Consider the following 144,179-nt stretch of genomic DNA (forward strand, 5'->3'; position numbering starts at 1 on the left):
AGGATTTTTAGTCTCTTTCTTATCAATCTTAGGAGGTGCTCCTAAGATAGATTTACCCTTGTCTATGTTCTCACTAACTAAAGCAGTTTTGACATCATTGTTCTCAGATTCAACATTATTAGCAGGTAAAACAAAAATAGTAGTACTAGTAGAAGCAATACTAGGAGAAGAGAAATCATACCCTAAAGCGGTTCAATTAGAAGAAGATTTCTGAAAGCTGAGCATCTCGTCAAGTTTTGCACTTGAAGTCCTTTCCAACTAAGCTCTGACTTGGAACAGCTTTGCCTCAAGCTTCTTGGTCTTCTCAGCCAAGAAATTGTTCTCAAACCGTAGTACTCCAATAATTTGATTAGCTTCATCAAACTTTGTGGAAAGCTCTTCTCGATCAAGTTCCACATCACTTAGTTTCTTGGTGGCCAGCCTATATAGTTTATCATGCTTCTTAGAAATCTTGTACAATTTTTCATAGGCTATATGGATACCATCTTGATCGTCCATTTTCTCGAATTTAGAATCCACCAAGTCCTCTTCATCATCTACGGTTTCTGAACCCCCATTAGTAGAATCAACTGTAGCAGTGAAGGCATTCAAGATTCTTTCATCATCATTATCATCTGAATCATCCTTAGGCTATGTCACTCAAGGTAGTAGAAAGGGCCTTGCTTTTCCTAATGGTCTTAAGATAAGTTGGGCACTTGTTTCATGTGTCCAAAGCCTTGACACCCAGAGCACTTTGGTCTTGACGGAACAGTATATTGACCGTCATCCCTAACATCCTTCTTCGCTTTGTCTTAGCTCTTGAACTTAGACGAACTGGACTGCTTGCGGTCTTTGTCGAATCCTTTAGCATTGGCATTCTTCATAAACTTTTTAAACTGCCTTATGATGTAGGATTTCATTTTAGAATCTTCATCATCCGAGGACTCATCCATGTCATTGCTCTTGGCCTTCAGTGCCATACTTTTACTCTTGCTCGATTTCTCAATTCTAGTCAAACCCAATTCATAGGTTTGCAAGTTGCCAACCAGCTCTGTCAAAGGAATTTGATCAATGTCCTTTGAGTCCTCAGTAGCAGTGATCTTGGCATGGAATTTCTCCAGAGAAGATCTGAGCACATTTCTAACAATCTTGGGTTCGAGAATGATTTTCCCAAGATTAAAGGCTGAGTTCACTATGTCCTCGAGCTTGGCATAGAACTCATCAAATGACTCATCCTCCTCCATCTTGATCTCTTTAAAGCTTGTAGTAAGCCTTTGAAGTTTCGAATTCTTGACAGCCTTAGTTCCTTCATAGGTTGTCTGGAGGATGGTTCATGCTTCCTTTGCAGTTTCAGTGAAGGATATCTTCTTGAACTCCTCATTCATGACCACACTGAATAAAGCATTCAATGCCCTACTGTTAAAGTTTGCCACTTTGATCTTTGCATCATCCCAATCAGCTGACGCTTCCTTAGGCTTGGTCCAGCCTATCTCCATAGCTTGCCACACTTTTTCATCTAATAACTGCAAGAAACTTTTCATGCGTACTTTACAGTATGCATAGTTAGTGTCATCAAATAAAGGAGGTATAATTAAAGATTGTCCTCTATCCATGACAATAGAGATCAATGGGTTACACATCAAAGATTAACCCTAACCACAGTGATTTATTTACGAATGAGGAAAACCTCTAAGGCGAAAACCCCACTAGATGATTTTAAGGTCACCACTCCCAAGAATCCACTATTATCACAACAAGCGGTTACAAATAAAGGAATCTCAATACCTTATACTAACCTACAGTGAACCCTTACCATAATACCCAATTGGACTTATTTTATAGTGACAATCTCTCATTTTCAATGTACGGCTTCCAGTACGAGACTAACCAATCGATACATGGATCCAAGTACGTGACTAACCATCAACTTGAGAAGGATGTTCGCTGCAAAGTTCTTCAGTTCATTAACATGATGAAGATCATAAAGCTCCTTGGTTACAAAATCCTATGGCGTACAAACGCAGCAGCTTTTTCAAGAGATAGATGAACTAAGGCATATGTCTCCGGTCACAATATGCTTGTGAAAAACTTTTGCATTGAGTTGCATCATCTGTGACAGCCCTTAAAATAATCCTTATATATGTTTAGGGTTGTGAGAAAAAAATGCCTAAACAAATATACACGGATTGGAGTGAAATCAGAATTGAAATCTAATTTTCGTAAATCTCGATAGATAACTTATCTATCGAGCAGCTGTCAAGCATCAAGCTTACATAGCCTTTTAAACCTCGATAGATTCTATTTGTCGAGCTAGCTGTCGAGTATCAGGCTTACATAGCCCTTTAAATCTCATTAGATTCTATTTGTTGAGTTTTAAAATCCAGCACTTCTTCACTTGATTCTTGGACAGATTTGCATGGCTTTAACACTTGAATTTGAAATATTGTTTCTTGAAGTATTAAACACATCCTAGATCTACCCAATTACAAGTAAAGTGTTTATTGTTAAAGGATTAGTCAATTCTAAATGACATATGTTCTTAACATGATTCACATATGTCTTAACAACTCATTCTTTGGGCTAATCAATGGTCATTTGACTATAATTCAATCAAGATTAAACTATAATCAAGCTTATGGACACTTATCTTTAAAATTGGCTAAGTGTTTCGCACTTTTTCACTATTTTCACAATATTTTTCTTAGTTTAATCAAGTCTGATTTGGACCTGTTATCTGTCATTTCAAAGGGAGTTTAATTGTGTACAATGTGGACTTCATCTCTATTGAATGGTCGGATTTTAGTCAATTATTGGTCAAACATGAGAAAAATGTTTGAAAATATGAGTTTTGATGTAAATGGATGAAATTTGGTGATCATGTGAAAACTGGACCTTTTTGACCCTCAGTCAACTCAATTAAAATTTGATCAACAAAGGGCATTTTGGACATTTTGACAATGGGCCTTTGATTTTGGTTAATTCAACATTTGATTAGGATTAATTAAATTACATTTTGATATCCCCATGATCCCAATGCGGAAAAACGCAATTTCTAACATTTTTAAAGAAAAAATTGGGATTTTGCACGTAAAACAAGAGTAAAAAAATACGATATGGATAGGGTTGGAAGGAGAAGAAATGATAATGTATAAAACATTCTAAATAAAGAGAAGTGATACATCCACAACATTTTCACAACAAATCATAGGTGGTAAGTTGTCATTGGTTCTAATTTGAATCCACAACTTAAATTACTTTTTTACCCATCAATAACAACCAATAACAATCTAGCATTTAAAATTTGTTGTGAAAATGTTGTGGACATAGCATTTCCCCTAAATAAATGGCAGTTATATGGTTTGTTTGTTAAACTCTGATAAGTTCAAAAAATATTGTCCAGAGCCATAATTAATTAACTACATTTAAATAAGAATAACAGTCAAAGATCTACAATTAACTACAAGCAATAGACGAATAATTGTTGCCACATTTAATGGTCCAGACATTATGTCAACCAAATAAATGTGTGACATTAATTGACAAGTGATCAACAGCTAGAAGAAACATCTATAAAAGGAAAACAACTTCATAGAGAGAGGTGCGTGCTACACAACACAAAAAAGTACTTTTCAATATTTATCTCAATCTTACTAGGATTGACAAAACCATCAGAGGATCTTTGGTCGTGATAACAGCTTAAGACTACAATATTATCTTAGTTTTGGTAGGCTTTATCACATTTATTTTTCCCTTATTCCCACACTTACACGTAAATATGAGAGTTTGTAAGTTTTTCTAATATGTATTCATAATATGTGTATTTTTCTTTTGTATGAGATTAAAACTAATGAGCTAAGCATACATACATGAAGTCAAGAGAATTCAAGGGTAAAGATCGATTGAGAAGTGGCTTTTGAAGAATTAATGGGTCAAATATGTGTGGAAACATAAAAAGAAAGAGAGAAATTCGTTTGAGCCAAAGATGGAAAAAATCCAAGCATGGAAATATTCTAACCAGTTTTGGTATTTTGGTCATATACTTTTTCTTTGATATTAGATTGACTTGATTCTTGTGGCCACGGAAAGAAGACTTAAAGATCTAAAACTTTGTAGTTTACGAAAACTTCATAATTTGCATTATTCAAGGCCAACTGACCTGGAATTTGACCTACTGTTGAAAAACAGGAATTGACATTTTATATTTTCCTTTTGGGGAAGCATGTGTTTTAGGGTTTTGAATGTTATAAATATTAAAGTGATACAAGGGCAGCCACATTTTTGGCTACTGGGAAACCTTATTTTTCAAAAAAATTTGAGAGTTTTTATTTTCTATGGAAGCTTAAAAACCTAAGCTTGGGTTAGGGGTGAATCCCTAATGTTATAATTGAAATCAATTGTTCTCTTTTTCATAATTTTTTTGCTAGATTGATATTTAATTTCTAATTCTTTCATAATTCTATTCTTGAATCTTGTTATTGTTAGAATAGGGTTTTATAATCTCTCTAGTAAAACGTGGTAATCTTATTAGATATTACTTTTGCCATAGTATTGCCTCTAGGGTATGCGATGTTCTTGAGTTATTCCTAGCAAAGTTATTATTTTCTAGACTAAATTGTTAGAACAATTGATGAATATAATCAACCAAAGAAAGCTTTATTATTTAAGCTTATTTCTAAATCTTCCAATCAGATAGTTTATGTGTTTACTTTCCCAATTGTGTACTAAATTGGATTGGTAGTGGATGCTTAACAATATTGGTGGACAAACCTTAATGCCCTAGTGATTTTAATTATTGAAATTTACCAAACTTTTTTTTTTCTAAGTTTCAATCATATTATTCAATATATTATTGGTGCTTTTGACGTGTTCTTGTTTTCATTTTCTCAGTGGAACGACAACCTTAGCTACACTACAATTTCCATTATAAAATTGAACGACATCAAGTTGACACCCTACTGGTATATGAGTCATAATATTTTGATAGTTTTTTGTTGCAAGGTTTGTCTATCTTTAGCCCAAGGGAGTCAATCTCGTACCGGAGGCTGTACCAGTTTGACTAGTGGAACGATATATTTCAATACCGGTCAATGCCGGTGTACCGTTTCGGGTTTACCATTATTTTTTATATTTATAAATATGTGTGTGTGTGTGTGTGTGTGTGTGTGTGTGTGTGTGTATTATAATATATATAAAAGTTTACCATAAAACATTACTTCAATTCAGAACAAATTATTTATGGTTTTAGACTTTAGCATTAATTAAAAGAAAAAAAAAACACAATATAAAAAATAGAAAGCTTAGGGTATGTTTGATAACTGTTTTTCCCCTTATTTTCTATTTCCAAATACAATTTTCTATTTTTGAGACTAAAAAACTTCTTTAGCAACCCAAAATGGACTAAAAACAAAAACTATTCTCAAAACTTAATTTGTGAAGGAAACTGAAATCATGTAAAATGCTATTTTCAGTTCCTAATTTTCAAAAGTCAATGAAAATACGCATTTAATTTAATGAATTTATCACATTTTATAAGTTAGCATTAGAGTTCAAATCCTAGTAACAACATATTTTAGTATTTTCTATTTTTTTTTTTAAATTATCTTTTTAATTTCACCAACCAAACATGTTTTTTATTTCAAAAATACAAGAAATTTTTTTTTCTTTATATTCCCAAAAACAAGTTTTTGAAAATAGAAGACAAAAACTGTTACCAAACATAATCTTAATTGTTCATTGTATACTAAGAAAACAAATAATACTAATAAGTTACCACTTCTGCCCTTACAAAAATTAAAAAATTAAAAAACTTAAAATAAAAAAAAAAAAAGCTTTTTTCTATACTGGCCGGTACATCCGGTATCGGCCGGTATTGCCCGAAATTGGCCGGTATGGTTGGTACATGGCCGGTATTTAAACTGATATGTGACATTGGCATTTCGATACTAGTATACATACTGGTACGGTACATACCAGCCGGTATGGCCAATACTGGTACGGTATCGACTACACTGCTCTAGCCTAGATAGATGAAAGGCTAATTGACAAGATTTCACTCTAGCAAACTCTAAACTTCAGAAAAACTAAGGGCAAAATAAGAATTACATAAAATTCATTAAATCTTAACCTTTCTCCCCTTAAATTATCACAAATTTGAGTAATTAAAAAAGGCGGTTTTGTGAGGGTCCTCTAAAATATTTTTTCTTTCCCTTTTAAAAACATGCAAATAAGGGAGAATTAAATCTCACTTCCATTACCCTTTGTAATTCACTTATCCTCTCACACAATATAAACATAGTATAGGTAGAATATTGACGCATGAAAGAATTATAAATTAGGTGGAAAGAAAATTTGTTGTTTGGACTCTTTGGATGAACTGAAAAAAAAAAAAAAAAAAAAAAAAAAAAAAAAAAAAAAAGAGAGAGTTTTAGTGGGATTTGAGCACTAAAAATTCTGCCTATTGAGGCATTATTTCTAAATCTCACTTCCATTACCCTCTGTAATTCACTTATCCTCTCACACAATATAAACATAGTATAGGTAGAATATTAACGCATGACAGAATTTTAAATTAGGTGGAAAGAAAATTTGTTGTTTGGAATCTTTGGATGTTAACTGAAAAAAAAAAAAAATCAAAATTCAAGAGAGAGTTTTAGTGGGATTTGAGCACTAAAAATTCTGCCTATTGAGGCATTATTTCTAAATTTCTTTTAACGAAATTTCTAGCTAGGTCCGATCCATGCCTAAATAGTGAATCCCAACTAGGAAACCAAATCGTCTCCATCTCTACAACGAAGAAAGTCACAAATCTAATACTCGATTTTCTTGGAGGTGTTGGAGAATGGAGAGGGGAAACTAAACAATTTTCAGATAATAACATATTGCTTTCTTATTTATGAAATGATTGTGGCCACTAGGGGTGTTCGCGTTGTGGTTTTGGGTTATTTTTAGTACCGCGTTTTGTGGTGTGGTTTAGTCAAAATCATAACCGCACCACACCTCATTTTTGCAATCACATGTGCGGTGCGGTGCGGCGTAGCATATAAAATATGGTTTGAAACCGGTATATTTTTAAAATTTTGGGCTTTTCCTGCCCAGTACAACACTAATTTTTCCCTTTGTTTTGGGTCAAATTTTAAACTATTGAGCTAGTTTTTCTTTATTTTGGGCTAACTTTCCTAATTAACACATGCAAGGATTATTAAACTTTTTTTTTTTTGAAAACTAGGGTTACTAAACTATTAATAATATATTTAATACTAAAAAAAATATATATATATATATATTAATATATAGTGAAGGTGCGGTGTAGTGCGGTTTGTGTGGTTTTCTTAGTATAAAACCTTATTATAAAACTACAAACTGCACTACACTATGCAGTGCGGTGCACTTTTACTTGCAGTACAGTACGGTTAAGCCATTTTGCGGCAATTTTGGTGCAATTATTGCAATTCGGTGAACACCCCTAGTGGCCACCATGCTCTAAAAGACCGATTTATCAGATGAGATGGGTGTCCAATATTTTCCCACTCCGTAACTTAGCCTTCAATCTTAGATCATTGGTTCTAGACTAGGTATTATTGATGTAATTTCCCACATTTTAAAATGTAATTAGGAAATTAAAGCCATGTTATTTCCTTTTTTATTATATCATATGTAAATATTCAATAAAATGATGTATTTTTATTATAGTTTCCATTTTTTTTTCCAATTTTAATAAGATAAGTGGAGATTTTATGCAAAAACCTCCATTTAATTAATGGGTTAAATGTTATTAGTTGAATTGCGGATTTTGAGATACAAGTACCACAAGTCCTCACCCATTTTTTTTGAGATAAACGGGTTAAACTTCTTCCCTTTTTGGTTTGATTTTCATGTTTGTGAGTTCTTATGAGTTGTGTTTTATATTCCTTAATTAGGGTGTTGTGGTGCACAATCAGCCAATGGAATCAGATATTGGATTTAAGCTAGGTTGGGATCTTCATCTGGTGCATAATTAAACACCATTTTGGACTGAATTGGGTGGATTTGGAAAATTAGAGATTTTTAAATTGGTAGGTTACACATACGTCAAGTGGATTGTGAACTCAAGTCTTCACCTTACACCTTGCTCCTACTAGGAAAGTTGGTGCAATTTGAGTTAGAGCTTTCTGATTTTTTTTTCTTCTAATTTGCTTAGGTTTGTGTTGAGCAAAATGGTTTGTTTTGTGAGAATAGCAAGAGTCATCATTTTGGTCAAAATAGAATACAATTCAAAACAAAATTCATCGTTAAATCTAGAGTCCAGAGATATTGTTAGTCAGAGAGAGGGAGGACACAGAGTTGGTGAGCCAAAGAGATAGAAAAGGTAGTAATAGAGAGTAGGTGGTTTTGCATTTCACCCGCTCGGTATGGTTTTTTTTTTTATAGGGGTTGTGTGTGGGTTTGTTGGAGAGAGAGAGAGAAGCAGATTAGAGTATTTTTGGTTTGATTTTTTGGCTCACCCATAAACTAGGTAATCTCTCTCTCTCTCTCAACTGGTGTGGAGTATGATACTACGTAAATTCTTCCCTTTTTGGTTTGATTTTCATGTTTGTGAGTTCTTATGAGCTGTGTTTTGAATTCCTTAGTGTGTTGTGGTGCATAATCGGCCAAAGGAATCAGATATTGGATTTAAGCTAGGTTGGGATCTTCATTTGGTGCGTAATTAAACACCATTTTTGGATTGAATTGGGTGGAATTGAAAAATTAGTGATTCTTAAATTGGTAGGTTATACATACAGTAAGTGGATTGTGAACTTAGTCTTCACCTTACACCTTGCTCTTACTGGGGAAGGTGGTGCAATTTGAGTTAGAGCCTTCTGATTTCTTTCTTTCCTTTTCTTTTCTATTAACTATATAAAACGGTTTGTTTTGGTTTGTGTTGAGCAAAACGGTTTGTTTTGAGAGAATAGAAAGAGTCACCATTTTAGTCAAAATAGAATACAATTCATTATTTTGGAAGCAGAAGATCCCTTCTCGAGTGGCTTTCTTTATTTGGACTGCTGATTTAGGGAAATGCTTGATGATTGACAATTTACGTATAAGGAAGGTTTGGATATTGGATTGGGTGTTAAATGTGCAAGTGTAATGGTGAATTGGTTGAGTGCTTCACTATCTGGTTGCTATGGATTTGTGGTCTATGGTTTTGGGTTTTTTGGAGTAAGCTGGGTTATGCCGTAGTCTGTTGTGGGGCTTCTAGGTTGCTAGCAAGGTAGGCTTAGTCGTCATAGAAATGGTCATATATGGTTAATTGTTCCCCATTGCTTAATGTGATGTCTTTGGAGGGAAAGAAATAGTAGATGTTTTGAAGATAATGAGAGATCCATACCAAACCTTAAGCTATTTTTCTTTAGAACTTTATTAGATTGGTTGGCTACTTTGCGCAACCAATCATTCTCTTCGTTTCTTGATTTTCTTGATTCTTGTGATTTTTTGTTCTTGATTTATTGACTCCTTGTACTAGGGTGTCCCTTTTTTGATATCAATAAAACTTATTACTTATCAAAAAAAAAAAAAAGTCCTCACCCATTAACGTGGGCCTAATAATTATTTCCAACCCCAAGGTCACTTCACACTTATATATATATATATATATATATATAAAAGATGGTGAAATATTTCTATTTTCATAATGATTGATTAAAAATAAATTAATATTAATGTTAATATTTTATATTTTGGTAACTAAAATTATTCCGATTTTTTTTATGACAAATAATCGATTAGAAATCATTTCAAAAAGAGAGAATTCTTTAAATTTTTTAAGCAGAGAAAAAAATGTACAAAAAAAAAAAAACAAAAGACCCTTTAGATGATATCCATAAAATAGTATCCCTTACAACCCTTGTCAGTATTGATTATACAAAGTAACACAAAGACATCCATACTTTTTCTTTTCTTATTTTCAAAAAAAAAAAAAAAATGAAAAAATATCCATGAGAAGTATTGTACACTATTTTGTTCAAGTTTTCTTAAGGTGGGACTGCGCAAGAAGCAAAGAAGAATTATATAAGCAAATACTCTCGCTGTCAGGTTGGCCGAGACACGATTTGGATGAAGGAGCAGGTGGGGTTTCAAGATAGAATGATTGAAGGTGTTGCTTTCACTTTATACTTTACAGAACGAAGATTCATGTGATTTGCAGGTTAAAAAAATAGGTGGGAATATCGTTGTGGAAACAACGGAAAAGTAAAGGAATCGAAATCTAGAGCCACTAATACATGCCAGCTTAAAAGTGACTAAAAATGTACACTTCGTAATGTGTGCATGCATGATTGTGTAACATCAACTTTTTATCCCTGCTAATTAAAAATGATACAATTAATTTAAGTAACTAGTAATTAATAAGGTAAAGAAAAATGACATCCATTTTGGTTTTTTATCACACTACCGTTCCTTATCTTATATTAAAATGTGATTAATAGTACATTGTGTGACATCTCACTCTCATCACATGATTTGTATGACAAACTAAAAGATTATTAGAAATAATAGCTTCATAAGCTAAAAGCTAAACTTAACCCGTCGTTTTACTACTACTACTACTTTTTTTTTTTTTTTTTTTACCTACAAAGTTTTAGTTCTAATGCTTGATTCATATCAATGGGTTTTGTCTTTCCTAAAGACAGAATTTCTTTATTGACAAAGTTAAATTGTCCTTTACCCAAGATGGAGAATCCATTCATTAACTTCTGCCATTTTCCAAACGACCCGGACAATTCTTTTGAGTGGTAAATATATACTTAATGCAATTTGAGAGTCTATACAATTTTTTTACTACAACTTTTGTCACAATTTTGACATGTGCAATCGTTAGTAATGAAAAAATATGTGATAGGGTTCGTATAAAAATGATGGTTCACCAAACACAATTATGTATATTATCAGATTCTGACAAATGATATGATTCTAAAAGTTTGTAGTAAATATCTTATGCAATTTAAGACAATATTGTATACAACATTTGTCATGATTTTAACATGTGCAATTGTTAGCGGTGGGGGAAATGTGGTAGGTTCATATAAAAATGATGGTTCACCAATTACAATAGTAAATATCATCAAATTAGGACAAATGGAGTGATTTTAAATGCTTGACGCAATTGAGAAGAATTTTACTATAATGTTACTATGGTTGGCCATATTGATTGGATTTTGTTTGCAGTTCTTTTTGCCGTCCAAATTCAATTCATCAGGAGCTCCAGCATTACAGTGGAAGACATTAAAATTGACCTGCACTTTTTTCTAATAAAAAATTTAACATCAAGTGGCAAGTACTTCCCCCGCTCACTAGCACAATATCTTTTACACCATTAACTTTGATTCAAAACGAATAATTTGGTACATTTCATTTGATGATTAAAGAGTGAACTTTTTCAAGGATTAAAATGAAATATATAACAAATTTTAGAAACCAATTGTAGAATTTTTGCAACAAAAATAAAAAGGCCGCATCTACACTTCATTAGTCACATAAGCAATCAATATAACAAAAATGGAACATAAAATAAATAAATAAAGTTGGAATTTTTTTTAAAAAAAAAATCCCGACTAAAAATCAATTTTCTTTTAAAGTTTTAAAGAGTAAAATAGAACTCCTCAACAAATCTCAAAATAAAAATTATACATCATATTACTTTGTAAAATAAATTTTTTTTTAGGCATCGCACGAATGTAACGATTATTATAGATAGTACCTAGGGTTAAGGCGCATAAGGAAAAGAATTCCAAAAAAAAAAAAAACCAAAACAGTAGGTTTTTTATTTTTATTTTTTATGGGGACAAAAATAGAGTTGGTATATATATATATATAGTAGTAATCAATAATCATACTCCAACTCAAAGCCGGCTAACATAACATGAAATACTACTACCATCCTAGTTCACTCCTATGGGTTTGGGAGGTGGAGATTTCAAGTTCGAATTGTGCAATGGAAAATGTCTAGGAAAAGACTTCATGTTCTCGGTTTATGGTCATTAGCGTTCAATCGACGAGACTGAGTGCACAACTATGACTCATTCAGATCTCTTAGATATGGTATTAATATGGTTACGCTCAAATGGAAGACATCAATTTAAGTCACCCCTTACCCATTTTTTATTCCAAAAAAAAAAAAAAAAAAAAACCAGCAGCTTAAACTCGGTCAAAAATGTTGACCATATCTATAGACACACATGTCTGATATCTCTTCTAAAGAAAACCCACCATATAGAGTAATTAACCTAAAAGTATCGATTGCGTCCACACAGCACAAATTTGTCATTTTCTTCGCCCTCAATCTAAGCTTCTTTATTATATTGTTGTAGTGAGGCAGTAAAGTGATATGAGCTGAGTGGAGAACTTTATAAGGCGATAATGGGGCTGGAAAAGCAAAAAGATAGTACAAGAGAATAATTTTAGCAGTAGTCCTGCCAAATTTCAAGGACCAAATTCCAACATTCAAGTGGGTATTACTTGTTATCTTTTCTTGTAAAAACATGATTAAGCTGAATGGTTCTTGTTAAATGGTTTGTCTGGACTGTAGTTGCCTAGTTGGCAAGGTTACCATTTCCTTCTACTAATTCTGTAGTACCCTCCGACCCTTCTTTTTCCTTCTTTTCTTGTACCCCACAGAGAAGCCTAAGCATATTATATCATCCATGGCTCACTAATTTTTGCAACTAATGTACAATAGTTATTGATAATGCAAACTTATGATGACTAGCTATCGAAAGCGTTTGTAAATTTATGACTGCCTTTTGGGAATCAAGTGAAAGAAGAGTAAGCCGAAAACTTTGGAAACATAATAATCGATTAATGAAGGGTCATGATTTTTTTTTTGTCAGACAAATATATAGTAGCAAGCATGAATGATTCTCACTTCTGTTTATGGGAATTGGGGTAGCATGGCATTCACATGCAAATCACTGGTTTAAAGTACGTAGATTTTGGTAAAAAAACTGAGCCCCATTACTAATTGCCCCCCACAATGATAACGAAGATGATTTGTTTGTTTTGCTTGGTCAGGATTCAGGGACAAATTGCTGACTGCAAGATCCTGAAAAGAGAGAAATTATAGCTTCATCAAATTAAAGCAATATCTGTGTATTGAAGTGACAGGGAAAGAGAGATATGCAATTTTGAGCTTTTATTTTTCTCTGTCCTTGGCTCCTGGCTTTGTTAAACTTCAAAATTTATGCGTGCAGACGTGTCATTAATTCCCCCCAAATCTATGACCCAAAGAAGACAAGAAATCAATGATTTTTAAACCCGTCGGCAATCCAGTACTAACAAAAGTGAGGAAAATCATCCACCAGTTATATACATTGCATGTGGTGGGGCTTACAAATTAATAAAGCTGCATTTCTCATATAATGGTGCCCTTCGATCACTTCATGTATGAATAAATATAAAAAGCAAGCAGCCATCTCGGCCCTACTAAATTAAAAGTTAGCCTCACTATTATGATTTTCTGTCATATATTTCCTATCATTACTGTTTTGTTACAATGAATGCTCTAGCCTCTAGTGCTTCTAAACAGGCCGAAGATTATGACTGAGGTTTAAATTTTTTAGTATTCTCCTAGCTAGTTAACTTGCTATATTCTTTGCCATCCTACTTTAATTTCCATGCTCATATATATATATATAGTAACACATTGTGACGTAAACTTGAGATGTTGTACATGTACTTATAGCCAACCTACCTGAGCTAAAAAAATTGTGGAGGATTTTTAGAGCCTATTAAAATCTCTCTCCTGAAGTTGGTTAGTCTGGATTAGAACATTATGGTGATGAGGTTAACACAGGCGACCTTATGCTAGTTAGTATATGCACATGTTTTATATGATTTAATGTATCTATTATACCTTAGTCATAAATCATAATCCCTTATTATGCTGTGAATTAAAGCATATCAGTTATCATTGATTCAGGCGTAATCAATGGTCCGTATAGGTCAATTTTTGTGTGTATATACAACCCTACTCATATTGGCTTCTTGCAATACTCAATTCAGATTAGAAAAATGTAGTTATTAATTAAGGATTTTATGTTGTGGATATTATAGGTCGAACAACATAAACCATTGCTTATGCTCTGTGTCCTTTCTGTAAATTGTGAATTTTCTCCCTTCTATTTTAATAACAAAACTTTATTTATTAAAAAAAAAAAAGATTTTAACCCTTCTTTTTGCGTCCTAACTTTTTCGTAACATCGTGTGTCCACCAAAAAGGTTTACTTGAGTACAAGACTAGTAGTATACTAGCAACTGACGCGAAAAGAGCGAGTGAAGGAATATGTGCTTTGTGACCATCTACAACACTAGCTGCATGCATCCATTCCTATCAATCTTTAACCTTTTACTTTACACTATAAACTGTAGCAAAGAAAACAGTAGCAAAGACGAGAAACACGTGATAAAGCTTAGACCCATCGCCTAAAGCTTCTATAAGTGGTCACATTCGTGCGTCTAAAAAAGGAAATGAAAAATTTTAAGACAACAACTAATTTTACAACCATTTTCACAACTATTTGATGTGGATGACTTTGAATAATGAGGAAAAAAAAAGTGGTTAGTCTATATAAAAGTGATAAGCATTCAGAAACAATTTGTCACATATATAAAATAGTTGTAAAAATTTATGTGAAATTTGTTGTAGTCCTATAATAACTCAAATGGAGCACTTAATAAATGCCAAGTTTAACATCCTGTGTAAGTGAATGGTAATACCGATAGCGCTTGCTTTAGTCCAAAAATATGTGCTGATAGTGATATGCATGAGGTGTAAGTATTCTTTTCTTTTCTTTTTTTCTTTTTATTTTTTGTAATTCAATAATTACAATTAGGGAGAGAGAATTTGAATTTTGAATATTTCTGTTAAAAACATCATGAGATGTACTTTTCACTATTGCATTACATTTTGTGCCCCGGATCATGGAACTTTTTTAAATTCATAATTAATAAATATAGAGAGACACAATGTATTTCACAATTGTTGTCATAATCTTTTATAATTAGTATACAATAAAAGTGACATCAATAATAAATTTAAGTGAAAGTGATGTTGCCAAGAATCTTGTAAGTTAATTAGCACATCCCCAAAGATTATTTCCCTTTATTTCAAAATCATAAAAAAGGACAGAGAAAAAATGAAAGAAAATGTAAAAGTTCTAATTCAAGAGAAAAGGAAAGTAAAAATATTGTTACCTTTCAATACGACTTTAAATTGTTTATGCAGTAACTTATTTTTTTTCATAAAATTGTGTAAAAGTTCATTCAGAAAAATATGTGTATGAGTAATAAAAATTGAAATAATTATATAATAAAATTCATAAATTGATTTTTTTTTCCAGGTTAAACCCTAAAATTTTAGATGCACAAAATGGTTACTATATAGTTTAAATTGTTATAATTTAATTATTTATGAGTTTAGCAAAAGTTGATACAAGTTGTACTTGAGATTTATCTAATTTCTAACATTGCTATATGAGATTTTTTACTATGAAAAATTAACACAATTTATTTAGATTAAAAAAAAATTTAACAAATGGTTACAATATAGTGAATATAATATCTTTTTATGAGAAATCTATATTTAAATTACTGCTTAATATTCATGTGAGTGTTATGTGAGTATACATATTGGTCTTAAGTATTAAATATACTAGTTATGAGAAAAAATATGGACTGAATGGGAAAAAGAATAGCAAATTTATAGAAAACAAGATGGTGAGAAGAAGAGTCAAGAAAAGGATATGAAAATTTTTGGAAGAAGAGTACGATAAGGTAAGGAATAATGGAGGAGAAAAATAGGCATACAAGGAGTTTTTTTTTTTTTTTTGAGAAGGAAGAAGGAGAAATGTTAGAAAGAGAGTGTAACAATAAGATGAAATAATAGGAAGAAAAGCTAAAAAAAGTGTAGAGATATTTGAAAATAGGTGGCTGACGTTATAACATAATAAGAATTAACAAAATTAATTGCAAAGCTTTGATGAATATTATATATTGTATAGATAATATGTGTGCATTGTGCTTGTCCATAATAATGTATATAAAACTATGTATGTCGGCTGGTTTATAGAGACATACTTAAATTATAGAATTTACCTCCCTATGGTCAAATTCCAGCTCTGCATATGTACAATAAATATATATATATAGAGAGAGAGATGGGTTGTGTAACTCTTCTAAAGTTACACATTTTTCTAATTATTGATTTCAATTAGATCTAATGGCTAAAAAAAACATTATTGTCCACATCAGCTTGTTTAATTAAGAATATATTTTCTCTCTCTTCGTCATTAAATTCCAAACCATTTTTAACGTGGTGAGAGAAAATTCATTTTCTTAGTATTTCACTTTTTTATTTTTCCTCACTCGCTCTCTCTCTCCCCACATTCTTCTCCAACTAACGACTTCTCTCTTCCCTTCTTTCTTTTGCCAATCTCCATAGATTTACTGCCAGCCAATATCCATAGATATTTTTTTGTTTGTTCTTTTGCTTTGTTTCCAATAGCTTTTAACATAAGAACTATTTCTAATGGTTTTCAATGCTATTTAATATTGAGCTTTAATCTTTGTGATTACATGAGATTTTATTAGACTTGGTCCTTTTCTTTTAAAGTTTTGAGGGAGAGTTGGGATGTATTTTATATATGCACAGATTTACATGAGATCCAAAAATATGTAAATTACAGTTGTTTTGAAAGTTCGGATTACACAAATGTATCAATTCCGTGAGATATGTGAGTCAGTGCAGGAGAGAGAGAGAATGAATAATAGAAGAAGAAGGCAGAAAGAGCGGAGGGAGTTAATGATTTTTTTTTAAAAGAAGAGTATTAAAACTTTTAATGCATTAGATACTTAGATTACTTATTTTTAGAAGTTGATGACACGATAGCTTGTGTGTTATAAACCATTAGATTTAATTAAGATCAATGGTTATAAAAATGTGTAACTTTTTTTGTGTAACTTAAACCCATCTCATATATATATATATATATATATATAGGATTTCGCTAATGTATGCTCTTAGGGCACACAATAACTAATCATTTTTTGGAAAAAAAAATTTCGGAAATTGAAAAAGTATTGATAGCTTTTTTAATTTTCGAAAAAGTATTTTCAAAAATAGATAAATTTAATGTGTGTCCTTAAGGTACATATTTAACGAGAGAGAGAGAGAGAGATATTGTCCGTGCGTTACAAGTGGAACACAGATTTGCTTTTACAAGGGGAAAATTCCAAGGAAAGCAAAAGGGGAAACAAAACGGGGCCCTCGGGTTCAATCCTCCTTTATTAACTCCATAATGGTGTAATCTAATCCATGCACGAATGCTTACAATAAGCTTCCATCGATCCCCACCACTTATATATAAGTTTATAAATTATAACCTATTCTCACTGACTCACTCCATTATAGCACAATCATAACTCGGTAAATTAAAAAGAAAGAGTCATGGAAAGTAAAAGAGTGAAGCCACAGCTGAAGAAAAATTTGTGGAAGCCAGAGGAGGACTTGATTCTGAAAAACTATGTGGAAACTCATGGTGAAGGCAACTGGGCTACTGTCTCTGAGAGATCAGGTACTCTCTACTATCACTTCCCGTTGTAATGCAGACAAGGATTAATGTGCATGAGTATATATATGTCTCATATCTCTCTCTCTCTCTCTCTCTCTCTCTCTCTCTCTAAGGTTTGATGAGGGGCGGGAAGAGTTGCAGGCTAAGATGGAAAAACTATCTGAGACCAAACATCAAACGTGGTGAGATGTCCAAAGAGGAAGAAGACCTTATCATACGAATGCATAAGCTTCTCGGCAACAGGTAGATCGTTTTGCTTTCGTAATATTTTCACAATAATTTTAAAATAAATCTTAAGTGAAAAATTACTATAACTGGATAAATATATATGATAAACCTAAATTAAAACCAATAATAACTTGTTACATAAAATTTGTTACAAAAATAATGTGATGTACATAGCATAATTCTTACCATCATTAAGGTAGGATGTACATAAAATTTGTTACAAAAATAATGTAGATGTACATAGCAAGTTACTATAGAGTACAAATTAAGGTAGGATGTTATCAATGGAAAAATAGCTAGGAATTTGGTTAGCTTTTTTGCTTACTTTTTTTTACTCACCTTTAGGCAAATAAACTGAGTAATAAACTAGCCAAACACTTACAAGCTAACTGTTAATAGCTAGACTCACTGCTGCACTACAAATCACACTTACAAGTTTAAGGAACAGATTGTCTACCATAAAATAAATAGATAAATTAATAACTCAATCCCCAATTCCATCCAAGAAATTGGGAAATTACATTTTATCCTACATTCACTTAAAATAAAGAATTCATTTCATGATTTAGATTTTATTTTCAGTATCTAATAATATATCATTTCATGTCATTTAAATTTTTAAACAACATAACGTTGAATGCACGGTTAAATTTATAATATTTAATTTGAATTATGCAATTTATTTGTATCGAATAATGAAGATATTATCACTTCCATTGGTTTGGGTTTCGGTTGATCCCGAAGTAGAAACCATAACTATAAAAGATGTTAATTTCCATTGTCACAAAACGTTCTTATGTTTACTGGAATTCCTCAGTTTGAGTAAAACTTATTCCTGCAGCTAGTAATTTCATTGAAAAGAGCTTCACAAATCATTACTCCATATCAACCTAGCTAGATCTCTTTCATGTAGGTGGTCACTGATTGCTGGCCGGCTTCCTGGCCGAACGGATAATGAAGTGAAGAACTACTGGAATACCCATTTGAACAAGAAATGCCTTCTAGGCAAAAGAAAAGCGACTAACTCAAACAACCATGAAGAGGAAGACAACGATGAGAACATGAACAAGAAGAATAAATTGGGTCCACCATTTCATTCAGAGCCCAATGGAAGCTCACTTATAAATTTGACAAGCAACACAAAATTGGGTTTGGAAGAAGGAAGCAAGAAAGAAGAGAGCACAGTGACAGAGGGTAATTGGATGGATTATGACGCAAGTAGCTTCAACTATGACATAATGGATTATCCAATAATGCCTGAAGCAGCAGCAGGAGGAGCAGGGAACAGTGCAAGTTTCGTCTTTGACGATGAGCCTCTTATAGCCTACATGGATTCTTTTATCTTGCTTGAAGCATTTGGATGTGGTGGAGAGGAGTTGTAGGCACATGTCACAGACTCACAGTAACGGATGCAGTACGTACTACTCTGTCGTAGGAATGAACCCCACACACACTCTGTACAGTGCCGCTGCATGACCCCTCATCTGACAAAACAGCACTCCCAAGATTTATGAGTGAGTCCCAGGAGTCTAGCACTAGTATGAGTGTTTGCAATGCCACGTGCTTTTCCCTGTATCGCTGAGAGTGCATGCTGCACTATGATATATAATATTGTATGCATGTAATTGGCCATATATATCTATGTACTTTTCCAAAGACTTCTCTCTCTCTCTCTCTCAAAAGAGAACAGCATTATATACACACTTTCAAACTAAGGATAAAACAGTTGCCAAGTTCAATCATAATATTCCTCATAACTACGCGGTAAAAGTAAAAGAATAAGGTACTTTTCACAACAAAAAGTTTAAAATGAACACAAGACAATTTTGGTGACATTGCATAAGAATGCAGTACAAACTTACAGTGTAGAACTGTAGATCCTTCGTGGGGAATGGAACAGTTGACAAATCGATCCGACATGTATTTGAAACTGAAGTATCAGAAGACAAATCTACAGTATTTCAATGGAGGAAAGAAAAATTGGAAAGAGATTGAAGAATCATCGATGATAAGATAATGAAGAGCAGCTCGATTACAGGAAGGTTAGCAGCACAAAAAAAAAAAAAAAATCGCAATGCGTTTTCATTAGAATAATATCATTTTTCGGCTTTAACTACTAATTACCACTTTTTTTTTTATTGATGATTTTATATATCACATACATATCATTTATGGGTCTTGTTAACTACTATTCTTAGAACAATTTTTAACCAATTATTTTAAAAAAGTTTTGATACTTATTTTATGAAAAATAAAAAAAAATGTCAAAACATTAAATACTTTTTTTTTATAAAAATTTTACTAAAATAATTGGCTAACAAATACCCTTTGTGAATCTGATAATATATTCCTATATTTATTAATAACAATTATCGAAATGTTGCCACAAGCCACGATTGTAAAAATTTTTGAATCTTAGTTTTTTTTTTTTTTTTTTTTTGGGCTAAACTTCAATCTTATTTATCAAGAAAAAGAAACGAACAACAATCAACCTTATGAGAAAGTGTGCGGAGTCTACCTCATACAAGGGGGAGGACTCGTGTATTTAAAATAGAGTCTGATTAATGTGTATTTTTTTTTTTTTTACAAGATAGAATTCTACTCTAACCTAATCTGTGTATATGTGTATGAAACTCCCTCCTGGAGACTTGAATCCCGGCCCTTTCCTCCATACCCTACAAACACTTATACTTATGGAGTAACCATCGCACAAATTAATGTGTACCTCAAGGGCACATATTATGAGCGTTTGGGGTCAACTGAAAGTTACGTTTCAATTATGCATTTTCATGCCTTTTTTTTTTCTTTTTATGAACAGTAAAATCACTATGTAAGGAAAAAAATACTATTCACGGATCCCACAATACTATTCACATATTTAAAAATTATTTTGTTACAGTGTTTTCAGTAACAATAAATTCAATCTAAACGAACCCATTAAGTCATCTATTTTTAAATATTTTCTCAAAAATTAAAAAAATTATCAATATTTTATCAATTCTTGAGAAATTTTTAAAAAAAAAAAGCTAATTATTGTGTATCCCTTATAACACACATTAACAAAATCCTTTTAAGATATGATGTGTTTTTAGAAAGACTACCTTCTTCAGTCAAAAAGAAATAGAAAGACTGACAAGTGACAAGACCTAATGGAGAGCTATTGCCTTTACATTCAAAGGATGTGACACAATGGCCAATGGGTGTCAGAAACGGGCTTGGGGCTTGCTTAAGTCCAAACTCAGAACAGATCCCGAAATCAGTAAAAGCCATCAAACTCCGAACAGATCCCGAAATCATTCAAATCAGTAAATAGCATCTTGCATGATGACAAGCACCGACCGAAGAAAATATATACAATTTTTATTTGGATTTTAGAAGAAAAAAGGTCAATAATTGTTCAGTTTTTTGGGAAAAAGAGCGAGACTCGAAGTGAAAAACAATTCCTTCCTACCCAAACAAACAACTCTCTCTCCCTCTCTCAAACCAAAATAATAATAATAAATATAGTAACATAAAGGAGATCTACATTGCAGCAGAAAATAATTCCCACCGCCCAAGAGATTTTGGTTGCATTTGATAGCAAGATATGGCAAACTGATTTGATTGATCCAATAACTTGGCTTTGAAAAACCAGCAATTACAAAGCACAACAGCTGTAAGTATCTTCCTATAGATTTGAGAACAAATACATCATGTCCGGAATCGGGACCACATTTACAAGACATCATCTTGTTGTGTGGACAATAATAAACCATCAACAGGCAATGAAGGTGGGGTTCCAGGAGGGATGCAAGCAGCACCATTCTCACCAGCACATATGCACAGAGCCTCTGCATCCCTGAGGATTGAATCAAGGTCAATGCGACCACTCAGCTCATTGATGAACTTCAAGAGCGGGTCAAAGTCCATCTGCTCTCCCATAATCTTATTACGGTATCGCTTCAAGATTGCAACACATACGTACAGGTGGAGGTGCTCAGACAAATAATGTGTCCACAGTACCTCCCACAAACGCATTGTTTTCTCATATTCAAATTCCCTAAAAAAAAAAGTGAAGATATTATATCAGGCAAGCAAATGTCAAATACATACAGTGACAGATACGATACCATGTTTAAGTATATTTCTTACGAGATGTATCAACAAAAATTGAAAAAATAAATGTAATTGAAATGAAAATTTTTCAAATTCCAGATGATTGTGGTTGACTAAATGTAAATGGCTACAATGTTGGATGTGAAAATATAGTTTACAAAAAAGGTATTTTGCCTTAATGATACTCAGGAATGATGAGACTCTAAAAAATTCAAAACATTTTAATCCTTAGAAAGGAACCCCCCAGGAAATTTAATGTAGGACACAATACCACTCTGCTTGGTTGTATAGATGACAGGTAGAAAACAGAACTCAAATGTCATAAATATACAACACCACCAAATCGTTCCATAATATTAAGTTCCCTTTCCTGCTCCTGTCTCTTTCCACCATCATAAATAAATAAATAAACCCCAAAATTTAGTTAAACTTCGTCCATTCAACAAAAGTGGAATATTAAATAGGCTGTGCATGTGTGTATGCACACTGTATGTCTGTCTCATTTCCCAACATATGCCTTTAGCATATTTTGACCGTCATTTTGCACAACAGTATAAATAAATCTTGTAGAAAATATTGACAACATGCTTAAATGATCATGTCCCAAATTAACAGAAATATGGAACAAAGAATAAATAAATCAATGAGTAAATTAAAGAGCTTACCTCTTGAATTGTATTAGAATCCAGCGAAAGCAAAAGAAATAATTCAAGCAATCGTTTTGCTTAAAATAGTTATGCAATGGGCTGTCTAACAATTCCACCAACTGCCACAAGGATAGTGAGAATTCATTAGGACAGAAAATCAGAACTAACTTTTCTGCTAGCAAAACAATTTTCTAGCTTGTAACTGAGGCACCAAATGTTCATTCATACGACCAGAAACTGATTTAACTTTTTGAAATATAGTATTTGAAGTTTGACTCCAAATTATTGCACATGTAACTCTCACAAGTTTGTTATGCTGTTTCATATTCAATGACATGAATACTGATTTAGACAAAAAGCACACCAACCAGAACAATGCCTTGCATATAAAATATAAGCATGCAATTACTGACAAAGAAAATTGACTTTCTCTGACCATCATATTCAATGACATGAGACAAAGATTCCATTTCTTTAAGTTCATAATGGGGACGCTGAAGACACTCATCAGAATAAATGCTTCATAATGTGCCATCCAGCAGTCAAAAAACCATCTAGGAACCTCATCAGACAACACAAATATATTAATAAAGAAGAAATTGAAATGCAAGCAAGAGGTAACGGACCAAAAGATCAAAATAGATTAAACACCAAATTCAATTAAATCTATCAAAGTAATAGCCTTTTACTGTAAAGTTCATCAGCAATTAAAAGATCAGATTATCAATTATGCTTTGTGAATGATGCCAGACAAATGGAGTCTGCTAAGGCTGTACCACAATCCTTTATTCTCAAAAACAACAAAACTGCAACATGTAATGGATTTCTTTCTTCATTTTTTTTTTTTTTTTTTTTCAGTTTTTTCCAAGATCAATTTTTATAGATGAAATGACTAAAATAGTTACTCATGAAACAATACCATTAAGTAAGAATCCTTAATCACTTGGCATGATGCATGAGAAAAAAGCCTAATACAACTCATGGCTCATGCAAAATTTCATGCTATTAAGATTAATGCAAGTATCATCTGTTCCACTCTAAATGTTGAAACAAGCAAGCTCCAAATAGAAAAATACAATAAAATAAAATAAAGGGGGAAATATGCCAATTCCAACCAACCGCTCCAAACTATTTAATGGATACAATCAACAATAACCCCCCCGGGCGCGTATATAAAAATTAAAAAAGGATATGTTTAAATCTGGAGAGAGAGACCTTGCACAATGCAAAAAGTTGAGAGTGCATGCCATTTTGATCACGGTTGAAATTGGGCCCAAGGCGTTCCATCAGTGCAACAAAACACCAAAATGATTCTGACTCATCCTCCATTACAAACAATATTGGGGACAGGAGATCACTCATACCCTGAAAGACAGCACAAAAATGTGTATAATATGCAAATTAAGGACCATACACAAACAAGGAGAAGAAAGCTTCTGTCTATGCACTCGAATATATGAAGCAATGCAGGACCTAAAAGAAAGGTTCATAGACCAAGAATCCAATAACATCAGTTCAGCAATTAGATAACTAAACTTAAACATTCATAAACTTTACAAGTACCAGAAAGAGTCAATAAACTATAATCTTGAGAACAACAATTGTTATCTAGAAGAAGATTTACTAATTCTAAGTAAAAAAGAACAATAATCAATGCTGGCAATACACATTATTCAGGAGTCAAAAATGCATGTGAACTCCGAAACATCAAACAAACAAGTTAGACTCCGATACCATATTGAATAATCAATAGCCCAAAAGCTTAAGCTGAGAGGAAACAGACCCAACAAATATCAAGCTCACATGCAAACACATAAAGCGAATAGCCAAATGCACCTTCATAGCATAACTGCAACAAAATTTCTATTTGCATTGAGAATTTGAAATCCAACCTTTCTTGAATGCAAGCTATAATAAGAATTAAAGCAACAAGTTTCTATGTGCATTCAACACACAAAGTATAAAGCAAAATGCAGCTTCATAGCATTGCAACAAAATTTACTATTCGCATTGAGAATTTAAAAATACATCTTTTCTTAAATGAAACCCATTAACAACAGTAAAAGAAAAAAGTTTCTTTTTGCAGTCAACACACATACATACATATACTGAGCCTCTTAGCTCAAGGGTACCCTCAGCCCTTCCCCTTAGGAAAGGGTCCGGATTTGAATCCCTAAGGTGTATACCCTACTTATTGTAGCCACCACATGCATACATATAGTAAATAACCAAATGCAGCGCTATAGTGCATTGAACTGTTATATGTAAAGAAGTATTTCAAATCTTTGCATTTAAATGAACTGTTTTATTCTAACATGCAAGTCATTACAAGCAAAAAGCATATAAATAGAAAGCGTGCTTTCCAAGATACACCAACTAAAACAATCACTGAAGGATATTGCAAAACTAATATCAGACAACATACTGAAAGTACAGCAGAATCTACGTTTCATGAAAAATAATTACCTGACAGTAACCAAGATCAAAGTTGTAGAATGAGTAAGTTAACAGAATATCACGTAATAGATTCACATTTGTATTATCATCCCCATCATAGAAAGAAAACGATCTGTCCGTCCTTACCTTAAAAACAGATAAAAAATACATTTGGTAACTAAACTTGCATTATTATATTTATTTAATGAATTCAATTTATAAGTTCAGAAACAACTAGAATACTGATAGTTTTATGCATACCACGTCCTTCTCAATAAGGCCTTTTCTCTCCCTAAATTTTGTAAATCTTTTTGCCTGTTCTGGGGAGATGCTCTGCAGAGGAAAATATGTATACATATATCGATCTTCAGACATAATCATAATCAGGAGAGATATATAAAAATGTTTCAGTGTAATAACAGTAGCTTAATTTGAAGAGAGGCAAGGGCAATCTTCATCTGCATACAGAATGCAGTGGAAACCACAAGCTAAGAGCAAAAAGTAAATATATGATATTATACTTTTGGTCTTGCTGTTGCAATCTTTGTGTAAACTGTGACATGCATAGTTCATATCAGTATGCTACTCATAGGCTCCATACCAGGTGTTGTGAACCAATTTACACAAATTTAGACGAAACTGACACTGTTTAGCCTAACAAACTAAAGGAACAAAATAATGACTTCCAAGCTTCTATACCTCACTTTGCAATAATAGAAAAAATGCTCAAACTGACAGAATGAACAAACCAAAAAATTCCATGTCAGAATCCATTTCCTTCAACACAATTCTTTAAGAGAATTTGCTCATTAACCCCAGGCTCCTTGAGCTCAATCCATGAAGCCAGGTCAGACTTGTCTCCATTGCATGTCTCACTTGGGCCCCAGACAACAAAACTCACAATTGCCATACATGTTAAGCGTTCCTACTGGCTGACATCATTTATTTTTAACTCAAATAATTGAAGTGCTTTACAAACAAAGACTAGTTAATACATCTCCAAGGGTAATAAAATCAACTTAACCCCTACAGCTACATTCCATTCTTGCATATCTCATTCAATTGGTCATTGATATATTACCAATTATCCCAAAAGCTTAAGTTATTAGGAAATAATGAATTTAATCATTTAATCATTTAACCATTATTCCAACACTCCCTCTCACATGTGGGCCCAAACTCCCACTTAATAAGTGAGGCCCAAAACTTGAGATTTTTAATTTTTTTAAATGGGAGGTAAAACAAAGACTGAGTTTGAACTGAGGACCACTTGTGCTGATACCATGATAACTTACCAGTTATCCCAATAGCTTAAGCTATAAGGAATGGTGAATTTCATTTAACCATTATTCTATCAGTTATCATCTCAACCAAGTCTTGTCTCTTATATAGAGCTTCAATCTCCCCATTAAGTAATTAGCTTGGCTTGCTAACCTGAACCACCATCTAAGAAGAAAAAATAAGAGTGCCAATTATATGCAAGTTATCTAGAAATACAACGTTCATTCCTTCCACAGAAAGTTATCTAGAGATACAATAGATAAACAAAAGACTACTGTTAATGAAGGGCTTAAGGTTATTCCATTGCATCATGAGAGGCTTAGTTTAGTAGTTTTATTAGAATCTACTTGAGAACCATCATGGCAGAAAAAAAATAAGGTACTACTTTATTTTAATTTTTTTGTGTTGTAATCACAGTAAAATTAGCATTAGCAGATTCTCAAAGATTGAGGCAAAATTACTAAAATTGGCAATGCATTAAACATAGTCAGTTTCTACCTCCAATTATATGTGGTAAAAGAACAGGTACAATTTTAGATACACCAAACCAGCACATGCCATAAAAGCAATTAAATGAAGGATTTGGTGGGGGGCAGAAAATCAAAATGAAAAATATCCAAACTTAACATTGATGCAAGGGATAATACATGTGTGCTATGTGCATGCGCACACATGCAAATATATGCAAATTAAACTCCAAGGCAAGAAGGATGGCAAAAGTAAAAGAGAACACACTAGACTTCAATACAAACCTGCCACTGGATCTTTATGGTCTCGTACTCTGACTTTTTAATGGACCTAAGATATTCTCTCTCTGCATATGTTGAATCATATGAATGGTATCCCAGCAACAATGCCCACACCTAAATTCATTGTTGAGATTTGTGAGAACGTGCATATTCTACTGAATAAAATTACACACCTTACATACTATAACATACATACCTCTTTCCGTAATCCATGCTCAACTCCCCCATAAAAAACTCTCTTTCTTAAAGCTTTAGAATCCACAATTCTTCCTTCAGAATCCAAGAAGGTAACCCACTGCAAAAACAATTAAAACTTAATTGAGCAACAAGATTACACTCCATATCTAGAAGTACTTTTATTCAAAAGAACAGAAACCGTATACAGAGCCACTCAAAAAAATTTCTTAGATTGGAAGGTTCAGTTCAGCTATGATACAAATGTGTTAAGTGCTTTGGTAAATAAGTGCAATTATTTTTTTGGATAGAAATTCACAATTTACAACATGACAGGGATGTGCTTGATAGAAATGTCATTGCAATTTTCAAGGAGAACTTAGCTTCAATACAGCCCAGCTCTTACCTCTTCAGACCCCAAAGGTGGCTGTCGTGGTTTTCCCCATACCAGTGTCAATTTATCAACCTGCCAAAAAAAAATTATTTGAGAAGCCAAAATGGAAATTTTGTGCCATCAAGGTAAAAATTGCATCGTAAAGTTTGTTTTATCTGCTAAATCTTAACAAGAAGAATGTATCTAGATTAAATATCTCACAATCACATGTTCTCTTGTATTTCCACCATTATGCTAATTAGCACTAGGTGTAGCACAAAGGTGAACATGTAGGATTCATGTACAAGCACTCATGGTAGGGGGTTTTCTTCTATAGGTAAAATCGTAGTAAACTCATAACCTTGTGAACATTTAAATTACAATCTTCTGTATCATTTCAATTACTTTATGAATATGGAAATATTGAATTGCAAGAATGCAAAATATGCTCAAACCAGTCACCTAGGGTTTGCATCAGAAAAGGCAATAACTAGGCACACCAAACCTTATGGTTTGCCTCTTCCTCTAGAATTTAATATTTGAGTCCATCTATGGTTCCTTATTAATGGGCGATTCCTTATTAATGGGTGAAGGAAATCCAGAAACTCATGAAACATATCAGGTTTTTGTACAAGGGAAAAAAATGGATAGAACAGAAGTCGGAAGTGTCAATGATTGATAACACAAACTGTATTCAAATTCAAAATGAAATGTAATGGAAACTGAAGATAGAATTAACTCAGGAGACATCTACATGTGACAGAATTCTGCAATTATAACAATCAACAAATTGCAGCTCCTAATCACCAGCGTTTATATAGTTAGCAGAGGTCATTACCAAACTATACATGATTGATTTAGAAAAAAACACAAACAAAACCATATTTTTATTGGCTTGTGTGATTGATTTAAAGTTTGGACACAGGAAGCCTTCAACTCAAGGGCTGTATACAAGTTGAGATGAACCAAGTATTAAAAGTTCTAGATTGTTCATTTTATTTTATTTCAAACACAAACCAAGCTAAAATTTATCGCCAAACTAGATTACATGTTCAACCATGGTTCATTTTCTTGTCGAACAAGCTCTAGCTAGTCCACAAACTACTTGATTAACTTATTCCTTTCCCATAAATAGTAAACACGACTAAAATTTTTTACCACTTCACAAAGCTATACTAATAATAAATAACTAAATTATAGTTGAAATTATGTTATTTGAGTTAGTTTGATAGAATGATTTCCGCTTATGAACTTATAAAAATTAGATTCATCAACCTTGTATTATAAAACTAATATATAATTTTTACTACAAAATGAACTATTTATATTATCAATAATCTACAAGTAATAATCTGATATCTTATGAACTTATTTACAAATTTACAAAATCTAATCTCAAATCGATACAAGTATACATGCATACATATAATATTATATATACTTAAATCAAGTCTCATACTCACAAAATTGTTCACAAATACATCATTTTGTTTGAGCTTGACTTGCTTAATAATAGAGCCCAAACATAGTTTTAAGCTTGTCTAATTTGCTAAATAAAGGAACACTAACAAGCATTTTTACTGAGCCAAACCAAGCTATTCATAAATAACTGGGTTCATTACAGCCTTGGCTCTGATATTCAGCAATGGGTTTGGAATTTGTTAGCATTCCAAAATTCTAAGAATAAGTAAACATGTCAATACAAAGTAGCCTAGTAGAAATACATCCCGGGACCATCATGAATAACCAATTCAGGGTAACAATTTAATGCTTTACACACCAACTTGAGAAATCTTTCCAGCATATGTGGATGTTCCAACTTGACAGATAAAGAATCAAGGGTCATAGTTGGTCTGATTAGTTGTCATATATGATATGGCACTGTGTGTCAAAACCCAAAAAAAAAAAAAAAAAAAATCACACCAAAAACAACCGCAGGATAACCAAAGGCTTACAAAAGCATCTGTCTGAAACAAACTAGAAATCCTTGTGAACAAAGGACCATACTTGAAAAGGGGAGAGAATACAGAAAGGAAAAGAAAACCCAGAAACAAAATTAAACAGAAGGCTCCTTTCAATACCTCCTTACAACTGATTAGCTCAAAAGTTCCCAAATTGGTGGCAGCTTCTTCAACATGATTGTGTTTCAAACATGAAATTTTCTGTTTAACAAGGATAGATGCTTGAATGAGATGGTCCTGGAATAGATATTCACTTCTTCCAACTAAATAACACAAAGGCTTTAAGCAGAACCATGAGAATAAAGCTCCGATTTGAACATATATTTATGTGAACAAAGTTTCCTAATGCTTAATAATAAATATGTCAAAAGTTATCTTCTTTTTTTTATCAGTAAATGTGCCAAAGGTTATTTGGTAGCCTAACGCGTACATCTCAAGTGCAATTCCCCTTTTCCTGCTTCCCTTGTCCGACAGTTGGTTCCATGCATGTTATACCTCATAGAAAGCAGAGAAATGCCAAGCATTCTAATATGCCCAAAACAACTGATAAATATCACATACAGTAATTCATGAAACATAGACCAAGCAGACCCAGATTGACTACCTTGTCTAAAAATTTGCCAAAACAATTTCTAGCTAATATAAGAGGGCTGCTTAACCAAAGACTAAATTGATCCCAAAAGCTAAAGGGACTACCGACATATTTCAGTTTTCCCCACAGGAGGGGAAAAGGACAGAAAAAAGTCAAATAACGGATAAGTAGAAAAAAGATGCCACAAGCCATTATTAAAATTATAATACAATGGAAAATAAAACATATATGAGAGGATAGAGCAAGATGATGCACCTAAATTCCACTTCAAAGAAGAATACTGATCTGATGTTAATGATGTTATACATATTACAAGAATTGGAGAATGAAGATATCACATCTTCACATTTTACAATAGAATTTATCAACATCTAAATGTAGGATATACTAAGACATAATATTTCATTGAATTCATCAAAAAAAAATCATTGAGCTCATCCAAAAACTCACAACATTCATGGCATCAATTTTTTCTGAAACAGCCTTTTATCTCTATCTTAGTAGATGAAAAGGTAATGAAAAAGATACCTCCAAAGGATCTGAGGGTACAGGGATTTCATCAGGAATGTTTTCTTTAACACTGGATACCCTCTCGGGGTAATCAAAGGAAGACTGGTCATGGTTCCTCCTCTCAATCGCGCCATATCCATTACCATGACTTTCACGGAACAGTTGTGAAGTTGTCTCCCGGGCAAATTTGGTCACAAGAGAGAATTTTTCCAAGACTTGAATTGAAAGATCTCGAGGATCATGAACCTTTTGTCTTTGCTTCGCATTGTATTGAGATATACTAGAACTTTCATTGTGAAAGCCCCCACCAATTCTCTGCTGGTTTTCATTTGAAGGGGACTCACCAGCTGAAAAGGAAGTAGATGGCTCAATAGCAACAGAAACAGCCCTCGGCAGCTCCAAAGAAGACAAAGTTCTCTGTGTAAAAGAAAAATATGATAAATTGCAGCAGTTTGCTGTTTGACAGTCCATCATTAAGGAATCAACATATCACGACAAAGCCACACACAAAAAAATAGAAAACTTATATACAAGGTCAGACTTCAAAAAACATACATCAATTAGGGAATTAAGCCCTAAGAGATGAACTTTCAAACTTCAACCATGTTATGTTGACCAAAATACATGTTCATGTAAAATGAGTGAACAAAGCGAACATTTATGTATTTCTCCATTCAAGTCTAAAGCAAGCGTTAGAAGTATATGGTTAAATGATTAAATATACCATATTCCAATAACTTAAGCTTTAGGGACAATAGGTAATTTAACATGGTATTAAAGCATGAGATCCTGATTTTGATTCTTGTCTCCTCCACTCTACCTCCCATTTAAATTCCCAAGTGTTGGGCCTCACATATTAAAAGATAGTTTCAGCCCACTCATGAGAAGCAATGTTAGAAGTATATGGTTAAATGATTAAAAATACTATATCCCAATAGATTAAGCTTTTGGAACAATAGATAATTTAACAACAAGATATGTTGCAACAAACAAAAACCCTTTTTTTTCTCCTATGTAAAATTTTTACATGCTCATGTGCCAGCATACTTGACAAAGAGGAATGCTATGCAACAATTAAAGAAGAAAAATAGTTGTAATTAACCAACCAACAAAACAAGTCGATAGTATATGCGAACCTGGAGAGGATTTTGAAAATCATTCACAAGGAATGTATTTGCATCTTCAGAAGACCTGGGTAGTGATGAAAGAACTTAGAAATCACAAATATACTAACATTTGTAACACAATAGAAGCACAAAATGATGATAATAAAAACAAATGAACATAGTACGATTCCATAATTTATATTGACAAAAGCCCCCTCTTCAAGTTGTACATTTTATTCCTCCTCATTGTTTGTTTTTAAAGGCTTCAAAGAAAAACCTGGAAGATTCTTCAAACTTTGCATATATTTTTGGACCACATTTGTTCCAAGATTTTATTCTCAAAAATGAATTTCCACGCATAACAAGAAACCAAGTAATCATATATTATAAAAACTAAAAATAATAGAAGCAACACATATAAACCAACCTCACAATAAAAACATGTTGCTTTATTGTAGCAAGGAACTCTTTGACTCCTCCATTGTAGAAGTAAAGAGGAGGAAAAGCAAGTCCTGCAAAAGAATTTTATTTACACAGCATAGAAGTGCACGGTGACGCTGAATTAGAAAAGGACAAACCAGCCAAATAGAGGAACCTAAGAGTAAATCATTACTTTACTTAGTGGCAAAATTCAACCAAAAAAAAAGACATGAAAATTGAAGCTAACATAATTGTCACAAGAACTCATGACATTAAAACATAGAACTATTAAAAAGTAAAAACTAAAAACAGACCCAACAATGAAAAAAGAAAAATCCATTTGAAACATTTGTCTATATGCTAAATAGAGTAATGAAATGTGAAGTAACTGAATGCTTCATCGTCTACATCAAAAAAACCAATATGCATATTTTGTTTGAGATGTCTTGACATCAAAGATCTTAAGATTTCTTTTGTCCGGGTTAAACATTTGAAATTCATTAGCATATTTTGTTTCTTTCTCGACAATATAAATTGTGCTGCTTTTTGCAATGAGGCTATGTTCGGACAGCACATTTTGTATGTATGCAACCATCAAAACAAGAAAATAAGCCATCATCCATCATTAAATTAAAACCATTTCAAACTTGAAAGTCTATACTCGCCAAATATCTTCAATGCATTAATCGTGTACAAAGTAAGTCAGAAGAGTATTTCCCTAGTACACAACACATTGATTGTGTAGAACAAATCTCTGTTCATAATTACATATCCACTCTCCTACATTTATTATCGAGCCATATCCATACTAAGAATAGATAAATTGTCTACCATAAGCATAAAACCAACAATACTTATATGGCAGCAAAACTTCAAAAACAGTGTTAATCTACATTAATAAATGCTTAACCGAATAAAATCTAGCCGATTGTTTTACCTGACGACAAAACAACGATAATGTACTGCCAGCCAAGCGCCGGGGTGTGGCGACGAATGGACCTAACTTCCGTAAAAGGAACTGCCCTTATGGTATAAAGATTCCTATCTACATAACATAACAAACCACACAACAATGAATTCAATTCAGCAAATTATATCTCACAAAAAAAGAAGAAAAAGTTATTAAATTACAAATCTAAAGCTAACAACCTTTCTCAGAGACCCTCGCATTGGAGCTTTGGCCTTTGTACGGAATCCAAGACTACAAATTACACGCAATGAAAAAACTCCAAAATCAATGAAACTTGAGGGGATTGAACTAAAACCAACAGAAATTGAAACTGAAATTACCATAAAGAGAGAAGAGCCTTGCTTAATCAACTTCAACCGGCCACCGATCCTCTCGGACGCGAACTGAGTCGGGTGAATTGTAACGTTATCCTTCGAATAAACGATTTCAGCGCCGTCGGAATCGCTCGACGAGCTCTGTTTGCTAATACTATCGCTTTGCATCATGCTCGCTGATCCCTGAAAAAAAAAAAAACTCACGGAATTGAAAATTGGAAAATGAAAATCCCTGATTCTGAGAAATGGTTTTTTTTTTTTTTTTTTTTTTGTTACTTGTAGCTGTGAGGCGGCGTAATCGGCGTCGTCCGATAAATCGTGTTGCTCAGTTTCTTGCATGGCTTAGGGATTTTGCACACAGAAATAGAGAGAGAGAGAGAGAGAGGGATTTTTCCTTTATTTTCTTCGTTGCGAAGGCAAAAACAAAAGGCGCGTTGAAGGAGAGGGGTGGTGGGACCGAGAAGGAAAATGTGAGAATGTACGGGTGGTTTCGGGTTGTTTCGGTTTACGATATGTTAAGTGTAGAGAGAGAAATATTCGGATTTTTTTGTTTTTTGTTTTTTAAGGGATCTGAACCGTTAAATATTTTGGAATCGACATATGTTGACGGCTGAGATTTACGCGGTACTTTTTGATATAATAAAAGCGTTACAAATTTCAGGTGATTTGATAGTTGGGATCTATCCAATTATCGTCCCTGGGTAATCTACTTGGCTACATTCTGCAAGTCCTACATTACTACTACAAGACCGTTTTCGCAACAACAACAACCCCAAAAAAAAAAACTACAGTACCGACGTCATCTTTTCTTGCCTTTTCTTACCCCCCCCCCCCCCCTATTTTTTTTTTTTAAGCTATTCCCTTATTTAAATCACTCTATTTTTAACTTCTAATAACAGTTGTAGAAGATAAAATTGAACATTCTAACTTCTATAGTAGTTGTGAAAGTTGAGTCTGAACCTTCTAACTTCCACACACGTTGAGGAAGTTACTAAACAAGTAATTACTCCTGTACGGCACGGAGATCCCAAGACCCATATAGGCCGTTGGGCTCAGGCCCAATGGGAACAGCCCCATTGCCCTAAGCCATTCTTGAAACTGCCTTAGCGTAAAAACTAGTTTTGGGCCTTGAATTCTGAAAAGTGATCGGCATAAGCTTTCCTGAACAAGTGTATGAACTGTGTCTGGGAAAATCATGATATGCTCGGGAGACTGCATTACCGAGCACTATAGACTAAGCTAGAACCAAGTTCCAAGACCATAATTGTTGCACCCCACTCTTACCTAAATACCCACTTAAGTCAGATAATATTGGACTTTCAATAGCACTAGCGGAGGCTGTAATCGTAATCTCCCCACTAACCTTGACTATAAATAGCAGAAGTTTAGGAGGAAAAAGGGGTTCAGAAAAAGAGAGAGAAAACAGTCAAGGGAGAAGAAGAAATTGAGTGTTGTTTTGATTCTCTTTGCCGAGAACGACCCAGAGTAGGAAATCCTTAAACCCACTACAAATAAATTGTGAGTCCAAGTGAGTTAAGGCCCAACAGTCTCATATCTGGTTCCCACAATTGGCGCCTACCGTGGGGCTCTCCTACGAAACTATGGTTCGACCGAGACTCAAATAAGGGAAATGTCCGAGGAGCGTTCAGGAGGGCGTGCGCCAAGCAGTTCCATAGAATCTTCTCGGGGATCGACGTGGAGGGAGAGAAGGCAGAAACGACGGGAGGATAGGGAGCACCCCAGAGGAGAGGAAAGGTCCGGATTGGGAGAAGGGTCGGCTCAGACACACCGAACGGTTTCAGGCGTCTCGGTGCATCGGCAGTATGATGATAGAGACCGAGAACTGGAGCGGTTGCGCAGATTGGTAATGGATTTGGAGCTGGAAGCAAGGGGTCGGCGCCAAAAAAGGAATCACAACCCCCGGCAAAGGAGAAATCGGGGCGAGGAGGGCTCCAGCCGATCTAGTACGCAACGATTCCAAGACCGATCACGCTCTCAAGAGTCACACCGGCACTCCCGGGAGACGCGTCATCAGTGGGACCGTTCATGATCACATGGATACGATGATCGAGGGTCAGAATTACCGGAGGAACGGCAGAACCACAATGCTGCCATGGACGCCATGAGCCGAGCCTTACAAATGGCTGCCCGATCGCCGTTCTCCGATGAGATTGAACGGGCCCCTATGCCGAGCAGATTCACGCGATCGCCATTCAATTCCTACGAGGGGAAGACAGACCCCGTGGAGCATGTCAGTTATTACATCCACATGATGTCTTTGCATGCACACAATGATGCATTGATGTGTAAAGTATTCCCCTCTAGTCTCGGCTCAACGACCCTGAGATGGTTCAATGGGTTATGGAAAGGCTCCACACGTAGCTTCGCCGAGCTGATTCAAGAGTTCCGCAGTAGATTCGTGACATGCAGCCGCGTGCAACAGCCGGTTGACGTGCTACTTTCCATAAAGATGAGGGTCGGAGAAACCCTTCGGAGTTATGCCAACCGATACTGGAAACTCTACAATGAGATTGGTGGAGGGAATGAGAAAATTGCGACAAGCACCTTCAGGATGGGGCTCCCCGAAAACTCTGAATTATGGGAGTTATTGACGAAAAGACCCCCCGATGATATGAGGCAACTGATGAGACGCATAGAGAAGTACAAACGCCTGGAGGATGATCGGCTGCAGAGCAGGGGGAAAGCTCCATTACTTGGGAGATCTCGACAAGGCGTTGTGCCGGCAAGACCCAAAAAAGACTTCATAATGCAGGAACCAGAGGTGCAAATCGAAGGGGTTAATGTGGCGTTCAAAGAGCCCGTGCACAAAATCTTGGAGCAGATCAAGAACGAGTCATTCTTCAGGTGGCCAAACAAAATGGGGGGCGACCCGTCTCGGAGGAACCAAAACCTATACTGCACCTACCACAGAGACAAAAGACACACCACCGAGCAGTGTCGGGTATTAAAAGATCATCTCGGGCAGCTAGTAAAGGCAGGGTACCTGAAAAAGTTTGTAGTAGATTCCACTGACCGAGAAGCCGGCCAGGGCGTCCAACAGAAAAGGAACCCCCTCCCACCTTCACTGGGGGTGATCGAAGTCATCCACGCTGCACTAAGAGGAACGGCAGCAGCAAAAAGGGTATTAACAGTGGCTTGCACGGGAAGAGATTCAATCGAGAAGAAGAAGAAAGTTGAACGGCTGACCATCTCGTTCGGAGAAGACGATTTGGAAGGGACGGTCCAATCTCATGACGATGCTTTAGTGGTGACGGCCCGGATAGGCAGGTTCTTAGTGAAGAGGGTGATGATCGACCAAGGAAGCGGGGCTGACGTCATGTACCCGGACCTCTTCGAAGGGCTCGGATTGAAGACCCAGGATTTGGCGAAATATGACACGCCGCTGGTCTCATTTGACGGGAGAGTCGTAATTCCCGAGGGACAAATCTCTCTCCCGGTAGACATGGAAGGCAAGGGAGTTATAGTTACCTTCATAGTAGCCCGATCATTCTCACCGTATACCGCAATCCTGGGGAGGCCGTGGATTCACGCAATGAAGGCTGTTCTGTCCACCGTCCACGTGAAAGTAAAATTTCCCACTGAGTATGGAGTTGCCGAGGTGAGGGGGAACCAACAAGTGGCGAGGCAGTGCCTTGTCGCTGCGGCAAGATGGAAAAGTGAACAGCTCGGACAAGCTGAACAGGCCGAGAAAGAAATTTCATAGCAATTACAGAAGCCCCGAGGGGAAACGGGGGCGGACGTGGCCGAGGAGGTATTGAAGGTTAGAATTATTCCAGATACTGACAGGTATTTCCAGATAGGTACAAACATGAATGACCGGGAAAAGGTAGAGATGTTGTTGTTCCTTTTGCAGAACGTAAACGTTTTCGCCTGGAACCCGTATGAAGTGCCCGGCGTTGATCCCGAGTTCATTGTCCACAAACTTAACGTGGACCCAAAAAGTTGACATGTGTATAAAATATTTTGCCACACAAGTTTAAGAGAGTCAATTTCAAAGTGAAGGTCATTTCGGTTTGACTAAGGGAACGAAATAATTCGGGGCCGATTAATATAGGTGTATAGTTTTGGAATTACCGATATATATATAAATATATATATATATATATATATGAATTTATTAATTTGTTGACAACATAAAATTTAAAATTCACATATTTTATAAGCCTAAATATTATCCTAACTACACTAACCAATAAATTAGCTTAAATTACATGTTTTTTCTTTTAAAAAAAAAAAATTTAACATTAATTTTTTTTATCATACTGGCCGAAACAACTTAAATATGATTGGTACAATCAATACAGGCCGGTACAATTTGGTACTCTTTTCGGTACATTTTAGAGAAATACCAATACCAATTTAATGCCCGGTACAATATATTTCCGTAGTGCGGTATTGACTTCCCCGTTAAAAGCTCAAAACATGATAAATGGTGGAGGCCTGACTTAAGCTTTTGCTTTACTTCTATATATACAAGAAAGTTTAGTAAAATATGATATTTTTCTTATTTATTTTTTGTTTAAATATTAAATTTGATGTCAAGAGCCTTATAACTCAACTAGTTGGCACTTGACAGTTGACACCTCTTAGTATGTTTTATGACATCTAGGGTTCAAATCCCCGCTCTCCTATGTATTATAAAAAAAAATATTAAATTTAATAATTATGACAGTTATTAATAAGTATTTATTATGAAATAAATGATATTCTACTATTTAAAGATTTTATTAAAATATGAAATTTGATAATTATGATAGTCATAAATAAACATTTATTATGAATTTATTATGACAACCGTTAATAAGTATTTATTATGAAATAAATGATATTCTATCGTTTAAAGATTTTATTAAAATATGAAATTTGATAATTATGAGCCATAAATAAACATTTATTATGAATTTTGATATTTTACTATTTAAATAAAATATGATTTGGCAAGATTCTTTTTTTTGAGAATGGATTTGGCAAGATTCTAATGGAAGGTTTGAATATAGGATAGATTTAAACTCAATTAAAAACTATATCCCACGAAGAGCCTTGTAACTTTTTTTTTGTTTTGAGAAAGAAGAGCCTTGTAACTTAATGGGTGGGTACCTCCCTGTGTTTTCAGAAGAGACATTCAAGGTTTAAAATCTCTCCTCTCCCACATTGTAACTATCAAAATATATATTTTTAAATTAAAAATATATTCTAGAAGAGATTAAATTGTATAAAGATATAGTGTAAAACCTAAATTTTACCCCTCCAATCCCAACATACCACATCATCATATTACATATTGAAAAATAGATACAATTACACTCAATAAATTCTAATATATGTTTGAAAATCCAACTTAACTGTGAGTTTATTGAAATGTTATTATGTGTAGTAGGATATATTGAGTTTTAAGTAAAAAGTTGATGTGACAATCTTTTATTGGATAGTGTAAAATATGAATTTTATACCCCATACTTACCAAATTCAAATTCATTTTAGAATAATGATTTGTATAATCGTGAGACCTCAAAAAACTAAAGAGATGCAATATATGAGGTCAACAAAATATTAAATATCTTTAGTTATATATATATATATATATATATATATATTTATTTATATAAATGGGTTCTAGAGGATCTCATGCCAGTATCCATAGGATTTCATGCCATATAAGGAAGATAGCAATTGAGGAATAAAAATGACTATGGATAACATAAAATTTCATGCTATGTAATTTATAAAGAAGAAAGTTTATAAATAACCAAGTGAATATGAAAAAAAAAATTATAAAAAAAAGTGAATATGAAAAAAAAAAATTAACACATTTAATGATGATTCTAATTATTCAATAATATACTTAATAAGGATTGAAGTGATACTTTAATAATAATAGCATCTTTTATAGTGTATTATATTTGTTGTTTGAACGCCACTCTACTAACCTGCACTTTAAAAAAATAAATAAAAACCTGCATTAATATATATTTTTCAATATTTTTGTCATGTTAATAATTGGTAAAGTTTATGAACCATATAATTAAGTTAAACAAACAAAACTTTTTTTTCCCCCTATAAATAGTAGAACCGTAACAAACTGGTGCTATTTGGATGATTTTTTTTTTTTCCCTGAATTAAAGCACAACATTACCTAAAAGAAGAAGACTTCAAAAAAAAAAACTAAATATAAATAAATAAGTTAATATCTTTTATAAAATTAAAAAAGTTTTTTTCTTTTAAGAGAAAGAACAATTAAATAAGTTAAAAAGTTGAAAGAAAAAGATGGTGAGAAAAGCTGACCACTAGTGAGTCGAAATTATAAAAGTGTAGTACTACTTGCTGCCATATTTGGAAGATAAAAATAGTAAAAAAATAATAGTGATAAAACTTTGTTTTTTCCATAAATGTATAAATAGCTCCACCATCTTTTCATAAAGAAAAGCAGAGAGAATATAAAAGAAAAGCTGAGTCCAGTCAGTGCGGTACTCAACTCCAGTACTTGCATTTTTATTACTTTGAAGTTTAGCGAGGCCAAGGACAAGGACAATCCATGGATTCGACTCTGAAATTTAAAGTCACAGATGCACAGAGTCACAGAGACAAAGAACTGGTTGGAGTTGGAGTTGGTGCCTTGGCTATGGCTTCTGAGAAGAACCAGAAACTGCCCGTATCCGATCCCTTGCTCAGTGATGAGACTCACAAGAAAGCCTCTGCCATAACCACAAAAGGAGCTCAAGCTGCTATCTCTTACATGCTCACTGCAGGTTTTTTTGTTTTTTTTTTTGGTTTTTCTTTCCTCTCCGTTTTCACTTTCTGCATTATTTTGTTATGGATATTTTCAATGTTTCTCATTTTTTGTTCGGTGAATTATCTGTTCCTTAATTTGATAGTTATGAGTGAAACTTTGGGAAAATGGTTGAGTGAGGATTAAACGTTGATTAAGATCACTAGAATTTTGTTGTTTGTATTTTCCTCACAAAATGGTTTAGAGAGAGGGGAAAAAAAATGAGGAGCTTATTAGAAGGACAAAATTTGGCTACAACTTGGTTCTTGCTTTGGCTACAACTTGGTTCTTGCTTGTAGCTATTGGTTAGACATGCATGTCAAAATTTATACCAAATAGATGTTATTTACTATTTGATCTGTAAACTTATTCTTTTATGCATAATTTTATATTACAAAAATTTGAAATTTAGATATTTGATTAATGACATAGATATTGATCTTGAGTGAATTTATTAAGGTATTAGAGTAGGTAGTCTTGAGTGAGTTTGATCCAATCTTTATCCGTGTTAAAAAATAAAAAAATCCATATGTTGGGTCTCACTCGTTGAAGCATGGACCAGGACACGAGGACACGCTAAGTCTTGAAAAATTACGACACAACATGGTGTGGGGATACCGCAATTAATTAATTAATACTTTTAGTTATATTTTATTTATTTAAAGGCATATTTTATATTTATTTATATATTTTCAAAATAATAATAACTATCAAACACTTTAAAAACATATCTAAAATTAAAGGAATTCTTTTTCAATTAAAAAAAAAAAAAACAGATTTTTTTCTCCCAACATAATGAGGACATGCATGCAGAAGTGTTCATGGCATGTCTGACATTAAAATGCGTTGGACATGGACACACGGGCGTTTTGAAGTGTCTGTGCTTCTTAGGTCTCACTAATTGAGAAGAGTTTGGACCCACACATGATTAGGAGTGTTAGAATAATAGTACCATTTCACAATAAGTTTAACTTTTGGGACTGGTGAATCTAGTGAGTTATCAAAGACAGTATGGTAAATGGTGAGAAATAACTTCATACCTAGTAGTAGATACATCGGTGCAATTAAGGACACAAAATAATTGATGGTGCAAATTAATGAGAGGAGTGACAACCAATGTTTCAAAATGAGTATGATACGAACAGAATATATGAAACTGAAATTTTACTAGGACTAGAGACTAATGGTGATAATTAAAGGCCCAGAAAACACTGAGTTGGTCATCACTGTTTTATTCAAGCAACAGTTGATAAGGAGTATGTGATGATATTCATAGATTAGGATGAAATGGAGAAGTGTCTTTGGAGACCTATAGAATAAATCAGCATTGTAGCTGTAAAAATGCTAGGCTGCATAAAGAACCCAGTTAAAGTTGTAGTCCTTAATAAATTGTACGGTGGAAAGGTATTTCGATCAATGAAACAGGAATCTTGATATTGAATAGTGTTAGTAGTTTTGGTTGTTTGCAATTTGGATGGCGTTGATAACCTGTTATCAGAACAGGTAGTTTTATTAACAAGTCCCTTATATGGGTTTTACTTTCAACTTCAGTTTTAGAATATATACATATATGTGTGTGTATCTGCATGTAAATACAAACGCACATATGCCTGGATTAAAGATTATTCAGTGTGTTAGTTGTAAGGACTTTTTAATTAATAAGGATACAAAAAAAAGGGAGGAAACAAAATTAATGCATTTATAATTTATATCTAATTACTGTAAAGCTCATTATTTTTATCTTTTTGTACTTCGTCATCACCGATGGGGTTTCCATTATTGCTGTTTAAGTGACTATGATCATGCTTTGTCCTCCATCCTGCAGTTCTCTTGGTATTGTTCAACAAAGCAGCCCTTTCGTCATACAATTTCCCATGTGTAAATGTCATCACTCTTTTTCAGGTAGTTCATTTGCTAAGTTCGTCTCACCAACTATGCAATATATCCTTGAATTGTAACCATTTAGTTGTTTTTGCTAACAATATTCTGCAATTCTATGGAAATACTTAGCACTAACTTTTAAATTATTATCATAGTTGAATTCAAGTTCAACAATTGTCGTCCTTTTTTTGTTGTTGCAATTATATTCATGTCCTTGTGCAACACAAATGTGTCATTAAAGTTTCATTATGTTAATTCATGCTGGCCTGACATATTGATGCTTATTCAGAAACTATTGGTTGAAAATTCCTTTTGATTTTTACTAACCTAATTGGGGCATTTTGTATCTCATGGTTGTGTTAGATGCTATGTTCGTGTTCGTTTCTCTATGCAATGAAATTATGGAAGATCATTTCTTTCACAACGGATGAACTGCAAAACACTAATAAAAACCCAGCAACCCTTGTACCGTTTAGGACATTGGTTCACACTCTTCCTCTTGCATTTTCGTATTTGCTTTACATGGTATGTATACAATGGCATATGATAGTTAAACATTTCTTTCCCTGGGTAGAAAATGTAATATTCTAAAGAATGCCCATCTCTCTCTTTTGGTAAAAGTTGGTCTCAATGGAATCTGTTCGGGGCATAAGTGTTCCGATGTACACCACCCTCAGGCGGACTACTGTGGCTTTTACAATGATTGTGGAGTATGTTTTGACTGGGAAGAAGCATTCACCTTCTATTGTTGCCTGGTATGCAACCCTTTGGTATAGTTACTTTCATTGAATGACTGTCATTGATATTATTCGAAGTAGGAAAATGATTGAATCTGTTTCAAACTTAATACATGTATACATGGGTGCATGTGCATGCAGGCTAGGTATTAACGTGCAATTGGGTTCAAGTAAAGTGTTTATAACCAAGAATGCCTGCCAAATGAATGAATTTGACTATAAACATTATAATATATTGAGAAAATGAAAGTAATTGGGCAAAAATATTGGTTAGCTACACAGCTGTTGGGTTTTGAATCCATGATCTCACTTTCCACCTTGCTCTTACAAGGGAATGAGCTATTGAGTAGGGAGATGGAGGGAGAGGAGAGGGGAAGGTAACCATAATAAACTAAAAGACCAAATATTCGTTTGAATAATGGGGCTTTTGAGTTAAACTGAATCGTTGGGTGTTCCCAAGTGATTTATCTTTCATATCATATTGAATTGTTGTTAAAATTTTGACTTTGGCTGATCTTCGGTCTGAGCTGTATGAATCAGAATCTCATCTTGGAGGCCAAACCCCAGTTCAGTAGTTTTGGCTCTCCTCATGGTGAGTAATTAGTATTGATCGGTCTTGATCTTTCTATTTGCATTAACCATATGTTGGACTTCTTAACTTGGTTGTGACACGATTTCCCAGAGGTGGATTTTGCACTGGATAAATATGTTGGAAGCTTCTGAACTTTTATTTAGTTGTAAATATCTTTTTACATTCCAAAACAAACAAGATTTTATATGTTCTTGTTATTGATACTTCTAGGTTTGTTTCGGTAATGTTGTTAGGCACGTTTGAATTATTTTAGGTCTTGGAAAAAATGAAGTTGATTTTGTAAATCATGGAAAAAAGGGTATCATTTTCTATACAAGGTTACGAGTGATAACCAAATGACAAAATATATTATATATGTTAGAATTATCATGCAATTCATGTTGGTTATACCTGTTTTAATTGAATAAATCCAAGGATTTCATCAGTGTGGGGATAATTTTACTTGGTGCCTTTGTTGCCGGAGCTCGGGACTTGTCATTTGATGCCTATGCTTATGCTGTTGTTTTCGTAGCAAACATCTGTACAGCAGTATATCTTGCTTCTATAGCTCATATTGGTAATATATTCAATCTTATGTCTTCTCATTGCTCATTTATGTTGTGGTTGGGCATTTCCTTTTATAATTCACTTTATCCTCAATCTTTCAGGTAAATCCAGTGGCCTGAATACCTTTGGTCTTATGTGGTGTAATGGTATGATAAGGGGTTTAACACACTTGCATGACCTTTAGCTCCATTTGTTGTAAAAAATAAATTGAGCTTGTCAGAACCCAGTATGAAAATTTAGTTGCTTGATTTCTGTAGGAATAATATGTGCACCAATCTTGCTGTTCTGGACATCAATCAGAGGGGACCTACAAGTGACACTGAACTTTCCTTATTTATTCTTCCCTGGTTTTCAGGTGCTTGTTGTTCACTTAAAGAGTTGTTATGCACTTATACTTAAAAGTTTCCTAGTGAATGCTTGATGGCATTATTATGGTAAAATGCCATTACTTTGTTTGCTACTGGCTGGAGTTCCCTACCTCACTTTCTTTGCTTGTTCTGTCGGTTGTTATGATTTTCCTATCTTAATACTGTTGCTTTTCTTTTCTTATGTCATTTGGCCAGCAACTGCTTCTTTTCTTAATTATTCTTACTCTCAAGTCTTCTGTCCTACCTATTTTGCTTCCTGAGATTTAGTTATTCAGCAACAAAAGTATTGTTATAACAACTGCTAACCTGAGTGTTAATTCTGCCAATTGGTTTTAGCAATGACAACAGTACTCCATCTGTTTGTCTGTTACTAGCTTATCTACTATCAAAGTATAGTCTTGTAAATACCCCCTAGTGACCTATGCAGGGGATTTTGTTATTATCTGTCTGTTTTGGACTTCTACTACCATTGATTAGCCTTCAACTTCCACCAAATCAATGCACTTGTCGTTACTTTTTAATTTCTCAGCAGTATTGTCAGAACAATCCCCAAGGGCATCTACACATATTTGCTTCTCTGTTTATGAATAGATCAATGTAGTGCAAAAATAGTCTATGTTTATTTTTCATTTGAAGCATGGCATTTGAATAATTTTGATATCCTCATCTTGAATAAATATTCTTAGTAGTCTATACATTAATTACTTAATCAAGATCTTGACTTTGATGAGGTCTAACTTTAAGTGCTGGTATGATATCACCCCCATACTCTAGATTGACATTTCTCAGATGACACTGTTCTGATGTTAATTGCATCCCCTTGAACTCCTTTCTTGGAAAGAACACATCAATGTCTAGTCAGATAGCATTATGTAGTTCCTCTTAACCATCTAGACTATAACTTCAGTGCACAAAGTCATATTGGTTCCATGAAGACCTAATTTCTTATTTTTATATATGCTCTATCTGCCTCTTTCACACTTTAGTCAGATACCAATGCAGACTTTATTAACCCCAGAGCACTATACGAGTGCCATAGCATCAATGAATGATTTTTGGTCTGATTTCAAAATTTCTGCATTGGAATTTTGCAGGTTGTGATTCTTCTTTCCTGTATTTTGGCTTTCTTGATAAACTATTGTGTATTTTTGAATACAACTCTCAATTCAGCTCTCACTCAGACAATTTGTGGTAATTTGAAGGTATGTAATGTCTGTTTCCAACTTCATGTTACCCTTCAAACAAGCAGACATGAGCTCTCTAAATCTTGATGTTATTATGTTAACATTACTGTTCTTTTCTTGGAAATTGGTGCACTACTATTGATTTTTGACCAAGTCTTTGGCTTCCTTGTGATTGTTTCATTTTAAACATGAAGTCAACTGCTCAGATAATTATAACTGTTTGATCGATAAACCTCTTTGACATCTTTTTATTCTTAATCTAAATTTATTTAGCAAATTTTGAGTTGAAGTAAATAATTGTCTAGACTTTAAATTAGTATCATGAATATCTAATTTATGTTTGCCAGCCCTATGCTCTTGGTCAATAAAGTACATGCCCTCATGGGTCCCAAATGCCACAGACTAGATGAGCCTGACTCTGTCAGTTGGACCATCTGATACAACAAATTGCTTAGGGTGGCCCAACACATATGGCACACATTAGATCAGATGTGTATTTTAGGCCCTATTTTGGTTTCCAGAACATTCAATAGCTTCATGGAAACAAATCACAAGCATTTTGGTTGATGTGCTCCAGTAGCTGTTGGTTCAATTTGTTGCTTTAGAACCCATAATGACTCAGTAATATTGATAGTATTATTAAGTTTTTGTTTTATTTTTATTTTTTTTATTTTTTATAAATATAATAGCAAAATATTTCTGCAAACTAAATTTCTGGTTTTATGAATTACATTAATGGTTATAGCCTATAGGGTCATTATTGTCCTTGGCTTGCAAACCTCTGGGGCATATCCTAAATATTTGTCAATTTTTGTGCCCTTGCCACAGCTCTTCGTGATGCTTATTATGTTGACTCTGATTCTGCTGTTACCTGTTATAGGATCTTCTTACTATTGGGCTTGGCTGGGTACTGTTTGGTGGGCTTCCATTTGATTTTGTGAGCATAAACTTCAACTATTTTTTTTTTGGTCTCACAGTGCCCGTAACATATGCCATTCTCAATCTTATTTTCTCATGTTGAATTTGTCACTTTTGCTTCCAGTTGAATGTTCTTGGCCAGTCACTTGGTTTTCTTGGATCCTGTTTATATGCGTATTATAAACTCCAAGGAAAATAATTATATTAAGCTGCTGCATGAAAGTTTTCCTTTTTAATGGAGGTAAATTGCTCAATGGCTCAGTGTTTCTGCTCAGCTGTAAATTTTGATATAATAATAAAAAGGTTCCTATAGAGCATGATGAAACATATTAAAATTTCATTTGCATTAATGGGTTCCTGTTTGAATTTTCAAGAGAAACAACAGGGGCCTTTTTTTTGGTGTTATCTCTTTACAGGGGATTGGTAGATTAAAATGGCATTTGAATTCATTTTCCATTTTCTGATTTGATTAATTGAGATTCAGAGAAAACTTTAAAAATATTGGAAGTGGCAAAGCTTTCAGGTTCTATTCATTTTAGAAATCAGTTCTAGATGGCAATTCTTGATCTTACTGAAATTTGAAATTCTATTTTCCATTCTGCAAACTTGATCTCATTTGTGATTAACCTGTTCAGCCCAACGTTTTGATAGTTTTATTCTAGTACTGATTTAAACTTAAACCCCTGAGCCACCCCTCCTATTTAAAATTAAATGTACACTGCCTCCCATTCAAATATGCATGTGCACTGCTATATTACAAATAATTTTGGTGAGTTTACTTTGACTCTTTGTGATTTTTGTTTGTAACTGACACTTGTTTCGAATTTCACATACTAGATTTCTCCCTCCCAATGAGAGTCAAATGAAGCAACTATCTTATTTGACAAAATTATCAACTAGATTGGACTTATTGGAAGATTTTGGAGTCGTATTTCAAGGCGCAATCTACATTTTAGATTAAAGAAAAGAGGGTAGGATTAGGTTGATATGAACAAAACTTCCCAACTTGTCTTTATTAGTGAAATGAAATTGAAAAATCCTGCTATTTCCTTTCTTCTTTTTAATTATTATTGTTGAAAATTATGGTCCTCCCTCTGTAATGTGTAGGAATTTTGTAAATATTTTACTCCAGGTATTGTGCCCTTTACCCCCACATGGCTGGGAAAGTGTCGGCTGAAAATAAAATCTGAAGATTGTAGCACATAAATGATTTAGACAAGACGAGAACTTTGAAAGGGTGAGAATGTGATTATGGCAATGGTAATCATAATGTGTAATTATTTGGTGGGATAAAAAGATCTATGGGGGAAAAAAAGAAGGCGACACTGGCAGTATGATTGTGGACATGCTTGTAATGGGTCGTGTGAAATGAATGAGATCTGAAATGCGCGATATGATATGAATGAATATGCATAATTAGGCTATTGTCTTGCATTACAGCTTTGAGCAAGAATTCACTCAGCTTTATTATAAGTCATTTTCCTTTACACCAAATGTCGGTAATGGGTGTTTTTGAAGCTGTTATTCCTCACCTATTTTTATGTGATAAAATTTGTAGTACCATTAGCATATTTCTTTTACTTTATGGTTTGTTGTGGTATATTATTATTAGCACACGCTGCCTAAAGCTCCAGACATTATGATGTTATTCTACACAGGGAAATGTACTGGAATCTGATCTTTCAGTTAAGGTAGGTTCTGCCAAGTGACAGAGGACAGTTCAGGGGAAGTTTGTGTCCCCTTTACCCCTCAAGGTTTTACGTGTAGTAATTGGTGAACCTATGTACCACTAACACTTATGGTCTGTGGCCTTGTGGATTTATTTTTTTGGTCTGGCATTATTGGTTCAACCTGTCAAAAAGTGAAAAGCTTCTTCCATTTCACTCATTGCTGAGAAAATATATTGAGAGTTACTAGGAGGCAAGCCTACCTGCATGTGTGAGCAGAGAAGTCTCACACATACAAACACAGGGCATAATAGTAATTGCAGAGAAAGAAAGAGAGAGAGAAACTGGAGTTTGTGAAGAGTGTCTTTCTTGTCTCCACAAGCGGACAAGTGAGTTTGGCCTAAATGCCATGCATGGTTGAAAAACTTGAAACATACCTTCACTCCTAAAAAAAAAGTTTCAAATATCTTACATTTTCTTCACCCTCATTTCATGCCAAAATGTGTGTGAGAAAAGAGAGATTGCAACCCCACCAACCCAAATTTCCAAGATGGTGTCTATTATTTGTCGAACAATGAGGGGAAAAAAAAAGTTAACAACAAAAGTAAAATTTCAAATTCCGGACAGCAATAACAACATTCAATCTAATTAAACAAAGGAGGAGCATAAGGGCCAAAGAAGAAAAAAATAAAAATAAAGGAAGAAGTCAATTAATAAAGTGATTCAAATATTCCCTTGAATTAGAGTAACACTTAAGAAAGTGTGTTCACTTTTTAAATTAAAGAAAAGGCCAATATGGCCCGCAAAAGTTTTCTTAAAATCTCAGTTATAGAGTAGAAACGTGGGTGTCTTTTTGTCCACCTCTTTAATCAAGTCTCTCAAAGACCAAGCCAGCAGCAACCGGGCCTTGGAACTCATATATTTACACACTGCAAATTTCTACTGCAACAACACACATGGGATGGAGGGACAATGTTATAATTAGAGGTTAAGCAAGCAAAACAGGCACCAACACAGAAAGCCAAAGAAGCTAGCTAGCTTTAGCTTTAGCTTAGCTTTTGACCTCCTCTCAGTCTATTAGTCTAAATTGGGAGAGAAAAAGTCCTAGGATCTGGTGTGTAAAGAAGAATAAGAAGTGCAATGGTTTAAGGCGTGAAGGAATCTGTTAATTTAGGTAGTGGCACGCGAACTTATCGCCTCAAATCATGAGTGAGAGAGAGAAAGAAATAGACTCAGCAGATTAATTTTTTTAAGCCCTTTTATTAAAAGGTTCTTTTGCACTTCCCAAAATCTCCAAAGAGAATAATAAGTGGGTGGCTTTTTTTAATTTAATTTTATATAAAAAAAAGAAAGAAATGAAAGAAAGAATAGAGAGTGAAGGGAAAAGGGTAAGCAAAACCCAAGGAAAGTGTCTCCTAATGCAGGCCCAAGGCAGAACTCCTTTAGCGCCGGTGTCCCCGCTTTGGGTTGTTGGCTATTTTGCCTATTTGCTTAGTGCTAAAATGCGTGTGTGTCTTAAAGCTATCAACTTTGTACGTACCCTTCTTCCATTCCCAAACTTCTTTCTAGACAAAATCCCCTTCGCTGACATTCTGCACTCATGTTCCCAAGATTCTTTTCTCTCTCCCTCTCTTTCTCTCTCTCTCTCTATCTCTCTCACACACACACAAACACATACTATTTGACCATCTTTTATTTGCTTCTAGACTTTTAGTCTTCTAGTACTATACGTATTGATCGTTAAATGTTACTAATATCTACAACTTTTTTGGGCAGCATGGAAAAATAAGAACAAATTTAGGTTAACAACATATACACGGCGTGGAGGGTGTATTACGCTCTCAAAAACCTACTATTTTGTCCTACACTAGAAGGCATATTCTTGTTGCTTTAGATTAGACAAGGATAATTCTTTTGTGTACCATGCAAGCAAAGATTGAAAATCAACGACTTTGTTTACCTAAATAGCATGCTTTCAAGTGTTAGATAAATTATGGAATTTCATTTTAGATACGATATTAAAAGCGTGGATGGCAATTTGTTTGACAAGTGTGTTGATACAAGGCACACATATAAGCCAACTATGTTATTCTCTGTAGCATAGATTTAATGAGATGCAAGGCATGATATAATTAAAAAGGTGAGAGGATGGGTTAAAATAACAATAGAAAAAGGTTAGAGGTACAATCAAAAGGAGTTGTTTGGGGTTTTTTTGGTGGAGAATATTTCAGTTGCATGCGCAAGAAGGTGGAGTTTGATTTTTATTGAGTACAAACTAAGCATGACAAACCCTAAAGTAAGTGATGCTCCCTCTTGACATCATTCCACTCACCACCTTCGCCTTCCCATCCCGAGGCACAACCTAGCTCACCAGTATACATTCTCTGCCTCTCCACCCCTTCCTCTCCACACTCCACTCTTACCTTTCCTCTCTCTCTCTCAATGTATTTCTTCATAACCATGACTCCATGATCACTCTTAGCTACACTTTTTCTATCAAAATATAGTTGTTTGTTTAGTTTAACATGCATGTATTGATCATGGTCATTCTATCTTTGCTTATATATCATACATTTAAGCTCTTTTTTTTTAAAACCTAACTTCTAGGTTCCTAGTTGAAACACTTCATTTCAATCAATATCATTAGTACTGTTGTAGAAACATTCAGTGATTCATGACTAGTATTACAACTATTCTTTAAATAGTTCACCATGGATTTAGATAAAAAAAAATAAATATAACAATCTAAGTGGTTTTTTAGTCTCTTTTCAAAAAAAAAAAAAAAAGTGGTTTTTTAGTCTTACTATTGTTTCATATATATTTTTAGTAGCTTCAACCTACATGTAACGCATATGTGCGTCAAATCATCCCTTCCTTACGCGCTTTTTATCTTCCTATCCCTCGCTTGATTTATGGAAATACAAATACGATTGTAAGAGCCCACTTGGGATATAGTATTATATTATAGAACTATAAAACTTTATCTGTTAAATTTTCCTCTAATTTTCTATTTTTAGCATATATGATAATTATAGCTAAAAAAATTTACAAATGCATTGATAATGACTGGATTCGCAAAATATAGATCATGATTTGCATATCCCACTTCACCAATAATTACATATACCATCTACAACCACTATCTCCACCTGTTCCACCAGGTAGCCTCTTTTCCCCTACAATGGGTACCCAATATTATCATATTATTGCCTTTGGTGGAAAATGGGACCATAACTGTTATTATTTAGTCAAGTACCTTTTTTCCTTTCTGGTTGGTAATCGGTACCAGGCCCTGCAAGATATTGAAAGACAAAAAGATCACTGTACACTCTTCAGTCCTCCACATGTGCAGGCTTGAGTTTCGTCATCTGTTTCCTGTAGCATTCATTTACGGTGGAGGAACTTTTGCTTTTTTATACAAGCTTTTCTTTATAGTATATAAGAGGGGAAGTTGATGGTTGATTGGGAAGCAAGGAAAGCGATGTTGGTGAGGTTCAATCCGATGACGGATTTACGTGTGGAAGTGTCGTAAAAGACGATCTCAGATTGAGCCGCGCCAATATCACTTTCTGTATGAGTTTTTTTCATTTGCTTTCCCACTCAAAAACTCAGTTTCTCTTGAACACATGTTTTAACTGATATCCAGTTTTTTACTTTTTGCATGATGTTGCATGTTTTGTCTTTATAATTAGACCAAAATATTTATGCTTCTATTTTTATCCCTTATATATATATGCCACAATTTTATGTATGTCAATTGCATTAATATATGTAATATCTCTCTTCTTAAAGTATTTGTTTTTGTCTAGACTATTCAGGTTTGAGGGTATCCCACAATATAGTACTGAACGTGGTTGATATAACATTGAGTTGAACTCTTCTTCTTCTTCTTTTATTTTATTTTTTAAAAATTTTGCAAGGTAAATAGGGGGAGGGTGCTGAACGCTGATGATGAGGTTCGAAACCTAGTGCCCAAATTAACATCACTAAAGGTACTGGAATCAGTGGTGTATTCTTGAACTCTAACTTACATATATATTGGTTTAAGATTTTTAAATAAGGTGGGATCCTACTATGTGTATCTAGTTCTTTAGCAAAAAAGTTCTTACCTAAAGAACTTTCTAAACTTTTTCACTCCCTAACTTCCTTTTCCCATTTATCCCTATAGCATATATTGCCTTTTCTACTTTAGAGACACATGTATGGGACACACTCCGAATAAGTTTCTAAAAGTAGAAAATCTCATCTCTCTCACTCTCTCTAAAGCATGGCTTTAAAATTCTAAAATGTGATTGGAATTTTTTTAGTATGCATGAGTCTTAAACTAATTAAACTCTTATTTTTTTGAGTGAATGTACTTTTTGTACAATATCAATCCAATAAGAGACTATTTAAATTATATATCTACATAAGTAAAATCACTCCATTGTTCAACATAACATTTGAAGGTGTGGAATAAGGTCATCATATATAAGCCGCCCCCCCCCCCAAAAAAAAAGAAAAAGAAAAAAAGAAGAAGTAGGATTGTCATTTGGATGTTTTTAATCTTTTACAATAATTCGTAGTAGTTCCATTCCTCACCAGGACTTGTACTAAGACATCCAGCAATCCACTAAGCAGTACGCTTTTATGCTGACCAAAAGGATTTGTGTGGGAATGAGTAGGGATTGTATTGTAGCTGTTGTATAGGGAAAATATGAACATTAATTCTACGAGGAAACGAAATCTCCCTTCTTTCCGTCCTAGTTACATATATTCCTACTTATAATGATAATTTTTTTACTGTTGGGTATTTTAGTGTTGAAAAATTCTATGATAAGGTTTGAATGTAATTGTTGAACCATTTTGAATTGTATTTGTTAGGTGTCCTTGAGGTTAAAGATAGAAGTTTGTTGTTCATTGGTAAGTTTTCAGACTTTGGTCAAGCGAAATTTATGATTAGTCGAGTAAAAATAATAATTTTGGATAGAAACTTTCGCTTGAGTGAATCCTTTAAGGAAAGCACTAACTGGGTTTTCACTACTGTTTTTGTGGCCAATCATACTTCATAACCTGCACCTATAAGCATGGAAATTTAACCCTAATATTCAAAGAAGGATGACATCTGTACAAAACCTAAAAAACACAATTTGAAGCCTTCTAGTTATTCCTGCCTTTTATATTGCCTATGCTTGAGAGGTTTTACACTACCAAAAGATCACCTTCTATGTTGTTGGAATGCTATTTGAAACCACAAAGACTATTACAAATCTTAAACAAGTCTTGAAATAATAAACAAATTGGCTTGGCAGTCGGCGAATTGATTCTCAGCATCAGGTGATTGTAAAGGATCAAAGCAAGAGTTTATAGTTGCTAGTAGAAGTGGGGAGCTGGGGTACGCTGTCTATCTACTTGTTCGAAAAGTCTAGTGAGTATCTGTACCCACAACAACCTTCATAGTGGATCTGATGAGCTAGGTTTTGCCCTGAAGTATTTTTACCTATTCGGTTTTTTCTCTGTGAACAAATCTTATCTCTCTATGTATGAGTTGTTCATGTTTTTTTTTTTTTTTTTTTTTTTTTTGAGAAGGATGTTGTTATATGCTTGACTATTCATGATACATTGCATATATGGACTTAATAATTGAACAAATAATTAATGAGAATTGATACTCTCTCCATCCCAAATTGTTTGGCCAATATTCTATTTTGGGATGTCTCAAAATTATGTCTTATTTAAAAAGTCAAACACTATTAATTTACTAACATCCCCTTTATGCTCTTAATTTATTTGTGGGAACATTTTTTTTATAAAAATTAAAAACCTAAATCATGAAATCCACTATACATGCATGCCATCCTTATTCAAATTTAAAAATTAAAAAAAAAAAAAGACCTTCAACAAAGAAAAACAAATTTGTTTAAGGGTAATTTAGGAAATTTTTAACTTTTTTCAAAGAGATAAGGTAGTTAATGATGTTTTCCTAAATAATTGAGTTTTTCTAACTAGGCCTAACAATTTGGGATGGAGGGAGTATATAGTGAGCCGTATTATAGGATAGGAATGTGAACACATTTTTCAATAACTATAAAAAATACAACCAAGAAGGACTATTCCATCTAATTCCATTTCTAGGTGTTGATTTTTATAGAGAAAATGTTTGGCACTAAACATGTTTGGAGCCTTAGACTTCAACCCTTAATAAGAAGATGACATGCGTTCCTGTCATGTGAAAAATACATAACTCACTTGGTTAGTTTGATTAGGTATAATTAAGTGAGTTATGTACATTGCACATGAAAAAAACACTTATAGTCTTTCTATATTGTAAGTTGAAACTTAAGACTTCACAAACAAGTTTAGAGCCAAAGTAATTTATCTTTTTTTATAGACACCTTAGGTGATCATGTGTGTGGATCTTACAACTACCTACAAATTGAAAAGACAAAATTTCATGGATATGGGCCTGAGATTTCACCCTGGACTATGGAGTCTTTTTTTTCCCCCTTATCTTCTTTCTTTCTCCCACTTAACAAAAGCCTTAACCCAATAGAAGAGGACTAGGTGAGGAGTGCTAATTTCCCATCTAACCGATCTCTAACTACACATATTTGTTCTTTTTCTCTCTTAAAAAAAAACTTTTTTCTTTTCTCCTTTTTTTTTTTTTTTTTTTAAGGCAATGATACCTGGCATTGGCATGTAGCTAGCTCGCGTCAAAATAACCAACTTGTTATTTTTGATGAATTCTTATCTTGTCCTGTTAAGATAAAGGTCAGAGAATATGTACACATGACGTCAAAAAAAAAAGGTCAGAGAATATGTACACATCAAAGGTAGAGAAATCGTGTGTGTATATATATATATATTAACTTTTTTTTCTTTCCCTTTTTTTAAGGCAGTGTGGCCTGGCATGTATTTTTTTAGTGCAGCCTTACGTATTGTTATTTTGATGAATTCTTATCTTGTCCCATTAATTAAAGGAAAAAAAGTGGGTCTAGGACTCTAGGGAATATATATTGTGCACATCAAAAGTATATGAATAGTACATATATATATATATATATAATAACAATAATAATTTCACTAACTAAAATATATTCTGTCCGTCATATGATAGCTATATATATAATCATTTGTGTTTAAGAAATTAAAAAAGAAAAAGAAAAAGAAAAAAAAAGAAGAAGAAGGTATACCTAAACTACGTCGTTAATTTAGTCCTTTGTTGAACATAATTAAATAACTGTCTCCGTCTTCAAAGCCTAACCGACCAACTAAGAAAGAATGTATCTTTAACACTTTGACCTCTTCTGGGTTTTACTTTAACCCCCATATATAGAACCTGCATGTGCAGAATATACATAATTATCAAAAGGCCCTAACCTTAAACCCATTTAGGGTAGGGGTTAGAGGCTTATTAATTGGCAATGCATATACATATGGGATCAGCTACAGGTCCTCATGATGATGACTGCTTGCCCAGAACATCACAAAAAGACTACTCGCCCAAATCTCGTCGTGGTCAATTGCTAAACGCGTGGAAAAGTACATTAACATACCAAAGGTTACCTAAAGAGCCTCTCAACCTCTCAATTCTCAAATTGGATGGCTCATGCTTTGGTATATATACTTTCTCCCATTCAATACTGTTGTGTATATATATATATATATATGTGCATGAATCGTGTAATATTGCATGCATGCATGCAGGCAGGTACGTACATGTATATAGAAATGCATGCGTATATATTAATTGTTGTTAATGTACAAGATATATATATATATATATATGCATAAGTTTGTTAATTTGGATGTGATTACATATCGGAAAATTTTAATTTATGTCAAGCAGGGGTGCAAGTTGGGAGGAAGGCAACAATAGCGGAACTGAAAGAGGCGGTGGAAGAGGTTTTTACTGGTCAGTTTACGCCGGATGGAGAAATTTCATGGTAAGTATTGAATTGTCAGCTATATATTAGACCTTTTTTTTTTTAATAAATTTTTTGGGAACCAAAATAGGATGAAGCAATTAAGCATTAAAAAATAATAATTGCGATGCATATGGATATATATGGTAAATGTCACTAGTATATTTTTGTGGAAATTAATTCTATTGAGCTTTATACTAATTAAACCAAACTATATGACAAAACCTTGACTAAATTCCTTTTTCCTTTTCGGTTTCTTTTCTAATTTCTTCAATATTCCAGGCATAAACTGTATGATTAAGGTTTTTCTTTTGAAAGCAAGCAGGAACTTTTATTAGAACATAGTATCAAACTCAGTTACAGAAGTCATAGTCCAAAGGCATATTAGTATACAATCACAGTTGTGGATACAAAGAAAAAAAATATATCAACTAATAAGAACACAGCTACAGCTACAATAATTCAATCAGCTTTAACCCAATAACAGCATAAAGCCTAAAACAGAATGAATGAACCTTTCTTTAGCAGCTACATGCGTTTTTAGTTTAGACTTGATGGACTAGACAATACTTATTTTAGACTTGACTTGTTCACCAAAGACAATTTTGTTTCTTAATTTAAATCCAAATATGCATGGTAGGCCGTAGCTCCCCCATGAGAGCTTACTAATAACAGCTTGTAGATTACTCCCTTTCCATTTGTTAATATCCTAATCCACCACATTTTCCCATTCAATTAGTGGGTTAGAGTTCAAACAAATATCCATGGTCTTTTTCCAAACTCTCATTGTGAAACCACACTCAAAGAACAAATAATCTCTGCAGTCAATATTCTCAGGCCATATTAAGTATATAAAATCCCATTCGGGTGCCACCAAATTTGTGTGCAGGTCTCATGTATGGGGTCATTTTTGCTTAAGCTACCAAGGCCAGAAACTAGTTGATGACAAAGCATATATCCGGCTATTTGGAATCAAGGATGGGGTTCAGGTTTGCTATATATTCCATCTTCTTGTTTGGAGTTTGAGAATGTATATATATACTAGTCATATGAATGGATTCTCGTACGTTGTTTGGTGGTAGCACGACGTTTTCAAGCTCAATTAGTCAGATTCTATTCATTTTTGCTTTCTAATCAAGTTGAACTGTTTAGATCAGGATCTTCATATAAAATAAATTTTGAGACAACAGAATATTTTACAATGATTGATTTGTAGAAAGTAATTTTGTAGTATGTATTTAGCCTAAAAATGCTTCACTGATGACAGAAAAGTTACTCACTTGGTAAAATATTGCAAGTTAGACAACGATAATGCCCTTTCGAGAGTAGAGAGCAGTATTTCGCATATATACAATACATGTCATTATGTCAATGTTAAAATAAGAAGGAAAAAACAAAAGATTTAGAGAGAGAATGAAAGAGCAAAAACAAGAGTTTACTTGGTTTGGCCTATTAACCTATATTCATGACAAAAAGTTTTTAGTAACTACATTTTTACTATTTTATACCACATATTATAATAACACAATATAAGGTATATATATAGACAATGGTTGACCTATAAGGGTCATTGATTATTTTTGAATCAATGATAATTGATATGTATTAATTTAGGGTATAATAAGAGACAAACAATAAGGTACATGTATAGTAAAACATAAAAGTTAGATATATTAAGCCATATAAAACGAGTGCATATACTAACAACTCCTCAAACTCAAGGTAATTTTGAGTTTGGAATTTTAATCTTGTGAAGAAAACCATAACCATGAATGATTTGATTGGATGTAAAATGGATTTGGCAATTTGGAATGAATTGTGCCAAAAATTGACTCTGGCAACAAATAGTGACAATCAATTAGTATTTGGAGAATGATTGTACCAATGACCAAAGAATGGCTACTATGGCCGGAGGATAGCTACACTGTTAACCTAAGGAATATCAACATATATAGGCCGACGTTTTGGTGAAGAATATGAATGAGTTGATGGATTTCACATAGATTAAATCCAAAAAAAAAATCAGTAATGCACAAATTAAGGTGACTTAAGAGTCTCAAATGTGAAAACAAGCCTTAAAATCGGAATCTACTCAAAACATGAATTAGGAAAGTGCCCTACCAAGAGAGAAGCAGTTATGAAGGATGTTGGGGTACGTAGTGGTTGATTATGATTGGTTAGAATGATAGTCGGTAGTGCTTGCAGTCCAAACAATGATTAGTAGTAAGCCGAGTGATGGTCAACGATGAGCTACTTGAATCTCATGGAAGGCCACATAAAAGTGACTCTGATATCATGTTTAAATAAAAATAAAGAAAAAAAAATTTATATAAAGAAAGAGAGATTGGAATTAGTAAGAGTTAATGTGATTTAGTATGATGATTTATGTCCAGAAAGAAAAATCTTTAGATTTTTATATTCTAAATTGGGCATCTCAAGAAGCCAATATAGGGCGTATATACACATAATGATTGAATTATACGAGTCTAATTTGATATGCCTTGATCTATGGCATATGCAATGTCTAAGATACATACATAACAAATATAGAGAGAAAATACATCAAGTCATATAAAACATGTGTATATACTAGCATTCTAATACCAAAAGATGTGTATATACTAGCAGTCAAAAACCAAAAGTATTGTAAGACCTGAAAGCAAATCACATGTGTATGGCTTAGTATATCGAGACCGCTAACTTAGATAAATCTTCTCTAGATCTCATGACAATATTGTTGTTGGACAATGGTAGGATTTCGTAAGTTAAAGGCTATTCATCAAGGGACCCTTTTCTTTTTTTTTTGACAAAATGCCTGGTACTTTTTGGATCACCACTTCTCACCTTTTTGAAGTGGAAGATCTAGAACAAATCCCGATTGTTTTCAAGCTTTTTTGTACAGAAAGGTGATATGTTAACCATTTAGGCATTAATTAAGGACTAAATATGAGGTGAAGTTCCTTGCTTGAGGCTTGGTCATCTTTTTAATGTCTATTCCTATAAGAGAGGAAAACACCTCTAGCTACTTTTTAGTGTCAAAGACCACAAGGGAGGTTACTCTATCCTTTAAGTAAAGGGAATATTTTACGAGTCATTATATTTGATGGAGAGATTCCTTTGCTGAGAAGCATGTATAGACTGTATAATTCAATTGGATTTTGGTATTCACTAGAATGAGAAAGAAAAATCAATTTGAAATTAGTCTCCTGCAGATTTTCCCGCAATATGTTTCAAGTTTTTAAGAATGTTGATCTATATTAAATTTTCTCTCTGTACGCATGTGTATAACTAAAGGATCATGGTTCAATTAACAGCTGCTTAGGTGATTTGGCTAATAATTCTTATTTTTTTGAAAAATGCAGCTTTGTTTTTGCCCGGTATCTTTCAATTAACCGTGGCCAAGACAAGAGACCAATAAAGCATAGAACTGCTGCTTATCAACATTCAACAGCTTGTGGACTAGTGGTTGAAATGATTAGCACATTAATGCTAGAAGGCTTGTTGATGGATCTTGCTGAATCCTTTACCTAGGGCTACCGATGATGATGGACTGAAAGCAATCACTTTGACTGTTAGTGTTGGCGCATATGTGTTTGGATTAACTTTTTGTTGAAAAGCTTATTCGCTGAAAATTGATAAAAGTACAGTTGTATATAAAAAAGTAAGGTTTCTAAAAAATATATGCAAATAAATAAGCTTTAAGAGAAAAAGAAAAAAAAAAAGGCCAATCCAAATGCATTACTGAAGGATGCTGATCAATGAAGATATATACTACCTCAGAGTGCCAATATTATGAAATCGATGACAGGAATTTTGATGTGGAATTCATGTTGTCACACTTCTTGAAGGGCGATTTTCATGCTCCAAATTTGTTGTGCATGTGAGGGAAAATTGAGTAGTAGAGGGAATAGGTATAAAAATAATAAATAAATAAAAACCCTACACTGGCCCTTAATATTTTCTGGGAATTGTTTAGGAGGCATACTACTAATAATGGTATTCTCAGCTGAGTCTATGAAAATGACTGGGACAAAGAGGCAAACTGCACTGTTCCATTTTCAGAGCATATAGCGCCTACTTAGCATATTGAGCTTTCTTGAGGTGCCTGAAATTTTTTTGGTTTTTTTCTTTATGCAAAATAGAAAGGGAAAAATAATTTCCATTTTGTCGGAGTGAACCTGATAATAAGTTGGCCTTAGCCTAGACAGTTTTCTTCCTTTCAATATGGCAGATTTTGATCTCTGAGTCAGGTTTAATTCAATAACAAAGTTTAACTACAAAATTAGTTGTAACTTAAGGTTACAACCTTACTCAATATCTTTTTATTGGAAATGAATTTTGACAAATCTACCATTGGATTATATGTTCCTCTCTAATTCTCCATGCTTGCAAAATTTCTAAAAAATTAAAGATCAATAGCCATGTCATAAATAAACAGTTTAAATTGCAAGTTTTTATAGCTTAAAATTATGCATAAAATATAAGCTTATAGATCATATAGTAAACAATATCCGATTGACACAAAATTTGACATGTGTAATAAGAGCGTAAAGAACATGCAATTCAACGGTTAAATTTACAAAATATGTAGTAATGTTTATTTTATTGAGTAAGATTGTAGTTTTAGACTACAACCAATTTTGTAGTTAAACTTTGTCCTCAATGTACATATACTTTTGGCTTAGTCTATCTATCCATTGATGGCTTGTCTTCTTTTGCTTTAATTCTTCATGATGTGTTTGAACATGTTGCAATTGAAAGTAAAATAATGATGAGAGAGTGTCTGAACTCCTGATGGGGTCTGGATTCCAAACTTCATCGTTGTGAGTTTAATATAGCATGGATTGCATGCATCACAACTTGCTATTGTAGGGTAATTGGGAGTTTTTATTATAGTCATTGTCCACAAGATTAAGGTACATCAATCAAACAAGCATACTGAAAATATGGAAAAAAAAAAATTAGGATGAGAGTATTGCACATTTGAAATTCTTTTTTATATGAATTTACATCTGAAATACTTGAAAATATCCGAGAAGGAGACCCTCCTGATTCGAACTGTAGAATTTTTAGACAGATGAACCAATCACTCAAAAAACTCAAAGCTAATTTAGGAAGACCATTAATACATATGAGTTGGCATATATAACACGTCCATTAATTTGCTGGCTCTAAACATGAAGGTGAAATAGTTTTCTCATCCATGCAGATTAACAGAAACCAAGAGAAGAATCACAACACCCAGACAAGACATTACAATGGCGGTAAACTTGTAAACCAAAGAGAGTCGTGAATGGATGACTACTCAGTGCATGTTCCACTATGATTTTGTATAGATGGTACAGGAAACAATCACTGGGACACTCCAAAATATTACCTTACCAGAACGGCCTGATATTACATATTCATAGTCTCATTTAAAGTTGGGAGATTCTATTATGGTTTATGGGTATAAATCCAAGTCAACTTAGCTTGAATATATAGGCACTCTGACTAGAGCTCGGTGGTAATTTATGAAACTATTTAGTGAAAGTTCTCATTTTTAGATAAGGATACTTAAGATCTGATCAACTTTAGAGGGACCATTGTTTTTATAATACCCAAATCAAAATTTCTGGTGGTGAACTAGGTGGGCTCTAAACATATTTATTATTTAGACTGCTTTTAAAAGTGATCAAGTTTGGTTGTAATTTCCTCTAAACTGTTACTGTAGCACAGATTTCCTGAATGAAATATTGGAAACCAGTTTGTATTGGGAGATTATTTGAGATCACCGACTGATAGTTATTCTTGGAAGGATGTCTGCAATGGTTACATTGTGACAGAGCTTGGTAAGCACTGCCATTAAAAGTCAAGAATTATTATAGACAACACTCAAAATTTTGAAAATAAAAAAAAGGGAGGAGAAAGGTAAAGAAGACTCAATGTAGCAATCATCCACAGAGAAGAAAAGTTCACTTTAGTTTAGAAACACTTTGCATCTGCTCCCTAAATCACTCAAGTTTACAATACTCGAGTTTTCTTTATTTTCAAGACAAAAAGGCATTTGTCAATCATTTTTCCAAGGCATAGTCACCTATAAAATGGCATGTACAGGGTTCTTTCTATAAAGAAGGTGCAATTGACAGGATATTGAGGATATTCCTAGCTTTAGTTCCTACAGATGTAAAAACCATGAAATGCATTTTTTCTTTTGGGCGAGGTAAGGAGACCCTTTGTTGCTTCCTTGCACAATAACATTACAAAGACAGGGACACTCTAATGTCAGGGACTGGACAAGTATAGTTCATGTTGTTTACCAGCTGACAGCTATAAAGGAAGCTACAAGTGATATGTCCATCAAAAGTAATCCCGGCTAGCTTTAAAGTAACATATAAAAATTTTCAGGTTGGTATAGTTATGGCTGTAATGACTGTTGAACTTGAACCTCAAAAGAAGAAAATAGCTTCTTATTTGGGAAGACAGAAAGCTAAAAAGGGTCAGAGTGGTCTCATACAGGTAAAAGATAGAAGTGCTGCTAGTGGCATCGTCATTTTCCTCTTTGTTGGCAAGGCTACTTTGGAGAGTTATTGCTGCTTGAGTCCTTTTGAGATTAGGTGGTTAACACTCTTTAGTGCAACTAGAAATATGTCCTTTCTAGCTAGAAATGAGACATGGAAAAAGTTAAAGCTAAAAAAGATCCTAGTCTTATGTGACATCAAAAACTTGTGAAGGCAAAATGAATGTCATAGATATTTATGCTTTGCATAAAGACATATATATGCTTTGTATCTTTCTAGGCAGTATATGCTTTGATTTTTTGCTGGAAAGCTTGTTTGCCCCGAACATGACATGGATAGATGCTGGGGTTTGATGGTCCAGCTCCAATGACTCTCTGCCCACATAGACTTCTGTACTGATTGAGCCCAGATAAATCTTGGTATTTAGCTAATATATAAAGTTCCTAGTTGAAGCAAACTCTAAATGATTGGAAAAAATGGATCAAATTCTAGGAGTAAAATTCTGTAGACTGAATTGAAGCATAATACCTTGACTACATTAAATAGAATAATGAAATTACCACAACTCAAAGCAGTTGGAAAAATCAGGCAGTTGCAAATAACAATCTTGGAAATGACAGGTTTTATCTAATTACAGGAGATAGCTCAATTACAACACAGGCAAATTGTGAGGAATGTTCCAAATTGATGGTTAGCTTTTTAACGTAAGGGTTTAAGAAAAGGAAACTGATGTACCTTTCCTAATCCATTGTCCCTGATGCTCTGGCAAAATTCAAACACCCAAAAATTATATAAGCTTGAAATATAGTCTTCAGACATCCCAGTTAAAACAGGTGGCATCCAAACTTTTGTTTCATCAAATAGTTGAGCCGATAAAAGGGATGCGATTGCTCATCATCTATAAAGCTGCTTGCCAGTATTCAGTGGAGAGTCTCTGATGCTCTTGCAATGGGTGTATGTGATCTGTGGAGTTCCATCTGACTTCTTCTTGCGTCTCCCTTGTTGAGATAATCGAGAATGGTGAGATAAGATGGCAAGGTCATTAAGATCTTGCAATGGAGTCAGAACCTTAACAACTTCATCCATGGTGGGGCGCGATTTTGAGTCCCTACTAAGGCAGTTGTAAGCTAACTGAGAGACTTTCTGCACTCCTCTAAGAGAGTAATTCAGTTCCAAGCGGGGATCCACCAGTTGATAAGGCGGCTTTCGCTTGTTGTCAGCTAGATATGGCCGAGCCCATGTAACAAGATTTTGTTCCCCACTAGGACGTTTCTTGTCCATTGATCTTCTGCCCGTTAAAATTTCAAGAAGCACAACTCCAAAGCTGTAAACGTCACTTTTAGATGTCAAGTGTCCTGGGGAAAGAAGAGCCAAAATTGTAAAATTGGTTAGATCTCAAACTTCTTACGGTACAAGAAATACATGAGATGACTTGCTTGTGAGCCAAAGGCCTGAAGCATCTGAACTGCACAGAACTTAAGTATTTGGGGTTGCAGGACCAACTAATTAGATAGTCAATGCTAAATGCAACATCGTTATCAGATTGATATGAAATATCTCATTTGATGAACTTAATTGGATTCTCTTCAAGTAAATCTTTCACTGGCTAATCTGACATCATAAAATCAGTACCTCAAGATCAATTTAGTCGTCCTACAATTAGCCATGTGAAGGTAAAAGAAGTTTCTATTGAATCCTCATATTTGTCATGCAAGTAGAAGTACAAAACACAGGGTTTAAAGGTCCAAATACTCAAAAATTGAAAATTTTTCTGAACCATGTGCCTGTGTGTCCATGCACTGATGCAAGCACATTCAACAAAAACTCATATGATTTTTGTAGCTTTTAAGTGAGTGTATACTTGACCCTAGAAATCAGGTCATTTAGGTTCTGATGAAGTCAGTCATGATCATAAATGAACACATTGGTGATTTTAGAGATGACACAATGTCTTATCACCAACTTCAGTGTGTAGTCAATCACCTTATCTGCTATCTGAATGCCTCACTAAATCTTGCTATGAAGTCTTCCGACCATTAATTATTAACTATATTAAAGCCTGAATCTATATTTTTGAACTTGTCCTTAAGCATCCAGATTTTTTTATGGTCCAAGATTGAATACAAATGCCTACTTGTACAAATGGTATCCAAGCTTGTAAATATTTCTGCTCTTGTATATAGATATTCAATCTTGTTATAGCTTGTAGGATTTCCTCTGATACCAAACAGAAGGCTTGTATGGTACATGAGAGTTTGAAAACTTTCAATAAGTTCAAAATTTCTTCTAGCACCTTCTTACCTGTCATTACATATTCTGGAGCAGCATACCCATAAGTTCCAACAACCCTGGTAGAGACATGCGTTTTGTCTCCTCGTGGCCCGGCTTTGGCTAGACCAAAATCTGAAAGCTTTGCATTATACTCCTATAGAAGACAATCCCCATATAGTATTAACAACTAAGTGTAACAAAAAATTTAAAATTCATCATTCACTAATATGATTATTTACGTACCGAATCAAGCAATATGTTGGATGTCTTGAAGTCTCTATATATGACTGGTTCTGGACCATTATGGAGGAAGGCCAATCCTTTTGCTGCGCCAAGTGCAATCTTAATCCTATTGGACCACGGAAGAGGTATGGTCCCTTCAAAAATTTTGACAAAATCAGCATTGTTTTAATACAACATTGTGAAGTTGCATGATCATGTGAAAAATACAAGATTACACAAAATTTAAATAATTAAAAAAAAAAAAAAGGCAAGAGAAAAGAAAGAAAAGAAAAAGTTAAATTGAAGGCGTTATCTTAATTTAAGCATCCATCAATCTTTGATCTAGAAGAATTGTTGTAAAAACATAGAACATATCTATAGGCTTATACTCCTAAAGAAAAATCAAACTTCAACATGGAAGGGATTTTAGGATTCAATGATTGCATTACATATCGGAGAGAAACTAGAGAAAAAAGGGGGAAATTAAATATTGGAGTAAGATGAACAAATATTCCATGTTTCATAAGAAACTAAAATTTATTGTAGCAATATCACTTATGTTTCAGAAGACAAATTCTTTTAATTAAAATTTAGAAAATAGTAATGCCAAGCAACTTTCTCGTTGCAGTTTTCCAGAATAAACACCACAATATAAAAGTTTAGCAAGATGAGTTGCAATAAAAATTTGAAGTAGGAAGGTTAAACCATAGCTACACTCACTTCTAAAAAGATGGTTCTCAAGACTTCCACGGGTCATAAATTCATAAACAAGCAGCCGTTGATCATCTTCAATGCAGTACCCAATAAGCTTAACGAGATTGGGATGGTGAAGCTGTCCAAGAAAGTCAACCTCAGCCTGCATTAAGTAAGTGACAGTTACACTCCCAATTTCCAGCATCTCACTAACAATTTACTTTTGACATCAATCTACTAACCCAAAGCAGATATTCTACTAACCACCCATTCTCTATGGCCCTGCAGACCATCCGGCTTCAAGCTTTTGACCGCAACTGTAATTCCTGACCCGGGCTTTGCTGGTGCTGTCCCATTTTCCTCAATCCATCCTTTGAACACATATCCAAATCCACCCTCCCCAAGAATACTATCGGGTCTGAAATTTCCGGTAGCAGCTTTTAGTTCCTGAAAAGAAAATTGGAGCAGCTGGCATGGAGTTTTGCTTTCTGATGTTGGTGGATTAGGCTTATCCGATGATAGCTGAGCTTCATTGGGAGCACAGAGTTCTCTGTTGCTAGCATTTAGATATCGTGTTTCAGTCGCTGCATTGGCAGAATGATTGTCAAAAGTTCTGATTTAATCACAACCCCTCTCATAAAAAAAATACATGATAGATGTCAAATTAGCTTGCTTTGAGCTACAAAGGCTTCACAAAGAACATCAACAAACTCAGCAGAAATGAACTATTACAATCAACATCTCAATTGGACTAGAATAGACACATGAGAACTCATATTTTGCAAAACTTGGGAATTCAGTGAGATGTCACGGTGGCATGAAAAATTGTGCAGCTTTATCTGATAAAGCTTGACTACTTTCCATATGAAGTACCAAGGCCTTAGATGATCCAAAGAACAGAATTATCAATTATGCAGCTATTAGAAGAAAAATTAGTTAACTCTCAATTGTCACAATATTTCTTCTCACACAGAACAAGAAAATTTGTATTTTGTAGCTAGAACTAAAGAAAATGATGATATTAGAATAACTAGCAGAGACCCAGTTTGGGATCTGTTTTCTACTTCACAACTACATCATGATCTCACAATATACAGGAGTCCTTATCAGAACTCAAAATTTAAATGGTTTGTAGAAAACAGGGGAATTGAGTAAATTACCTTTCAAATCCAAGTTCCACAGAAAATGAGTTGAATTACTTTAGAATTTGATAGAGAGAGAGAGAGAGAGAGAGAGAGAGAGATAGATAGATAGATAGAGAGAGAGAGAGTCTCACAGAATGTAAAAACAGAGGAGACCCATATGAAGGCAGAAATGGAGCATTTTCTGAGATAAGTTATATCAATCTTGCAGATTTAAAAGTAGCAGAAAGTACTAAAATTGGGTACCAAAAATAGAGTAACACACATATTTGTATGTTTGTGATAGAGAGTGTGTGTTTATACATATATATAAAAGAAATACCTGCGTCATAAACTAGACTAGTACGAGGGATAGTGTTGGCAGAGTCTTTAGAAGCAGAGGACTTGCAGGAACCTCTAACGCCGCGTTTCAACACAGCCCAGCACCCACACTTCTTCTCCATAGCTCTCTCTTCTGCTTCTTCTTTTGGCTGATTCTCTTAACTTTGATGGGTTCCCATTATAACAATTGGATGAGAGCGGTGAGAAAAGAAGGAATCAGCCATGGTTGTGAGGGAAGAGAACAGAGGAGAAGAAGGGAAAGAGGCAAATAGAGAGAGAGAGACAGAGAGAGTACAAAAGATAGAGAGAGAGTGAGAAAGTGTTATGGTTGTTGTTGCTGCTGCTGTTGGAGATTGCAGGCATCATCATCGCCATCATCGCAGTGTGTACAAAAAGAACTTTTTTCCCACCACCTTTTGTGTGGGGATGGGATCATGGGAATTCCTCTCTCTCTCTCTCACTCTCTCTCTCTAAAATGACAAAATTACCAAAAACATTGTGTCTTTTATCTTTGTTCTAATTTGACAAATTTTTATATTAATCACAAATAATAATAATGCCATGGACACTCCATAAAAAAAAATAAAAATAAAAATGCCATAGACACAATTTTTTTTCTCATCAAATTTCACACTCAATTGAAGTGATTAACTCTAAGAGGTGGATCTATGAGTGTTAATTGTGTCTACTATTATCTATTTTAACAATTAGAAATTTTTTTGTAAAAAAAATTGTATCCATATCTTTATTATACCCACAAAACATTACATCAAAAAAAGTTTTATTTGGTGATTATGGAAACCTATCAATCACTTTGTAAGGATATTTCTTTTTTGTTTTCTTCTACAAAATTAAGAAAATGCAAGAGGATTTCTTCCTAAGATATTGATTGATGCCTCCCTTTATGAACATTAATGTTTTATGGAAAATATTAAGATATTATTTTTAAAATTCCTATTTCATGCCGTATTCCTTTTGATGAAAACTATTAGTTAAATTGTATAATTAGTTCTCGACAAGTCTTTAACTTCATTTGATTAATAGAAAATGCTAATGTAATTCAATAAATTGAAGTTAGTTTGATGACGTGGAACCTATGATGTAACATGAAATCCTTTTGATACATCGTCATTTTCCATAAATTCAATAACAATAAGAATATTTTTGAAACAATTTAATAATTATAGGATTAAATTGAAACATTTTAAAGTATAAGAGTTATTTTGAAAGAAAAAAATGTCAACCTTTTTATTATTATTTTTTTTAAGAAACAAAAATTGTCAAACTTTGTGGACTAAACCATGCAATTTAGTTGAAACTATACTGGGTCCGTTTGGATTGAGTTTATTTTTGCTGAAATTGAAAACTGAAACTGAAAATACTGTAGCGAAATAATTTTTAAATGTATAAATAGTGCTGTGAGACCCATTTTTAATGAAAAAGTTGCTGAAAAGTGTAATTTGTGAGACCCGTGAACAGTACACGGGTGCACTGTTCACAGTTGACAAGTCAACTATTGCGGGCTGAAAAAAAAAAAAAAAAAAAAAAAAGAAGATAAAAACGCAGAACAGAAACACAAATGCCAGAATCAGTGCAATCCAAACAGGTACACTATCGTGTAAACTCCAATAATAAATGGTATATCTTGCACCATCGAGGGTGGTGGTCTATTGACGTTGGGCTTACCCTCCCCCCCAAAGGTTTGGTGGGTGGTAGTTCCTAATGTTAAATAAAAAATAGGAAGCACTTGAAATTATTTCCATGTCATTAGTCCAATGTTCACTAGTACCTTTGATGGAATACAAATTATTTGTACCATTTTTTGTATTTTACTTTATATTCTACCAATCACAACTTGTCATGTATTTGTTTAACTTTCCTTATAAAATAGCCAAAGTTTAAAATGAAAAAAAAAATGACAAATTGTAATTGATGGAATATAAAATGAAATTCAAAATGTGGTATAGATGATTTGTATTCCCTTTGGTGAGGTTGGGTCAAGCTATGGCTTAAACAATTCACTTTTTGCAGGCTTAACCCCAATTGATAGGATGCTACTATAATTTTTTTTTTTTGAGAAACAAATACACACACATAAGTGAGAGAAAAATGAGTTCTAATATAAAGGCACACCATAACTTCACTCATATGTCATGGTAACTTTTAAGGGAGGGTGATGCAAGTTATACTACACACAACATACTCTCTTAAGCAATGTGGGACAATTGCTCATTCTTTTTTTTGAGAAACAAATACACACACACACAAGGGAGATGAAAAGGTGTTCTAACACAAAGACACACTATAATTCCACTCAAAAGTCATTGTAACTTTTAAAGGAGGGTGGGGCAAGTTATACTATGCATAACACACTCTCTTAAGTAATGTGGGATAATTGCCCATTCTTTTTTTTTTTTTTTTGAGAAACAAATACACACACACAAGGGAGAGGGAAAGGATGCTACTATAGTTATGCCTAAGTAGAATGCTACATTTGGCAGCCTCGTCCTACCATTTTTTATTTATTTTTTTTTTGGTTTATAAACATTAGTATACCTTGCTTTATGGGAGTCAATTCCATAAATCATGTATGTATGCTTAATAAGCCTCTAATAAAAAAATAAAAGTAAACTTTATGCTTTATTTAGCTACCATTGTTTGGGGAGAGATATAAGTGTTTGATTGAGACCTTGTAGCAATTTAGGGAAATGGACTATATGGATGCCTCTATTTCATGTGGCCAACTTCCTAAGTTTAGTCCTACTTGCTTATATATGGTAAAATATTGCCTGAAAACTGCTTGACAATTGACCTGAAGTTAGTTTGAGTTCCATATTTGGTGAAGAGCATAATAACAACTAGCCTACTTGCACTATAGGCTTTTTTTTTTTTTTTTTTTTTGAATTTGATTTATCCCTCAATCTTTTATAGAAGACAATAGTCAAGAGTGGCATTTAACCAATGGTTTTTATTTTTATTTTTATTTTTATTTTTAACCAATGGTTGTATGAACAATTTTATTTTAATTTATTTTTAAGGTTAGGTTAAATATATAACAAGTAGGTTAAGCAGAAAAGCAATAATTTCAAAGATGGGGGGAGAGTACGGACGTAATATCCCCACCGAATAAAGGAGTAAAATAGAAACTATACCCGAGATCTTTGAGAACTGACATTCAAGCTTTGAATCAAAAAAGAAACAATAAATAAATAGGAGATAAAAATAGAATAATATTCTTGACTGAAACTAGGATCTTGGCATTAAAAAAAAATGAAGAATATGAACCAATAAAGTTTTAGTGGATTTGCTTCAGTTTCCAGAAGGTTTCCACACACTGCCAATCAGTAATTTGCCTTGAAATTAAGCAACTAAGATTAACGTTCATACTATTTAACGTACGCAAGCATTTTGATTTCCAAAAAGACAAAAAAAAAAAAACAACAAGGATGGCATATTTTTAGAGGTAGCATGATATGCACCACTATGTTATTCTCCATTATTAGGAAATGGGACTTTGCTTTGGTCCTGAGGTTTTCTTTCACTTTTGGATTTCACTTTCTTGACTTGGATCTCTCTCTCTCTCTCTCTCTCTCTCTCTCTGGGTTTAGATTTGGGTTACTGTCAATTCTGGCACCTACTGAGCTTAAAGATCTTTCCATAGAAGTAGTTTGTAAATTTGCTAGATTTTATCTCCAAAAGCTTTCCTTAATCAAATAAGTTTTGCTATGAGTTAAAAAAACCAAAAATCTTGGTCATATTATCGATCGATTGGTCAAAACTAATAGAAAGATAGTCAAGAGCATATTTGAGTGCAATCCAATCAGTCTCCCTCTAGACAATAAAAGTGTATATATATATACCTATATCGAATTAGCAGGTTTATCATAGGTGGGTTTTTCTCTTGAAAGTCTATATATTTATTTATTTAATAAAGAGAGAAGAAGAGAGGGAGAGTGGGGTTAGGGTATGGCGGGAGGTGCTTGGTGAGAGGTCATTTCATCAACCAACCATAAAACAAAATAAAATTGTATTCTATGATGCTTTGGGTGAAGAAAAGCAGTGTGAGAGAGAGAGAGAGAGAGAGATCCTATTCTTTTTTCTACACTGTGCATGCAACTTGGACAAGGTCTTGTTGGAAAGGGTTTTTAGTACCAATTGCCCCCACTAAGTGGGTGGGTCCTACCTTTATAGGCCCCCACCATTTCGGAGAGAGAGTGTTTGGAAGTTGGAACACTGACCAGTGAAGCCCACTCAGTGTCATCATATGCAAACAAGATATCCTATTTTTGGAGGTATAAAGTTACCAACCCATATAATTGGTGCAGGAGAAAGCTCTAGAGGTTTTTGATTTTTTTTAGAGAGAGAGTTGTGATCAACAAAATATACTATGCCCTTACTGAATTGGACCAACTGAGTAGTATCCCTAGGGCCCAAAGAAATCAAGCTGTGTATATAGATAATCATAATCATGATCTGATATGATCCATGAACCATCCAAATTATCCAATGTACCTAGCTAGTTCAAAATGAAAATTGGTTTTGGGCATGCAAAATTTTCAGGTTGACTAAACCAAAAACACAGTGAACCACTTGTGCATGTCAGGTATCTTAATCATGGTTGCTACTATTTATGTTTATGAGATGCCATTGGTGGCTTGGCAGAAAGAATGATACATATCCTAAAGAATATGTGATTGATGTGAAGATGCTTCTTGACTAGTTTCCACCATAGTGTGTGTGAAAGCCAACAACTAAACTGAGTGATTGCAGTTAACCCAATTATCAATTCAACTCAGTGGACAGCATGGGTAGCATCTTCTGGATATGGTCTCTATATAATGTTATTGCTTGTACTTTTGGCCCTTCACATGAAAAATATAATTAGAGCCACAAACCGAAAGCATATTTATGAAGCACAATGAATTTAACACTCAACCCATTTACATATATGGATAAGGACTCGCAAAAATGGGTGAAGCGGAACGAACAAAATACCAAAGATTTAGAAAGACACAATATATATTCGAACTTTAAAACGAGTTCTTCATCATAATTTTCTTTTCTTTTCTATCAAAAAAAAGGAAAGGGGGAAATTTTCTTTAGAATTTTGTTAAAACGAACTTACCAAAATATGCATATATTCTTTTCCATGATTTAGCGATTTACCCTATCAAGATATATTCCTAGATGTGACGTATTCATTATTGGATTTGGATCTAGAGGTGCTTGACAATATGGATGGAAAAAAAATACCCCATCTCGTCTGGTAGGTCCTGCTCTACTCCACTGGTAAGAAATGATGTGTGGGGATGAGTTTTGCTCACTAATGCAAATGTGTACATAATAATGTTGAATGTTACAAAAGATTTGAGTGAATTTTTTTTTATTACCAATTTGTTTTGAGATGAGTTACACAACTCACAATCTGACTGAAGGCGCAAAATTTATATTCTCCTCCATGAAAGCATAAGATAGAGTATTATTTTTAAGGTAGGTTTGGGACTAACGACTATAAGCCTCATCACTAATATCTTTCATCAGTTAATAGGAATCACTATCTCACTTTGAAATTAAGGATATGAAACTACAGTCATATTCCTTAGACCGACTCTTGCCTGAATAAATATATCATCTTTTTTTGTTTAATTCCTGGGCATGGGTAAGAAACTCCCTTATTTAGGACCCTTTGCAAATGAGTTGTTTGAAATGTTAGGATTAGTGCCCTTAACTCCTATTGTATGATGCTATGTATGATATTATATATGACATTATGTATGACTTAATATTGTAATTAATAAAGTTATTTTATTCTTATCTAAAATAATGGTAATATGAATATTTGGATATTATCATATAGTCCATAAGATGCATAGTATGTGATTTAGTCACAGAAGATACAAGTCACAAGTTCTTTGTAAACTCAGAATTTTAGTTCGTAGTCGGTGATGAAATTGAGCATTTCATCTGTGAAAATTATAACATATCAATTAAGATGATTTGTCTTGATCATAGAAGTGGAGATTTCTAGTTGATATGTTTTAAAAGTTAAAACATATTGAACTAGATCGCTATGAGATTTATTATTCTTCTAACAATTGTCAAATGAATAATAAATCTCACGACTTCTATTTACATCAACTTTTAATTCTGAGAGAATAATGGACCTGATCATGAAGTATAAGTTACTTTAATATATTAGGAGTGAGATCTAAAATTACGATCAAAACCTCAGTATGTTGGACAACCACATTTAGTGTTGATGGAACATATATTCTCAATATGAAATTCATAATCTCTTAACGGAAATATAAAATATTTCATTTAAATAAGTTTAATGGGTTTGGTTATTCAGAGTGTTAGGTCTAACCACTTTAGTAAGGAGTTACTAAAGTATATATTTATGAAATTGGATTTCATAAATATATGATAAATAACTTAAAAGATTAAATTGGATACTCAAGAATTAAAATGTAATAATTTTTGAAGTGGCAGTCTACATTTATGACTTTATATTACTATAAATATTTAATGAAGGGGTTGTATGTATAATAAAGTCTTGGAACATAATTTATTAATAAAGTTTAGAGTGCAATTATATTTATATAGTAGTATTAAATATAATTAATGGTAATTTTGGACTTGTTAAGAGTTGACAGAAAAGCCCAAGACCCATTGGAGCTAGTGTCTTATTTGTTCCTTTTTGGTCTCACTCCAAGCCACATATTAAAGCTTAATCGGAATAGCCAAATAGGCTAGCCCAATTAGATAATCAGTTATAAAGAGAGAAATATACAGAATTTTGTATGAGAATGAAATGGTTTGTATGTGAGTGTTGGACACTCTCTTATTCTCCTTTGAACAAACACATATAAATTGATTGAGAGACCACACTTATTGGGCACAAGTGGAATTGGAGTGAAGATTAAAAGTGTTCCCAAGTACTTCTAATATTTGATTTTGAATTTCACCACACCAAGATATACTCTCTTATTCTTATATTCTGAAATTTACATATAGCACATGTTATCAATTGCGAATGAAGTAAATCCGTTAATTTTCTACTACGTATGTTTTATATGTGATACAAATATGTATTTTTTTAACATGAAAAACTATACCTACAAAAAAAATTAGAATTTTAAAGACTATACTTTAAAAGAAAAAAAAAATTGTAGTTTAATCTGCCCTCCTAAACAAACATGCCACAGTGTAGAAAACTCCTTGGACGAATCTACACTTATAGTTGGACTTGGGGCCATTTTGTTGGGCCTGTTTATTTAAGGTCTATATTAGACCGGTTCTATCAAATGTATTTTGTTGCCCTGATGGGCCATTTCAAGACCTCCCACCCCACCTTTTCATCACATACAAAGACAAAAAAATGTGAAGAGCTCTGAACCCAAAAGAATGTAAAGTTGGGTTGGGCCTTGATGTACCTTTTTCGTTTCCTGCTTGATCTGCCAGTTCGTCTGTCTCAACTCTCAAGCCCTCTCAAGTCTCAAGTCTATCTCAAGTTAAGTTGCTATCTATCTTTAAGAGAGAGAAAGAGACAAGTACAACACAAACTCAAAAGACAAAAAAGAGATAAAAGATTTTTGCTATAGAACCCACGAGAGGCATTTAACATTATAATCGGACGGTTCTAGAGAGAGAAAAGTGAAAAGAGTGCATTTTCAACCCTCTTTTTCACTTCTCTATTTTTCTCCGCCACCCTTTCCCATTCGCCAAAGAACAAGAAGTTTCAACGAACCCAAGTGCGTGTACTGTCGACTTTCATGTTCAACGACTATTGATAGGGATTAAATAAAATAAAATAATTCCACAACAACTAGAAATTATTAATTAAATACAAACACGACAAGAAAAAAAAACAAAACAAAAACAAAAATCTCAAAGGTATCAACTATCATGTCTCAAAAGACAAGATTCACAAAAAGCCCACTATAGAAAAGATATATATTTTCCTATCCCAAACCAAACTGAATGAAACACGTCTCTGAAGTGAAAGTCTCACATCTAAAGGTTCTTCCCACTCACGAATCTTGGCTACGTGTCAGCTCCTGATTGGTCATCCATTTTCCCGACCCCACGCGTGGTTGGTCGGTTGCTCTCTCTCTTCACTTTGTTCACCCATGAATGACACAGAGCCTTAGCCTACCCTAATTTATTTACTATCTATATTTTCATCCAAAAAAGAAAAAGAAAAACTCTCTTTCTCTCTCTCTCTCCCTAATCTCAAGACTATAAGTTAATATTATTACCATTTCTTTAACCTTTTCCAAGCTCTTCTTGTCTTTGCATATTGGGGGAAAAAGAATTGTACAGTAGTATATTTGGGGGGGTTGAGGTGAAAAGAAGAAAAGAGTCGGTGAATGAGAGAGAAGGGGTGGGAGATAGAGAAGAGGGAGAGAGAGTAGAGGAGGAGGGAACGAAACATGTCTGCCATAGTGTGCGGGAAGAGATCCTCCATTTTCGAAGATAATCTCAGCCCACCTGTTTCCAAGAGAATTCGTTGCTCTTCTTCTTCACCTGTTCGATTCTCTCCGCCCACCACCGCAACTACTCCTCTCTCTTCTTCCTCTTCCTTCGATTTGATCCACCACCTCACGACTATTTTTCCTCACATGGACCACAAGGTAATTGGATCGGTGTGTTTTGATTTACTTTTTTATTTTTTATCATGTGGGGTTGGATGAGAAATGAGAAATACGAATAGGGTATTTTCAGTTTGGTTCAAATTTGTTACCTTTTCTTTGTTTTCTAATGTTTTTTGATTGATGGTCATTGTTTTGGGTTTTTCTTATTAGGGTTTGATTCGATTTGGTATTCTGTTTTATAAATTATGTTACTTGTTATTGAATTTTTGACATTTCATGGAAATTATTTTACTTTTTGTTTATTTTTAATAATAAGAAATAGTGTTTGGGGAATGGGAATTTCAGTGGATTGAAATTCCTTGCCTCTTTTTGACTTTTTTAATATGCGCCAATTAGCTCTAGCTCAAATGACATTTCCTTCAATTATAATATAATGAAATGGTGGCAATAGTTGATTCTGTAAATCTTTACTTTATTTTGTTCCTAATATGTTGGTTTTAATTTTGGATAGATGGACATTTATTTTGCTGAATAATCCCCAAATTTTTCACCAAGCTTAGGCAAATGCTATGCCTCAATAATTTATGATAAAAATGTGGTAATTCATGTATTAAGGTAGCCAATTAAAGATTTTAGGATAGTCTTGAGAATGCAGTTAGCTCGTTAAATGTGCTTTTGAAATTTGGAGGATGTGCATTACAATTCACAACTCTTGATGTAATATGGTGGTAGTTACTAACATTTGTGGAGAACTATGATCATTATAGCTTCTCGAGAGAGCGCTTGAAGAATGTGGTGATGATCTTGATTCCGCTATCAGAAGTTTGAATGAGCTTCGTTTAGGATCTACTGGTGATAACTTGAGTTCTGCTGCACCCAAATCTGATGCAATACCGGAAGCAAATGTTCAATCACAAGGTATGCTTATGAAATATTTTGAATCAGTTCTTTGAACTCAATCTTGATGTTTTTGGCTGTTTCTAACTTGCATTGGTTCTTGCATTGGTTTGACAGATTTACTTGTTTCTTCTTTATGTGTGTGTTTGTGGAATTTTATTGTTTATGAATTATTTGCATGTGAAGGTTTGCTCGCTGTATGTTCAGTAATGCAAGGTCTAATAGTTTTCCTTTTCTGTAACTTCTTATAAACTGGATGAACATATATTACCAATGATAATATATTAAACTGAATCATGAAATAATGTTCAGAACAATTTTTTAAATATGTATTTTCTATTCGTCAAACACCGCCACTATGACCTATATGACCATAAGAGGGTTATCCTTTATTGGATTGTCTGATCATTGCCTGAGTTTGAGTACCTTATGTTTGCCTCTCTCTCTCTCTTTTCCCCATTTTGTACATTAGAATTCTGATATATGGCAATAATAATTCTAATGTGATCTTAATTATTGATTCTGATTTGATGATCCCTTAAGAATTTTAATTCAATCTTTATCCGTTCATTTTTTTCCCCATTTCTGTGTTCTCTGTCTCCCCTTTTATCTAATGAAACATATTGGCACATGGGCTTCTCACATTCCTTTTTTGTTGATGATGTGATTACTCATGGCAGATTAAACTGGAATATAGGTGTATTAAATCTCTGGGAGAGTTTAGCAGTCCTGTAACTTTGGTTGGTTGGTCAATGTGAAGACATTGTCTCCTCTATTGTATTGATGAGCCACTTTCTTCATTAAAATTTACAAATAGTCCACCTGGGTTTAAGCATTAGACTACATTTGACTTCTCTTTATAGCTTTTAATGTAAACTTTGCTTTGGACCTTGAAACATTGCTTGAATGCTTTTTGGAGGAAGAAAATGAGTATGTTTGTTGACTGCTAACAAATAGAGATCAATTTAGAGATTTATCAAAAAGAGAGTTGGTACTTGAGACATAGCCAAGGCTACTATTTAAGAGAGAGAGAAAGAGTCCATAACGTTGCCGTCAGCTGCCACATCCTGGTTCAGGAATTTTAATCCAATTCAGAGTTCAAACCTTGACTTTGATCAAAATTTCAGTTCCATAAAAAGTAAAATTTTAGGCTAAAACCTTAGGTAATTTAACGGCACATGATGGTAATGGTAAGACGTGTTTATTTGCACTGACAATGGAAACCATCTTTTCATCTTTACAAGTTGCAAAGCTACTTCTTGACTTTGACTTGATCCATTAGCATGTGGAAAGGAATCATCTGAAGGGAATCCATTAACAATACTGAATCGAGTTGGTGCCAATAACATGTCAAGGGAATTGGTATGTTAGGTGCTAATGGATCAAGCACCCTTTGACCCCCTGACTGAATCTTATTGGCAATTACTCATTGCTTAAAAGCAGCTTTTGACCCCAACTTGATTCTTCTTATGTAAGGGAATCAACATAGCAAAAGGGTTACAAACACTGATTTTTTGAAAGGATATCCTCACCCATCATGCTTTTGAAAATTTGAACCAAACTCAGAAGAAACGAGTTTCTTTGAAAATGGGTGGTGCTTTTATGAAGTGCCAGATGTTGCAGGTGAGGAGAATAATCCATGCTATTGTTTCAGATTTTATCTGAGATTTTGTAAACTAATAGAGAACGAGTTCAAGCAATTTATGACTGAAAAGGTGAATGTGAAGTCAGGGGGTATTGCTTACATGATGTTATGTCTCTTTTTGCTTTGCAACTATTCCTTTTAAAATTTAACATAATTTAGTGCAACTTGTTTAATGTGCTTCATTGCTGAGTAAATTTTTTAAAGAATACAAGACAATTGTCATAATTATTGGTGTCAACTATATGCCCCCCCCCCCCCCCCCCAACCCCCCAACCTTTGATTTTCTAAGTTTTGGGCCCTTGCGACCATTTCTAATTGGTGGTGGACTTCTTCATGGGATGGGTGCGATATTTTGTTTCAGGTGTAGTGACAGATAATGGAGAGGTCACACCTGGTGAGGAGCAATCAGCTCCACAGAACCCTCCCATGGATGGTAATGACTGGGTGGAGCTCTTCGTTAGAGAAATGATGAGTTCCTCCAATGTAGATGATGCTAGAGCTCGTGCTTCAAGAGTGCTTGAGGTTTTGGAGAGATCCATCTGTGCACGTGCAAGCACTGAGGCCACCCAAAGCTTTCACCAGGTTGTTTATTTTACTGTCATTTCTGTTACTGTTATTGTGGTTACTACAGTTATGCAGAATGTAATCATAAATTCCCATATTGTTCTTTCCTTTTTATTTTTATTTTCTTTGGTGGATGGGACTATGGGGAAATGGGGATAGAAGTGCAGGGGGTGCCAGGACAGTTTCATGTGGGGGTTAGGGTTTGGACAGTTTAAATCTAATAATATCATGTTTCCTTTTAAGGCTTTGTTTACTTATTGTGGGTTGCTCTATTGTAGGAAAACATGATGCTGAAGGAACAAGTAGAAGCACTTATTCAGGAAAATTCAATTCTCAAGCGAGCAGTGTCTATCCAACATGAACGTCAGAAAGAGTCTGAAGAAAGGAACCAGGAGTTGCAACATCTGAAGCAACTGGTATCCCAGTACCAGGATCAGCTGAGAACATTAGAGGTTTGACTCACAGACCCCATAATTTCTTGACTCTGTATATGATCTCATGTTCCATGTCAGCGGCAGAGTGTTCTGAGGCTATGCTGTTTGGCATTTGAAAGAAAATGTTAATAAAAATTGTGCATTTAGTCTTCTTGGCATAGTCATTTTGATTGGATCTTTGCTTCTTTACAGTCATTGCATGATTGAACTATATTCCTACTGTTGTTTTCTATATTTTCTTTAGTCTGATGATTATTGTTTGATTTGTGATGCACTACCAGGTGAACAATTATGCATTGACAATGCATCTAAAACAGGCTCAGCAAAGCAACTCCATCCCAGGGCGTTTCCACCCTGACGTCTTCTAGTGGTTCTTGGATATGTTAATTTGACCTGGTGGGTGCTTTCAACTGCTGTGAAAAAGGTAGTGCTATTTATCTGTAGGCACTACAAATGGTATCTGATGTCCCAATTGCTTTGTGGGGGGTTTTGCCGTCTTTGTCAAATGGTAGGCAGTGATGAAAGACACATTTACTTTCATTTGAATACATCATTAAGGGTCACTTCTCTTTATTGTTTGTGTCCTCGATTTGAATTGAAATCGTTACACATCATAGATGTTTGTAGGTATATGCGTTAAGAGATCAAATAAATATATTGTAGCACTATACCTTGATAAAAAGATTAGTGGTGCTTAAATTATCTCTAATATTTTTCTCTCTGGTTCGCACTTCTGGTTCGTCTGTTGATAAAGTAATGCTATTGTGAGAAGCTTTTTCCGCATAGAACGTTCTCAAACCCTTTCTCCAACCTTGATTTTGAATACAGATTAATTGTATAACAAATGTTATACGTAATTGTTTTCTTAATATGAAAGTGTAAAAATACCCGCTAGTTGATACAAAATACGAGAATACATGACTCTAAATACTCATCTTTAAAATGTGACTTCAAGTAAAATCCCATCTTGAAGATGGGATGTCATGTTGGCAATTTCACATGGCGGTGTCACACAGCGGTGTTTGTCCATTAAGGCAAGTTGAAATGACACCTTAAAAGATACTATTTCAAAAAAAAAAAAAAAAAAAGGTTTTGTTTTGTTTTATTGTGTGTTGGATCATCGATAGTTAAGGTGAGAGATTTGAACATTGGAATGTGCTAATTAGTTGAGTTACAAGGCTCTTTTAAGGTGAGATTTCTTTTAATCAAGACTAAATAGTTGTATTCGTAGGAGCGTCTAAGTTGTGGGAGTTCAAATACCTGCATCTTCAAAATGCAATTTTAAGTAATATGAGTTTGTGTTATTCAGAATATTTTAGCTATAACTCATGGTGTTTTCAATTGAAATGTTTATAGTTCAAATCTTTTATTTCTTGTTATAACTGTCGAATTATTAAAAAGGAAAAAAAAAAATAATATGAGCTCATGCAATTTTTTACTGTTGAAAAGTGAACATCATAAAACCGCAAGTTAAAAACGCAGTGAAAATTCGTCTTGAACATAAACCAAAAGAGGAGTTAGAAACTTAGTGATTGAGTAACCCTCGAATCCACGTTCATTTTAATAAATTGTGAAATACAGATAGAATTGATTGCATACACTGGAGTACATAATCATCGTGATGAGGGATTCTAAACACAAGGCCCCATTATTCCAATTAAGCTAAAGGTTTCGGTTCTTTTCTTTTGGGATCTAGTTCACACCCAAAGAGCACGCCTGCCAATTCTGTAATTGGCATTGTTAGGAATTCTCTTTACGCACATGCAAGGTTCTCCTTTGCACTTTTCTCTGATTAATTCCTCAAGGAGGGAATGGCTTTAGGACGGATAGCATAATTTAGCTATGCTTGGATATAGAAACAGATAATTCTGCTTGATGCAATGAACAAATTGTTCATGTCTTCATGAATAATCATGGTTCTTTGCACCATATGGATTAATGATTGGATTGACTTAAAAAGATTAGCAAGGTTTGGGCATGCAGGGACCCAATTTATGGACAAAAGCAAAAGGTTATCTTTATTTGGAATTGATACTTTTGCTTGCATTTCTTTTCATATCCTTTTGACATGGTTTTTTACATGACTGTTGTATTTATTTATTTTATTGAAATCAGTGATTATTTATAAAATGTTTATTTAGTTAACTACTAATCTAAAAGTATATTTACATAGAATATTATGCTTTTTAAAATAAATTATTTTTCTTATTTTTTCTAAAATAAAATCCATAAAAATTAGTACTCACCACAAAGGGAGATCTCATTAATTTCCAAACAAATTGAAATTAAGAGCATCTTTATATATTTGTTCGTGCCCATATACATATTTTTTAATTGTTCATCAATGTAACAAGTCAAAAAGACAAAACCTTGCCAATGGGTTGTTTAGTTTCGGGTTATACTTCGACAATAAGTATAGATGCACACCAAAATTAGAATAATTTTCATACTTATCTAAGTTGACAAATTGTTATCTAAGCTGGCAAGTTGTTAATAATAAATATTAAAGTAACGTTAATAATTAGCTCATATGAAAATAGATAATAACATGTCAACTTGACAAATATAAAATTTATTGTGTATGTATCATTGCTCATACTTTAAATGAAAAAATGAAAAATGTTATTATATAGTATATATTAATTCATACCCTCTTACACACGCATAAAAAAAAATGAATTGAACATGACTAAGCACTAACTTTTTTTTTCTTTGGCTGAATGACTAAGCACTCACTTTGAATACTCTAAATTAACATTGATTTCAGATATTTTTGTATGGGTAAGAGTGGGTGAAATGTGAATTGGTGAGCATATAATAAACACCGCGGTATTGAGTCTATTGACCAAACAGCTTATGAAGAGTGAAATATCATATGTACATAGGACAAACAAGGGCCACAGATCCGGACCAGTCCTTAAAAACCAAACAAAAAGGAAAAAATGAAATTACATACTCGAAGCTCTAATTCTAAATAGTAAATACACACAGACTTTCTTTTCCATGTGAGGTTGATCGATGAACTTCTTATATAGAAATTGTTCGAAGGATGAAATGAAACACCTAGCTACTTCGTTGTAATCCCAATAATATATGCTTTCATAGTCTGTTGCTTAGAGCTTTGAAGCATAGCATAGAATATATATGTAGTGATAAATACTGTTCCATTGTTGTTTTTACGCTTTCTGCTAATTATATTTATGTGTGTGCATGTGTAATTAGAGAGATCGAGAGCTTACATAGAGAGAATTAGGTGCCAAAGAGAAGGGTTCCTCCACCTTTCATCATGCTCTTAAACTCAACAAAATTAACCATACCATCCCCATCCATATCCACTTTCCTTATCATCTCGTTGCAATCCTCAATCTTCTTTCCTTCCTTTAACCCCAAAGAGCACAAAACCGAGCCCAACTCCTCCACGCTAATTAACCCATCTCTATCTTTATCAAACACATCAAAAGCCTCCTTCAAATCCTCCTCTCCTCCTTCCTTTCCTACACCTTCTTTCCCATCTCCTTCGCTCGCTCCCTCTTGACCAACCATGGCTTCACACAACACACAAAACTCATCAAACTCAATCAACCCGTTTCCATTAGCATCCACTTTCAAAACCATTTCTTCAACCTCTTTCTCTGTCACAAATATCCTGATGTTCTTCAATGACTCTCTCAGCTCTTGCTTTGTTATGAATCCATCACCGTTCTTGTCAAAGGTGGCAAAGACTTTCTTGAGCTCAGTCTTATTGTGGGAAGTCTTCTCTTTGTGAGAAACTTGTTGGGGTGCTTGAGAAATAGCTGAAGAAGAAGAAGAAGAAGAAGATTTGTTGGGTGAAAGATACTGTTGCACCCATGCAAGAAACTTCTTGCGAGGAAAATGAAAGAATATATTTAAGAAGCCAGCAAGAAATAGAACTGCTAATAACAGCACTGTTATTAGCACCATTTCTGTTCCCAAATACAATCAAAAGAAGAAATTCAGAAAAGGTTAAGGACGAAGAGGAAGACTGGCAAATATCATATAGAGAAGTTTGTTTGATTATGACTTTGTTGTTCTGTTGTGTTGAAAAAGCTTGGTTGAGTATTGAAGTGAAGACGCGGTGTTTGGTGGTACCTTCTGATCCCCACAAACCGCGTGAACCGTAGTAACTGTAAAGTTATCACATATATAAATATGCTTGGTGACACATGGTGGCATTGATGGAATGTTGTACCGTTGGATTAAACAAAGGCAATTGACAATTCTATATATACTACAGTACAGAGAATACTCCACTCTAATTAAATAATGAGTCTGGCTAAATTCATTTGCTTAAAGGTAGATAAAAGTGGCTTTAAGCTAATTTTTTTTGTTAGCTAATACTTTTTATTTAAAATTATTTTTATCTCACATTAAAAAAAAAAAAAAAAAAAAGGCTAGCCAAACACATGTTTGGATTTATTTTTTGACTGTAGTTTATTATTTTATTTATTTATGTACACTTTTTTAAAACTTTATTTTTCTTCAAATAAAACTATAATTTTATCTATTTTCAATAGGTCAATAAAAAATTAATATAAATATGCATTTTTTTAATAATAAAAGCGGTAGTAATCCAAATACACTAAAGTTGATTTTTGCCTTAATTTAATCAAGATGCTCCAAAATGTATTTATCACAAAAATCACTCGCAACTATTAGAAAAATGATACTATTAATGAATATCTTAAAGGCACATGTTAAAAATTAATAAATACTTAATTATGAGCCGTAATGCATATTTATAAATAGGAAAAAAAAACTTGTTAATGATTGATTGGCTAGTACACACGAATTTACTGTAGTTATGTGTGGTTTTTTTAGATATTTGTGTACAATTTCACTTTATTTAAAAAGAAATGTATAAAAATATTATTTAATATAGGCCATCCATTAACAAAAACCTTAGAAAAAAAAATTGAATTAATAAAAAACATAAAGTGCCCTAATTATTTTTTCTAAGGCTTACATAAAAACGAAATTGTAATTTCCAACAAAAATTATTTTTGGCTCATCTTGTGGCGTGTGTAATGGAGGATCTTAGTTGTATAATACATTCATGCACTCATTGTTTGACATCATACTTGTTAGTTGTTAGTACTTTGTGTCCTCGTGGAAGGAACAAAATGATGTTTATGTTTCACCGTCCCACCATTGCACGATGTTAAACCCAACCAAGTTGCACTTTTACGACAACCCCACATACTTCATTTATGATTGTCTAGTATTAATTCCAAATGAAAAATGTTGAGCCATTCATAGCCCTTGGATCTTTCTATTAAAAATTCGTGGAATGAGATAGTGGTTGATGACTTTATGTGGACTAAAAACTTTAAAGTTGGGTGAGGAGGAGATTATGGATTTCTATAGGCCTTCCATTCCATATCCATAGAGAGCTATCGACTTAATTGAATTGAGCCTTGATATGGAAACTTTTTTTTTTTTTTTTTGAGAAAGTTGATATGGAAACTTACTAAACGATAACTTTTAAATTCAGAGAAATCCTGGAATTAAAAATGGACAATCTTAAACCAAATCCTATTTTATGAAAACAAATAAGGATTAAAAAGAAAGCAAGAATAAAAATGATAAGTGCAGAGACTCAATGAAAACTGTTCTAACAAGTAGAGCTATGTTTTGGGAATATGGAAATTTTCAGTACATTAATTTTAAAAAGTAAAAGTGGTATGTATGCTTTTATCGGTGTGATAACATAGTCTTTTTTTTAGAGAATTTCAACTTATGGCATCCGCTCCTGATAATAGTTCTTTATCATTAGACCAAGATACCAATTAATTTTTGGTATAGGTAGGAATTGAACTCCAGATCTCTTATACACCATCAAAGACTTTACCAGTTGAGTTAACTGGAACCCATAATATAGTCTTGATTATAATTGCCTAGGAAAGTTTCATAACAAACGACAATGAAGAATGGGAAGCATTTTTTTTCATGGTTGTTTCTTATTGGACTTCCCTATAATTGGAGCAAAAAAATTCTTGCTAAAGTGCCGTGGTTGATGCGGCACCCGAGTTAATTTCACAGCATCAGATGCCTAGCTTTTGGCCACAACATCATGGAAATGCCCATCAGAATCTGAATCTTTCTGTTTCACTCGCTTGTGTGTTCTTCACGACTTAATTGAATTGAGCCTTGATTTATCAGTGCCGTAACTTACGGGCCATAATAATACAGACTCTTTTGCTAATCAGCTAGAGCCGTAAGAATAAAATCTTTTTGGAAAAAAAAAAAACATGTCAAGAGAAGAGAATGATGCTATTTTTCATCTTTAATTTTAGAAAGAGAAAGTTAAGGCTGCTCATTGAGGGAGTGCCAGATATTTTTCTAATTTGTCTAGGCAAGGGCCCAAAGAAAAAAAATTCATGCAGAAGACAAGATTTAAAAAAGAAGAAGAAGGTAGTACAAACTCCTATCTATAGCGTATCATAGTAATCCACATCTATTGAAGAACAAATAGTAAGCAAGTCAACAAGCCACAACGTGGAGGTTCTTATTTAAAAGGGTTCAGTCATAGCTCGATTTTAAGGCGTTAATCCCAACCCAAATCATATGAGTACTCATTAATCATTGATCCCTAATCCTTGGTATTAGTTACTAAGTTCATTAATTTTTTGAAGGTAAATAGTGGGAGGGAGGGGGGCGTGGGGCGGTTTGAACCATACATATACATGGAATACTGTAGTATTTACCAAACCTTAACATGACTAAGGTTAATGCTAATTTCATAGTTATGTTACTAACTTGCAAGTAATCATTGTGTATTTCTGGAGTATGGTGACATTGTACTCACTCTTCTTACGATTATAATGGGTTTCATTAATTAAATTTATGGTATGGTTTACTACAAATATGAAATGAGGAAACATGGGAGCATCTAATAATTTTTCCTAATTTACTAAATGTATGTTTGGATATAAGTTAATAATAATAATAATAATAATAATAAACAAATTACCAGCTTATTTTTATTTTTAGTATTTAAAACCTTTTTTATATTTTTAATCAAACTATATTTTAACTTAAGCAAAGGAGAAAATAGCATATATGTGCCAAACAGCGACCGAAAGGATGGTCAATTTTGGATCAGGGTATATATATAATTTTTCAACGGAAATTTGACTAGTTGTGGCCGCCCTTGTTGTCTTCTTCCAAGTTCCAACCACTATGCCATATATTTTATATTGTAACCCAAATAGCTAGCTTTTCTCTCCAATGCGGTGTGGGAAAGAATTATTTATAATGCTATAAATATAAGATGATTTCATTATTGGTTATTTTTAATGTAATTTTAATCTTAACTTTACTCTAATCTCACTCATAGAAAATGCTAACAGATTTAACGAATTTTTTTTTTTATAGAGATGTGCTTAAAAACAGGGCCAGCTGAATGGTGGAGCAAAAGATGCGGTCGCTTAAGGCTTCAAGTAAAAAAAAGGCTCCCAAATTTTAAAAAATAGGGTTATTTATAATTAATAAATAAAATAATATTTTTTTTACCGGATAAAAAAACAAATAAAAAAATGCAACGTTCATAATATTTTTCACAATACTTTTACAACTAATGCTAAGTAATAGGTTGTTACAGCTTGTTATTGATGGCAAAAAAAATAATTATAGTGATATTTTCAAATAGAAAACAAAAAGTAACTTAAAACATAGGATTTGTTGTAAAAAATATTGTGAATGTTGCACTTCTAAAAAAAATAAGAATAATAATAAGAGATTAATTAGCAAATTTTGACTAATTTTCATCTAAGTTTACCACTAACATCACTCTTTTACTTACTAACTTACCACTATTAATCTACCACATCAATTAGTATGAAAAATTTAGTCAAATTTTTTCTATCTATAAATTTTCTAAAATAAGAAAAAATTCATCGTAGTTCATGTTAATTAGTAATAATTTTGCAACTAAAACAAGATAATCAATTTTCGCTTTAGGTCCCAAAATGCATCAAGCCGCTCCTGCTTAAAAATGACATGGAAAATAAGCTGATATGGTTACAAATGGTAGAATTGGTAGTAGCTTTCCAGCCTTTTCTTAAATTTCTCCATATTTTAGGATAAAACCTACTTTTCCTCTTTTAGCTAATTACTCTTTCTTTTCACTCACATCATATTCTTTATTTTAAATTCTATTTTATTTAAATATTATTTATTTTTATCATTCTTCTCACTTTCAAAACACCTACTTCACTTCATTATAGTTATCAAGACACAAAAACAATAAATAAATGGTTTAAGGAATGAATGGTTTTTTCTAAAAATAGAAAGCCATTATTCATAAAACCTATCATAGGAGCGAATTGGGTAAGTTGATGCCGAAGGGTTTTTTTGGGTGTCTTTTGGTTTTGGTGAGTAGTTACCCATATTCAACCCTTATCCTATTTTTTTTTTAACTTATATACAAATGCTTCTGTCCAAGTCAATGGCTTAGGTTGTACAAATAGTTACACTAACAAATAAATTGGCCTATCTCTCTCCCTCATCTTTTCTTTATGAGTCACTGATTGCTTCCATCCACCAGTAGTGCCACTAGCCACAACTAGCACCCACCCTTTGCCAAGAATTACCCATCTATCAATCAAAAAAAAAGAAAAAGGTGCTCACTCAAAAATACATTACCAAATCAAAAGCAACTGCACAAACCAACAACAAAAAGCTGTCATGGCACAACAAATTTATCAATATTTTTCACAATTGCAAGATAGGTTGTAATTAGTCTAAAATAAAAGTAATATTAGAAGTGATATTGTACTAATAACAATTTGAATCCCTAAACCAAAATTTTTATCTGAACACCCATATTCCAAATCCTATAAAACAAACATTCCCCAATTCAGAAGTGAATATTTGAAGACTTTGGCATGGGATAGTGGGAAATCTTACTATTCAAGCCCATGATAGAATGAGAGAATTAAAAGTGATTATGGTGAACATAAAAATAATGCTAAAAATGCATCAAAAAATAACGGACTAAATTGACACAGTTAAAGACATGATGAAATCAACAAAAACCAAAAGTAATTTTTTTACAAATGGAAAATGAAAATATAACATTGAAGTAAGTGACTAAAGAAAAATCACTCATTCAATCCAAAATAAGACTAAATAAATAAACTTGTATTAACACTTTCTTGTATTTATAAAGAAAATATTCAAAGTTTAAATCTTTCTCCCGAACTATTAAATTACAAAAAAATACTTTTTGCTCAACAATATTGGACTTTGACAAGACCTGAAGACTAATGGGCTCACATTATAGATTACGTGATAGACCCTCTCAAGTTAACCCACAAACAAAAATTCATGCAAAGGAGCACCGGGCCTTCGTCTTACTGTTGTTGATGCTTATTCAGTGTGGCTCTATTAATAAAAGCAAAGGAGAAAATATTGTATAATACGAAACAAACAAATATTGAGGACTCGGTGTGTCCACTGGTTCATACGAAACAAACTAGTATTGAGAAAATATTGTATAATACGAAGCAAACAAATGCGACAGAAGGAGAGTAAATTTAATTTACCGGTTCATATTGTTTCATTTCGGGCCGGTCTTGTCTGTACATTGCTCCAACTAAAAAGCCCAAGGGTATTTAAGGGCTAGACAAGGGGTGTCCATTGGTTGAGTTTTTGTCTAATCCGCACCAGACCCGATTAGATGGGGTGGGGAACAACCAAATTCTTAGGGTCCGCTTGGTTGAAGGGGTAAAAAAGTGAAAGGATAGAAAATGGTGAGACGATGGAAAAATGGGAGGATAGAAAATATTTTAATTTCTCTCATTTTCATTTGGTTAGAAGTGAAAAAGTGGAGGAATGAAAAAAGTGAATTTGTATAAATTTACTCATATACCCTTGTTAAAAAATGATCATCAATTAAAACAAAAAAATTGACAAACAACCAAAAAAAAAAACATCAACCAATCACTAAAAAAAAAAAAAAAAAAAAAAAAAAAAAAAAAAACAAACAAACAACAAACAAACAAACTTAGCCTAGGGAAAAAAAAAAGGCACATTCAAGAAAGAAAAAAGAAAAAAAAAAAAAAAAAAAAAAAAGGCAATGTGCCCACCCACTGCCCAGGAAATCAAAAAATGAAGAAAAAAGAAAGAAAGAAAGAGGCAACATGCCCAGCACCAAAAAATAATAATAATAATAATAATAAGGAAAAAAAAAAGGAACTGGACATGGACATTTTTGTCTATTAAGCAGCCTCATTTTCTCCTTTCAGTTTTCTCTCCAAAACTTTTTGGTGGGCCCTGGTAGAAAACACCTAGGCCCATCATTTATTTTCCTTTCTCTTCACCTAACCAAACACACTCAAAAAAGTTTTTCTTCTCATTTTCTTTCCAAAGTTTTCCATCCACCTTATTTCACCTCCAAACAAACACACCCTTAGGTATACACATGTGAGTGAAGTGCTACATTGAATAATAATGAGAATAATGAGTGGTTAATATAATATAATTGAACACATATTTATTGGACTTAGACCTTTTAGGTTAAAATGTTTCTATATGTTATATTAATTATTCAAGTAGTCTCCCCAAGTAATTTATCTCCCCATCAACTCCAACAAGTGGTGGTATCAAAGCCCACGGTGGTGTGGGGCAAAGGTGACAAGGTTATAGAGATTCCTTTCACAGTTGGAGCTACTTATACAAATAGACAACACCTACTTCATCTTTTCCTTTTTAAAATCTTAGTCCACCTAATTGTTTAGACTAAACATATAGAAAATGAAATTCCACAAAAGATATAAGTAATTATATCTAAGAATGTAACCACCAGCATTTTTTCTTTATAAACATACTATCATACCACAACATAAAATTTCATGATCAATAACTTGTTTATCCATTTTGAAACACGAAGATCAACCTTTTTAGATTGTTGGAAAGATTTTAGTGAGTAAAAAATTTTGATACAACATATAATAACTCGATAATTTGCAAGAACATAAAAGAAAAATAAATTTAGAATGATCTCATAATGCTATAGAATCACATTGCGGATACATTGTCCTTAAAAGGTTGATTTGTATCACTCGGAGTAAAACTCGGAGCGACTAGAGGTTTCTTGATCAACCAAACTCCCAGGATTAGACTAGAGTGTTAACCTTTGTGATGAACGCACTTCCACTCACAAAGGTTTAAGAACAACCTTCTAATGTCTTTCCTTAAAACAGATATAAATTGTAAAAAAATATGTGGGTGAGAGAATAAAAACTGTGTATTTGGAATAAAAATGACTAATAGGAAAGGGTGTTGTGATAAGTATTATATATGCTACTCATGACAATAATGACTTGTGATTATTGGTTACTAATAACTCATAAAAGTCTAACGATTAGTTTACCCATTATTGTCCGGTAGCTAATTTTCTCATAATTGCTCGATGACTATTTTACCCATTATTGTTCAATGAATAGTTTACTCATAATCCTATAAAAAAAAAAAAAAATAGTTTACTCATAAATTCCCAACATCCATAAAATAAAGAATAATAAAAATGTTTGGAATATTCACCAACACCATTACTCCTTCGTCATCACTCAAATACAATTTCTTTGACAAAAAATGGTTCGTGTTCTATTATCGACAAACTTAACTGTGAGTCTGTGACACGTTGAAATTGATGGACCGATACAATTCTAATTATAGTCTATTTTTAATTTTCTGATGGTCAAGGCCTTCAAAAATAAAGAATGCAAGAGCATTAGCATTGGAAAATGCTAATGCTATATCTAAGGGAAATTTAGCATTTATAAGCTTAAAACCATCTACATCAGAAAATGGTAAAGGCAAGTATTGTAAATTTTTTACAATACTTGCTACAGTGCAATTCTATCTTTAGAATTGCACTGTACCAGAATTGTATAAAAAAAAAATAGTATTTTATCTCTACTCTCTCTCCTCTGTCTCTCATTTCTTTCATTTTGTCTGTGCCCCTCTCTCTCTCGTCTCTGCTCTCCGTCTTCTCTCTCATTTCTGCGCTCTCATCTCTCTCATTTTTTTTTTTTAATGGATTTGGTCCGATGGCTCCAGTGATGTTTTTTTTGGAATGGGTTTGCTCCGGTGGCTCCGGTGATGATGTTTTTTGAATGGGTTTGCTCTCTCATCTCTGCTCTCCATCTTCTCTCTCATCTCTGCTCTCTCATCTCTCTCATTTTTTTGAATGGATTTTCTCCGATGGCTTTGGTGATGATTTTATTGGATGGGTTTGTTCCGGTGGCTCCGGTGATGATGTTTTTTTGAATAGGTTTGAATGGGTTTGTTCCGGTAATGATTTTATTTGAATGGGTTTGAATGGGTTTGCTCCGGTGATGATTTTTTTGAATGGGTTTGCTCCGGTGATGATGTTTTTTGAATGGGTTTGAATGGGTTTGCTCCGGTGATGATTTTTTTTTTTAATGGGTTTGCTCCGGTTTTTGATCGGTGGCTTGGGTTTCAAATTGGTGGTGTGGATTGGTTGATCGGCGGCGTGGATCGGTGGCCTGGCCTGGGTTTTTGATCGGTGGCCCGGTTTTTGAATGGGTTTGTGTTTGTGTGTGTGGCTTGGCTTTGTTGCTGGGTTGTGTTTGTGTGTGGCTTTGTTGCTGGGTTGTGTTTGTGCGTGGCTTTGTTGCTGGTTTGATGTTTGTGTTTGTGTGTGTGTGGGTGTGATGATGGGTTTGGATAGGTTGATCGTTGTATAATGGGTGTGTGTTGTGTGTTGAATCGGTGCTGGGAGAGAGGAATAAAAATGGCTGTTGAAAAGCCTAGGAAAATAAGCTGAACGGTTGGGAAGAAATAATAAAGAATGGGTTAAAAAATAATATTTTAATAAAAATAGAGTTTTGGGATGTAGAGGAATTGTAAAATGGTATGGTATAATGATAAAGTGGTGTTTTAGAATGGTAAAATAGAATAGCATTGGAATTTTCCAATGCTAATGCTCTAATTAGGGCCTTCCAAAAAAAAAAAAAAAAAAAAATCCTGATGGTCAATGTCTGATTTATGACCTATAAAATATTTGGGAACCCACTGATAAATTTTGTCCACTGTCAAAAATTGGTTGTAAAATACCGGGATGGGCCTATAGGCAATAGCCCTTCTTTTTGAAACACTGTGGTTCCAAAAGATCTGTGCCTCACCATATATGAGACAGGTCTGAGCCCCATTTGTGTGGTTCTCGTTTTTCTTTTTAAAATTTTTGCTTTTTTAAAGACTTGGTGTGATATTTTTTATAAAATTAATTTTAAATTACATTAATATAATTAGTAGTATGGTTGAAAGTTAACTAAGGGTTTAAAAAAAAAAATCAAAAATTTTTTTTGAGAAAAAAAAAATCAAATTTAAAGTGTAAGTTAAAGAGTAGAAAATTTTAATCTAAAAAAATTATGAAATTTATTTAAATTCTAATGATTATTTATCTTTACAAAAGTCACTACCATAAAAAATATATTATTAAGGCAAAGCTACAAATATGAAAGAATTCCTGAACGAAATTTTTGATAATTTACGTCACAAACGGCAATTTTGATAAGTGCCAGTCAATTACGACTTTTTTTTAAAAAAAAAAAAACATTTTTTTAATAGTTTTTATTAAATATTTTTCTTTCTTAAAAAGCCTAGTTTCATTGAGAACTTTTTAAAATCACAACTTTCTACTTTTTTTTTTTTTTTTTTTTTTTTAAATTCAAAAAATTAAGCCAAACTCACCCTACATACGCTAAGTCGCTAACAACGTGGTAACTGGCAAATGAGCATTAACTACTTGCAACGTGTCAAGCTTTCAAAGCTCCAAAATCCAAATTGTTCTTGCTCATGCATAATTATTGTGGCCGGTGAAAATGACCATGACAATATTGATTTTAATTTTTTTTTCTTTTTTATGATTGTAAAATTACCATATTATTCTTCTCTAGCCAAAAGGAAAGAGAGGTAAATAACTAAATATAGAATGACTGTTAATGGTACACCTGCCAAAATTGTGAACCCACTTTAGGGTCTGTTTGAGAACAGTTTATTTAGTTGAAATTAAAATATTTTTACTAAAAGTACGGTAGATAAATCTAAAAGTTATCTTAAATAATATAGTAGGACCCATAAATAGTACTAAAAAATGCAATAAGACCCATAAATAGTAACAAAAATAAATTAAATAAAAAAACAAAAAAAAAACAAAAAACTGCCCAATATAACTATATAAGCATATCCCAAACGCAATCTTAACAATGAGAATCTTCTTCTCTTTTTGTTGGTTGGTTTGGGGCCTTGGGCAACAAAATCCTTCCCCATTTGCTTTCTTGAAAATTTGAATGATGAGGGCTGTTGTTTTATGGGCCTCACGTCAAAAATATAATAATGAACCTAATTGATTATTGTAAACCAATAATCTAACTTTCGGCAAGGCGAGAACGGATCTAGGCCTGCTGTTTTGGGGGCCAAATATTGTACCAATGCACAAAACTTTTATTTGTGTGGGGTTTTTACTCTCGAGTGTGATGGTTTGTACCTTAAATCTTTTTTCTAATTTTTGTAAAAGCTAATTCTCAAACTAAAACCTACCACCCATCGTTTTGGATGGAAGACACTTGCAATTGTATAACGTCCAACTTCTAATTAGTATTGTTAAGTTGAAAATTAAGACAACAAACACAAGGATGAAAAATAATAAGCACTTAGGTGGGAATGCATAACAACAGTACAGTTAAATCCCAAAGTCTCGAACGTTTAACTTTGGGTCCTAATTATAAGTCAGATGATTATTTAATATTTTATATTAATATTCTTTGAGAAGAGAGGGTAAATATAAATTTATATATCTAAAATTTTAAATATATATATATAACCAATTGTTGTAGCATTTTAATATTATCTAATTAAAATGAATAAATATGACAACATAAATATAAAGATATGGGAGTTAATATGGAAGATAAGGAGTTAGTGAAATGTTTAATCCCACATTTTGAATTTTTTTATGTAATTATTGTTATTTTAGGTATAATTTTATGTGTTTTAAAGGATTTTCTGGTCAAATTAAAGTCCTATTATGGTAGGATATCAAATTAGGGTCAATAATTTAAGAATATTTTTTCTTTCAATATTAACATGTAAAATCCTATCTTCTAAAAAAAAGAAAAAACATGTAGCATTCCTATAAAAATTTTCTACTATCTCATTCTTAGTATTATCTTTTATTTCCTCTCAAAAAAGTATTATCTTTTATGTTTACTATCATAGCGTAGACACATGTTATTTTTTCCTTTTAAAGTATATATATATATATATATATATATATATATAACAACAACAACAACAACAACGCATATTACAATTGGTGAAGCATAAAGTGGAATACAAAATAGATACAGAAGATTTATATATATTCAAAACTAAGTAACACTATGTTTTGTGAAAACTATGCTAGAATGTAAAGAATTAATGTAAAGAGAATGGGATTAGAAAGATAAAAAGTACATTCATTGTATGGTAGGACGTTAGGACAACGAAGAAGAGAGAAATGATTGTTGTTCTATTTAGGTAAATTTTGGTCCCTCAATTATGGGGTCTGTTACATTATGGTCACTCAATGTTAAAATGTTTTATTTTGACCACCGCATATCCTTGGTGCAGTGGTCACTTCACACGCATATACACTTAGATGAGGTTAGAGTAAAAATTCTATCTTATATTAAAAAAAAAAAAGTTTTAGTTTGGTCCTTAAAACTTTTTAAATGTAATTATTTGATGGACAAAGTTTAGGTACAAAATTAGTTGTAACCTAAGTCTACAACCTTACTCAATATCTTTTTATTGGAGGTAAATTTTGACAAATTCACCATTGGATTACACCTTCTTCTTATATCCTCCATGCTTGCAAAATTTCTAGAAAATTAAAGATCAATAGCTATACCATCAATAAATTGTTTAAATTACAAGTTTTTGTAGTTTAAAATTATACATAAAATATAAGTTTATAGATCATATAGTAAATAATATCCGATTGACACAAAATTTGATATGTGTGTTAAGAGTGTAAAGAATATGCAATTCAATGGTTAGATTTGTAAAATATGTAGTAATGTTTATTTTATTGAGTAAGGTTGTAGTCTTAAGGTACAACTAGTTTTGTAGCTAAATTTTGTTCTTATTTGATTTGCATGAATAACAAAATGTTTAGGCACTCCACATTTTAGAGATAAAAATTGAACCACTATCATATTTAAGAGACTAAAATCAAACTAACCCAAAATTTAAGAAACTAAGATCGAACCCACCAACCAACAATGCAAGTAAGAAATAGACAAAAACCAATAAATGATGGGAATCAGAAGTGTAATAGTACCAAAAAGTACGGTAAATAAAGGTAAAGTTAGCTGAAACAGTACAGTAAGACTCATGAATAGTATCAAAAAGTGCAATGAGGCCAACGAATAGTAGCAAAAATAAAATGAATAGTAAAATAAACTGGCTTTTTAATTTGAAGCCAAACGCACACTAAGTATGTGTGTGTGTTTAACAGTTTGTTTCTTACCAAAAAAAAAAAAAATCCCCAGTTTATATAAATGGACTATTGCACCTATGACGAAAAGTTTCTCTATTTGGTTGGAGCTCTCCCATTCAATAGTTAGTAGAGTTTACAAAAAATAAAAATAAATAAATAACTCTTTAATTGACAAATACAACCTCTACACTATCCAATCAATTCAAGTCATTTAGGAGATATTGGATGTGTGGACGAATCCAACCATTGGCCAACCCATCCTTCGTTCGGTTCCACACCAATCTTACCTGCAACAAAGACTAGCACAAAGGTTTCAAAATCCAGTTACCAAAGTTTTTCTTCAAACTGTTTGGTGGGAGCTCTCCCATTCAATAGTTAGTAGAATTTACCAAAAAAAAAAAAAAAAACTCTTTGGTTGACAAATACAACCTCTACATTATCCAATCAATTCAAGTCATTTAGGAGATATTGGACGTGTGGACGGTTCCAACCATTGGCCAACCCATCCTTCATTCAATTCCACACCAATCTTACCTGCAACAAAGACAAACACAAATGTTTCAAAATCTAGTTACCAAAGTTTTTCTTCAAATTAGTTTGGAGAGAAACTTTACAAACTCTTTATATATATATATATATATATATATATATTTATATTGAGCGTGAATTTTGAAAATCTAACCGTTGAATTGCATTTTCTTGTTATATCCTTCATGCTTGCAAAATTTCAAGAAGATCAAAGATCAAATGCTTTGTTATCAAACAAATGTTAAATTTTCAAATTTTTTTTGTGAATTAAAATTGTGTATAAAAATAAGTTTATTGATTGACTAGTAAATAACATCTGATTTGAACAAAATTTTATATGCATGTTAAGAATATAAGGAACATGAAATTCAATGGTTAGATTTTCAAAATACACACTCAAAAAAAGAGATATATAAGAAGTTTGAAAAGTTTCTCTTCAAACTAGTTTGGAAAGAAATTTTGTTCTATTCGTGTTAGGTGATTCAGTTTACCTTATTTCATAGATTCACCTACACCAAAAGAATGAAAAATGAAAGCAAACATTCTCATATTCCTTTTCAAATTCAAAAAATTGAGTGAAAATTAATCTTGATAGATTATCAATAAGATTTGGATTGAGTGTAATATCAACACTTGGTGCAATTACCCACTCTCCACTCACAAAATATTTTTACCATTTTTACTTTTTAACTTTTTATCAATTTTTTACTCAATAGTTAAGACTGAATTTTTCTTTTCTCTTTTCAACACTCATTCTCAATCATTAAGAACTACTGAACCTAATCTCAATCCATATCAATGATACCTATAGTAATGCAAAGAGTGTGGATCTTTTTTTGAAAAAAAATAGGTTACATTCTTTTTCTTTTTAAATGAGCTGAATCCATTCAGACAAATTAGCACCCAAGTAAATTTTACCCAATTAAACACCACGAACTATCTGCCCATTATTATCAACCTAAATTAAAAATAAAATAAGAAAGAAAAGAAAAGAAAAACAAAGTAATCAGAACTAACAGAATGATACGGTTGCATTGATCCGTACCACTGCATATGATCAGATGATGCGTTTACTCGTGCACAGAGTTGTCATGAATCCTATGACAAATTGACATTAAAAAAAAAAAAAAATCAAAAAAAGTTACTGCTGATTTGGAGGAAAGATAGATGTGGGTCCCTGCAATTATCACAACAATACAAGGATAACATAACCATCTTTTCATCTTCTCTGCCCTTCCTTTGTCCTCTATTGCTGCCCACACGCTTGGGTGGATCCACTGCCGCAGGCTTCTTGCCAAACTACATCTTACTACCAGAATATATGTGCGACCCACCACCTAGATTATACTCTCCTTTTAAAACACAAGTATATATAAATCCTAATGTTGTTAAATTATAGCTGTGTGTGTTTTGAATTTAAATTTTGAATTTTATAGCTGTGTGTGTTTTCAGTTGAAATATCTATGGATTAAATTCTCATACATCTAACAATTAAATTATCAACTGAAAAATGATGTATATTTGCATTAATGAACTTGATTACTATCGAATACTATGTCAAATTTGAACTTGTAAACTATTTTGATTTACATATATGACATGACATACATTACTATTTTGAATTTCTTATTATTTAGATATATTATAACATGCCTCTATCTACGTTATGTTAATGGCGAAACATGTCCTTTGATTTCCTCTATTAGAACTTTGTTTCTATTTATTTTTGTTTTGAATTTGTCAGGTGCTCTTCAATCTTGAAAAATCATTCATTTACCTCGCAAGTAATTAGCCACACCTACAAATGATATAAATGCTATTGATGGTTTAGATTTGGACTCTATTTTTATGTGGGTCTTAATGAAAAGGGATCAGGTTATTTATCTTTAATAGTAGGTTAGTTACACTTCTAATCAAAATAAGCCCATAGAATCATAATATAAATAGATAATAGCTTGTTATATTTTAATTTACCATATAATTTTTATGGCAAAATTCTAACCAAGGATAAATTATCTTAAAATTGAATAATACAAATTTTGTTGAAAAATAAACATATGCAAACCTAAATGTGTGTGTGAATCAAACAAAAAATATCATACATACCCTTCAAGCTTCAACCTTGTGAAATGAACTATTAAAGTTTCATTCAAATGTAATAAGAAGAAATTTCAGTAGACTTCAAATTTAAACATTAAATATTTTTTTAGATAGGTAAATAGTAGGGGAGGGAGATGTGGGTATCATTGGATTATCACTTGAACCACATGCACGAGACATTGGTTTAATTTTATTAATTTTTTGATAATTTGGTTTAATTATCTTAGGGAAACAAATATTTATCTTCTCTAATTTTGCAATAATTCTTAAGCATATGATGTGAGTATTTTATCTATATAAACTATTATTTAATGTTATGACACATTAACCTCAATATCCTCTAGCTTCCATTTCAAACATAATAATTCGTTAATTAGATAATCAGGTTATCAAGAGCCTTGTAACTCAATTAGTTAACTGTTTTTGGCGTTTCCATTCTTGATATTCACAATTCAAATATCTCCATCCACAACTATCGAATTTCAACCAAAAAAAAAGTAATTAGGTTTATCATAGTCTTTTTACCGCAAAGGACATGCAGATTTGGCATAGTTGGCCAATGTGCCTTTTTCCTTTTTTTGTCCTCTCTTCGTTTATTGTTATTATCATTTGATTGAAAATAGGAAATTTAGCCACTCCTCCTCTAAGGCTCTAACCATAGGTACCATGGGAAAAAAGAGGGAGGGAAAAGCTATGAACACATAGGCTCTAACCATAGGTTCTGGTCTTAGGCCGCGTTTTAAATGCGGCTACAGCTTTCACCTTAGGCCGCGTTTTAAACGGGGCTATAAGCCTGGTCTTGGGCTGCGTTTGAAAAAGTGCGGCCATAGGCCCATCAGTCCTATAGTTACAGGTTTTAGGCCACATGAGAAAACGTGGCCTAAAAAAATGCGACTATAGGCTATAGTCACGTTTTTTTGACATATAGCTGCGTTTTAAAAACGTGGCCATAGAACCTTTTTTTTGTAGTGACACCCATCTATTGGTTAAAAGGGATGTACAAGAGTTCAAGATGAGAAATTTTTTTCTTTCACCAAATTCGTATCCTTGCTTGAAGGAGCCAACCAACCAAGGCAGTAGATGTTTCAGAATAATAATACTATACTCCATGATAGTCACTGAGCATAAATTGGCCAAGACAACAAGAAAAAGTACTCATCTTTTTTTCGTCTTTTCAGTTTTGTTGGATATCTTCCTCTAAAAAAATCCCCGAATTTAGTTAAATAGATGAGTTTGGCCCCATATCTAGCAAGATGTAGAAAGCTGAAGGGCACTTTTCAATGACAAAGAGCCAGTACATGTAAACAGTATAACAACAGAAAGGACTAATTGATGTAAGGACTCATGTGTTCTGCCTTTGCAAATCCACTCTGGTGACTAAGCACTCGGTGAAAAACCTGTGAATAAAAATTACTATGAAGCATAAAAGCTGAACATCAATTCCTTCCACTGATGGCAAAGTCGTGGAACATGATTCTGATTCATGCACCTTATTCAAGTATGCCATGTCACATTCAAAAACCCCACTGCTCAGATCGACCCTTTCCCTACAGTTTTAGTAGTTAGAGCATGTCCTACCATCTTATCAGGGAATCCAACTAATACAAAATTTAAATTATACATATGGAACTAGTGGGTATATATAAGAGTTAAAAGTTTAAGAAACCAAAGGAAAATAAATCATATCAAGCCACCCCTCCCAAGGCCCTAGTTAGGTGGGATCAACATAGGTGTTGATGGCCATTTTTGGTAAATATCCTTTAAGCCCAACGCAAAGCAAAGCCTAACTTTCTTTGGGTTAGTTACACATATTTTGTAACATTTAAAAAAAAAAAAATTTATGTGTGGCCCAAGTCCATACTTTAAGTAAAGTTTGAAGGGAGTGTGATTAATATGGAGGGTGAATTGGGCATATTTGGTATTTCTCATGGACCCAAATAGTGCAATCCACAGCTTGGGCTAGATTGGGCTTAGGCATAACCCGACCTAATCAGGTGGAGCAATCCTGAACCCACAACCGACTTGAGAAGATGATTAGATTGGGCGAATCGGGCCTTCAACGAATGGCGGTCAGAAAGGAAAATCTGGCATGATAACAACAGAAAATGGTGAAAATCCAAAGACATCTCACTAGATTCAGTCGAAATCTCACTAAATCTAGCCAAGACCTTGCTAGAAATGGTCGGGATCCTTTCGAATCTACCAAAACTTGTCAGAAAAGGCTAAAAGAGTTAGTTGGCTTGGGTTGCTCAAGTTTTGGTGTAGGAGAACCGTCATCCGACCTGTTACCATCGATTTTTGGAGGAAGAGACAAGTCCATTGCTAGAGTAGTCGGTTTGGTCAGCATCAGATTGGTTCCAGTTGATTCTGGCGGGTGGCTGGACAGCCTTAGGCCCTAAGCATAGATTTTGCTAAGTGGGCTAGGGCCACTTGCAAAATCTGAGGACTATAAATGGAAACATATGCTAGCCACTTTCATGCAAATATCATCTTGCTAGTCTACTCTATATAACTAAAGGCTCAGCTTAACCCTTTTTAGCCTAAGACTAATGCTGCTTCATTTAATTATTTCTAACGAGGTTTGGGACGTTTAGCAAATTCCCTAGATGCCGATTTTGCCTACAGGTTTCAGCTAATTAAGTTTAGTAAATGAATTTTTTAAATTGTGGCAAAACCAACCCATCACATTACCCAAACTAAAACAAATCTAAAACTTACCTTCTGTTTAGCAACACATTAGCTAAATCTTTGATCCATAAGTGAAATCAGACCATATGGATTCCCTCAACCTACTATAAATCCTTGCCATCAAGCCTTGCATCAATAACAACATCTTCTAGCTACCTTAACTAACATAGTTATTTCACTTAAAGTTTTTGAGTCACACATGAGCAGCAAGATATTAAGGGTGTTTTCTATACGTGGCAACACAATAGTGCCCTCTCTCTCCCTTATCATCTCTCTTAATTTTTCCATTTTGTTGTATGTATGACTTAAGAAAACTTCGAGGTAGTAGTGAACTAGTAGGATTTAATCATTTAATTAAATTTTAAATAAACTTTATATTGACCAATTAAAATCAACCCAAATAATCTTATGCATGCATGTCTACGATAAAACCATGGATCAACCAATCACACTTAAACAATGATTTAGCCTTTAGGCGTTGTTTTGACCACAAAAAAAGACCAATTGGCTTTGTATTGCATTGTGACCACTTAGAATATGAATTTTAAGGCTAATATCATTTTGAGAATTTTTGCATACACAAAATTACCATTTTATCCTTAATGCAAAAAAAAAGTTAAAATTAAGAATGAAAATAAATATATGCAGAATGGGTTGTCACGCCTCCAAAGTTAAATAATTTTAACAATTCTATAAATCCTAATACATTATGGCTCCTAAGATGAAAATTTTGGTTCCTCCCCTAGTTATTTTTACAACAAACGAATATATGTCCAACTTAAAATTATAAAAAGGACACATACTACCTAAACATCTCCTTGATGCATACTTAAGATCAATTCGTTGCGTATAACTTTTTATATTAAGGTTGCGTTTGGTATTGGCTTAAAAAGCCATCTTATTTTACTATTTAACTTATTTTTACTACTATTCATGGGTTCCACTGTACTTCTTGATACTATTCATGGGTCTCACTATACTATTTCAGCTAATTTTTACCTTTGTCTATAGTACGTACTTTCAACAAAAAATTTTTAGTTTTAGATAAATAAGTTGTTTCCAAATGGATATTAATATTTTGTTACGTAATAAATTCAAATTTGATTGATATACGCTTTTTTTTAATAGACTTGACAAATTTCATATTAGTCGTCATTTATTTACTATTTGATCTATTATCTTTTATATATATATATATATATAAATAATTTTAAAGTATATAAAGCTTGAAATTTAAATACTTTATAGAAAATATAGTCATTGATCTCAAATCTCCTTAATATTTTTGCAAGCTTTGAAGATATAAGCAATGTTTTAGAAATTGAGTTGTTCAAAGCATCATGCAAGTGAAGTTCATGGTTCTGAGGCTACAAGAAATTTTAATACATAACAAAATCAAGTAGAGATACATAAATAAAATTGAACAAAACTAATTAGACTAAGACATGAAAATCTCAGTCTCTTTATCGAGATTCAAGCCCTCTACAACTGACAAAACTCATAAACTAGTATAGCAGAGTATCTATTTGACTTGTTTATCCCCTTTGAAATACAATAGCCCAACTAAATCATCATACACATTTTTCCCTTGAATATTCTCAAATATGTATCATTATAAATCACTTGATTTATCTGGATAGATATTGTAAATTGTTGTGGTGTTGTATGTGGGCATGGTGCAAAATGGGTTTATTTATAGGTTTGTGGTCTCATTCAAGAGTGATGGGAATTAGAACCCATTAATTAATTCACATGAATATTTTATATATTATTACCGTAGTGGGAGTTTCTAAAATTAAAGAAGCGCATATAAGCATTTTAGATGAAACTGTAGTAAAAAATCACCAAAAAGACACCCACATATGATCATGAATTTTGCAAAAATTTATACAACATGCTACAATGAACATGTAAATAGAGATGTCCACTATAGCTCATCTAAATCTTTTTTTTTTTTTTTAGTTCTCTCTCTCTCTCTCTCTCTCTCTCTCTCTCTCTCTCTCTCTCTCTCTCTCTCTCTCTCTCTCTCTCTCTCTCTCTCTCTCTCTCTCTCTCTCTCTCTCTCTCTCTCTCTCTCTCTCTCTCTCTCTCTCTCTCTCTCTCTCTCTAAGTATCACACACGAAGGGCATGGTAAGTTAGTGGTGGACATATCATGGGTCTAGGTTTTTGGTGCAAAATCATGGATTTGTGAGAATGGCAATGGAGTGGTGAGGGAGGTGGCCGATCATCTTGTTGCGGTGAATTCTTAGTTGTTTGTTCTAGGTTTTTCTTTTTTCTAGTTCTGTTGTTGTGGGTTAAAATATATATATATATATATATATATAAAAGAGTTATTTTATATTATTTTCATGAGATGTATTGGAAAATAAAGAATAGGTAGCATCCATTGTAAAAGTGGTTATGTAAAATAGATAAAGTGACATTTTGGTGGTGTAAAATGCTTCTTATCTTTTTCTTCTTCTTCTTCTTCTTCTCTCTTTTTTTTTTTTTTTTTTTTTTTTAGCATTTCCGGATATGATTGCTCTAACTCTCCATTAAAAAATTAAAGTTCATTTACCTTTTTATTTACCAACAACCTTATTTAATCCAAGTAAATATATAATTACAAGAATTTTATATTTTATATATCAATTAATATTAATATGCACCAATAGATTTAATTGGTAAAAATTAGAAAAATTGACTAAAAATAATATCTAAATAAATTTAAACAACTTTCAAATATGTGTTTTCATTGTTCACGACTTTTATAAGGGGAAAAAAGTAAAGCATAATCAAGTACAAATAAATAAGGTGTTTATTAATCCTTCAAACACGAAGCATTTTAATCTAAAACATGATCATTTTAAAAATGAAAAGATTACTTGTTTATTAACTAATAGATTTATTTTCCCACAAAATAAAACTAACAGATTTTTTTGTATTCCTATGTCATTTAGACAAAATTGTGTTAGGATAAGAAATGGAAACGACAATGATGAAGGTAGGGTATGAGATTCATTTGACAAGGCGTGGGAAACGGGTTGATTTTATTTCTTTTATTTTTTGAGGAGAAGGTAAGTAAAATTTTATTAATACATAAAATAGATCATCATATGGTTGGTCCTCTGGACATCAAGATAAATATATTAATTATTCATTAACTGTCACAACAAAAACACATAGTTTGAGCTAAGACACCTGTAGCTCAAGATTTGTCAAAAATATATCTTTTAGATAATTCCAAACTTAGTTTTTTTTGTATTTATAATTCTAAATACATATTTAGATCCTGTCTCTACATTCTACTCTATACATTATCAAACCCAAAAAACAAGGGTAGAATTCTCCGATCAATAAGAAAATTTCAATGAAATATTCTTTAAAATCTTGCACACATGATTGCCACCAGCATACTAGGCACGATGGTACCTCTCCTAGCCTTAGGGCTTGGTGTTAAGTAGTTGGCTTGGGTTTCAACTCTAAGGGAACACTCTAGGGATACATTTCTAACAAGTTCAACAACATCAACAAAAACCAATTGCACACATGATTGACATTTACATAAAACCAAATAGTGGGTTCCAGTTAGCTCAACTGATAAAATCTCTAATGGTTGGATAAAATCTCTAATAGTTGAATAAGAGATCTGGGATTCAATTATCGCCTATATCAAAAACTTATTGGTGTCTTAGTTTGATGATAAAGAGCTATCATTAAAAACAGACACCATAGATTGAAACATTTTCAACAAAAATAAAACATAAATAAATAAATAAATCATAAAACCGAACATTTCGGCTCTAGTTTGGCAATGGAATCTTTCATAGGCAGCTATTTAATGATCTAGTAACAGAATTCTCTAGTCTCCAGCTTGTAAAAATTGACCATTTGTCCAATACGAAATGGTATTTTCTCCTTCTCAATCCACGGAAAAAGTATATGCAGCATGGATCTCTCATCATCACGTTTCGCACACAATCGTGCAGTAGATCTCAAATGCAGATAAAAAGTCATAAAGGGAGGCACCCTCTTCCTGTAGATTTGCACACATTGCATGAATTTCCCATTCCATACAGTTACAACAGCCCACATGCGCCGTACGAACTCAAAGAAAACAAACTGGTTATCAACCAGATGCAACAGGTTGGTGATATTTAGGTGGACCTGGCTGTAAAGGGTCAGATCAATTTTCCATTAATTCATCAATTAATTTTTGTGACCCAGTTGAGAAGGAGACTGAGCCCCACAACCCAACATCACCACCACCATGATTAGGCCCACCCACCACCACATTAACATCAACAGAGAAACCATGTGATCAAAATCTGTTCCTTTCTCTCTCTCTTTTTTTGTTTGTCCCCCTATTTTTGTCTTGTCATGATTCTTATGTATCTCACTTCCATATTCTAGGTCATGATGCACCTTATACTGTCACCCAAAAACATACATTTAAATGATGTCTCATAAAACATCATACAAGGTTGAAGATGGAATTAATTGCATTTACTATGTTTTTCTTATTTTATGTAAACTGTTATTTTTCAAATTTAATAGTGATAACTGATTTGAGTAGTATATATGAATGGGATTCAAGACTTCTGTAAAATCCCATTTTTACACTGTCCTATTGTCACATACCCTAATCTAGAGAGAGAGAGAGAGAGAGAATTATCTTCACTTGTTTGGTTTTTCTTTTTGATTGAGATGATGAATGGGGACTTTGTAGTTGAAGTTTATAATCAAGACAAAAGAAGGCTAATGATGATGCAGGATTATCAATTCAATTGGTTCATTATATATTTTGTAATTCGATTATCTTTACCCTTCCTCAATGCAAGGCTCATTTATTTGGATTCTTTATTCTAACACTTCATAATGGAGGAAAGATTAATTTATTTGGTTTATATATAATAGAATCAATCGGGGGGGGGGGGGGGGGGGGTGAACGGATGGATAATATGAAATCAATAGGAAAGAAAGATAGATCCCAGCTTATATGTATAAGATCAGTTTGCTTGGTGTTTAGTATTTAATTCAATTGGTTTGCCTAAGGCTACTACATCCTTCTGCTTGATCTCTGCAATCCTTCTCCAATTTTTATTCCAAGGTTTTCTCCACCTGATTATAGACTTTATAGTAGATAATAGGATTAGATTAAATAACTTTAAAATTTCATCAATATCTTTTAGACTTTAAATTTCAACAATTAATCCTTTGCATATTAGGTTTATGACAATTCGGTTTTAAAAAAAAATGGTTTATGACACATTAAATCTTTCATTAATATTACATTAAAGACTAATAGATTTAATAATGTCGTGTATACATATTTTTTTACATATTATTAATAACTTTGAGTGTCATTATTATTATGTGTATATTATATTATTAAATCTGTTAGACTTTTCAATTAAAAACTAGTCATTACATAATATATTTTTTTGTTTAAATATTAAATTTGATTATTGTAGTAGTTATTAATAAGAATTCATTATGATTGTAGTTGCATATGGAATTGTATATTCTAAAATTAGGAATTTGCTATGATTTGATGCACTAGGATTCTAATAAATGGTTAAAATATTGAACACAATTTAAATTCGATTAAAAATATAAATTATAACAATAATGTATAAGTTTGTGAGGTTTCAAAAACTTGTGTAGCATAATATTACAAAGTCAACAAAAAGTCAAAGAGCTAGTATTAATATGAGTTATTTTTGCAACTCCCAAGATGATTTAGTTTCGGAATGGTGGTTAGTGTTGCCGACAAGATATTGCTTGAAATGCAAGGGCAATCAATTTCAAAATGGTGGTAGGTGTCAATCGACTTTACAAGACATGGCGGAGGAGGCCAAGAAGTCAGAGAAGAGAGAAAAAACAAAAGAGAGAGGAGACATATAAAAAAATGGGTGAGAAAAAAGTCATTGGAGTGATTAGGAAGTGGGCAGGATAGACTTAATTAACTTTTGCAAAAATGAGAATGAGAATACAACTAAGAATCCTAAATATTAGGGATTCTCATTTGGTTTCATAAAATGAGAAATGCAAAATGCATTCTCCAAAAAAAAATTCTTTTACCTATTTTAATAAACTTATCAAACACATTCAAAAATTGAAAAATTTATATTTATGTACAGATATCATTCTTTCTTATCTCTGAGCATCATTGTGAAGGACTGATCATGTATACACATAAAGATTTTGATAGAATATACCATGTATGCTACAACTTTGATCATGTATACATATAAAGACTTCGATAGAATATATGCAACATACTGCATAAAAATTTACTCTTGTGATTTTGTAAACTAAAACAAAAAATTTTACCATATAAATAAATAAGAACAATTAAATATACTCATGAACCATATGATAACATATTGATAAGTGCAAATCTGATCAAGTTAGTGTTTGATATTGTAAAGTTGTAATTTACAACTAGTTTATGTTGGCTTTAATTCCATGCCAAATTTGATTGTAATTTTGTTCAATCTTTTGTACCCTATATTTTATGTGAGATTTCTCGTAAGGGTTGTGTGTGTGAGAGAGAGTGTGAAGATTCAAGGCTATTGAAGATTAAAGAAGTTTTCGTGGGTAGCTAGCGAGAAGGCTTCCCGCGAAGTGAAGCATTTGCCCAGCACATTACTAGAATGCGAAGAGTCAGGATAGGATGTAGACAATTGGTTTTTGTGAGTGTCTCGCGGGTAAGGCTTTCCTGCGAGATACCCGTGAAACATTCTGTTTTACCAATTTATCATATTTGATACACACTATCTCTACCCACACTATATATACCCACAGATGTTGAGGAGAGCTTCTGAGAGAAAACCCTAACCACAACCCTTGAGAGTTAGAGATTTTTATACCCACATTTCTCTACACAATCCATTGTGATTTTTCCTTAACTCCTACCTCTCCATTTTCATATCTTTGAGAAGTTGATAGCCCAAACACTTACCACACCCTTTCAAAGTGTCAAGTGAGGTTTTGGTGCTGCTAAGAAGTATTGGAAGAAGCCAAGCTTTGACGGATGCAATTAGGCGTATTGCGGGATTCGGAGAGCTAGACAAGATACGGTTTCGAGAAGCCTTGTTGGAGTAGCAGTTTGGAGGGCTTAGGTGCATTAGGTAGATTAGGCTTGAAGGGTCTCTCGCTACTCGTGTATCCCAACTGATTGTCTAATGGATCAATTTACCGCTTGGAGGGCGGCGGAGAGGTTTTACGCCGAGTGCTTCGGTTTCCTCTTCGATAACACATCGGCGTGTTATCTTATGTTTGCATTCTTCTTCCCTACTTTTTTAGCTTTCATTTTACTTCTGTGTTTTAATGAATATGGTTTAGAGTAGTTATATTGTTTATCCGCTCGCATTTACTCTATTCCGCACTCAATATAAGTTAGAGTAAAATCAATCGAGCCGTAATATTTAATTTGGGGGTTTAAACAGCTCTTGTATTTTTTTTTAATACATTTTCGAATTTTCAATTGGTATCAGAGTGTATACACTTGTTGTGATTTTATTACCTAAGTGTGATCCTAGACCCCTTTGTGATGGACCGATCACAATCGCTCAATGCTCCACCATTCTTTGATGGGAGCAACTATGCATTTTGGAAAGTCCGTATAAGGGCATTTCTGTGTGCTATAGATGAGTCGGTATGGGATTCTATCGAGAATGGGTATGTCGAACCCATGACACCCAAGTCCGAATGGAATAAGGCAGCTCTTGCTTTGACAAATGCAAATAGTAAAGCTATTAACGTTATATTCTGTGGTGTGTCTACTGATGAATTTCACAGGATATCGCATGTGGAGACTACCAAGGAAGCTTGGACGATTCTTGAGACTACCTATGAGGATACCAAGAAAGTTAAGGACACAAAACTCTAGATGCTTACCACCAAATTTGAAGAGCTCAAGATGGGTGACGATGAGTCATTTGATTCATTTTATGGCAAGCTCAATGAAATCGTAATTGCTAAACTCAATCTCGGAGAAGAGATTAAGGATGCCAAGGTGGTGAGAAAGATTTTAAGGTCCTTTCCGGAGAGCTTCCTTGCAAAGGTCACAGCTATAGAAGAAAGTAAAGATTTGGATGAGATCAAGATCTAAGAACTCATTAGATCTCTCCAAACAAATGAGCTTGGACTGCCTTCCCACAAGTCGAGCAAATCACTTGCTCTCAAAACCATCACCGAGAGAATGGATAACTCCTCTGAGGAAGATGATGTGGAGAAGGAGGTAGCATTCCTTGCAAATAACTTCCGCAAATTTCTGAAGATGAAAAATAGTGGGAAGTTGTTCAGCAAAGGAAAGTTTTCATCCCCAAAAGGTGAAAGGAAGGAGTTCAAGAAAAGATATGGGAAGGATTCTCAATCCCCTTAAGGAATTGTGTGATATGAATGCAACGGTCATGGACATCTCAAGAAGGAGTGTCCCAATTATTTGAGAGGGAAGGGTAAAGTGTTTGCCACTACCCTTAGCGATTCTAAAAGCTCAAATTCAGATATGGAAGGAGAATGTGACAGTAAAGGAAATTATAGGGCCTTTATGACAATTGCCTCCGTTGATTCAAAGGATGATTTGAGCAATTTAGTTGATGAACTTAGTAATCTTTCTGAGGATGAAGAAGTTGAAGAATCGGAAGATGAAGACGTGTGTCAAAATGAAGGGGAGAACAACCTTCAAGAAACATATGATTCTCTGCTAGAAGATTGTGGCAAATATGCCAAAGTTGCGAACCTTGCTGTGAAAAAGATAAAAAAAAGGTTGAAGAAGAGCATAGGTGTTACTTGTACAACTCAAGGAATCAAAGAGTGAAGTAGAAAGACTCAAGGGAGAGTTGGTTGAAGCTTAATCTAAGATCAAGTTTCTTGAACTTGAAATTATTCAAGCTAATGTCAAGGTTGAGTGCATCTCTACCAAGAAACTTGACAACATGCTGTCCTCATAAAATCTTCACATGATAAAATCGGTTTGGGCTATACCGGAGAAGGAAGTTCTAGCAGCAAACCTAAGAAGGAAGTAAGGTTCGTATCAGCCTAGAATGAGGAGAAACTCAAAGAAGTGTGGCCTGAGATTGAGACCCCTACTGCTGCAAAAAGAACTATTGGTGCAAAACCAAAGGAAAAAGGGAAGTCATTACCCAAAAATCAAAGGGGGCCTCAAGTGAAGCATATGTGTCATCATTGTGGCGTACAAGGGCACACAATGCCGAATTGTTTCAAGCTTCATGCACTCAAGAAGGCTGACTCTATGCATGCACAGGAAAGTTCAAAAAGAAGACTTAAGGGAGATAATGAGGGACATCTCATTGGAAACGTTATGGAAATGTTGAAGAACATATCACTGTGCCTTGCTAGCTTCACTCCGAAGTTTGAAAGTTATGTTGGTTGTACCTCGCCATCTAAGACTCTCACCCAAAATACTCGTAAAGAGTGGGTGAAGAAGGGTACTTATGCATGATCACTTCCTATGTCCATGCATTAATTCTTCCGATGTTTAGGGTCATAGGTTCATGCATCATGACATACACAATCCTCCTGTATCATTGCTTCCTGTTTATAGCATGTTTCTTTTTCAAATTTTGCTATGTATTTTTGTTGATCTTACTTTACATGTTCTGTTTTTTAGTGTTTTAAAAAAATTCAAAAACCCATAAAAATTGAAAAATCTTCAAAAAGTTTGATCGCTTGTATTGTGTATATCACATGTGAGTTTGGCGTAGTACTTTTGTACTAATGGCATAACGCATTTACAAGCTTAGCTTGTTTTGTATGCACATATATCTTTATGGGAAAAATCTTGAAAACTATATGTGATTGTTATAAATCGATCTTCAAGCTTGTCATGAATAATTAGTCAATAGTCTTGATGGTCTTGATACTTGCATAGACTTGTGTCTATATCTCTTCCCACTTTATTTTTATGTTTTTGCATTATAGCTCACCAAATATAAATCTCAAAATGAAAAAGAAATTATGAGCTGCAAAAGCCGTCACACATACTAGTATTTGACCAGGAAAGAAAGAAAGCGATTTTTTATTGAAATATATGGTGCTCAAAAAGTTAAAGGCTTATTCTCAATATTGAAATATCAAAAATTTCAAACCGATCTCAAAATGAGATGTATTGTTAAAAAATGATCAAATGTTATGATTTGTTAAAAAACCAAATGAAAAGTTTCAAAAATGTGTAATCATTTTCTTGTGGGATCGGGTCATATATGCTCATTTCTATAATTAAGATAGACCACTTGACTTAGTACCAGTTGTGTATGACTTGATTGAATTGATCATTGAAGCTTCACTCTAGTCTAAGGATTATTCCACATTTGATACTCACCCATAACACACAAGTTTTAGTTCAATTAATGCTTATTTCATTTGTGTAATTGTACATGATCAAATGTGATGTGTACACTCAATTGCTTATCGATCAAACCCAAAAAGATTTTTGAGTATTTTATATGTTTTTGAAAGTGTTTTTATACTTTCGTGCTTTAAGTTTTTGTTTTTATACTTCGGTTTCCTCTTCGATAACACATCGGCTTGTTATCTTGTGTTTGCATTCTTCTTCCCTACTCTTTTAGTTTTTATTTTACTACTGTGTTTTAATGAATATGGCTTAGAGTAGTTATATTGTTCATTCGCTCGCATTTACTCTATTCCGCACTTAGTATAAGTTAGAGTAAAGTCAATCGAGACGAAATATTTAATTTGGGAATCTAAACAACTCTTGTGTTTTTTTTAACACATTTTTGAGCTTTCAGATACCATCTCATTAAGACATATTTTGCTCTTCACACACTATTTCCGCAATGGTGCTTTGAAACTCTTAGATTCTACCTCTAAGAATACAATGATCAATAGTTCTTAGAAGAATAACAATCATCATGCATCGGCAAATGAAACTATGTGTGTCTCTCTCTGTATGACTCTAAGCATGAATGGAAGAAAAAAAATGACTGAAATGAAATGAGGGACAACTATTTATAAGCACATTTGCACCAATTCAAAAAATGTGCAATACGAACAGACACATTATTACATTGCATTCCAGACATGCACACAGTAAATACACATGATGTTAATTTCCTCCCGCTTTAATTTTGGCTCAAAAAGAACCACTCAAACACTTGCAAAAAACCATTTTTAACATATTATAATTTTATATCACAAAAGTTTTTTAATCATCAAAGTCTTATAACTCAGTGGCATAATCTACTTTCTTTTTCTGAGAGAACTAGTGTTCAATTCCCCCTCCTTATTGTTATAACTTATAACTATCAAATTATAAAGTTAAAAATAAATCTCCAATTGTAATAGAAAAAGGACTCAATTACATCAAATTATTTCACCTTGTACTAAATGGGAATAAGATATAGTTGAAGTACATTGCATAATCCACATGAAAAAGCATATATTTTCTTAAGAAGTTTTCCCTTGTTTACGTTTCTAAAAATTGAAGTCATATTTAGAAATGAAAGTTAATTAAGTATTTAAGTTCCATTCAATTCTAAATTGCTGACATAAGGGCATATTGTAATTCAAAACCTTTCCTCTCTAGACCCCTAAATATTTTGTGCATGGAGAAGTGTTAATTCAATATTAGAGTATTAGTAAAAGAGTACTAGTAATTCAAAAGTAAAATAAAATTATGGTCATTTTTTTTAAGAAAAAATAAATAGTCATATTGATTTGATATGAAAAGTGATGTGAATGATAATTCAAAGTGTATAATTTAATTCATTTTCAAGGAAAAAAAAAAAGTTATGAACCACCTCTACGTACGAAATTGCCTCCAAAAATAGTGGATACATTATCTCTTCATGTCAGAAAATATGGAGAGTTTTTTTTTTTATGGAAGAGTTCCTAACAACTAGAAAACGAAATTAAGTCATGCTGCTTTACAAAGTTATGAATCAGTCCTCTACGAAATTGTCTTCAAAATGGTGGATACATTATCTTTTCATGTCAGAAAGTTTGAGAGTTCTTTTTGCATACAAGAATACCTAACAACCAGAAAATGAATTTAAGTCATATGCTGCTTAATTTGCAATTTGTTCAAATTGTTTAAAGCAAATTTAGAAATCATGGTCTACATGTGAGAAAAAGTTAATTGGTAATTGTCTTCTTCATCTCCACTTCTTGAATTGCTTTGTCTTTTTTTGCTGGAAGATGCCAAATATATATATATATATATATATATATACATATTACACAGTCTCCTCAAACCATGAGCATTTTGCTATATAATGGTTCTAGAATGGCCTAAAGTCCATAAAATATCTACAAGCTGCATAATTACAGCTTCATGATTGATGATCACACATATTATATGGATCATAATGTATATAAAAGAAAACATAACGATTGGGGGGACCATAAACAACCCATACCTTTAAATCCCAATAAAATAAGAAATCTTCATCACATGCCACCATGTGATGGGGTTGGGATGAAAATACTCTCTCTCCCTCTCTCTCTCTCTCTCTTAATTACATTTCACTTGACTCAATTTTTCCTTTTTTTAGGGGGAAGTCCAAAAACATAAACCCTATAATTTTATTCTGTCCTTTTAGACCTCTCTTTCTTTTTCTTTTTCTTTTTTTCCTTTTTTTTTTTTTAATTGTACCAAACAAAATCCCACCTATAATATCAAGTATTTCATAATTTCTAAGAGTTTGACACAATAATGAAAGTATGAAATTTTGAAATATCATATTTAAAAGCATGAGGTTTAATTTGTTACAAAAATTAAACTATAGGGATTATTATTTATTACTTTTCCTAGCTTTTTAATTTTAATCTTAAGATTTGTTTGTTTGTTTTCCTTACCCCATATGACGTATTGTTTATACCCCACTGCGCACTTACTAGGAAAGTAAGGCATTTTTGTGGGTAAGTCGCACTTTATGAGTGAAGTGATGAACCCTACTCACCTCCCCCTCTCTATAAAGCTGGTAGATATATATGTTAAAGTGGTCCATGAAAGACTCTGTATGGGCATTGGTCATTTCTCTCTTCCTCCTTTACCCTCTCTCTCTCTCAAAAAACACACTGGCACAAGCTATTGTGTCTTCTATACAAGAAAGACACAAAGGGATATATGTCAAAGAGAATGAAAGTGAGATCTGAGGATTTTTTTTTTTTTTTTTTTTTTGCTGGTGATGAAATTTTGTGCAAGTCCTGGTCATGCTTTTCCACAGCTTTCTTGAACTTCTTCTTTTTGCTTATTCTCTAAGATTAACACTTATGGAAGCTCAAGAAAGCTGTGGGAGAACATGGCAAGTTCAGGATTTTGTGGGTGCAGCTAGCTGTTGTTGAAACTTGAGAGAGAGAGAGAGAGAGAGAGAGAGAGAGAGAGAGAGAGAGAGAGAGAGAGACTAGATCTCTCTCACTCCCTTTGTATCTACACCACAATTCTCAAGGCGGCTTAATTTCCTAATATTATCTGCATGTATCATGGTAAGAATCAGAATTCTCATACATGTCACTGCAGTTTCATCATGATATTTTTCTTTCAATTTTGTTTACATCTAATATAGGATAATTCACATAAAGTCCAGAGCTTTCTTCAAGAAAAAACAATTTTGACTCTGATTTACAATGTGGGTTTTTATCTTCCTCATGTTTCTTTACAGAATTTAATTTTCTTCCACACCTATCGAAAAAAGAAGAAAGTAAAGAATTTTATTTTATTCTTAGTTTATATTTCTTTGTTAACTTAAATATACTGCTACACGTTTGAACCATGCATGAAAGAAAGCAGAAATTTTGTTAGAAATTACATATATATTGCTGAAGAAGAAATATCTTTTTTTACTTACTAAACAGTGAAAAAAAAAAAACAAAAAACAAAAAACAAAAAAAATAATAATGAGAGTTACGTTGCAGAGAAGATTCCCTAGCTTTTCTTTTTATCATCAATGATGATAGTTCTTCCTGTTGGCCTTTTGGTTTTTCCTCCACATCTTCTCCTACATTTCAGTGAAAAAGGTTAAACTTTGTCACTATGTGACATCATTTTTTTAACCACTCCCGTCTCATTCTGACTTTCAGTTTTTTTACCGCCTCCCCGGCCCCTCTTCTCTCTCTCACTGTCTAGATCTCCTGCACCTGTTGTAACCTTATGGAATACGCAACAATGTCTTAGGAACTGGAATTGGGTTGTAAAACTGTGTTTCCCAGTGTATTATAGCTAGGCGTTTTTCTTGTTGATAAATTATAACTCGCAATAATGTGTTAGGTACAAGAATTGGGTTGTAACTGCGTTTCCAAGTGCATTATGGTTAGATTTTTTTTTGCTTGATGAATTACAGCTAGCAACAATGTATTAGGCACAAGAATTGGGTTTCAACTGCGTTTCCTAGTGCATTATAGCTAGATTTTTTTTTTCTTGTTGATTAATTATAGCTAGCAACAATGTATTAGGTACAAGAATTGGGTTTTAACTGCGTTTCCAAGTGCATCATAGCTGGAAATGTTTTTTTTTCTTGTTGAATTATAGCTAGAAATATAATGATTCCCTTGATCTTTCTTTTTTACTTTTGCTTTCTTTCCCCTCATAATCTTGGGATCTTCAAGAATGGAATAACTTTCTAAGATCTCGAATCAAACCCCAACTTATACTACCTCAGCTAGGGCCTAAGAGGCTGTGCTTCCCTTGATCTAGACACTAGCTAGCTATATGAATGTTATCAAAGACAGAAGTAATTAAGTCACGAGAATTTATAAGCCTTGCTGCTGCATTAATTATTGACTGGATTATTGCTAGTCTTTGTAAAATACATGTCCTTCTAGTTGATGCAATGTTTAATTTTATCTTCTTCTTGTTGTTATTGTCACTATCCATGGCTATAATGAGATGAATGATGCCGAGGTGCTGAAGAGAGTGGAATGAAATTTTGATTCCTCAGAAGATTATGAGATTCCAAATTGTCCTTCTTTTCGCACGCAGTTGCAAAGGTAATTTTGTTTTTAAAAGAAATTATTACATTTTTTTCATTCTTGAAATATATGTATATAACTCTAATTAATTTTTTTTTCTATAATTCAATTACTATGCATAGTCGAAATTTTTAGTTTTTTCTTTCTTTTCAATCTTAACGTATATGTACATAATTCTCATTTTTTTTTTTATAATTTAATTTTTTAAAAAAAAAAAAAAAAAAAAAACGAAGAGTGGAATTCAAATATTGATTCTTTTTGTAAATTAAAGAGATCAAGTAGTACCATATATGTAAATAATTCTCATTTAATTGTATATTTCTCTTTTTTTTTATACTCATTTGATACTTTAATTATTGAAGAATTTTCCCTTTGAAGCATATTTTCTGTATTCCAAAGTGAAATTTTCACCTTTGTTAAATCGTTTGGATTTTGGATCAATCCATTGTATGTAACTCTCTATTGTATGTTGCTATTTCATAAAATTTTCTTCTTTTTTATTGCCCTTGGATGTATCTCTTTTTTTCTTTTTTTGATGAAGATGTACCCCTATGATCTTCAACAATTCATGATAAGATGAGGGCAGAAAAAAGCAAGCTACATGCAAAAACCACGCTGAGAATTTTCAGAAGGGCCAAAGAACTTTAAAGGTAGCTGTCTCACAAGCATCCTTGTCTCAACCAACTTTTCTTTTTTTGTTTCTTCTGTGGATTCATCCAATAATCTTTCAACAAGTAATGTGGGTAATAATAAATAGTCACCAATCACCATCTTTGGCACGGTGGCACCACCAACGTTAAAAGCATTGATCTGCAAACATCTGAGTCTATAAAATGAGCTACAGTAAAAAAGAAAAAGATTTAGAGTGGGGAAAAATTCAAAAAAGGACCTTTTGAAGAAATGAATGATGCTATAAATTGATTCTTTACCATGTACAAGGGATTAGCCAAGGAAATAAAACAAGTCTAATGAAGGTTAGGTCCACCAAAGTCAAATCAAAATGTAGCCCAGACAAGGAGGCGTGGCAGTTCTGTGCTCCATAAGAGAAATAAAGGTATTGTACAGATCATGAAAGCCGATACTAGACCCTATTAACGAATTTTCAGGGGTTGGGGGGCCATAAACTCTTATGGTTTTAATGCCTGAAATTCATTCCATTAATATACTGTTTAGTTAGCCAGTGGCACAACATGAAATCATAATTACTGACATGGTAAATTATGATTTGAATAACACCATTCTTCTAATTGAGAACAATTTGATAGAAAATATAAATAAATAAAAACCACAATTTTGGTCTTTGACTAACTTTTCGTGTATTACTATTACCTAATTTTCATGTTCTATTTCAGATGTTCAGCCATATTTACCATCCTTTGAAGTGTAATTTTTTTATTTTTCTTTTTTCTGCCTCTGAGCTTTAGCAGTAAAGTTATGAGAGATAGACCTTTTATTCAAAAATTAAACAACTGCAATCTTAAAAAATATCCAAATAATATATCTTCAGATTCATGTTTTTTTCTTTCAATTAATTTGGAATCATATCCCATCCTAATCTGCTAATTTCTTACTAATTATTAAGTCATAATTAATCAACAACTTTAAAATTTGTAATTCAAAGGCATTTACCCCATTCTCTGTGGAAGAACTTGAGTTTAAATCCTCCGCCCTTGATATGTTTCCATCAAGATGTGTTATATGGAACCTCCTTAAAAAAAATTCCTATATACCAAAATAAAAATAAATAAATAAAAAGTTCAGACATTAGTAATACGTAGTCCCCCACCTCCTCCTTTCTTTTTTAGGTACAACTATACTTTTATGGTTTTATCTGCTTTGAACAAATCAACAAAAAAACTAATCCAATCCCACACTAAACTCAAAAAAAAAAAAAAAAAAAAATTAAGAGGAATTAAAAAAATTAATCTAAAAGATATGACTCTAGGATTCTAATTTGTTTGAAAGTAAATCCATAATCCAAAATTAGGATAGAAATTTTGGACCATTTATAAAATAAAATTATATTCAAGTTACATCCCAACATGATAATCTCACTGGCAAAATATACAAAATCCTTGTGAAGGTCACCCGAGAAAGAGTATTAAAAAACCAATGATATTTATCATTGGAGTCGTTCTTCATTGAGAAAACATACTTCCAAATTAAAGAACTGAAATTAGTATTCTCCAAATCTTATATATGGGCATTCCCTTCTAGGGAAAAAAAACACAAGGATACACTTTAACTGCAATTGGTAATACTTGTCTTGCTTCTGAAAGGCATGCATTTATTGCTTTGAGTATGTGATTGTGTATTTAAGAGCAAGAAAGCAGACTTCTCATTCTGCCAACCAAAAACTAATTGAAAGTCAGATAAACAATATCTTAAATTACCGATTGTCTCACTTAAATTATTAGGATATGGTAAATTTAATTATTCAACCACATATTAGATAGAGTGAAGGAGACAAGAATCGAACTCAAGATCTCATACTCTAATACCATATTAAATTATCGATTATTCCAAAAGTTTAAGCTATTAGAATATGATAAATTTAATCATTTAACCAGATATTTCTAACACAATACATGGTTGATGGATGTAATAACATCCCTGATACGAAAATTCTTGCTGTGATTGAGAGGAAAAGAATCAAGCATCTCTCTAGTTGGCTCCAAGGTTGCAAATCACAGGGTAGCATTTTTGATAAACCTTTTGGTTGTTGAAAACTTTATTACCAAGACTGCAGAGTTGGACCTCCTTTTTAATGAACACATATCCTTCTTTAAGAAAGGTCTTTAGGTTAGGGACCTCCATCCAAAACGGATGCATCATCAAAATGCTTTAGGAGCTAGTGCCGACATTGCACATTTTATTGATTTCTTTCTAAACAAACTCATGATCATAATGATTTTGTCAATGTCTATACTTAGTGTCATATATGATGATCAAAAACTGATACCAAACTTGAATTGTGGCAGGTTGATGGCCAACATAAAATTTAGTAACTTTGTAAACTCTTACTCAAAACATATTATCACTAAAAGAAATTTCATTTGTTTTTCTACAATATAACATGAATTTGTGTTATTCATATGATTACAAAAAATGGTGAAAGATTTGTAAATATTTGAGTAGGCCCCTTATATCCCTAATTTTCATCCCTTTCATTCGTTTGTATGCAAGCAATTGTTATATTCCTCATGAATAAAATCAAGATTCCCAATTCCTCCTACTCCTCTAGCCATCAAACCTACACTTATTTTTTCTCCAATTTCATAATTATATGTCAATCCAGCTTCGTCAACTTATGCATAATATTTTTTTCATAGCCGATCTGAAACTTAGATTCTGGTAGGTTAATGACCAGCATAAATCATGCTATCATTATTATTTAAGGGGAAAAAAACATAACATCTCTTATTCAAAATAGAATATTACCACTAAATGAAGTCTTTTCTTGCTTTTCTACAATATATATAACATGAGATTGTATTATTCTTGTGATAACGAAAGAAAGTGAAAGATTTATAAATATTCAAGCAAACCTCCTATATCCCCAATTTCATCTCTTCCATTTGTTTCATACACAAATAATTGTTATAGTCGTCATGAACAAAGTAAAGATTGTCAACTTCTGGAACTACATTATATTCAACAACTTGAGAATGGTATTTTGTTCATAACTAGTTTAAAGTCTAAATTGTGGTAGGTTGATGCCAATATAAAATTTAGTCACTTAATTGATTTTATAAAAATAAAAATACATAACATCTCTTACTCAAAGCACGGTACCGATAAAGGAAGTATTGCTTTTCTATAAAAATAACATGAAATTATGTTTTCTTTTTATTACAAACGATGGTGAAAATTTTATATATATTCAAGCGGGCCCCTCTATATCCCCCAATTTTCATCTTTTTTTTTTTTTTTTTTTTTTTTTTTTTTGTACACAAATAATTGCTATAGTCTAAAAGAATGAAGCCAAGATTTCAATTCCACCTACCCTTCTAGCCATTAATCCTACACTTGTTTTATCCAATTTTGGAATTATATGTCAATTCAGCTTCAAGAGCTTGAGTAAGATATTTTTTTCATGAGTAATGTTACATATACAAACTATTTTATAATATTTTTACAAACTGCTAATATGGCTTTAACATTTTTCAAATAATTATTAGTAAATAAAAATGTGATATTGGTGATAGGTCCAGATTAATTAGTAAGAATTTGTTACATTAATATATAGTTTGTAAAAATGCTGTAATATAATTTGCAATTATAGCATTATTCTTTTTTCATAATCAGTCCCAAACCTAAATTGTGGTAGCTAAGTTGATGGCCAGCATAAGTCATGCTACTATTATTATTTGAGGAAAAAAAACAGAACATCTCTTACTCAAAAATGTGTTACCACTAAAGGAAGTCACAATTAATTTTCTACAATATATCACTAAATTGTGTTTTTCTTTCGAAAATATTCAAATTGTCCCTTATTTTCCTAATTTTCATCTCTTCTGTTCATTTCATACACAAATAATTGTTATAATACTCAACAATTTGCCAAGATTCTCAATTCCACCTAACCTTTTTTCTTTTATACAAAAATAACATGAAATTATGTGTTCTTTTTATTACAAACGATGGTGAAAATTTTATAAAAATTCTATCGGGCCCCTCTATATCCCCCAATTTTCATCTTTTTTTTTTCTTCATTTCGTACACAAATAATTGCTATAGTCTAAAAGAATGAACATGAAATTATGTGTTCTTTTTATTACAAACGATGGTGAAAATTTTATAAAAATTCTATCGGGCCCCTCTATATCCCCCAATTTTCATCTTTTTTTTTTCTTCATTTCGTACACAAATAATTGCTATAGTCTAAAAGAATGAAGCGAAGATTCAATTCCACCTACCCTTCTAGCCATTAACCCTACACTTGTTTCATCCAATTTTGGAATTATATGTCAATTCAACTTCGAGAGCTTGAGCAAGATATTTTTTTCATGAGTAATGTTACATACACAAACTATTTTACAACATTTTTACAAACTGCTAATATGGCTTAAACATTTTTCAAATAATTATTAGTAAATAAAAATGTGATGTTAGTGATGGGTCCAGATTAACTAGTAAAAATTTGTCACATTAATAGTTTGTAAAAGTACTGTAAAATAATTTGTGACTGTAGCATTATTTTTTTTTTCATAATCAGTCCCAAACCTAAATTGTGGTAGCTAGGTTGATGGCCAGCATAAGTCACGCTACTATTATTATTTGAGGAAAAAAAAACAGAACATCTCTTACTCAAAAATGTGTTACCACTAAAGGAAGTCACATTTAATTTTCTACAATATATCACTAAATTGTGTTTTTCTTTTGAAAACATTCAAATTGTCCCCTATATTCCTAATTTTCATCTCTTCCGTTCATTTCATACACAAATAATTGTTATAATACTCAACAATGAAGCCAAGATTCTCAATTCCACCTAACATTTTGGCTATTAATCCTACCTTTGTTTTTTGTTCAATTCCAGAACTATATCTCAATTCAGCTTCAACAACTTCAGCATGATATTTTGTTCATAGCTTGTCGCAAGCCTGATTTGTCGTAGGTTGATGGCCCAATATAAATTCAATCACTGTATTGACAACAACATAACATCCCTTACTCAAAAGCATGCTCTACCACTAAAGTGAGTTGCATTTGCTTTTCTATATAACATGAAATTGTGTTGTTCTTGTCATTACAAAAGATATAAATATTCAAGCAGGCCCCTATATCCCCAATTTTCATCTCTACCATTCATTTCATACACAAATAATTGTTAGGAATGAAGTTAAGATTCCCAATTCCAGCTATCTTTCTATCCTACACTTACTTTTTGGTGCAATTTCAGAATTATATGTCAATTCAGCTTCAGTAGTTGAGCATAATTAATAGTCTTTTGAGATCTTAGGAACATATGCTTAATTACAAAGAGAAACTACTAATGCATGTGAATGCTTTGCCATAAATGAAGTAAAGATCATCATTGCTACCTAAACAATTTAAGTATATTGCAACAATCCAAGTTAAGATATCAAAGAAGAATAGCAAATGCATGATAACTCTCTCCAATACCTTCCCATAGTATAAACCTCTCTTTGTCTTCAGCTTTATGTACATATATTTATGTAAGTACTTAATCACACACACGTACACCCCTAAGGAGAGACTTTTTAGGTACATTAACAATTGACATTAAACAAACCACACATTCTAACACATTTAGAAGAACAATCTTAACTTAAAATTGCTTCACTACCAATCCATAAGGACGCCTTCCCGTGATTCACGGTGGACTGAATTAATGTACACCTCTCAAATGAAGAGACTTATAAGGGGTCACCCTTTAAAGCCATTTTGGAATGTTGTGCTCCAAGGGATGATCTTTATTTATATAAAAGTCAATCTAAAAAACGTACGTAATGATGCCAATATCTTGAAAATGACTTGGGATGGTAAAAAGCTTAAGAAGAAATCAAATTAAACTTTTACTTGAGAAACTATGGGAACCTGAAAGAGAAACGGCATAGAGAAACAACAATTCTGCCACAGAGTATTAGCTGGGAATCGAACAGTCACATCACTGTTGGTATCATATCTTGTTCGGCCATTTGAGCAATGGGACATCATTTTTTGAAACAGCAAAAACTTTTAACATATCTTATCTGATATGGAAGTGTCCAACAACTATAAATGGAAACTTTGTTGACCAAGATACTAACAGAGAGGACTAAGAATGATAGTTCTACTGTACAGCTAGCCATGTAGTCGTAATTTTTACTTAAAATAGATCAAGGAGATGTATTCATACTTTAAACATAACATGTAACTCTTATGGACTTCAAAGGAGCTGTACTTGTAAAATACAGGGATAGTTGGCATACATATACTCTAGGCATGCTTGCATGCACCATGCATGTACTGTGAATGCATATTCACATACGATCAGTTGCTTTATATTCAATGATCAATTTGCATTCCTCACATAGATATGAGATCAGTTTAGAATAACAGTAAACCAATCAAAATAAAGAGACAAAGGAAAAGCTTACAAGTCCTAGATATAAATGGAATCAACTTCACTATCCATTCAACAAGACAAAACAACAGCAGAAATAAGACAACCATATCAAGAAAATTGTGCTTGATTTCCTTTAATATCCTTTTTTTTTTGGGCTTGACTTACACTGTTTACCCACCTCTCTTTTCCATTTTCACAAAGCACAAGGAAATCTTAGCTAGCTTTCCAGCGCCATCCTTTTCCACCAAAGGGAAAAGTTAAAGAAAGAACCAACTCTTTTTTGATTCCACGAAAAAATAAATCTCACCTTTTTTGACTTAGTAATGAATCCTCGTTAGTTGAGAAACTAATCCAACCATTTGTTTTACTTTAAATGGTCCTTTTCTAAAGCATTACTAGCAATAATTCAAGGGCATATAAACTATATAAGCATGACAAATCCAAAGGGGAAAAAAGGAGCACTCTACTCTTACACTTAATTGAATATTCATAATATAGTAATATTTTAAACTTAAAATTATCTAACAGCAAGTGATTAGAATATGCATTTGATTAGTGGGCGACAATTAGACATGAACCATCATATAAATAAAGTAGTTGGGTCATATGCGATATGACCCGTGCCATTTTTTTTTTTTAAAAAGAGTTGGCCTATTTATTGGATGGATTCAAGTTCTCGTGAGTGCATCATCTGTGACTCCAGCTAACTTCACGAAAGAAGCCAGTTATTGTGCTCATGTACACTGAAGATTTTTTTTTTTTTTTTTTTTTTTTTGGGCAGATTTCTAAATGAATATGAAAATCAAGCAGGCACGGTTGCTCATTTTTTGGGTTTCATGAATCTTGGTTTGGCACTTAGTTTGGACCATGCGAGATTCACTCCTATAGATACATGAAGAAAACCAGGATCTGATCCAAAAACATCTCAGCCTTAAGCAGCAAGACAAGATGTTTCTTGCAGTGAAACAAGAGGAACTTTCCCTTCCACTTGTCTTTACCTCAGTTAGGAAAAGAAAACCCTAATTTCCATTTACAAGTCGCTTCTTCATTCTACTCTTGTCTAGGTTTCTTTTCTCAAAGGCAATTCAACACAACTGTACAACATCTTACCTGTATTCTTTGTTCATAAAAGATTCACCTAACCACTTAATTTTCATTTTATTGGCTTTAAAGCTTTGCTTAAAACACAATTGTGTAAAACCTTGTGTGGTCCATTCTAACATTTACTATTTATTCCTTCTAACTATTACTCGTACAAAATCTCATATTGCTCTTTCTAGTGTTAAAAAAGAAGTTTAAAAAAGAACCCTAATCAAGTTTAACTACATTAAACTTGACAAACCAACAGAAAAATAATTGTACGACTTATTAAGTGTACAAAGAACAGTGATTCAATCAAAAAAAAAAAATCGGATGCTAAATAACAGAACTACAATAAATAATAGTAACTCGCAAATGACATGCTAGCCATAAATGAATCTGTAGGTAGGAATCTATTAAAAAAGGCTAATAATTCTGGCTGCACTTTGTATAAACATAATGACTTTTACCTTGTTGACCAAATATGTACCGATCAACTGGTCTATAGCATGGTATTTTTAAAAAAAAAGGTGATCGCTGTTTGATTGATCTGCAAGTAGTATTTATGCTTGGCCTGCAATTGAACCTACACATGGGCACACTATAAAGCCAGACAAAACAATTATAAAAGAGACCCCCCCATTGATCATAATAAACAATAGAAACAGAAGGACAGAAAGAAAAGGATATAGACAAGAGGAAAATACAATACTCAGGGAATCGTAATGTCTTTAAAGTACAAATAAAAAAGAAACTACTTATCCAAGACATTTCCAGAGTAGCAGGGACACAAAGAAGAAAAAAGATTTGACAATTATACGCTCAGTCTGTAGGAACAGAAACATACAAATTGAGCCTTATAATTAAAGCTCCAACAAAATCGTTACACCCAAGTAAATGAGTTGAGTTCTGATATACAACAGCAACAATAAATCTTGGTCCCAAATTTTGGGCTCAGCCATGGATCTTTAAAACATTAGTTAGGGTTTTTTCCATGTATTATTTTTCTCTATTCTATTATATCTGAAATTATATTCTCTGTTAATATATAAAGTGTGAAATTTTTATAACTTGTATATTAAAATTTTGCATATAGAAAGAATACAAGGTGGAAAAAAAAACTATGAAAACTGAATCAGGGAAATGAAAATATCACATCTGTGTGTATTTCAGATTGAATTTCTTCTTTTTTATTGGAATGTCATGTGAATTTTGTATTTTCATACAAAGACATTTGAAGCATAACAGTTCAGAGATTTACACTTATATAAAACTTCCTGCTTTCTGAGTACTGTGTGACGAAGAACTGAAAAGGAAAGCATCAGAACAGTCACCCACACATCAAAAAGAATTAAGATCACAAAAGAACCTCGACATCTATATTATCTACCATAGATATATCTATGAATGCATCATAAAGTTCATGGTAAAAGTAGTAAGATTTACCAGTGGATCCAAAGGAATTAATAGATCAGGGAATGCAATGGAAAAGGGTAGATGGGGATTATATCAATACCAACAGAACCGATCTTGAACTTTTCTTGACCCTGTCTGTATCTTCCCACAGCTTTATTGAACCGCAACCAAGAAAAACAAAATAAGAGAAAAAATAATAAGTCTCTTAACGCATGCAAAGTCTGAGCCTAGCTCGTAGCTGCAGTTCAAGAAAGCTGTGGAAGAATACAAAGAGGACCATCTCATAGGGCAACAGACTAGTAGATAAGATAGAGAGAGAGAGAGAGAGAGAGAGAGAGATGCTTTAGAAGCTTCAAGCCAATCAAAACAAAACCCTAAAAAGAAATGCCAAGACTGTGAAAATAAAAGGAAAGAAGTGGTAGATTGAAAGGTTTTGTGAGAGAGAGAGGCCAAAGGGGTAGAGAGAAGTGGTGTAGGTTTAGGAGATGAAGAGGGTGTGTATATATAGGGGAATTGAGGTCCCTTTTTACCACCAATCCCAAGAAGAATATTGGGCTTAAGAAGATTACAGATTACTGAACCCCACTTCTTCTTTCTTTTCTTTTTTTTCTTTCTTTTAAATTTTATTTTAGCTTTTTCCCGTTTTCACTAATTAAAAAGTGGAATACGTTTTGTTTGATCCGATTTAAACCGTCCACAAATAAATAATGTCAACAAGAAAGAAACGCATATAGGAATTGTAAAGAGTCATAAATTTACGTGCGGCTGGGATGCAACTTACCGGATCTGACGGTGGCGGTTACCCTAGTGGGGGTACACTAATGGGTCCCACCTTAGATCTGTCCATATATGTGGGGCTGGAAAACGTTTGTCCACGCACTTTAAAGTAAGTGAGGTGTACTGGCTAATGAGAGATTGGGTTTATGGGGGGAAAGAAACATGTCCCACTTCAGTTGGAAATGAAATCTTCTTATATCAGTTGCTGCAGTTTTCACCTTAACCAATACTTTGCTGAAATTACACTTCACACCTCAACTTTTATAATGCACATTTTACCTTTTAAATTATGATTTTTATTATACTTTATATTCCAACATCAATTTTGTTGTTAACTTGGATGAAAATTTAAAATTTAAGGTATAAAGTTTAATCAGAAGTATAATCTGGAATGGTAAACTGTAATTTCTACTTTGTTTTTAAAGAGATACTACGTCTACAACATTTTTACAACAAATCACAGGTAGTTAGTTGTTATTGGTTCAAATTTGAAACTAACACTAAGATTACTTTTTTGCCCTAACAATAACAACCAGTAACAATCTACCACTTAAGATTTATTGTAAAAATGATATAGACATATCATTTCTCTTGTTTTTAAGGAATTTAGAATTGAGTCTTTTTACGTGGTGTCATGCTTTTTTGTCAAAGTTAATAGCAAACTTATCGTCGGATTGCAAAGTAGAATAAGAGTTATTATTTATGATGCAAAACATGCATTCAAAAATTTTATGGTGCAAAGTGTAATCAGGGGTATAGTTTAAGTGGTAAAGAGTAATTTCCCTTGATATATTTAACGTACACACTAATGGTTTAAATCTCTCACTCCCAATTGATATATATATATATATATATAGTAATTATTTAGTATTTTGATGGGTTTTAATAAACTCAATTATTAAATTTTTTACAAAAGTTTTGAAGTTTAACTAATGAAAATGTTTAGGGTTTAAACTTCCCCTCTCTTAACTATCAAAAAAAGAACAAGTGGATTGGATTTGAAACTTGTTTACACCAATACACCAAAAAGAAACTCAATTGTGTCTTAACCCATATAGAACAATTATCATGGAGCGGATATCATAAGTTCCACATTTTATCCTATCTAATGTTATGAATACCATTTCGGAACCCGTTTCGGTTTGTCTATTGGAATGGAATATTTTGGTACCAGCCAATTTCAGGTACCGTTTTGGAAACCATTTCGGAATTACTGCTAAAATATATATTTATATATTATTATTGCTCTTATGTAAAATAATTAATTTAATATAGCTTTCTATTAAAATAAAGTGGGATTATTATTTTAAAAAAACATTTATTTTATGTTTTTTTTTTTGTAAATAAAACTCACATTTTGGGTAATTGTACACAAGGGAGCTTCCAAGAAGCTTCCTACTATCTACTTTTTCCCATCTCCCGTGATTAGTACAGTATAACCTACTAATGCAGATTGCTAGTCTTTCAACTCTCTTCATCATTTCATGTCTAAGCTCCTTTCTCCACTCATTCTCATCTTCTTCATCTCCTTTTTTTTTTTTTTTTCACAATTCACGTCATTTTTGCTTCATCAATTCATCTTGCTTTTCAATTTTATTTTCAACTTCTCTGTCACAGTTGAGAGGGTCAGATAGTGAGAAATTATAGAGAGACTAGAAGCTACAGGACGCCGATCAAGTTCAGGAAGGGAAAATAAGAAGCCAAAATCATACCGGCCGGAAAAATGAATTTCGGCTGAAATTGGCCAGAATTGACCGGAACACCCAGAATGGCCCGAAATGGGGCGAAATTTAATTCGAGGTGGAATGAAGGGTATTACCATTCCGGTTTACACATTGGTATGAGATATTCCGGCCGTTCCGGCCGGAACGGAACGAAATCCATAACAATGATCCTATCTAGTAAAATAATATTTATGTAGTATTTTGGAAGCAATATTTTCTTCTAGCATGTAATAATAAATTTTATTAACTAAATTTATAATGAGACTCACCATTCTTATGAGAGAATAGGGTATTACTCCTACAATATCTAATATTTTTTCTTGAATCAAAATCTTCTAGATTTATTTGAGTAAATTATACTATGGACTAAGGAGCTTTTAAAATCTTATATATCCATTTTGTAATAAGTGAATTAGATTTTTTCACATCCTTAATAATTTATAGATGATGTGGCAAAATCCAATTCATGATTAGATAATATTTTAGAAAATCCATAGCAAAGTTATCCCAAGAACTCAAAAGGATACTAATTCATTTTTCTAATTTATTTAATGGCTATATACAACATTATTGTTGTTTTTATGAGTTCCATATGCACATTGCATAAGAGAGAGGCGCTACTCCTTCATTTAAGCTGAATACAATGAGATACGTACTAAGCAATTAAAAAGTTACATCATATACTTCTTTTAGTAATTTGCTTTCGTTTATAGTAAAAACTAAAAAGGTTCACTTTACTTTTTTTTTCCCTTTCCATCAAGAATCAAGACTCTTATGGCTCAACAGTATCATCTGATACTCTTCATGTGAAAACACCTCCCATTTTTTGTAATTACAAATTAGAGGGGGGGAAAACTTTCCTATCCTTCAACCAAATTTGTTGTTGTCCACTATTCTCTAACTGCAATTAAAGCATTAAAAAAAAGTGAGAGTAAAACCCTACTATAACTATTAAAAAAACACGAAACAAAACAAAGAAAGTGAGAGCCTTGATCAATTTAATTGTACAAACTTCTAAAAATCCCCCTAAAAAGAGGTATTTGCAATGTTACAAAAGGTCTTCATCATCAAAAATAATAAAAATAAATTAGTGTGGGTTATATTTAACTCAATTGATAAAGTTGGGAAGATTGAATCTCAGATCTTTTATTCAACCATCAAATACTTTACCAATTAAGCTAACTGGAACTTACAACTAATTAGTGTCTTAGGCCTTTAGCCTAATGATAAAAAGCAATTATCATAAAGTAGACGACATAAATTCAAATCCTATGGTATCAATTAAAAATCTATATTCGATAATATATTTTATATATACAAAACCAAAGACGTTTGACTTTTATTTGATTTCATAATATTTTGTCACATAAACTTTAGTGCCGCATAATTTTACACATCATTTTCTATTATATATTTTTAATTGATTTTATATCTCATCCTATATTAAAAGGTAAAATAATTTAAGTAATATTACAGACACAAACTATTTTACAACATTTTTACAAACTGCTGATGTGGCAAATTCTTACTAGTTCTAATATGGGCCCATCATTAACATCACATTTTTACTTGCAATAACTATTTGAAAAATACTAAAGCCACATCAGCAATTTGTAAAAATGTTGTAAAATAGTTTGTATTTGTAGCATTACTCAAAAAATTTGACACATCATTTTTATTATATATTTTTAATTGATTTTTTATTTCATTGTATATTTAAACCCTCTATTAAAATGTAATCAAATAATATTTTCTCTAAACTATATAATATGTAATTTCATATATAAATACAATGATAATAAATACTCTTCTCATAATTATTAATTTTAATTTTTTTATAAAAGAAAATATATATATATATATATATATATATATCATATTTGGTTAATTTTTATGGGTTATTGACTAATTAAATGATAAAGAGTTATCATCAGGAGTGGACGCCATAAGTTGAAACTCTCTAAAAAAAAGGGTCAATTAACTTTGTCTAATTTGGATTTTTTTTTAAAGACTGTATTTTTTTCTTGTTTTTTCCCGAATAATACTAGAGATACAAAGTATTTTACAAAAAATTTGACAAGCTACTGATGTGGTGAATGATTATTAGTAAATGAAAAAGTGATATTAATGATTGGCCTAGATGAAAACCAATAAGATGTTGGTCATATCAGTATTTTGTAAAAATGTTGTAAAATAGTTTGTGCCTATAGCATTACTCTTTTTTCCCTTAAACAAAAGGTCAATTATCTCCATTATTAAAGACTATTTTCTTTTCCACATTAAATGCTTGAGATTGAATTTCACTTTTATTAGGATTTGAATCATTTGGACGTTTATGTGTAATAAGGAATTATTACCATGTAACCCCTAGCTAGCACGTAGCATGTATAATTTAAAAATAAAATCATAAAGCCTTTATTTGCCATTTCAATGAATATAATGCTTTAATAGTAATATTTTATTCTATAAATGTTTGTGAGGTGTGGAGGGAAAAAGTTGGGGTTTAAGTCTCTAGAAGAAAGTTTCACACACATATACACTTAAATTAGGCTAGAGGAGAAATTCTATCTTGTATAAAAAAAAATTTAAAAAAAAAAAAAAAAAAACCTCTATTAAAATGAAATCAAATCGTATCTCTTTAAACAGTAGAATATAAAATTCCATATATAAATACAATCATAATAAATATCATTTTCATAATTATATAATTATTAATATTTTTAATATTTAAAAAAAGAAAAAATATATCATATTTGGTTAAACTTCATGGGTTATTGACTAATTAAATAAAAAGGTCAATTAACTTTGTCTAATTTGTTTTTTGTTTTTAATCTTTTTATTTTTTCTTGTTTTTTTCCCTAAACAAAAGGTCAATTATCTCTAGTAGTAAAGACTATTTTTTCCCCATTAAATGCTTGAGATTGAATTTCACTTTTATTAGGATTTGAATCATTTGAATGTTTATGTGTAAGGAATTATTACCATGAAACACCTAGCTAGCACGTAGCATGTATAATTTAAAATTAAAATCATAAAGCCTTTATTTCCATTTAAAGAATTTTCCTTTTCAATGAATAATGCTTTAATAGTAATATTTCATTCTGCATTTAAAACCTTCTATTAAAATGTAATCAAATCATATTTTATGATTTTCTTTAAATAGTAGAATATATAATTCCATATATAAATACAATCATAATAAATATCATTTTCATAATTATATAATTATTAATATTTTTAATATTTAAAAAATGAAAAAATATATATCATATTTGGTTAAACTTCATGGGTTATTGACTAATTAAATAAATATGTCAATTAACTTTGTATAATTTGTTCTTTCTCAAAAAAAAAAAAAAAAAAAAAAAAAAACTTTGTATAATTTGTTTTTTTTTTTTCCCTAAACAAAAGGTCAATTATCTCTGTTAGTAAAGACTATTTTTTTCCCCATTAAATGCTTGAGATTGAATTTCACTTTTATTAGGATTTGAATCATTTGAATGTTTATGTGTAAGGAATTATTACCAGGAAACACCTAGCTAGCACGTAGCATGTATAATTTAAAATTAAAATCATAAAGCCTCTATTTCCATTAATTTAAATAATTTTCCTTTTCAATGAATAATGCTTTAATAGTAATATTTCATTCTGTATTTAAAACCTTCTATTAAAACGTAATCAAATCATATTTTATGATTTTCTTTAAATAGTATAATATATAAATATAATCATAATAAATATCATTTTTGTAATTATATAATTATTAATATTTTTAATATTTAAAAAATGAAAAAATATATATCATATTTGGTTAAACTTCATGGGTTATTGACTAATTAAATAAAAAGGTCAATTAACTTTGTCTAATTTGGTTTTTTTTTTTTCTTTGTATTTTTTTTTCTTGTTTTTTTCCCTAAACAAGAAGTCAATTATCTCTGTTAGTAAAGACTATTTTTCCCCATTAAATGCTTGAGAGTGAATTTCACTTTTATAAGGATTTGAATCATTTGAATGTTTATGTGTAAGGAATTATTACCATGATACACCTAGCTGGCACGTAGCATGTATAATTTAAAATTAAAATCATAAAGCCTTTATTTCCATTTAAAGAATTTTCCTTTTCAATGAATAATGCTTTAATAGTAATATTTCATTATGTATTTAAAACCTTCTATTAAAATGTAATCAAATCATATTTTATGATTTTCATTAAATAGTAGAATATATAATTCCATATATCAATACAATCATAATAAATATCATTTTCGTAATTATCTAATTATTACTATTTTTAATATTAAAAAAATGAAAAAATGTATGTCATATTTGGTTAAACTTCATGGGTGCTGATAATGGAGAAACTAGTCCTCTAGTGGACCACGTCATTTGTCCACCATTCCATTAAAAAAATTTCACTTATTTAAAATTGCTGAGTTAATAATTAGTTTCTATTTTAAAAAAATTTCTAACTCAGTAATTTTAAACAGGTGAGAGTCTTTCAGTGAAATAGTGGATCACGTCACTTATCCACCATGAGTATCTTATAATTTCTCCTATTAACGGGTACTATCACCCGTTAATGTGATAAAATTTAAAATAAACTATTTACGTTTTTCTAGGGATATGGAAAAAACTGAATATGTATTAAATATGCGTCAGTTTAGATGGAGTATTGAAAAAACCAAAGTACACGTCTAACATAAACCACAACTGAAAAATAAAACTTTGCCAATTTCCTATGCAAGTGAGATTTGTGATAGATCATAAATAAATCACAGCTGATTCATTACCGGCAACCGTTAACAAAGTCCTTAAATAAAAAGGTCAATTAACTTTGTCTAATTTGGTTTTTTTTTTTTTTGTATTTTTTTTTCTTGTTTTTCTCCCTAAACAAAAGGTCAATTATCTCTGTTGGTAAAGACTTTTTTCCCCATTAATAAATGCTTGAAATTGAATTTCACTTTTATTAGGATTTGAATCATTTGGACGTTTATGTGTAAGGAATTATTGCCATGTATCCCCTGGCTAGCACCTAGCATGTATAATTTAAAAATAAACTCATAAAGCCTTTATTGCCATTTAAAGAATTTGCCTTTTCAATGAATAATGCTTTAATGATAAAGGAACAGACTTTTCACCCAAAAAAAAAATGATAAAGGAACAGTAAAAAAAAGGAAAAAAAAAAAAAAAAAAAAAAAAGAGTTCTTATCACAGTAAAATGGTTCAATCTTTTTTTTTTTGAGAAACAGTAAAATGGTTCAATCTGATCAAATCAAAACTGAAAGTTTGTGAATGTGGTCCATTTAAATGGGGGTAAAAGAAGAACCCTATGTTGCAAAACCAAAAGTACCATCCAAAGAATTTGATCACAGTGGAATAGCAGCAACAAAAATTGATTATACTTTTTAAACAAACTGGAACAATTGAACAATCATATGTGGTCCAGTGCCCATGGGTCCCAACACTCCTATACATGTTCCTATGTTGGTTTTAGATTTTTTACTGTTTCACTAGAGAAATGGCGGGCCCCACCTCGTTTTGGGAATCCGTGATCTCAGCGCGTGAGAAACACACACCAGAGTACTCGAGTGGGGGGGGGGGAATAAGAATAAGACCACACAACCTCAACTTTTTTGTTTTTAAAACTTTAAAAACAGTGACTTTTTTTTTTATAATTTAATTTTTAAGGTTAAAATGATAATTTAAATAAAGAAAATAAAGAGTGAAAAATTAAAACCCCTAAATGTGGAACAAAAATTTGGAACTCACATGGTGGCATGTGGGGGTGACCCCACGGTGTGAACGTGTGTGGGTTTTGACAGTACAGCCCGTTTTTCCCGGGACGGAGGTTGCTTTGTCGGGGTTGGTGTGGCGGACACTTCTATTTGTACGATGCTATGCTGGCCTCGCTGGCTGCTTATCCTAACTCACCTCTCAATACTAATCACAAACACACAAAAAACCTTTTTTCAAAAAAATAAAAATTATCACAAACACAAACAAAAACACACGTGAGTGAGAGTGAGAGTGAGAAATAAAGGGGGGTGCGCATGTTTAGAGCACTACGCACCCTTTGGTCCATCTAGAGATGGAAAAATAAAGAGTTGTTGGAGGTTCTTGTTTTAGTTAGCTGGCAATCACTAATTTATCCCAATCTTTTCACTAACCTATGCTTTTATTGCTTTCATTTGATTTGATATAATACATTGACATATGAATATAGTATTCATTCATCTCAAACATTAGCATTCATTATTCAAACTCCCTTTTCTTTTTCTTTTTGGGGGGGTGGGGAGGGAGGGCCTGAGGAAGGATTATATGATTTAATAATGAATAATGATAGGGACATAAAAATTTTCATAATCTTTTTTCACTATGTTTGATTAGCAAGGATTGGAGACAAAATTTTAAAATTTACAAGAATTCCCAAAAGCTAAAGTTTTTCGAATGACTAAAATGACAAGAATTAAAAAGTCTCAACATATGACATATCTCACATCTGGCAATATACAAGATTCCTATGCCTTCAGGGCGGAGCTATGTTGAAGGGACCCCCCAAAATTTGGAAATTTTTTAAAATATATATATATAATTATTTTAATGTTTTCAAAATTTAATCTATAAAAATAAGAGTTGGCCCTCCCAAATATTTGAATAAAATAATTGTTCTAATAATTATAAAGATATAACTTTATTTTTCGTAATTCTATTTTTTATTATAAAATGTACTTTTATATCTGTCAAATATTTGATAAAGTTTGGCATTAAACATATTTGAATCTATCTTTTATAACCCGTTATGTAGCGATTAACAAATTATTGACTAATTAAAAAAATCTTATCACTAAACTATACATGAAATGTGTCTTTAGTTGCCACATAATAGGTTAGAGCAAATAGCTTCAAATATATTTGGAGACTGATTTATTCCTCCTAGTTTTGAGTCATTCATGTTTTTGAAAATTTCATTAGTTCAATTGAAAGATTTTTTACTTTCCTTGTATAAAATTTGATAATTTGTATTTAAAATGAAATTTTCTAAGAATTTCACTATGAAAATGGAAAAAATAAATTTTATTTTATGAAAGATAACCATCAAACATAATTTTGATTGAAAATACAAAGGTTTTTTTTTTTTTTTGTTGGGTGTGTGTATATATATAACTAATCAAATAAAAAAGTGTGTATATATATGTGTGTGTATATATAATAAAAAAATGTGTGTGTATATATATATATATATGTATGTAGGAGTTGTCTTGATAAATATATTAACACCGCAACTTGGCCCCCCAAACAAAAATTCCTAACTCCACCCCTTTATGCCTTACCTAACAAGAGAGAAATATGATCCACTATGAATTGGGGGTTGAAACCAGAACTATGTCTTACCATTAAACTACCATGGCTAACCATTTCATGGTTCAGTTTAAATTTTACAAATCTGAAGTTGCACTAACTTTCATGTCATTCAAAATTTTAAATGATATTTATTGGTATTAAATTATAATTTTTATAGAACATGGCAAGTGGCTTAATGAGGATCAAAAAGTTTGGAGAAATGAAGCTGATGTGATCATCCTTGTAAGATTAATTAAACCAGAAACAACGCACAGAATCGTGACAAGTAGCATTAATTTGGTAAGGCTCGAAACAAGAAAAAGCGATTACAAAACCAACGACCATGATGGTGACAAGTGGCGCAAATCCAGTAAGGTCCGAGGCACCTAACACTTATAAGTTATAACAAAGACACATGACTTTGATATGGTCAATTTGTGGTCGACATTTCAGCAAAGTTTGTTCGTCAACGGCTGAATGTTTTGATCTGGTTCGATTCAGGCAGTTCCAAGAATTTATTGGCACTTATTAATAATTTGACAAGTGTCCTTTAAGCCGATGAGAGAGCAACATATGGAAAGTGCAACTAACAATAAATGCTGAGGTCTCAAGTATAAATAGATGCTCATCTATATATATAATAATAGGTGAAGCAGAGAGAAAATCCAATTAGATTTTAATTGGATTCTCAATTTTGCGCCACTTGTCCTAACCAAAACTCAAAAAAAAAATTAATTAGATTATAAATTTGACTTCAATTTTGTGTCATGTATCTTATCTATATATATAATAATAGGTGAAGCAGAGAGAAAATCCAATTAGATTTCAATTGGATTCTCAATTTTGTGCCACTTGTCCTAACCAAAACTCAAAAAAAAATTTAATTAGATTATAAATTTGACTTCAATTTTGTGTCATGTATCTTATCTAAATTTTCTAATTGTTGTGCCCAAATAAATGATGCATTAACATTTAACACAGAAGCCAATAAAACCACAATAATAATGCTCATTGGCCTAAGCAAAAACATCTTATCTGCACACTTTCATGGAGATTATAAATTGGACTCCAATTTTGTGTCATGTATCTTATCTAAATTTTCTAATTTTTGTGCCCAAATAAATGATGCATTAACATTTAACACGGAAGCCAAGAAAACCACAATAATAATACTCATTGGCCTAAGCAAGAACATCTCATCTGCACACTTTTATGGGTGATCTCAATAGAGTTTGGAGCTCTTCTAATCCCACAACCAGAACCAAGGAGTCCAACGAGAAAGACTATAAAAGTAAAACATCATCTCCTCCTAATTCCATATCTTCATCCCATGTCTCCTCCTCTCTCAACCTCTACCAACTAGATCCACACACTGCCCTCTCCTCCTTACGGATTTTTTAGAGCAAGGCCGGGTTCAAACACAATGTTCAATCCCACTCTTCCTTACTTCACACTCTCATACATTAGCGCTTCATTGGCGCCTCCAAGAAGATTCCAAGCTCAATGATTAGTTCTTATTTTTTAATAGTTTTTAGTGTGTCTGGATTAAGATTTTGTTAATTTGTTAAAAGTGACAAAAATATAATCATATATATTATATTAAATTGAAGTTCAATTTTAGAATTCAAATTGAATCAAATTGATTTCTAATTGTAGTTTAATTTTGTGCTATGTGTCCAATTTGATTTTTAAATGTTGGTATTAAGTTACTTCCATTCATAATGCTCATTGTGGAAATTGAATTTACTAAGATAAACATCTTATCATCACAATTGTTAATATATCCGTGCGTAAGCACGGACTACATGCTAGTTCTACATAATAGACAGTGTAAACACACTAGAGAACTTATTGAGATCATTTCTGAAATCATTTTTAATTTCTTAGGAGGTCTTCTAGTTCTTGGGGATTAACGAAGAATTTATATGCTTGTAAGTGCTTTCCTTGTAACTTTGTGATCAAGTTTAATTAAGTTGGATTCATGTATTTAGTTGTAACTCATTTTTATCTTAATTAATTATACTTCGAATCAATATTTGTTAAGGTGATAAGTTTTGTTTGTTTAACATTATTTTCATATGGTCCTATAAGTGACAACATTTTTGTTATGGACTAATCATAAGCAGGGCAAGCCTTACCACTAGGCCAATTATGCAGTCACTTAAGATCCTCAAATTTGAACCAATAAAGATATTTCTATACCTATAAGAGTATTAATTAGACCCCAAATATTAGCCAATAGATAAAAATTAATAAATAAATAATGTTATGGACACAACAAAATATTACAGTAATTTCACAATATTCCTAAATTAACATTGATGGTGAACTAAGAATTAAGCCAACTCCAAGCTCATCCGTGAGAGTCGTCCATGTTAAGAAGGCAAGAATGGTCCTCCTTTATATAACTGGTCATCCATGTGCTTAAGGGTTGTCCATTAAGAAAACATTTGGACGACCCCAGACACTTAGGAAATTCCAAGTGTGTTTCTATATAAGAGTTAATGAATTGGACCATGCGTTCCTATTCCGAGACATGAGTGAAAATCAAGGTTCATTGCCACAACTTCTTACTAAGTACTTAACTTCCAATAACGATTATAGAAGATAAGATCAAATAGTCTAACTTCCATGGCTTGTGAAAGTTAACCCTGAACCTTTGGACCTCCTCAAAAATAGGAGAAGTTACTAGACAAATAACCGTTTTAAGTGTACACTATATAAACGCTCATTTACATCAAATGAAGGTAAGTTTTTCACAATTCCCAAAAAGTTGGAATTCCAGAATTTAAGAGAAACTAACTCAAGCATTGGAGAGTTCTTGGCCAGTACGCCCTGATCACCTTTGATCGTGTGTTTTCCTTTTCAGGCATTCCAAAAAGCTGTTAGATCATTGAAGCCCGGAGCATTCAGCCTACTGATTTTCTTCGCATCATCAAACATGTCAATTGTCAAATCACACATGAGCCCACCACAATCTCTAATTTAATTCTTTTGCTATGCTAATTTAGGAACGTTGTAAAATTATTGTGATATTTTATTGCATTATAGCATTAGTATTGGTGTAGGCATTTTGCTAAAATGCTAAATTTACCATCAAAATATAGCAAAAGTGGGCTGCATTAGTGGAGCGAAACCTTTTTTTTTTTTTTTTTTTTGGCTGCTGAGCTACATTGCACAACCACAGCCATCTTTGGCTGTGCACTGTAGCTAAGATGGTAAAAAAAAAAAAAATTATTAAAAGATATATTATTTTATTGTGCTAGTAGTGGTGGTTGTTGTTTATTGTAGTAAACATTATTTTATTGTGTTGAATGTCATTGCTGATGCTCTTATTAGCATTACTTAGAAGAAATTGTTTATCAAAAACAACGACAAAAAAGAAAAAAATTAACAAAGTGTAGGTGGACCACCGTCCACTCATTTCTTTAGTTTTTTTTTAAAAAAAATAAATTTTATCTTTATAGCTTTGTATATATTCTAGTTATTAACAAAAAATAAATAAATAAATGTGGTGAAAATTTTATCATACGATTACCTCGTCATATATTGTTGTGTATATAGTATATATACTTATAAGGCATTCTAGATATTGTCTCAATAGCGGTAAGAGTGTAAGACTCCCTTTTTATATGAAGAAAACATATGAGTTCATTCTCATTAAAAATAAATAAATAAATAAGAGTTAATGGGTATTAAATTTTTATAATAAATTTATTGTAACAACAAATTTATTGTATATTTATACATTTATTTATATTTTAGGCTAAAATGCAAAACTAGCCCTTTAAATTTCTTCAAATTTCATTAAGGTTTTTTTAGATTTCATTTCAGTTCTCTAACTCTGATTTTTCATTCATTTTAGTTCTCTAACTTTCAAATTTATTCAATTAAGGGTTTTCCATCATCTTTTGTTAGATATTGTGGTTAATTTTTCTTCAAATTTTTTAAATTAAAAAAATTCAACTAATGATTGAAAAATATTTTTCAATTTTTTTTTCCAAAAATTTTTAATAAAAGTTGACAAAAAAAAAAACCTTAATTAAATAAATTTGAAACTTAGACAACTAAAATGAATGAAAGTAAAATTAAAGGACTGAAATGAAATCTGAAAAAATTTAGAGGGTCAGTTTCGTATTTTAACCCATATTTTATTATAAAAATTCACCAACACATGAAGTATACGTATCTTATCGTTTATACATCATTACATCATTACACACACACACACACACACACACACACACACACACAAAAACTGGTCTACCTGTAGGGGTGCCAATGTTCAACCCAACCCGCGAACATGGCACGAACTCGACACAGGTTTTTTCAGGTTAGAAGTGGACCTTAATGGGTTTGGGTCATAAACGGGTCGACCCGAAAGCGACATGATAATACACACACACACACACACACACAAACTGGTCTACCTGTAGGGGTGCCAATGTTCAACCCAACCCGCGAACATGGCACGAACTCGACACAAGTTTTTTCGGGTTAGAGTTGGACCTTAATGGGTTTGGGTCATAAACGGGTCGACTCGAAAGCGACCCGAAAGCGACATGATAAGAAACATGTCATAAGCAGGTCAACCCGCGTAACTCGCAATAGATACGTTTGATACGCCAATTTATTTGTGTCAACTCGAAATGACCCACTTAACACAATCCGTTTAACTCGTATAACATATAAATATTTATTTTATTTTAGATTTGTCAAATACCTTTTATATCCAACATATATTTTAAATTTAAAAAGAAAAGTGAGTAATTACAAAAATTTATAAGGGATATAATTGGAAATTGAAACTTTATAGACCCTAGAACTACTAATACTTTTTTTTTTTTTTTTTGCATAGAACTTGTACAAATGAAATTGGATGAGCTTGTGGAAGATATTATGAATATGGACATCAACAAAGAATCTATGGATGATAATTGTGTTCATAGTCAGGATTAGTCTACTATTTGCTCAAATTCTTTCAATATTGATACTTAGCATTTGGCGAGTTCCAAGGATATTATATTTTTGTTGAACTATGTTATTTTATTTTTGTTAAACTTTGTTATTTTGAATTTGGGTTGAAGTGTATGCACATCTTTTGGAGTGTAAAAAACTTATTTTCTAGATGAATGTTATATTTTTGTTGAACTATATTATTTTGAATGTAGATTGAAGACTTGAAGTGTATGCACTGTCTTTTGGGATGTAAAAAAAATTATTTCTAAATGGATGTTATATTTAATATTATGCAAGTTGAAATGAGTTGTGTTACATTCGTATCAACCAACACGACTCGTTTATTAAGCGTTTCAAATGGGTTGGTTTAGGTCAACCCGCCTTATTAACAGGTCAGATTAGGGTTGAAAGATAATGACACGATTATTAAATGGGTCGGGTTAAAGTTGAGCCATTTAGTCAAATACCCCTATTTCAACAAGACACGATATAAACCCGACACGCTAACCCGAATTGACATCCTATCTACCTGCATAGTTTTCTTCTTTAAAACAACAAATCAACTATTAAGTTTCCTATTCTTGCTTTATTTTCTTCACCTACCGAATTCGTTTGCTTTCAAATCTTTTTAATTTTGTCAAATCAAACTTCAATCGGTCTAACTATATTGTCAAATCACGTCTCAATTATGGACCACACCACACGTTAGATGATCATATAAAAAGGCAAATATAAATGAAAATTTAGTTGACGGTGGAATTAGGGCGTAGGCAGGTAGAAACCCTTTTTTTTTAATTAGTTAAAACAATGGATGAAGAGGATTTTGAAAGTTTTTGGATTTTGATGATGTGATTTTTGTTTTCCTAGTCATTGTTGGAATATTTTGGAGGCTACATTACAAGAGTTAGTTCCTTCTTATTACTCAACCTTGAATGAATGATGAATATAGAATTTTGTGTAAGCCTTTTGATACGTTACTATTGGTCCGTCTGAATTGAGAATAAGCTAATTTTAGATCAATTATACTCTATTCTCGCTCCCTTCTCTTAATCCAAATAGCCCATAAAAGATTTGTATTAATTGAAATCATTAGCATTTTAAATTTGGTGGGAGATTATTGATATTCTTCACCTTGCATGGTAAACTACTCTTATTGGTCTTGCATAACCTGCAATGTGTGGTTTAGGAAATAAGTTTTGTAAATTCCTCTTCATATGATCTTTGACAAGAAGAAGATTATTTAAATTCCAACCTTTAGGAAATATTAATGAAACTTATATGAATTACTTGAATGCATGCAAGACAATAATGAATTTCCGACCAAGAAAAGGAACTATCACTAATTCTGTTAAAATGATAAATTTAAACTTTTTCTGAAAATGGTTATAAGAAGTTATAAATTATAGCAATGAGTTTAGTCTCTATTTCAACGACATATCAAAATTTTCACAAATTTTTTACAATTATCGATATGACCTATTGGTTGCCATGATTGATACATAATAAAATTTGTATTAATATATGGTGAATCTAATTTAACAAGTTGTGAATAATTTATGTCTTTAGCATTATTGTAACAATTGATACATTCATTGTGTATACACTTATATAAATAAATAAATAAAATCAAAGCTAGTTAATCAAAATCAATAGAAATGCAAAGGTAATCTCTTTATAATAATAATAAAAAATGCAAAAGTAACACTTCTCGTCAATTTTAATTCACTCCCAAAAATTGAACAAGATAGCATTTTTCTCTTCCTTTAGTTAGAAAAAATTTTAGCTCCAAATCAATTTAGAGTTATTTTCTTCTAACCTACTATATGGTGATTGACAATGCAATTCATGTATAATTTTAGGTATGTAACTCTTTTAATAAGTCATATTAATTATTTGAATAATATACATAGATAGTTTTAAAAATCGTCACATAGTAAGTTGAAAAAAATAGGGGTGAGGTTTGGGTTCAGTGTCCAATTGCATTGGACCTATTGAGATTATAATACGTGTCCACTTTTGAACACATGTCACCATTTTAACGGATTCAGTGTACTAAATGCACTACACTTAAGCCTCATCCAAAAAATAGTTCTAAGTTAGTTTAGAGCTCCTTCTCAAAAAAGAAAAAAGTTAGTTTAGAGCTAAAATTTCTTCCATTATTATTTATATATGAGTTTTATTAATATATATCTTAAGAACATATATTAACTGAAAAAGTAACTGACTTTTTAAGAAATTTTTTTAATAAAAAAACGAGAGAGAGAATAAATTTTTTTGACCATTTTTTAATTTTTTTATAAGAAGTGTACTAAAATAGATTAATCGAACCCTTTATATATATTAGTCTCTTATCATGTAACCAATTCAAAGGCTTATTTCTCATACAATCTTTCACTAGTATTGATGAAATTAAGAAAATGAGAGTATAATATTATATACCTTGATAGTATTTCAAAGTTTTCGATTGTCCTTCTGACAAGAATATGAACAATTGAACAAAACTAGTGTGGGAAAACTGAAAAAGCAAACCATTCCAGTCTGGAACAGTTTGCACGTGTAGGCGGCTAGGGACAAATGCATGGAAATGTATGTACTCTTTTGTCAGTATATCACTGACTCTATCTACTACTGTGTACAACTACAAACACACATGCCCGACACGACGAGACGGCGTTTGTCGATTTGATTGAACCCAGAACATTGTCTTTCCCATTCCCAATTAGTATCACCCTACAATGCTCCTTCACTTTCTACCATTTTCTTTTCGTTCAAGTTTCTACTTTTTTTTTTAATCATTTACAGCCTAGTGTAGGATTATTTTAAGGTAAATGTTGGGATCAGCAAATTAAAATGGTATAATTTTGTATCATAATTTATTATGTGATGAATTATAATTAGTGAAGGACTGAAGATATATTTTTACATGGTTCACAAACACTCTTTTATTAGTTATAATTTGCCATTATGACATAAAATTATATCATTTTTTATGACCTAGTACAATTCTTATTTTAAAGCAAGAACATTGACGAGGGTAGACTAGTGTTTGTCTTCCTATTTACAAACAATTAAGAAAGTACCAGTATAAATTTATATATGTTCATTGAAACATGGGGCGTGCATGTTTGATTAATCAAGAGTTGACTATTGTATTAAGGAAGTCGCACCTATATATATATATTCAACGATTATTAGAGAAAGCTTTTAAATTAACACTGTTTTTTGCAAAAGCTGCGAAGGAGAAATGAGAAATGACTGCGTATTATATTAGAGAAATGAATAATGAGAAATGACTGCGTATTATATCTGCATCAACTAAAATTGAATTCCATTCAATTCAAAGTTTTCAAACTGGAGATTGCGACAGGCATCGGTTTAATTTAACACGCATGTACGGTGCAGAAAGTTAATGGCATAAGCATAATGATAATGTAGTAGGAGTGTAGGACAGTATTGGACACATAGGGTATCTAAAATTTTAGATACAGCATAAAATTGAAAATATTGTAATAAAATAATTTTTAAATGTATAAATAATATCGTAGAACCTATTTTTAATAAGAGTTTTGTTAAAAAAAAAAGGTTTGTGAGTCCTGTGAACAGTGCACAGGATCTACTAGAAACGTAAAACTCTCTACTCAAAAAAAAAGGTGAAATGCACGTTGAACGCCAAACGTTATATCCAAACGAATAATTAATTTGGTCGGAGCTACACACACGTGTATATATATACACTAT

At 32.7% G+C, this 144,179-nt stretch overlaps 8 protein-coding genes and 1 long non-coding RNA gene across 14 annotated transcripts; 6 read left to right on the forward strand and 3 right to left on the reverse strand.

Annotated features, from left to right (window-relative positions):
• The first annotated feature begins 17,338 nt into the window (after positions 1 to 17,338).
• On the forward strand, positions 17,339 to 19,441 carry LOC115957114 (transcription factor MYB82-like). Its single transcript, XM_031075345.1, has 3 exons — positions 17,339 to 17,561; positions 17,672 to 17,801; positions 18,700 to 19,441. The coding sequence occupies exons 1-3, from the start codon at positions 17,435 to 17,437 to the stop codon at positions 19,166 to 19,168; spliced, it is 726 nt and encodes a 241-aa protein (XP_030931205.1). The 5' UTR covers positions 17,339 to 17,434; the 3' UTR covers positions 19,169 to 19,441.
• Positions 19,442 to 21,293: 1,852 nt separating this feature from the next.
• Positions 21,294 to 33,913, reverse strand: LOC115977096 (TBC1 domain family member 15). 2 transcript variants are annotated; one of them, XM_031098752.1, is made up of 16 exons: positions 33,691 to 33,913; positions 33,421 to 33,597; positions 33,280 to 33,331; positions 33,068 to 33,175; positions 32,138 to 32,222; positions 31,741 to 31,795; positions 30,623 to 31,021; positions 29,623 to 29,703; positions 27,575 to 27,634; positions 27,191 to 27,289; positions 26,998 to 27,108; positions 25,226 to 25,297; positions 24,995 to 25,111; positions 23,744 to 23,893; positions 22,547 to 22,647; positions 21,294 to 21,825 (listed from the first exon to the last, which is right to left on the reverse strand). In XM_031098752.1, the coding sequence occupies exons 1-16, from the start codon at positions 33,751 to 33,753 to the stop codon at positions 21,501 to 21,503; spliced, it is 2,055 nt and encodes a 684-aa protein (XP_030954612.1). In that variant the 5' UTR covers positions 33,754 to 33,913; the 3' UTR covers positions 21,294 to 21,500. The 2 variants fall into 2 exon arrangements, with proteins under 2 accessions (XP_030954612.1, XP_030954613.1); XM_031098753.1 differs by lacking the exon at positions 29,623 to 29,703.
• A 1,131-nt stretch (positions 33,914 to 35,044) lies between these two features.
• LOC115973785 (uncharacterized protein C2orf16-like) lies at positions 35,045 to 35,464 on the forward strand. The gene has a single exon (XM_031094023.1). The coding sequence runs from the start codon at positions 35,045 to 35,047 to the stop codon at positions 35,462 to 35,464; it is 420 nt and encodes a 139-aa protein (XP_030949883.1).
• A 4,378-nt stretch (positions 35,465 to 39,842) lies between these two features.
• LOC115977097 (UDP-N-acetylglucosamine transporter UGNT1-like) lies at positions 39,843 to 47,646 on the forward strand. 3 transcript variants are annotated; one of them, XM_031098754.1, is made up of 11 exons: positions 39,853 to 40,181; positions 42,027 to 42,103; positions 42,446 to 42,607; positions 42,704 to 42,837; positions 43,837 to 43,967; positions 44,059 to 44,103; positions 44,215 to 44,312; positions 45,420 to 45,527; positions 46,390 to 46,446; positions 46,552 to 46,668; positions 47,265 to 47,646. In XM_031098754.1, exons 1-10 carry the CDS (start codon positions 39,968 to 39,970, stop codon positions 46,624 to 46,626), a joined length of 1,101 nt encoding a protein of 366 aa, XP_030954614.1. In that variant the 5' UTR covers positions 39,853 to 39,967; the 3' UTR covers positions 46,627 to 46,668; positions 47,265 to 47,646. The 3 variants fall into 3 exon arrangements, with proteins under 3 accessions (XP_030954615.1, XP_030954614.1, XP_030954616.1); XM_031098755.1 differs by lacking the exon at positions 46,552 to 46,668 and having other exon boundaries at positions 39,843 to 40,181; XM_031098756.1 differs by lacking the exon at positions 42,446 to 42,607 and having other exon boundaries at positions 39,876 to 40,181.
• Positions 47,647 to 55,454: 7,808 nt separating this feature from the next.
• LOC115977100 (U11/U12 small nuclear ribonucleoprotein 25 kDa protein-like) lies at positions 55,455 to 59,660 on the forward strand. Of its 3 annotated transcripts, XM_031098760.1 has the most exons (4): positions 55,455 to 55,690; positions 55,923 to 56,019; positions 56,888 to 56,987; positions 59,361 to 59,660. In XM_031098760.1, the coding sequence occupies exons 1-4, from the start codon at positions 55,498 to 55,500 to the stop codon at positions 59,388 to 59,390; spliced, it is 420 nt and encodes a 139-aa protein (XP_030954620.1). In that variant the 5' UTR covers positions 55,455 to 55,497; the 3' UTR covers positions 59,391 to 59,660. The 3 variants fall into 3 exon arrangements, with proteins under 3 accessions (XP_030954620.1, XP_030954618.1, XP_030954621.1); XM_031098758.1 differs by lacking the exon at positions 56,888 to 56,987; XM_031098761.1 differs by lacking the exons at positions 55,455 to 55,690; positions 56,888 to 56,987 and adding an exon at positions 55,743 to 55,784.
• Positions 59,661 to 63,020: 3,360 nt separating this feature from the next.
• LOC115977099 (receptor-like serine/threonine-protein kinase At3g01300) lies at positions 63,021 to 67,573 on the reverse strand. Its single transcript, XM_031098757.1, has 6 exons — positions 67,149 to 67,573; positions 65,949 to 66,268; positions 65,712 to 65,847; positions 65,013 to 65,146; positions 64,800 to 64,923; positions 63,021 to 63,853 (listed from the first exon to the last, which is right to left on the reverse strand). The coding sequence occupies exons 1-6, from the start codon at positions 67,267 to 67,269 to the stop codon at positions 63,393 to 63,395; spliced, it is 1,296 nt and encodes a 431-aa protein (XP_030954617.1). The 5' UTR covers positions 67,270 to 67,573; the 3' UTR covers positions 63,021 to 63,392.
• Positions 67,574 to 75,321: 7,748 nt separating this feature from the next.
• LOC115977101 lies at positions 75,322 to 80,005 on the forward strand. The gene is made up of 5 exons (XM_031098762.1): positions 75,322 to 75,783; positions 76,512 to 76,662; positions 78,648 to 78,868; positions 79,129 to 79,302; positions 79,566 to 80,005. Exons 1-5 carry the CDS (start codon positions 75,583 to 75,585, stop codon positions 79,650 to 79,652), a joined length of 834 nt encoding a protein of 277 aa, XP_030954622.1. The 5' UTR covers positions 75,322 to 75,582; the 3' UTR covers positions 79,653 to 80,005.
• A 2,092-nt stretch (positions 80,006 to 82,097) lies between these two features.
• On the reverse strand, positions 82,098 to 83,426 carry LOC115977102 (calmodulin-like protein 3). Its single transcript, XM_031098763.1, has one exon. The coding sequence runs from the start codon at positions 83,224 to 83,226 to the stop codon at positions 82,534 to 82,536; it is 693 nt and encodes a 230-aa protein (XP_030954623.1). The 5' UTR covers positions 83,227 to 83,426; the 3' UTR covers positions 82,098 to 82,533.
• A 30,660-nt stretch (positions 83,427 to 114,086) lies between these two features.
• Positions 114,087 to 116,920, forward strand: LOC115977103. The gene is made up of 2 exons (XR_004088491.1): positions 114,087 to 116,087; positions 116,611 to 116,920. It is a non-coding gene; the product is annotated as an uncharacterized LOC115977103 (long non-coding RNA).
• The last annotated feature ends 27,259 nt before the right edge of the window (positions 116,921 to 144,179 follow it).

This window comes from Quercus lobata, chromosome 2, assembly GCF_001633185.2.
Source record: "Quercus lobata isolate SW786 chromosome 2, ValleyOak3.0 Primary Assembly, whole genome shotgun sequence".
Lineage (NCBI taxonomy): Eukaryota > Viridiplantae > Streptophyta > Magnoliopsida > Fagales > Fagaceae > Quercus > Quercus lobata.

Coding starts and splice junctions, on each gene's coding strand:
- LOC115957114 (XM_031075345.1), top strand. CDS start 17,435: ATGGAAAGTAAAAGAGTGAAGCCACAGCTGAAGAAAAATTTGTGGAAG. Junction 17,562..17,671: donor TACTGTCTCTGAGAGATCAG/GTACTCTCTACT, acceptor TCTCTCTCTAAG/GTTTGATGAGGGGCGGGAAG. Junction 17,802..18,699: donor CATAAGCTTCTCGGCAACAG/GTAGATCGTTTT, acceptor TCTTTCATGTAG/GTGGTCACTGATTGCTGGCC.
- LOC115977096 (XM_031098752.1), bottom strand. CDS start 33,753: ATGCAAGAAACTGAGCAACACGATTTATCGGACGACGCCGATTACGCC. Junction 33,176..33,279: donor TGCGAGGGTCTCTGAGAAAG/GTTGTTAGCTTT, acceptor TATGTTATGTAG/ATAGGAATCTTTATACCATA. Junction 31,796..32,137: donor CAACATGTTTTTATTGTGAG/GTTGGTTTATAT, acceptor ATCACTACCCAG/GTCTTCTGAAGATGCAAATA.
- LOC115973785 (XM_031094023.1), top strand. CDS start 35,045: ATGTCCGAGGAGCGTTCAGGAGGGCGTGCGCCAAGCAGTTCCATAGAA.
- LOC115977097 (XM_031098754.1), top strand. CDS start 39,968: ATGGATTCGACTCTGAAATTTAAAGTCACAGATGCACAGAGTCACAGA. Junction 42,104..42,445: donor ATGTCATCACTCTTTTTCAG/GTAGTTCATTTG, acceptor TGGTTGTGTTAG/ATGCTATGTTCGTGTTCGTT. Junction 43,968..44,058: donor TGCTTCTATAGCTCATATTG/GTAATATATTCA, acceptor TCAATCTTTCAG/GTAAATCCAGTGGCCTGAAT.
- LOC115977100 (XM_031098758.1), top strand. CDS start 55,498: ATGCATATACATATGGGATCAGCTACAGGTCCTCATGATGATGACTGC. Junction 55,691..55,922: donor ATTGGATGGCTCATGCTTTG/GTATATATACTT, acceptor TATGTCAAGCAG/GGGTGCAAGTTGGGAGGAAG. Junction 56,020..59,360: donor CCGGATGGAGAAATTTCATG/GTAAGTATTGAA, acceptor TGAAAAATGCAG/CTTTGTTTTTGCCCGGTATC.
- LOC115977099 (XM_031098757.1), bottom strand. CDS start 67,269: ATGGAGAAGAAGTGTGGGTGCTGGGCTGTGTTGAAACGCGGCGTTAGA. Junction 64,924..65,012: donor CCAACATATTGCTTGATTCG/GTACGTAAATAA, acceptor TGTCTTCTATAG/GAGTATAATGCAAAGCTTTC. Junction 63,854..64,799: donor TCCAGAATATGTAATGACAG/GTAAGAAGGTGC, acceptor TTCTTTCCCCAG/GACACTTGACATCTAAAAGT.
- LOC115977101 (XM_031098762.1), top strand. CDS start 75,583: ATGTCTGCCATAGTGTGCGGGAAGAGATCCTCCATTTTCGAAGATAAT. Junction 75,784..76,511: donor TTCCTCACATGGACCACAAG/GTAATTGGATCG, acceptor TGATCATTATAG/CTTCTCGAGAGAGCGCTTGA. Junction 79,303..79,565: donor ATCAGCTGAGAACATTAGAG/GTTTGACTCACA, acceptor ATGCACTACCAG/GTGAACAATTATGCATTGAC.
- LOC115977102 (XM_031098763.1), bottom strand. CDS start 83,226: ATGGTGCTAATAACAGTGCTGTTATTAGCAGTTCTATTTCTTGCTGGC.